Here is a 144179-nt window from a genome sequence, read left to right as displayed (position 1 = left end):
CATTGTAAACAGGGACAATGTGCACTACAGGTCAATAAAAGGGCATGGTCTCATAGGGAAAGGGTGTGACCACACTATAGTACCACCAATTCACATTACACCACACAGTAGTACCCCTTATTGACATTACAGTACATACCTGTAATAGTATCCCTTAAACACATTACGCTAAATTGTAGTAGTGCCCCTTACACATAATGCCACACAGTAGTAATGCCCCTTACACATTATGCCACACAGTACAAATTTTCCCATTACACATTATGCCACATAGTACAACTCCCCCCCTTCCTCCCTTATATATTATGCCACACAGTACAACTCCCCCCCCCTCCTCCCTTACATATTATGCTACTGCGCCGCCCCAGCACCCACCCCTGTCTGTAGCAGTATTAAAAACAAAACAGTGGACCCAACCTCACCTGGCAGGTTATGTCACTGTCCAGTGTCCTGGTGTCCACACAGTGCAGCTGCAGTGCACCGCTCCATGACTGATCCACCCAACAGCAGCAGCTTCTCCACAGAGAGACTTCACCCACTTAACTGTGGGAGCCTTTGGTGGGGAGACATCTTGACGTAATATGTTTTGCTCACATGCATTTATAAACCCTGTGGCTCCAGTCCATGTAGGAATACAGCTGCGCCATAAAAAAATATATATTGTTATTACTGTATTGTGCGCTTTGTTTTGCTCACGTGCATATATAAGCCCTGTGGCTCCAGTCCATGTAGGAATACAGCTGTGCCATTTAAAAAAAAAAAAAACTGTATTGTTTTGTGTGCTTTGTTTTGCTCAAGTGCATATATATGCCGTGTGGCTCCGGTGCATGCAGGAATACAGCTGCACCATCCCAATACAATTGTATTGTTAGTACTGTATTGTGCTTTTTGTTTTGCCATTGTGCATATATAAGCCCTGTGGATTCAGTCCACGCAGGAATACAGCTGCACCATCAAAGAAAAAATTATTGTATTGTTTGTACTGTTTTGTGCGCTTTGCTCACGTCCATATATAAGCCCTATGGCTCCAGTTCACCCAGTAATACAGCTGTGCCATTCAAAAAAAATTTGTATTGTTTGTACTGTTTGGTGCTCTTTGTTTTGCTCATATAAGCCCTGTGGCTCCAGACAGTCCATGCAGGAATAGAGCCATCAAAAAAAATAATAATTGTATTGTATATTGTTTGTACTGTTTGGTGCACTTTGTTTATGTGCATATATAAGCCCTATGGCTCCAATCCACCAGGAATACAGCTGCGCCATCAAAAATATAAGTAATTGTATTGCTTGTACAGTTTGGTGTGCTTTGTTTTGCTAACGTGTATATATAAGCCATGCAATGATCTGCAAATTGAAAAATGGATAATGTTCCTGTTAGAGAAGACCAGCAACCAAATAATGTCACTGCAACTGCTGCCACCAGTAAAGTGACTATGCTAGTTCTTCAACATCATCTACGAAAGTCGATGCTCAAGGGCATAGAGGGTCTAAGTCAGGGCATCTAAATAAAAAAAACAGTGCTAAATAAAAAAAATACTAATAAAGGGCAAGTGTGGTACAGAAAAACATAAAATTGCCAACATGCCATTCACCACACACAGTGGCAAGGAAAAACTGATACCCTGGCCTTTATTTATTAGTGGTGGTTCTGCAAATGTCAGTGAGGCATCTTCCTCTGCCTCTCATGATGATGCAAGACCTTATCACTCAGAGTGTAGAAGAGGTGTAAAAAAAATGAAAACCACTAAGGCAGTAGAACAAACTGTGCGTTCACAAACAAAAATGTAACAAATCCCTGACAAAAGTCTAAGGGGTCAATCCTATTAGCCGCAATGATCTCACCGACGCGAGTCGTCGCGGCAATGGCCGCACTTTATGGCAGCCTGGATTTGCAGTATTTTGTTTGCAGCCCCATAGGGCATTTTAACGCCATTGCAACGGCAACTCGCACCCCTCACGGCTAATTGGATTGACCCCTAAGTGTGTCTGGGAGTGCGATGTGTGAGCCTGACCTTTCTGATACTGTTGTACTTGCAGAGAAGCCACCTTCCACCATTTCTGCTCCCTCTGAAAATGTGGGGATGAGCAGCACAAATATAGCTGATGACATAGAAATTGAGGATGCCGCCGAGTAATTGCAAGAGGATGAGGGGGATATTTGTGGAGCAGATGCCGGCGCTTATAAGGATGTTGAGGATGAGGATGTTGTTGTTTGTGTAAGTCTGGCACCAGTGGAAGCAGCTCTTGGCTATGATAAGAGGAAGGCCATTGTCATGCCTGGGCATAGAACCAACAATTGAACCTCCTATGTGTGGAATTATTTTTACCCAAATCCTGACAACAATTGTCAAGCCATCTGTAGTGTTTGTAAAACCAGAGTAAGCAGAGGTGGGGATGTTAACCATCTAGGAACCTCCTCCCTGGTACGTCATTTGCAGCAAACTCATGAAAATGTTTTTACAACATCAGAAACTGGTGCTAAAAAAATAACAACAAACAGTCCAGCATCAGCTCAACTAGATCCCAGAACCTGCAATCTCTATCGCCAAAACCTTCATCCTCAATATCCACAGTAATGATCGAAGGTAGTCCTGCATCCAATTTGTTAAGGCTAGGTGACTCCTCCCCTATGCAGGATTCCTCAGAAGAATTGTTCAGCATTAGGCCTGCTGCTGGGGATGGATCTTCATCCCAGAAGGGGACCAAGTAGGCTAGTATTTTTAAAACAAACAACCGACTGTGAAATACTTTACAAGGGGAAGCAAGTATAACAGCTCTTACCCAGTCACACAGTGGATCATTGATGCCATTACAGCTATGCTAGTATTAGTAGTGCATTTCACACAGTTAATTGAGGTCCTGTGTCCCAAATTCCATCTTGGTTCCATTTTACCTGAAAAGCCATTCCTCGGCTGTACCAGGACATTAAAAAAAACAACTAATAATTGGCCTACAAAATGTCAATGTACCCACTGTCCACCTAACCACAGATATGTGGACAAGCGGTTGTGGGCACACTAAAGATTACATGACTGTGACAGCCCACTGGGTGGGTAAATTTGTCTTTAGCAGCAGCAGTATCTAACAAACAACATTAGCTCATTCAGAGGCAGGATACTCTGTATATCACCGTCTTCACTAAGAGGCATAACAACCTCTTAGAAAAGCTAAGGTATGTCATAGCAAAATGGCTCACCCCACTTGGACTCTCATCAGGATTTGTGACTTCTGACAATGCCACCAATATTGTGAGAGCATTACAGCTGGGTGAATTCCAACATGTCCCATGTTTTGCTCACACAATCAACTTGGTGGTACAAGGTTTTTTTTAAAATATGACAGGGCGTTTCAGCACATTTCCACCATTCAGCCACAGCATGCAGGAGATTTCAGCAGCTGCAAGAGCAGTTGAATTTGTCATACCACCAACTGAAGCAAGAGGTGGTGACCAGGTTTAATTCCACCCTTTATATGCTTCAGCAGATGGATAAAAAGTAAAAAGCCATCCACAGCTATACAACAAGCCATTACATTGGGAGAGGAGGGGGAGTGTTCCTTAGTCCAGTGCAGTGGAGAATGCGTTCCATCTTGTGCAAGGTGCTTAAATCCTTCAAAGTAGCCACCTGTGAAGTGAGTTCAGACACTGTTGAGTCAGGTGATTCCCCTAATTAGGCTTTTGGAAAATCAGCTCAAAAAATTGGGAGGAGATTAAACAAAGTGATTCCGCTAAGTATGTCGGACTTGTAGATCATCTCCTTTGTTCGCTTCGCCAGGATCTAAGGGCAGCCAATATCTTCAAATTGGATCATTAGATTTTGGCAACTGTCCTGGATCCTAGGTTTAATTCATACATTGTGTCTTTCTTTCCAATTGACCCAGATCTTAGGAGATGGAAAGAGCTCCTGGTGAGCAAGTTGACAGCTCAAGTGGTACACAACTCAACGACATTTCCTCCTTCAGTTTCTCTGGCAGCTAACAGGAAAAAACTCAGCTTTCCCAAAAGACCCAATGGTGATGCAGAGGAGTCAATTTGTGACATCTGGTCAGGTCTAAATGAATTGCCAAAAATTAGGTCACACCGCTATTGCAACTCCATTTGATAGGGTCACCATCCAAAGAATGGTGGAGGATTATTTTCATGACACCATACATATAGGCATGTCACAGAGTCCCTTTGACTACTGAAAAGACAAAAAGTAAATCTGGAGGCACATGTACAGACTGGCTTTGCATTACCTAAGCTGCCCATCCTCCAGTGTGTACTCAGAAAGAGTTTTCAGCACAGCTGGGAACCTTATCTGCGATTGGCGTAGGAGGCTACTTTCTCAAAATGTGGAAAAGATGATGTTAATCAAAATGAACTGGAAATTCCATGAGGCAAACCTTTACCACCAATTACGTTAAAAAAAAAGAGAAGTACCTGTAATGGTGGATTCCAGCGGGGATGAATTAATATTGTGTGAGGATGATGTACACACTGATGAGGGTGGGGAATCAGATGAGGATAATTACCTTTTCCAGTTCCAATTGTAGAGAGGATTAACAATACTGTTAGCTGCTTTATGCCATTGGTAGCTTGTTTTGTGGTGGCCCAAACAAACTAATCACTTCAGCCACAAGTGGCAGTCCCTATAGCTGAAGTGATTGGTTTGTTAAACTGTGCATGTCCTGTTTAATATATATAACATAAGGGTGAGTGAAAGGGCCAAGGACAATTCCATCTTGCACCTCTATTCTTTGCTTTATGCACTGTTCGGGGCATGGCTGACTGGCTTTTTTTTTATATAGTTTATTAAACTGCCATCCTGTCTGCCACTGCTGTGTGGCAATGTTTCATAGATGTCCTATAGTTTATTTTAAACTGACGTGCATTTGTGTCGCTGCTCTGATGCTTACCTTTTTTTTTGTTTGTTTCATACTGTATTTATTTAAACTAGAATCACAAATAGATATGCTTGCAAAATACTCATGCCTTTTTCAACCTTGATTTGTAGATACCAAACTGGTTGCCTTTTTTCTTAAACTTTCATTCCAATGTATAACAAGAGATGAGCTTGGCTTTCCTTGATCATAACAGCCATGTGGAGAGGATATATTATGTGATGGTATCTGGAGATGTTCTCTCCCCTCCCCTCTCAGCCTTCCCATACATAATCCCAGGAGCACCATGATGAGAGATGTTTAGTACCAGACTTTAATAATACCCCTTCCTGTTCAGAGCTTCCGTTTTGTTTGCTGCCACATTAATAGTTCTTCCACCCATTCAAGAATCGAAATGGGCAGGTGTGATACCGGCATTACTCCCGTCGGTGGGAGGGCCCAAGGACAATTCCATCTTGCACCTCCTTTCTTTGCATTATGTGCTGATTGGGGCATTGCTGACTATATTTTTGTGTAGACGACAAACCTATTGTTATAGTTTATTAAACTGCCATTCTGTCTGCCACAACAGTGCCATTCTCTTTCCAAGATGTGCCATGTTGGTAATTGAACTGCCACAGCCATTCAAATCTTCTACATGCAGTTGATGAATGCCAAAAAAGCCCAGAAATTTTTATGGCCATAGACAGCATCTCCTGCATGCCCCTTTCATTTAAAATAAAAATTATAAATACAATGTTTATTGGGTGGGCAAGTTGTAATTATCAATTTCTGCCCTGGCACTCTAGTGTGAGCTCTCCTTCCAGTGGTCCTGTGTGAAATGGCACCTGAATCACAGCGAGAGGGACTTATATCAAATCCAAAACCTGTGAAATCCAATTCCAGGATGATGACGTTTTGCCCAGATTTTGAATCCGAGCCTGGCGAGAAAACCCCAGCCGGGGCTCAGATCACGTCGGATCTCCCTCCTGCCTCATAAATTTTCTTTGGAATAAAAAAATTAGATTAAATTTACCAACAAATCAATCCTCCCTTTCCCTGCCTTCCACTACATACATACTCTACCTCCCTCGGCCACTGACGCTGGGAGTTGTATTTCCGGAAAGACTGCTTTCCTCCATTGTTGTAAACAGCAAGTCTTGGTCCCATTATCCCCGACAACCTCCCTGAGCACAATGTAAATGTCCGTTTACAGTGTGTACTATTTAGCATCTCCACAAGCAAGGCCACCGCATCTCTAATAGATGTATAAAAATATACAGTGTATATGGGCTAAATCAATATTCAATCAGTATGTGGCACAAAATGGCCACATAAGGTGATCAGGTTTTAGGTGGTTGGTTCACATATGGTTGGACACAAGTGGGCTTCAGTGAGCCTGCTCCCCATATATGCCCCAAACATCTTTGTGCGATGGTGCAGACACTACAAAATATCTTCTGACAAACTCTCCACGCTCGAATAGCGAACCTTCTCCAGATCAAAGATGTCTTTTTCAGGAACTGAAGAGCTTGATCCTACATTGATCATCCCTCATTCATTTTCTTTACAATCAAAAAATTTAAACAAATTTAGAAACTAATCAATCCTTACTTCCTTTCCCTGCCTTCAAACATTCTTGGTTTCTTTCTATGGGGTCGTATAGTTTATTAAACTGCCATACTGTCTGCCACTGCAATGGTACTCTGTTTCCTAGAAGTGCAATGTTGGAAGCTGAACTGCCGCGTGTTTGTGCCGACCACTGCTGATGCTTAGCTTAGTCAGTCAGCTAGCTGTGTGCAACTTTTTGGGCTAAACTGGATGAAAACTATATTGTGAGCTGTGAGGTGGTCAAAATTGACTGGAAATGAGTGGACATTAATGTTATTGAGGTTAATAATACTCTAGGAACAAAAAAGGCTAAAATTATGTGATTTTAGCTTTTTTGACAATTTTTGAAAAAAAAATAAAACCAGTCACGGCATCTTGGTAAAACTAAAATCAAATTAGAACCAAAACCAGCAAAAATGGTCCGGCGCACATCTCTAATTTAAAGTAAGATATTTGTAGCATTCATGGGAATGGTGACCTCAGCAATTCACATAGCGTGTTTCTTGCTGCATGTTTTGCCAGAGGTTGCATACATCAGAATATCTTTTAAACTCCAGTGCACTTTTGTTGGACTGCTCATGTGCATACATATCTGTATAGCAGTGTCCAGTATTACTTTCTTCTCCCATAATAAATGTGTATGAATTAAATCATTATAAGTTTCACCCACAATGCTGTCCCTGATGAGCTCACTTGCTAATGCAACATAATCGCATATCTTTCCTAGTATTTTCAATCTGGCAGCATATGACTGAATACTTTCAGAGGGGTTCTGCACAGTAATGTTAATTCATGTTTGTCTATTATAAAATTTTCACTGGTAAGCATATCTCATCAATCTTTTTTAATGTGTGTATGGAACTTTTTGATCCTCTCCTTCCGAATAGACAAATGTGTTTGCTTTATTAACAGTCTCAGCACCAGCTAAATTGAGCAGGTTATATGCCTGTACCTTTTTTGACTTGTCTGAGAGCCTGGCATAGCAGGACACGCGCCATTCCTTCTTGAACTTGAACTATGAATCCGCGATGGCATTGTTGGAAACCAGCGGATCGATGCGTAGGAGACTTTATGCCATCATAGTCAGACTTCTGACACCATGTATAATGGTCTGTGTGGAAATTAGCACAGGACTCTGGAGAGCTGCAGAAGTGTGTCTCTACTAGCTGCAGTCATGCTGAACAATGGCTGCAGAGGCACTTCCTGAAGAACAAGTGGATAGCAGTGATGCAGCTTCCGCTATCCACATTACATCTACAACTAGTAATAACAACTATCATTATGTGCTGCTGCCAGGGCCGGACTTGCCATCGGGCAATTCTGGCAAATGCCAGAAGGGCCGATGACCAGATGGGCCGGTCTGGTCGTCGCTGTCCGCGTGACCGATCGAGCAGTCCTGCCTCCATCTCCTGCAGATACATACTGATTACTGTGTCCTCTGCCCCGCCTCCTTCCTGAACGCTGTTCTCAGCTCCGCCTCTCTCCCGCCACTGTCCTTAGGGTGTCAGCGCAGCTGCCTGTGACTCCTGCCCTGCAGTTTCTGTTGTGCGTGTGACATCATGACGCACGCGCATATGACATGACGTCATACGCGCATGCGTCATAATGTCACACCCACAACAGAAACTGCAGAGCAGGAGAGAGGAGCCCAGGACACACACAGAGCACGGAGCCAGGACGCACACGGAGAGGAGCCAGGACGCACACAGAGAAGTTCCAGTAGATGTTGAGGTGAGTTTCTTGCTGTGGACCCAGCGGCTGCCTGCTCCTGCCAGTGTCTGTATTGTTATTTTCATTTTGTAACTCACACGATCAGCCTGCTCTTATGCTGGGCGAAGGTGGGGGTGGGGGGGAGCAGTGTAATTTAAAATAGTGTCAGTAATTTCTATGATTTATTTGGAAGGGGGGGGCTTATGCTTATATAAGCTTTGGAACTATTTGATATTTTTGCAACTGTATTCCATGCGAAATCGCAGCTGCAATCGCATTAGTGCTCATCTCTGTGTCCTGCAGGTGGTCAAAATGCTGGCGCAGCGGTCACCATGAATGCAGCACTTGGGGACTGCCCGGCTTGTCCTTAAGTGACAGGGACGCCCCCAGGAGTGACGAAAAGGAGACGTGTCATAAAGCCACGCCCCCTTTTTGGGTTCCGAAGTGCACTATCTCTAGGTCCGGCGCCCTGCCTGCTGCCAGACCTAGAGTGAACACTAGTATAATGTGTTATAAGGCACTACTACTGTGTAGCATAATGTGTTATAAGGCACTACTACTGTGTGGTGTAACATGAACAAAGGGCACTACTTTGTGGTGTAAAATGTGACTAAGGTTGAATTGGCGGTACTATTGTGTGGTCACGCCCCATCCCAGAAAGACTATGGGGTCTATTTACTAAGCAGTGTTAGGAGCCAGAGTGAAAAGTGATAAGGTGCCAGCCAATCAGCGCCCAACTGTCATTTTTCAAACACAGCCTGTGAGATGACAGTTGGGAGCTGATTGGCTGGCACCTTATCACTTTTCACTCTGTCTCCTAACACCAGAGTTGCCTACCCTCCCGATTTTCGCGGGAGTCTCCCGAATAAAGGTGGGAGCTCCCGCAACCCCGTAAAGTAAGTTGAATCCCCCGCATTCCCTCTGCCCTGTCTAAAAATCCGGACTGCGCATGCGCGAGTCCGGAGGTAAAGGGGGCGGGGCCCGAGCTTAAGACGCAGGGGCGCACTCACCGGGTGCAGGGAGGCAGGAGTGTGGCTGCTGTGAGGTCTCCTGGGCACGCCTTCCCCTGCTCACAGACTGCTGCTGGGAGAGACTGATGCTCCCAGCATTCCCTGGCCAGCCTGTGATGACAGAGGACGGAGGGGGGAGGAGGACACTGAAGACAGAGACAGAGGAGCTGCCTGAGACTGTGAGTGTTAGAGCTCACTGCAGCCCTTGCCACATGTATAACTCATGTCAGTGCCGTGGGGGAGGGAGGGAGATCTATTACTGTGTGTTTGTATGTGATGTATGTGTAGTAATGTGATGTACAGAATGTGTGGGTGTAGTAATGTGATGTATGTGTAGTAATGTGATGTATGTGTGTGTAGTAATGTGATGTATGTGTAGTAATGTGATGTGTAGTAATGTGATGTATGTGGGTAGTAATGTGATGTGTAGTAATGTGATGTATGTGTGATGTGATGTATGTGTGTAGTAATGTGTGTGTGTGTGTGTGTGTGTGTGTGTGTGTGTGTGTGTGTGTGTGTGTGTGTGTGTAGTAATGTGATGTATGTGTAGTAATGTGATGTATGTGTGTGTAGTAATGTGATGTATGTGTAGTAATGTGATGTGTAGTAATGTGATGTGTGTGTAGTGATGTATGTGTGTGTAGTAATGTGATGTGTGTGTGTGTGTGTGTGTAGTAATGTGATGTGTGTGTGTGTGTGTGGGGAGGTGAAATCTTCATATGATGTGTGTGACTGACTGGGTGTCTGTGTGTGAGAGACTGTGTGTGTGTGAATCTATTCTTGGGATGTGCTGAGACTGTCTGTGTGTGACTGTGGGGCCCATTTATTAATGATCGCATTTTGCAATGCGATCAGGGCATGCAGTACCGCCCCTGATCGCATTGCAAAATGCGATCCTATCTGCCGGATGTATTATCCGGGACATGCAGGGAGACAGGCTCCGAAAAGAGCCCGTCCCTGCGATGTCTCCGGAGGGCAGTCGGGGCTTCTGCGCATGCGCAGTCCCGCGGACTGCACATGAGCGGCGCCGATTGCCGGCGGAGGGATCTGGCAGATCCCTCCGCCGGCTGATATGCGGTAAGTGCCCATAGGAAACAGCGGCTAACGCTATCTTTAGATAGCGTTAGCTGCTGGGGCCAATATCGGGAATGCTTCGCATTCCTGATATTGATACATTTGGCAGCATCGCATCCCCCATAGAAACCTATGGGGGAGGTAGCTGCCGGCGGCAATGGAGGGATCGCAGCAGGTATCTCCGATACCTGCTGCGGTCCCTACTTCATACATTCGGGGGATACTAAGTATTTGAGGTAAACCCCCGAAAACAGGTGTTTTCGGGGAATTTACCTCAAATGCACTTTGATAAATGGGCCCCTGTGTATGAATCTATTCATAGGATGTGTGTGTGTGTGTGTGTGTGTGTGTGTGTGAATCTATTCATATAAATGAATGTGTGCGTCTGGGGGGGAATCTATTAATGTCAATATGGCAGGGTAGAGATGTATTAATGTCAGTGGGGGAGCTAGGGCGTCAGCTTATAGGAATATATACGCCCATAGGTGGAGTTAGACACGCCCTTTGGGTGGAGCAGACCACGCCCCCACAACGGCGCGTCGCATTCTGCAGCCATCTACAATCTCCCTCAAAGTCATTTTCAAAAGTAGGCAAGTATGCCTAACACTATTTAGTAAATAGACCTCTATGCGTCTTTGGCATGTGCTCTCTCTACTTTACAATGCGTAGAGGAACACAGGGGACCAAAATGGTTGTTAAGGCTCTGCTATGGTGGCATAGATGTGTCCTCCTCTGTGTTCAGTGCCCCTGTCCTTAAAAATCCCTACACTGAATTTTATCTAATGCTCTACAACTGCTAAGCTAGGGCTTAGTCAAGAGGGAAAATGCCTCCCCTTTTCTTTGTGTGTGACCTACTGTACACAATGAAGTGCCAGCTTTACCTAACAGAACCAACCAAATACCAAATGTCTGACTGTGGCATATGTTTGAATCTCCTGCATGATGAGCTCTGTTGTGTGTATTTTAACGGAGAATAATGTACACTTGTATGTTGTTAATTGTTAATGGTGTTATTAATTATATTTGTAAGTGCATATTCTAAGAAGTAAGAGGAGTCAGGAATAGTAAGGGGAGGAGTCTACGCTTGGGGCCAGATGCTGACGCTGAGGTGGGCCTGTGTGATTTAAATGCCAGGGCCTATTTTTAGTCCCAGCATATTGCAGTACTTGATCATTCACTACTTGCTCTAATCACCATGCTGAGGCTGCTTTTCTAGCTGCAGCAGAAAAACTTCCATGACGATACCAAACTTCCTTATTTACTTCCTTATACTATGCACTTTGCGGCTAATATTCAGCACATGGGAATAGTAATGTGACCTAGTAAGTGATCCAGCAAAGGTTCATTGAAGGTGCTGGATCCCATGTTAAAAGCAAGTTATGCCACTCCGAAATGGTATTCCTTTTCATCACTTGATAAATGGACTAACTTTGCCACCATAGAGGTCTATGGGGATGGCCATAAGTTCTGGTTATTATAGGCTATCTCCGATTTCTCTGGTATAAACTTTTAAAAATATGGAGAATGTGCTGCAATAGTTTTACACAGTGTAATAATTTGACATCTATTTATTATCAAAATGTTTAGTTAAACTCATATGCATAATTCATCTGGCATCTTGAAAGCTTATTCCTTTACTTTTGTACATTTATAATTTGAAGAAGATCTGCTATATGTTTTCCTCCGCCACCATAGAATAAAATGTACATTTTAGGGTTTTGCGTATGAAAGTGAAGATCCGGCAAATGTGGCTCTTACAAAGCAGAGTTTTTCTGCGATTTGGAGCTAAAATTTGTAAAATGCATTTATAAGTTTCCCCAATCTCATCCCCACATAATTCCCTCTCCTCATTACCTTGTGGTGCAGTGCTCCTAACAGTGCCTGTACAAGGGGATTATAGTATAACTGTAAATACAGAATGTACTTTTACATTGGCTATATGGATAAAATACCACTTGAATGTGTGCTTTAGAATTAAAGCAAGCTTAGGACCTGATGCAGACATCTTTAGGTGGTCGCCCATCTGAGACTTAATGCCCCTAGAAGGCCGTACCCTTGTGTACATCTGTGCATACAAATGTGAAAGGAAGGACATGACCACTATGAGTATCTGTAGACTCTGTAATACCACCTTAATGTGTCTTTAAATGCTACCATCAATTGCACCATAATAACTTGCACTAACCCTATGGCCACAGATTTAATATCTGAGTATGGCCTCCAAAGTGAAAGATTGAGTGTGTGTGGGTATGCAAACACTTTAGCAACACGCCCATGGCACTCCCATAACTCACCCATAAGACTGACCGTTTCCGTGCATCTGAATTCCCACCCCCCAGTCACCACCCCGGAACACCCAGCCCTTTTACTAAATACTTGTTACTGTGTATCCCAATTGCAAAAGCATCTATGTGCATACGCCATAGGAGTTTACACACACACAAGCAAAGAATCGCTCGAGTACATTGATATCTGCATTGCTGCTCTGGATCAGGCCCTTGGTGTGGAATATAGGTTAACTGTTTTACAAAAATTATATAGTTTAAAAAAATATTTAACAGCCGTATTTGTGTGACCATTAAGTTACTCCTTACAGTAGTCTATAAAATCATTTTTTTTTATTAATTTCAATTTGTCAATTATTGGCATGTGATTTGAAGCTTGCCATGCTAAACCATTAATATAAGTACTACTTTCAGCAATTATGGTGGGATCCTACTCCTAGCATTAGGACGCTGCAACCACCCATTTTGTGTCATCTCTGCTAGGCGTAACCTCTTCCACCCAGGATAATTCTACGTAGTGCGCCCAAGACAGCTGCCTCATCTGGTACCTTTCGTGGGTGGAATATATAACCCAAGGAAGTTATTTCCCAAAATGTCTGCACCAACCCTGCAATATGCTTATTGTGCTCTCTAGGTTTTTGTTGTTTTTAATTATCTCTGTGTGGTTTTCTATTTTTTGCAATACCAAATCCTTGAAAAGTGCTATTTAAATAAAATTATTATTATTTATGTATGAAAAAGAAAAGGATACATACATATTATATTTGAGCTTAATTTAGTTTACAGATGTCATATTGCTCATTGTACATATGCAAACACACAAGCACGGAGAATATGTAACTCAGGGGGGTCAGACCTCACAGTAGGAAGTTTGATAGTAATCACATGCCAATATTTTCTCAGTGGATAACAATAGAGCGGGCTGTGTATTCCCAAAACAAGACAGAGCAGGGCTCTCTGTTTTGTATAAATATCAATCAATGATTTTAAATTTAAATATCCACTTATCACCAACATTTTTGTAAGTTCTATCCTCCTATAACAGACAAATATGTCTTAATTTCCTGAAAGTGTCCTCACAGGGGAACTGCTGTCGGTGTCTGCAGGCATATTACATGAACCATCCTAGGGCAGTGATAATCAACCTGACACACTTGAAGAGTCATCTGCTTTGTCATATTATCCCATCCCTTTGCCTACCTTAATTTTGTTGCAAATAAAGTTCTAGGCCTTAATTGGATGGACGAGCAATATGCACATACTGTAGGTGTAAAGTGTATCCAGGGCAGCTGCGGATGCTTTCTAATGTCTACAAGGTGATGAGCTCCTTTTCTAGAATACTGAACCAGACCATATATTTAATTGAATAGTTTTTTTGCTAATTAAATTCAATGTTTTAGGAGGTTCAATTCTTAATACATTTAAAAAGATGAATCATGAAAAACATTGATAATAAACCTATAAATTGACATTCTGGATGGGTTGGGTATTCGACGCCAGTATTCAGACCGTCGGCATCCTGCAAGGATGTGACACACGTTCACTTAAAATAGTTCATGTTAAAAGTATTAAAACTTCTTAAACCATTTTAAATAGACAAAATCCAGACTTTGCATTCCTTAAACATGTTGTAAACATGTCACATACCAGTAAGGTTACAGGAACCTCAGCAGATAAATCCTATATATAACATTTATTTGAAAGGATTTAGAATGTAATGATTCTTCTCCACATTGTCCGATATGCTAAACCTTGTTACAGAATATCATTTTAAAAACACTAGCATATTGCACACTTGTTACATTATTACTATTTAAACACAATCTTGACTTATCTTATTGTAATGATAACTTTATGAATGTTCTAAACACTCCTTACAGATTAGGCATATTTTGAAACTATCCTCCCTAGTTAACATTTTCCTCCCCCTTATTATATATGTAAGTATTAGACCAAATACTTACTTGCTTGCTTACAGTATATAACAAATAGAGTTAACAGACAACACAATATAAACATGGGTGGATGATACCAGTGGTGACGCACTACACTAGATACATCAAATTAATTATTTCCTCCTATAGCTCCACACACTCTCTCTACAAGCAAACTTATTTCAAGTTTCTCATTTCCTCTCAATCTTCAAATCTTAGCTATATATTTGCTCCAGTCTCCTCTGCTCCACTTTATCCCCTGCATAGTTTTGCCACCCATTGCTCACTCAAAATTGATACTATCCACCAGGATATCTTCTTCCTTCGGACAGCTCCTGTTTCACCACTGTCTGTCACTAACTGCTTGTCCACCCTGTCTGTATTTTTTTAACCCAGCATGGTGGATGAAGACTGCACCTTTATCTTATACTCTTCTCCCTCTTCCTGCCCTTTTGACCACATTCCCTCAGATCTCATCTATTCCGCTCTTACCACCTTGTCCACATTTTCAACATGTTCCTCTCATTTGGTACAGTCCCTTCTTCCTCAAGCATGGCCTTGTCTCAGCCATCCTCAAAAAACCTCACTTGAACAATATTTTCTAACTACCATCATATCTCTCTCCTACCCTTTACCTCCAAGATCCTTGAGCAGTTTTCCCAATTACTATCTCACCACTTTCCTCTCCTCTCACGCTCTACTGGACCCATTTCAGTCAGATCTGAATTCTCTCTACTCCACAGAAACTGGTCTTTCGAATGTCACCAATTTTCTCTCACTGATAAATCCAAAGGTGTTTTCTCTTTAATCTTTATTGACTTGTCTGATGCCTTTGATACTGTGCATCACCCTTTCCACCTTTAAATATCTACTCTTCCAGTCTCTTTGACTTGGTCCTATCATGGTTTGCCTCCTACATCTCTAACTTCTGTTTCTCTGTCTCTTCTTCTGACTCCACACCCATCAGTCAGTGTTCCCCAAGGGTGTGTTCTTGACAACCTTCTCTACATCCTTTACACCACCTCAAATGGACAGATCATCAGTTCTGGGGTGTATTGAGAGAGTTGGAGTGTGTAGTCTCCGTCCGGGGCACCTTCCTCTCTACCTGGTGGCCGGCAGCATACTGAGAGCAGCAGTAAGCTCTGGGCACTAGTCTATGCCAGAGTCTACTGCATATGCGCAGGTCACCGGGAAAACACGCGATGGACATTTTACCAGTGACTCCCTTACTGTGCATGTGCAAAATGCAATTTGTACAGCGCTGCTACCTAATAGTATTTCCACCATCCAAGATCCTCTAACTTCCCCCTACCTGTTGAAAGCACCATCTGCACATCTGTCCCCGAAATCTGCTACCAGGGCATAATTTTCGACTCCAAACTCTCCTTAACTCCCTGCATCCAGTCTCTTGCGCAATCTTGACACTTCTACATTCCCAATATCTCTAGAAGCACACACTTTCTTACCCTGCATGCCGCCAAAATGCTCATCTATGCACTTGTCATTTCCCATCTGGATTAGTGTAATCTCCTTCTTACTGGACTTCCCCTCAACTGCCTCTTCCAACTCCAAACTATGCTTAATCTTGCTGCCCATCTTTTACTTCTCACATGGCTCTGCATCAACCGCAATCCTCTGTCAACTGCATCACCTACATTTGAAAATTATATAACTCCAGAGCCGTAAATAGACTTTTTGGTGCCCAGTGCCAGAAAGAGCATTGGCGCCCCCCTAATTTTTCAAAGGGACATAATGCACCCAAAAAAGGGGAATGGCCTCATGGGGACGGTCCAGGGAAGAGATAGGAGAGGGCAGGATATGCTGGAGATGAAATAAGAGGAAGTTAAAAGTGAGAATGATAATAAACAGAAATTTGATAGGCCCAAACAGCGCCCCGACCTGTGGTGCCCTGTGCGATGGCACCGGCCGCACTACGCTAGGTACGGCCCTGTATAACTCTATAAAGGTCTCTTACGCACTGGCACTAAAAAGTACAACTTTCCTTTAAAATATAGTAAAGAAATGTACATAGGTTCAGGAACTTATATGTATATATTACCCCCACAGCCACTTGCACCTGGAAGTGATGGCAATGTGGCCTGCAGTATTCATGTTTACCCTCACCAAAAAATTGTAATAAAGCTGATTTCATATGTAACCAAATATGATAATTATTAATCAGATATATAGATGCTGCTGCCGCAGAGCAACCAATCTGGTCATATTGACTAAATTAGAGAAGCAATCACTTTGGTGCAATACATTATATTGGCCAATATAAAATGAATTCACCTTCAATCAAAAATAGCTATGTGTGGTCCTCTTAACTACTGTGGAAAACTCAAATATAAGTGGTAGACATGTACACAGAAAGTCATATGTAAATAATATGCCAATATTACATATACCTTTTCATATTGATTACTTGTTTTCATTTCAAAAACAGAACACTCAGATATATTTTTAAAAAATGTGCCCTTGGAGGAAGCAGGGTTTTTACCACATAAATAATGTAAACCCTTTCAGTATTCAAGTGTTAAAGAAAGCTTTGTGTATAACATGCCCCAATGAGGTCTTGTATGTATGTATATATATATATATATATATATCATATATCATATATTAAATAAATATTGACAATATGGCATCGGTATATAAAGTTAGCAGCAAGTGAAATGTACACATTAATTTAACTCTATTGTAGCCTAAGAATAACAAAAATAGTGTGGCTCTTTTTTTCAATGTACATCGCAGAAGGGATAATTTTGTACATGATTATCCCTACTATATACTAAAATGTATATAGTGACAGAGATAGAGTTACCTGCTGTTCCTGCGAGTTACATCCCGGGGGTATCTAAGGAGTCTTTCACATTTTTAAATACTTTCCTGGGAAACGGACACTGCGTATACACACACTGTCAGTTTTCAGACGCTGCTGGAGATATCCCTCTCCTACAAGAATACCACAATAGCCATAAAGCTGTTTTTACCATCTGAAGATAGCAGGAACCAACGGGACCAAATGAAGTTTATTACATAGGAGTCAGATTGTAGTCCCCCATTGATAACACTGGGGACTGTGGTCTGCATCCGTAGTTACCCTTTTTCAGGTGATTTCAGTGAAATCTTCTGCATTAGGCTGTTCTTACATAGCGGTGATCAATTTATGCAGAAACTGCAGTTTCTACATAATATTATGAAAAACCTTCTTGATAAATAGGCCCCTAAAACACATAAAAAACAATAGTTGAAAGTAGAGATGAGTGGGTCCGGTTCTCCGAGACCTGGACCCACCCAAACATAGGGGATCAGAGTCAGACTCTTGGATTTTCCCACCTGACTCGGATCCCAAAATGAGGCAAAATGTAATCTTCCCGTTGTTGGATCTTGCGTTTTGGCTCACATATAAAAGTCTCTCGCTTGTGCTACCTTGTCTAATGGTCAGTGGGTCCAGTCAAGGGCCACTGTCGTAATATTTGTGCAGTGCAACAGTTTTGTCTGTTGCACCCCACAAAAAATAAAAACTTTTTTTTATTAGAAAGTACTGGAGTGTGTGTGTGTGTTCAACCAACAAAGGAAGGCTGTGCTACCTTGTCTAATGGTCAGTGAGTCCAGTCAAGGGCCTACATTAATATTTGTGCAGTGATATGGATCACCATGATCAATCGATAGAACAGCTGGAGCAACAACCAAGTACTAGCTTTGCAGCTGCTGCCACCAGTCATGATGATACTAGTCCTTCATCGTCATCTAGTAAAACCAATGGCCAAGGGCATAGAAGGTTTAAATCAGGGCATCAAAAATCAAAGAACCAATATTTTACCGTGGTAAAACAAAACACCTCTAATAAAGGGAAAGTTTGCTGCAGAAAAACAAACTTGTCAACATGCCATTCACCACACAAAGTGGCAAGGAAAGGCTAAGGCCTTCACCTTTATTTATGAGTGATGGTTCTGCAACTGTCAGTGAGGCATCTTATGTCTCTCATGATGATGCAAGACCGTCTCACTCAGAGTGTAGAAGAGGTGTAAAAAAAAATGAAAAACGGAAAATCGGTGCAAGTGAAAAGTCAAACCACTAAGCCAGTAGAACAAACTGTGTGTTCAGAAATGTCACAAATCCCTAAGTGTGCCTGCAAGTGCCATTTGTAAGCCTGACCTTTATGAACTCGTAAAGAAGCCTCCTTCCTCCATATCCGCACCCTATACCAATGTGGGGATGGGCAGCACAAGTAAAGAAGTTGCTGACCTAGACATTGAGGATGCTACAGTAGAAGCTCAACAGGATGAGGATGTTCTTTGTGTAAGTGAGGCACCAGTGGAAGCAGTTTTTGCCCGTGATAAAAAGAAGGCCATTGTCATGCCTGGGCAGAAGATGAAAAAAAATCACCTCTTATGTGTGGAATTATTTTTACCCAAAGCCAGACAGCAATTGTCTTTCCATCTGTAGCATTTTTAAAGCCACATTAAGCAGAGGTAGGGACTTAAACCATCTAGGAACATCCTCCCTCTTACTTTGTTTGCAACACTTGCATGAAAATGTTTTTGCTAAATCAGGAACTTATGCTAAAAAAGTAACAACAAGCAGTCCAGCGTCAGCTAGCTCACGTCTCTATGCTGAATCCAAGCACCTGCAATCTCCACCACCAACATCTTTATCATCAAAATCCTCAATCATGATCGGAACTAGTCCTGCATCCAATTTGATATGGCTAAGCGAGGGGACTAAGACGACTACTACTAGTAGTAGTTTAAAAAAAACAATTGACTGTAAAACAGTCCTTTGATAGAGGAAGTATGTATAACAAGTGTCGCCCAGTTGCACAGCGGATCACTGACGCCAAAACAACTATGCTGGTATTAGATCTGCATCCAATATCTGCCATTAATGCAGTGGGTTTTAGACATTTACTTGAGGTCCTGTGTCCCTGCTACCAAATCCCATCTAGATTCCACTTCACTAGAAAATAAATTCTCTGCCTGTACATGGACATCAAAAAAAATTTAATTAATGACCTCCAAAATTCCATTGTACCCACTGTCCACTTAACCACAGATATGTGGACAAGCGGAACAGAGCAAACTAAAGATTACATGACTGACAACCCATTGGATGGGTGTATTGCCTCCTTCAGCAACACCAACAGCATCTAACAAATGCCAGCTTATTCAGAAGCAGGCTACTCTGTGTATCACTGGCTTCACTGAGAGGCATAAAGAGGTGTAAACCTCTTAGACAACTCAGGGAAGTCATTGCAAAGTGGCTTACCCCACTTTGACTCTCCTCGGGATTTGTGATTTGACAATGCCAAATATTGTGAGAGCATTACAGCTGGGTTATTTCGAACACATCCCATATTTTGTTCACAAAATCAATTTGGTGGTGCAGAATTTTTTTTAAAAATGACAGGGCCATGCAGGAGATACTGTATGTGGGACGAAAAATTTCAGGAAATTTTTGGCATTCAGCAGCTGCATGTAGAAGATTGCAGCACCTGCAAGAACAGTTTAATTTGCCCTACCACCAGCTGAAGCAAGAGGTAGTAACAAGGTGGAATTCCACCCTTTATATGCCTCAGTGGATGGAGGATCAGCAAAAAGCCATTCAAAGCTACACAACTAGCCATGACGTAGGGAGAATGTACCTTACTCAAGCACAGTGGAGAATACTTGTTCAAGGTGCTGAAACCCTTTTAAGTTGTCACCTGTGAAGAGAGTACAGACACTGCCAGATTGAGTCAGGTGATTCCCCTAATTATCACAATAAATGATCAGGGTTCAGGCACAAATTCTAGGAATATCCCACACTTATCAAAAATACTGACTTGGGTAATGTCAAAGTCCTGAATTCCAAATCTTGGGAGAGGAAAGTATACTACAGGGGGTGTGACGTCCAGCGTAGGTAAGCACGCAGGGCCGGAACTTCCTATGGATGGGGAAGAGTTAGCGGTCCACTGAAGACACGCGGACAGCACTTCCGGTATGTGTACACCGGAAGTTGAAGTGCGTGACAGGAAGTGTGCGTTCCACGGATGGAACGCAATTATTTTTAAGAGTAAGAATTCTAGAGGTTCATTGGGAGATGGAAATATGCAAGATCCCTGAGAAAATGGTTTTAGAAGGGGCCTCTTGGTATGGAAAACAAGAAGGGGATATAGTGTATTGTTTGTATATTTAAGATGCAATTTTTAAATGGGTGGATCCCCCCCTCCCCCGCTCCACCAATGAGGAGATGGAAAGGGGAACAAATAGGAGGACAGACCACCACATACACACACCTTGAAAATGTCTCAAATGGAGTTGAAACGCGTTGGTGGGTGCACAAGTAAGCTTACTGGTTACTGATACATCTGGCAAGGAACTACACACAGAGGACGCTTTTGAGAGTTCAAAGTTCCTGATCACCAAGGTGCTCAAAACGCACCTTGGTGTGCATTATACATCGCCTTTTCCGGTATGCTGCTTGTGAATTGTTTTTTAAAAATTCTTTTAAACGATAATAAATGTGTTTATTAAATACGGATCAATACGTTTTGGCGACCGTGCTGGATCCTAGGTTTCAATCGTACGCCGTGTCTTTCTTTCCAACGGACACAGATCTACAGGAGATACAAAGATCTGTTGGCGAGCATGTTGTCAACTGAAGCGGCATGTAACACGGCGATTTCTCCACCTTCAGTTGCTCCGGCAACTGCGCCTGCCAGGAAACAACTCAGCTTTCCTAAGAGACCCACTGCTGATGCAGATGAGACAACACAACATTTAGACACCTGGTTTGGTCTAAATGAATTGCCTAAACTTTGCGACACGGTCACCTCTACCGTGACTCGATCTGATATGGTCCCCATTCAAAGAATGGTTGAAAATTATTTTAATGACAGCATCCTAATAGGCATGTCAGACAGTTCGTTTGACTACTGTCAGGAAAAAAAGGCAATTTGGAGGCCCTTGAACTAACTGGCTTTGCTTTACTTATGTTGCCCACCCTACAGTGTGTAGAGTTTTCAGCACAGCCAGGAACCTTGTCAGCAATCAGTGAACTACAAATCCCACGCGGAAAACCTCTACCATCAATTACATCAAAGTCCACAGGCACCTGCAACGGCAGGGATGAATTATTGTGTGAAGATGATGTACACACTGATAATGAGGATGATAATGGCGACATTGTGCCTCTGTAGAACCAGTTTGTACGCAGATATCATTGCTAGCGGTCTATTGCTATATTATTTTGTGCCACCCATGGCCCACTAAAATATCTGTAAAAAAAAAAAAAAAAAAATTTTGACAAGTAGTTCACAATAAACTGAATCCCACTTCATAGTTGTATCGGAGGGTCATTAGCTGCAAGTTGTAAAAGATACCAGGATGAGTTCTGTAAGCTATGGTGGATTTGGGAACGCATAGGGGTAGAAAGCATATCTATATAATTTTCCCTCATAAGGAAGAATTTTACCCCTTTTTTTTTTTTTTTTTCAAATTCTGAACCACCGAAGAGCTCCACTGGGGCAAATTCTCTCCCCCCCCCCTCATAAATTTGCTTCAGAATCCAAAACTTAAATTTACTACAAATCAAACCTTCCTTTCCCTACATTCAACAACATAGAAACTCCATCATCTTCGGCCCTATGATCTAGCTCTTAATTAATTAAAACGTTCTTTGTATGGGGTAGAATAGTTTATTACACTGCCATTCTGTGTGCTACTGCAGTGCAGTTCTCTTTCCTAGACGTGCCATGTTCGATGTTCAACTGCGACGTGTTTGTGCCGCCCAATGCTGTCGCTTAGCTAGCTAGCTCGGTGCAACCTTTTGGCCTAAAGTGAATGAAAACAATATTGTGAAGTAGTAAAAATTTACTGGAAATTAATTGTATTGAGGTTAATGCTGTAGGAATAAAAACAGACCCAAATTGTGATTTTTATCAGTTTTTATCATTTAATAAGAAATACATATCCAAAACCAAAATCAGTGAGGGTGGTTTTACCAAAACATGAAGATAATACAGATCCAAAACCAAAACACGGGGGTCATCACACAATCCAATAAGTATATGTCAATTGGTATCCTTGATAAGGAAATCAACAATCACCTAGAAAATGTTTTATATAAACTCGAGGAATGTGTGTAGATTCACAATTAGGAAAATATAGAATTATGGTATAACATACCTTTTGAGAATTATTTTTCTTCGAGGTCCATAGGGTCCACAGGGATATATAGTTGGATAGCATCCAATGCACCAAACAGCAAAGCTTTGGAGCTCCCAGCATGCACTAGTCCTCCCTATATACCCCACCCCCAGCCACAGGCATTTAGTTTGTGACCAAGCCTCTCGGCAAGAGACGGAGAAGGAAGAAAAATTTCACAAGAAAAACACAACAAGTGAAGAGGGAATCTGTGATATAAAGTTTAAGAACAAGTCCATCTGAAACCAGGTGAGTCAGGGTGGGTGCCCTGTGGACCTCGAAGAAAAAAATATTTATCAAAAAGGTATATTATACCATAATTTTATATTTCTTCTTCGGGTTCCATAAGGTCCACAGGAATTACCTTGGGACATCCTAAGCAGTTCCCTTAAGGGTGGGGACACTCCTGAACAGATAGGAGAATCCGCTGCCAAAAGGAAGCATTCTGGGAGGCATATGTATCAAAAGCATAGAATGTGATAAACATACTCATGGAAGACTAAGTGGCTGCCTTGCAGAGTTGTTCAGCAGAGGCACCCTGTCTTAACGCCCACGATGGTCCGACAGACCAAGTGGAATGTGCTGTCACCTTGTTAGGAACAGGGAGATCAGCCTGTGTATAAACCTGAGAAATGGTCATACGAAGCCAGTGAGACAAGGTTTGTTTGTTTGTTGGCCAACCTCTTTTGTGACAACCATATAACACAAAGAGTGAATCTGATTTCCTGAGGGACTTGGTACGATCCATGTAGATAATAATTGCTCGAACCACATCTAAGGAAGCTTCACCTGAAGACAGGTCTGAAGACTTAAAGGCCGGGGCAACAATTTCCTCATTTATGTGAAACTGGGACACAACCGTTGGGAGGTAGCTCGCCTTGGTACGAAGGACTACTGTATTCTGATGAAACACCAAATATGGAGAACGACATGACAATGCTGCCAAGTCTGAAACTCTGCGAGATGAAGAGATGGTGAGGAGAAACAAAGTCTTAGCCGTCAGCTATCTCAAGTCCACCCTATCCAAGGGTTCAAAGGGATGCACCTGCAGTGCCCTGAGAACCAAAGACAACTCCGATTGTGTCACCAGTGGGAGAAATGGAGGTTGCCATCGAAGAACCCCATGAAAGAATGTTCTAACATCCGGCAGAGGGGCAATCTTACACTGGAACCAAACTGTTAAAGCCGAAACTTGGACTCTCAAGGTAGCTAGATGAAGACCTATGTCTAGCCCAGGCTGGAGAAATCAAAGTACCCTTGATACCTTGAATATCTCATATCTCCAGTTGGAACACCACAGAAAAAATGACCACCAAATCCTGTGATAGATGCGAGCAGAAGCATTGCTCTAAGCATTGACTATCACTGAAGGAGAAAACCCCTTGGCCTTTAAGATGGAAGACTCAAGAGCCAAGCCGTCAAAGCCAGCCAAGGTAAATCCTGGTATAGACAAGGACCCTGCATTAACAGGTCCTGCCGCAGAGGCAGTGGAAATGGACTGTCTATGGATAGACGTGTCAGATCCAAAAACAAATGCCTCTTGGGCCAGGCAGGAGCTATTAGTATCATCCTGCTGCCTTCCTGTTTGAATTTTCTGATGACCATTGAGAGGAGGGAGATTGGATGAAACAGGTGTACCAACCTGAGGGTCCATCTCGCTGCCAGAGCATACACGAAGGCTGCTGAGGGGTCCCTTGTTCTGGACCCATACCTGGGGACTTTGTGGTTGTGATGTGATGCCATGAGGTCTACATCTGGTATCCCCCACCTGTCCACCAGGATGTGAAATACACCCCAGAGAATGGGCTCTTCATCCGGAGGTATGTCCTGGCGACTTAGGAAGTCTGCTTCCCAGTTGAGAACCCCTGGGATGAATATTGCTGGAAGATGACATTCCGTCCATAGCAGAATCCTTGCCACTTCTTCCATGGCTGCTGAACTTTGGGTGCCTCCTTGATGATTTATGTAGGCCACTGTTGTTGCATTGTCGGACTGAACCAGGGCAGGCCTGCCTTGTAGAAGGTCCTGTGCCAATATGAGTGCTTTGTGCACTACCCGTAGCTATTTCTTGGTCTGTCGACCTTCCCAGATAAGTGTGACAACCTGTCACTTCTCCCCAACCTCGTAGACTTGCATCAGTGGTGAAAAGTACCCATTCCAGGATCCATAATGGATGACCATTGTTTAAATGAGTAGTCTCCAGCCACCAGGCTAGGGAGAGGTGAACCTCCGGTGATAGGTGTGCCATCTGGGTTTTTATCTGATACTAATTAACAAATGGGGTCTTGAAGGGCGCACAGATGGTGTTTATGGCAAATGAGGTGTTTGTTTCTTAAGATATATAGGAAATGGCAAACTATTAAATTTGAACTTATTTAATATGTAAATATTGTATATATATATATAAAAATGATAGCATGAATGAACAAATAATCTTTAGACGTACATGGGTATAGAATAAAATTGGCAGCAATTTAACAGATGTGAATGTATCACAATAAAGAAAAAGAAAACATTGTTGAAACACTGATAAATTGGTTTGCAAAAATGAAATAAAGTGAAATAAGATAAAATAAAATAAAATTCAATAGGTGCACACAGGTTAATGTAAAATCCTTAAAGTAAGGAAAGTTCCTTTAGAATGAACTCTGTATACCAGGAAAAAAGCATGTGAGTAAATCCGTAAAAAAATTGTCCTGGGGTGCGCGCACCTCCTACCTTACTCAATGCTGCTATACCAGTTGGTGAGGGTGGTTAATTCTGATTGTGGTACCGTTGCTGCAGTAAACTATATTACTCAGTCCTTGTCGGTTCCTGTGTTCAGTGGCTGTAAACCTTGCGGATGAATAAGAACAGCGGGGTGATGGTTGCGGCGGCTATTGCCGTCAGAGCGGTCCCGTTCGGCAGAGCTCTTGCCTCGCGGTCGGCCTTTCTGCTCCCGTGCTTCCTGTGTAGTCTCAGCTTCAATAATGAATTGTGAACTGATGCTGATTAGATGTGGAGTTGGTGTGTCCAACGCGTTTCTCCCGGTCGGGCTTCGTCAGGGACAGATGGATCACTGCAGTTTACTGCAGCAACGGTACCACAATCAGAATTAACCACCCTCACCAACTGGTATAGCAGCATTGAGTAAGGTAGGAGGTGCGCGCACCCCAGGACAATTTTTTTACGGATTTACTCACATGCTTTTTTCCTGGTATACAGAGTTCATTCTAAAGGAACTTTCCTTACTTTAAGGATTTTACATTAACCTGTGTGCACCTATTGAATTTTATTTTATTTTATCTTATTTCACTTTATTTCATTTTTGCAAACCAATTTATCAGTGTTTCAACAATGTTTTCTTTTTCTTTATTGTGATACATTCACATCTGTTAAATTGCTGCCAATTTTATTCTATACCCATGTACGTCTAAAGATTATTTGTTCATTCATGCTATCATTTTTATATATATATATATATATATATATATATATATATACACAATATTTACATATTAAATAAGTTCAAATTTAATAGTTTGCCATTTCCTATATATCTTAAGAAACAAACACCTCATTTGCCATAAACACCATCTGTGCGCCCTTCAAGACCCCATTTGTTAATTATGTTTATATCCTAGTGATTCAGGAAGGGATCACTAAGGTCTGTGGCAGCCAAAGAGTTACACCAAACCTAATATTGTTTTCCATCTACTTTGCCACTTTCTAACCCCCCCCTTTTTTTCTTTCCCCCCTCCCCGTTTCCCATTACAACTAAGGAGATAGCGCAGGTACACCTGCATTTTTCTTTTATCTGATACTGACCATCCCACTGGGATAGGATCCACAGCTGCAGGGACTGGGCATAAGCCACCATGTTGAATGTGGCTACCATGGAGCCCAGCACCTGCATCGCCAAGTGCACCGACACTGTTTGCTTGCAAAGCAGCATGTGCACACAAGTCTGTAGTGTTACAATCATGTCCTCTGGAAGAAGAATCCTCTGTCCCAGAGAGTGGAACCATGCCCCTAAGTGCACCATCTGCTGAGTTGGAGAAAGTGACAACTTATTCCAACTGATTACCCAGCCGTGCTCTTGTAAGCAGACAATGGTCATCTGTAGATGGCATTGTAACATCTCCTGAGATTGGGCCAATATCAGGATATCGTCTAGATATGGCAGGATCCCAACTCCTTATCGTCTGAGGTGAGTCGTCATGACCGCCATTATCTTGGTGAATACCCCAGGGGCTGTGGCAAGCCCGAAGGGTAGAGCCTGAAACTGATAGGTTTGGTGAGATTTTGTAATCGGGAGACCATGAAGTCCCCAGTCTCCATTGCCAACACAATGGACCGTGGGGTTTCCATACGGAATGTGGGCACTTTGATAGATCTGTTGAGAGATTTTAGATTCAATATAGGGCGTTGTAACCTGTTGGGTTTTTGAATTAAAAACAATTGTATAATAACCCCTTCCCTGTTGTGTCACAGGGACAGGAACTATAACACCCGATTCCAGATTCCAGGAGGGCCCCAATAGACTCCTGGTAGGCCGCACCTCTGACCGGGTCTGTAGGAAGGGTTGTGCCCACAAACCTTTGAGGGGGATGCTTGGGGAACGTGATGGCATAACCCGGAGAGACCAGCTCTCGTACCCAGGCATCTGTAGTGGTAGAGTAAACTGCAAACATCGGCCCCCAACCCTGACATCCTCCAGGGAGAGGCCTGCCCCATCAGACAGTGGACTTACCATCTGGCTTGGAAGGACATTTGGCTGACCAAGACCATTGGGCTGTGCTCTCTTGGCAATTTGTTTGGCCGAGGACTGCTTCTTTGTCCTACCTTGTAGACAAAATCACCAATATGGCTGCCTCTTAGAGGTAGACGTGGATGACAATTGCGCTGACTTTGGCGTTGCCAAGGAAGTAATTAGGTCATCCAAACCTGGACCAAACAGTACCTTCCCTGTGAAGGGCAATGATTCCAGAGCCTTCCTGGACCCTGCATCCACCTTCCAGGTCTTAAGCCAGAGAGACCTTCGGGCTGCCACTGAGTTGGCCGAGATCCTAGACACCTGCATCAATCCCCACCTCCACCATATACATAGCTGCTTCTTGCAATTGACTAAGAAGAGACTGCTGCTCTCTAGACGGGTCAACGATAGATGCCTCTAGTGCCTTAATCCACTCCTCCATAGCCTTACCTACCCAGGCTACAGCCGTAGTTGGCCTGGTAACATCTCCCAACAATGAAAACATTGATTTTAAATGATTATCAATCTTTCTATCCATAATCTCTATTAACAAGAATGCTGCCGGGATGGGCAACATAGCGCTTTTGATCAGCATGCGCATCTATAGTTGGTGGAATTTCCCATTTGTTACATGCTCCTGGAGCAAATGGATATCGAGAGGCCAAATTCTTATTGACTTGAAAATGTTTATTAGGAGTCTCCCAAGCTTCAGCCATAAGATTTGTCAGCTACCCAGACCGAGGAAAATAATCTTTAGACGCAGACTGACGCCTAAAGACTGGCTACTTGTCTGTCAGAGCAGCTTCCTCTACCTCTTATGTTCAGGCCAGTTCTAGCCCCTCTAACTAGAGAGGGAACATCCACAACCTGACAATCCTCTATTTCATAGACCAATTCAGAGCTCTGTGGCTCAGAGTCTGACGAGGTAGTTGAGTCAATATGCGACACCTAACGAGACCTCTTCTTCTTATGTCCCTGCTTCTTTATCCCCACTGGCTTCTCCACCTGCGGAAAGACTGAGGATGGCAATGCACTCTGACTAGAGTGAGCTGCAGAATAATCCCAACAGGGATTCATAGGAGGCATATATACAGGATGATACATATGCTGTGGGTATCCTACAGCCTGAGGCACTGCCTGCAGTACCACAGCCGGCGCTTGCACCTCAGTAGCTCTGCCTAATAAATAGGACAAAATAGGTGTGATAGTCACCACTTGTGGCTCCATTGTTGGTATAGATGTGTTAGATATATCCTGTAAGAACTTGCTACCACATATTCCATCAACATCCTGATCAGACAGGTTTGTAGAACAGAATTTACAAGAAAAACCAACTGGTAAGCTCACATCCTGCTCATTACCTTCAGACATGATAACTATATCAGTGGTATAAGGGACACCATATACATGAAAAATGTGACTTTGTATCAATGACCCCCCCACACACCGTCAGATGGATGAGAAGAAACACAGTGATAGCTTGAAAATGACAGCGGTGTACAAGCAGCAGCAGCTAGCATACAGTCACATACAATGCATGAATACGCATGATTACAGTAATCTGAACTCTGATCAACTAGCCAGCCCCAGTGGGGTGATATAGAGCACACTATATGCCAAACCTGACGGAGAGGGATATAGGGAGACAGACGAGCCTCTGCCGTAGCCATATCAAATGCCAAAACGCTCCACTGCACGTGTCTCATCCATGAGTTCACTTTATACCAGACACCGGCGTTCCAAACCGGAAGTTTTGTGTCTAAGGAGACAAGCAGCCGGGGGAGCTGCTATCTCCCCTAGGCTGTGATTTTCAACGGGCAGGTACGCTGCACTACAAGGCTACTAGTGCACTCTAGCACGTCCTACCACCCGTGTCGGCAACAGACAATATGGTTCCGGTTGTCTAGTGAGGAGTCGTCCTGAACACGCAATGCCCCTCCAATGCATCTCAACACCGGAGGTAAGGAACCGCTTAGCACACTTACCTGCATCTCCGTTTCCCCGACCGCACTGCCAGGCCTCAGCAGCAAGCCACTACCCAGCCCCGCTGAGGCCTGCCGAAAACCCAGTGGCACAAGGCGAATACTGGTGTTGTCAGCTCAGCGAATGTAGTAGGAGTCGCAGTGCAGGCGTCCTTTACGGCGCCTGACACCGCTAAACTCTGAAGTAAAAAATAAAAACAGGTGCATCTTGCCGCGCACCAATCGAAAAAACTAAAATGCCTGTGGCTGGGGGCGGGGTATATAGGGAGGACCAGTGCATGCTGGGAGCTCCAAAGCTTTGCCGTTTGCTGCATTGGATGCTATCCAACTATATATCCCAAAATCCCAATATAGCCCAAGGTAATTCCTGTGGACCCTATGAAGAAGAAAAAATATTTAGTAGTGGTGGCAGGTTTTAGTTCCAGTAGTCATTAGGAGTCAGACTCTACAAGCTGAATAACACAAAGGGGTATCATACTTACCTTTTTAGAAGACCACACACTGGCCGAGATTTATCAAATCCTGGAGAGAGATAAAGTACCAACAAATCATATTCTGTCATTTTTCCAGCGCAGCCTTTAAATGGCAGAAGTTGATTGGTTGGTACTTTCTCTCTCTTAAATCTCCCCCACTGTTTTGTATCTTGATTCTTGTAGCAACCTCATCGACAGTGATTTTACAGATGCACTCACATATACATACAGACATACACATTATATATACACTGTATATACAAACATACAAGCTGTTTTTCGGGTAACCCCCCCCCCCCAGAAAAGAATGCATCTCTCCCACATTCTACCCACTTCGCAGTGAATGGGTAGAATGGGGAGCATTCTCTCGGGGATCGGCGGGGGGGCAGAGCGTAATGAGACGATTCTGAGAATCACATCATTTGGCTCAACCCCCTAGTCAAAATGTGGTATTCCTGGAATTTTACTGAGGTGGCGGGGGATTACTGACAGTCTGGCCCGCCCCATTGCCGCCCTCCAGCATCTCCTCTCCGGAGAGGAAATCTAAATGTCGGTAAAGTATGCACAGTGCATGTAGGCCAGCAGCCGGGAAGAGTTCTGCAGCATGCTTTGTTTACTAGCTGGAGTCCAAAGATATGGAAAGCCCTTGTATTGGCCGACGAGGGCAATTCATAAGCTGGTATAATGTAGGAAAACATGCTCATTTCAAATGACCTCGTGCATAATACAGCTCAGTACTAGGAATTGGATAAAATTGTATTCACAGAGGTTTCGGTTTGTTGCATCAAAGGGTAAAGAAAATGTTGTTGCTTTCAATAACTGCTACCCATAATAAATCATGTCATTGGACTAATCTTTTTAGCGTAGTCAATACTTCCAATAATGTAAAACAATGTAGCAAGCCATGTGGATATTCACGTTCCTTGCATAAATAGCTATTTGATAAGGTCATAAATCCTGGAATGACTGGGGTTCATCCTTCTTGGAATATACAATTGGCTCAGGGGATCACATCTCCCTGACTAGCCTTCCTCCTCCAATGTCCTGCTGGCTCCTTGCTGCTGACATCACTAGTTATTTTACAGCAGTCATTCAAAAGATTAAAAATGTATAATTAGAAATTGAAATGCTAATTCACTATGTTGTAAATTCTTTAACGACGGCAGGCTGGTTAGAATATTGATCAGATATATAGCCACTGGAAGCTTTGTATAAAGTGTTTTAGGAAAAACATACCGACATTTAGACTTTCCTTTCAGGGAGATGCAGGTGGGCGGCGATGAAGTGGGGGGGGCGACTAGCCGCATCATTAAGCCCCATCCCATGCGGTAAAATGCCAGGAATCCTGCATATTTGTCTAGGGGGCGGGGCCAAATCATTATGTGTATGATGTCAGATTTCATAATGTCGACATTGACCATGTCAACATTCGTCATGTAGACACTGACGACATGTGGACATGCTAGAATGTCGACATATCCCTGGTGGCCCAGCAGTGACTTACCTGCTCCCGACGGCTGCAACTGCTCCATCGCAGCTTCCTGGTCTAGACCATTACTTCCGGGTCAGATCTGTGCTCGTCCAGTGTTTCGTTAAGTATTCTTCTGCTATTCCTGATCCCCACCCCTAATCTCCCCCATGCAGCCTAACACAGAATGTCGACGAGTTGCCTGTCGACATTGTAAATGGCATCCTAATGACTACAACCCGTTTTGAAATGTGTCAATCATCTTGTCCAGATATGCACACGAATATGGATTAAGCATTATTAATGTCATATAGTTCTTTATGTTGGTCTCTCTCATTGTGAGTTTTTTAAAATATCCAATTTCAATATTCTGTTACTAGCTAACAGCCCATCAAAGTGAAGGGACATTGTCGCGCCCGCAAAAGTTCCGTTTCAACACCCAAATGGGTAACTTTTTGGTCATTTATGTTCGGGAGCCCAGGGGCTGCAAGTAGAAAGGTCAGCACCAGCGGCTGTCCGTGCCCAAACGGAGCAACAATTGAAGTACTAGTGGGCGCCAGCGCACAACATACTTGAATTCCCCCCATAGAGGTGAGGAACAGTGTGTATATGTATGTATGTATGTATGTATATATATATATATATATATATATATATAAAATCCTCCTTAGGGTGGCACTCCCATGTATGAAAAATACTGTAGCAGGTGCCCTCCAAGAAAAGGTCAGCCAAAGATGACCTCTCATGTACACGTCCACACTCTGTCCTCCAAATATAACAATACAAGAGGTGTAATGTATAACACCGACGTTTCGGAGCCTTTAATATAGCCCCTTTATCAAGGTATAACACCACAATACAAATGACACAAACATTTATACTCACTAAACTCCACGTGTGCTGTCCGTGCCGCGCGCTGTCCATGGCCGGGTCCCCCGCTGATGACATCACCCTGCCTCTCCTGCACACCGGCGCTACAACAGCGTCAGCCCCAGGAGAGTGGAGACGCCCACAGCCTGGTCTCCCCTCGTCATGACAACGCGCAGTCACTGGACCTCAATAGAAAAAACAAAGACATATACAATAATACATATATACATTAACAGTACAACATATAATACTTGACACAATCAATCTGCAATATTAGAGCAGTCGATAATTTACTTGTAAATACTACAAAAAAACCTACTGAACTCAGAGAGACAACTTGATGATGTTTCCATCGTTATCTGAACATCATAAACGATGACAATATCATGACAATTGACAATCATAAAATAATGTAGATAAAGTTGAAAAGATTAACCAAAATTGGAAAAATATGAAAAAGATATAGAAAAAATATATATAAAAATACCATTAACCATATTCCCTGAGCACACTGCCAGTATCAGAAAAATATACCAACTTAGAAGTATCCTTGTACCCATAGCTCTAGAGATAGCAATGTAATCCTAAATTTTCATTTAACCCGCGTGGTGCCAAAGCATCCAATGTAAAAATCCAACGGGATTCACATTGGAGTAGTCTGCGGGACCTATCACCTCCTCTAATAGATTTTGGAATATGATCAATGATCATATATTTTAATGAGGCAACGCTGTGACCACTTGTGGCAAAATGACGAGCCACAGGCTGGTCACTGCTCCCAGAAGATATGGCGCCCTTATAGCTGACCGATGTAACGCCATTCGTTCCCTCAAAGTTCTGTCAGTTTTGCCGACATAAACGAGCCCACAGGGGCAAGTGATTACATATACGATAAACCTAGTGGTACATGTCAAACGGTGCCTAATGGTATATCTATGCCCACTGTATGGATGACAAAAACTATTCCCTACCGTTAATGAGCGGCAGGTCATGCAGTTAAGACATCTAAAACATCCTAATTTTGGACGTAAAAAGCATCCCCTATCAATCTTACACATATTGCTGATATCAGTTTTAACCAACCAATTGCGAAGATTACGACCTCTAGTATAGCAGGGCATGATATTAGTGTCCTGCAAATTTAAATCTGGGTCGGTCCTAACAATGGGCCAAAATTTTTTGGTTAAATTCCTAATCTCGTTACTCTGAGTATGGTAATGGTTAACCCATGGCAACTTGCCCCTATTCCTTTCTTTAACTTTACCTGACTTAAGGAGATCAGCTCTGGGTACTTTCATAGCTTTCTCAATACTTTGATTAAGAATATTAGCGGGATATCCCCTCTCAAGGAACTTGCATTTCATCAAGTCGATTTCCCTACGGGCCATTATTTCATCACTACAAATCCTGCGAGCCCGCAGGAATTGTGAGTATGGTAAACCATATTTTAATTCTTTAGGATGACAACTACCGAAATGTAATAGGGTGTTCCTGTCGGTGGGCTTTTTAAACAATTCCGTCACCAATTTGCCATCTTCAAATTTTAACTTAACATCAAGGTAATTAACCCCCAATTCACTAATATCAAATGTGAATTTAATTGGATTGTCGGATTGATTGTGCTGGAACATGAATTCTCTAAACTGTAATTCAGTACCTGTCCAAATCAGGAATATATAGTCTATGTACCTGGCATAAAAAAAGATCATGCCAGATACATAGACATCCTGAAAGAAAATCTCTTGTTCCGCTTGGAACATAAATGCATTGGCGTAGGATGGGGCCACATTCGACCCCATCGCTACGCCAATTAGCTGTAGGTATATCTTCTCATTATACATGAAGAAATTTTTATTGAGAATCATGTCCAACAAATCTACTACCAAGCCAACATCAGGGCCACTATAGATGGTACTTTCAGCAATAAGTTTCCTAACTGCCATCAAGCCCTCCTCATTAGGGATCACAGTGTATAGACTGCTAATGTCTATACTACATAAAAAACTTCCCGATGGAATCTCTGGTAATGCATGAATCCTATTTAAAAAGGAAGTAGTGTCAAGCAAAAATCTAGGATGTTCCTTGATGCAAGGTTGCAAGACCTCGTCCAAAAATACAGACACCGCCTGGAACAATGACCCCCTGGCAGATATAATGGGTCGCCCCGGGGGATTGTCCAGGCGTTTATGTATTTTGGGTAAGGTATATAAAAGAGCCATAGATGGAAATCTGGGAACCAATGCATCTTTCAAACTGCTGGAAATAACACCTTGAGAAACTGCCAGATCAAGTCTCTCCCGTAGCTGACTACTGAATGTCTCGGTGGGATCATAATCAAGCAATCTATACACTGTAATGTCTGACAATTGTCTGTCAATTTCTGACATATATTCCTGAAGATCTTGAATCACGATTGCTCCGCCCTTATCCGCAGGGCGGAACACCACATCATTATATGCCGATTGGTGAATGGAGAGCTCTCCATTCACCAATCGATAAATTACTGTCACGATGTAACTGACATCCTTTCGCCACAGAATCCAAAACATTTTGATCTAACATCCGTACATATGTTTTGATTGCCGCATTGTTTGACAACGGCTCAAATGATGATCTAGGCTGAAACTTCCGTACTGCAGCAGGTATTACATATCCCATATCAATAGATGGCCTAGATATAGCTTTGACTCCGTTATAATATTCATGTAATTTCAATTGTCTAGTTAAACGATACTTCTCCACCTCCCATTTCATTGGATCAAATTTGGTAGTAGGAATGTAAGACAATCCCCGACTAAGAACTTTAGCCTCTAAATCCGTAAGTATACGAGATGAGATGTTAATCACCGTCGTCTCCGCTGTAGAGGTGGTCTCCCCACTTTTCTTTGGCCACGACCGCGTCCATTGTTTACCCCTATGGGTAAATCTCCTCCACGGATTTAGAGGCTAAAGTTCTTAGTCGGGGATTGTCTTACATTCCTACTACCAAATTTGATCCAATGAAATGGGAGGTGGAGAAGTATCGTTTAACTAGACAATTGAAATTACATGAATATTATAACGGAGTCAAAGCTATATCTAGGCCATCTATTGATATGGGATATGTAATACCTGCTGCAGTACGGAAGTTTCAGCCTAGATCATCATTTGAGCCGTTGTCAAACACTGCGGCAATCAAAACATATGTACGGATGTTAGATCAAAATGTTTTGGATTCTGTGGCGAAAGGATGTCAGTTACATCGTGACAGTAATTTATCGATTGGTGAATGGAGAGCTCTACAAGACCTATCGGCATATAATGATGTGGTGTTCCGCCCTGCGGATAAGGGCGGAGCAATCGTGATTCAAGATCTTCAGGAATATATGTCAGAAATTGACAGACAATTGTCAGACATTACAGTGTATAGATTGCTTGATTATGATCCCACCGAGACATTCAGTAGTCAGCTACGGGAGAGACTTGATCTGGCAGTTTCTCAAGGTGTTATTTCCAGCAGTTTGAAAGATGCATTGGTTCCCAGATTTCCAACTATGGCTCTTTTATATACCTTACCCAAAATACATAAATGCCTGGACAATCCCCCGGGGCGACCCATTATATCTGCCAGGGGGTCATTGTTCCAGGCGGTGTCTGTATTTTTGGATGAGGTCTTGCAACCTTGCATCAAGGAACATCCTAGATTTTTGCTTGACACTACTTCCTTTTTAAATAGGATTCATGCATTACCAGAGATTCCATCGGGAAGTTTTTTATGTAGTATAGACATTAGCAGTCTATACACTGTGATCCCTAATGAGGAGGGCTTGATGGCAGTTAGGAAACTTATTGCTGAAAGTACCATCTATAGTGGCCCTGATGTTGGCTTGGTAGTAGATTTGTTGGACATGATTCTCAATAAAAATTTCTTCATGTATAATGAGAAGATATACCTACAGCTAATTGGCGTAGCGATGGGGTCGAATGTGGCCCCATCCTACGCCAATGCATTTATGTTCCAAGCGGAACAAGAGATTTTCTTTCAGGATGTCTATGTATCTGGCATGATCTTATTTTATGCCAGGTACATAGACTATATATCCCTGATTTGGACAGGTACTGAATTACAGTTTAGAGAATTCATGTTCCAGCACAATCAATCCGACAATCCAATTAAATTCACATTTGATATTAGTGAATTGGGGGTTAATTACCTTGATGTTAAGTTAAAATTTGAAGATGGCAAATTGGTGACGGAATTGTTTAAAAAGCCCACCGACAGGAACACCCTATTACATTTCGGTAGTTGTCATCCTAAAGAATTAAAATATGGTTTACCATACTCACAATTCCTGCGGGCTCGCAGGATTTGTAGTGATGAAATAATGGCCCGTAGGGAAATCGACTTGATGAAATGCAAGTTCCTTGAGAGGGGATATCCTGCTAATATTCTTAATCAAAGTATTGAGAAAGCTATGAAAGTACCCAGAGCTGATCTCCTTAAGTCAGGTAAAGTTAAAGAAAGTAATAGGGGCAAGTTGCCATGGGTTAACCATTACCATACTCAGAGTAACGAGATTAGGAATTTAACCAAAAAATTTTGGCCCATTGTTAGGACCGACCCAGATTTAAATCTGCAGGACACTAATATCATGCCCTGCTATACTAGAGGTCGTAATCTTCGCAATTGGTTGGTTAAAACTGATATCAGCAATATGTGTAAGATTGATAGGGGATGCTTTTTACGTCCAAAATTAGGATGTTTTAGATGTCTTAACTGCATGACCTGCCGCTCATTAACGGTAGGGAATAGTTTTTGTCATCCATACAGTGGGCATAGATATACCATTAGGCACCGTTTGACATGTACCACTAGGTTTATCGTATATGTAATCACTTGCCCCTGTGGGCTCGTTTATGTCGGCAAAACTGACAGAACTTTGAGGGAACGAATGGCGTTACATCGGTCGGCTATAAGGGCCGCCATATCTTCTGGGAGCAGTGACCAGCCTGTGGCTCGTCATTTTGCCACAAGTGGTCACAGCGTTGCCTCATTAAAATATATGATCATTGATCATATTCCAAAATCTATTAGAGGAGGTGATAGGTCCCGCAGACTACTCCAATGTGAATCCCGTTGGATTTTTACATTGGATGCTTTGGCACCACGCGGGTTAAATGAAAATTTAGGATTACATTGCTATCTCTAGAGCTATGGGTACAAGGATACTTCTAAGTTGGTATATTTTTCTGATACTGGCAGTGTGCTCAGGGAATATGGTTAATGGTATTTTTATATATATTTTTTCTATATCTTTTTCATATTTTTCCATATTTTTCCAATTTTGGTTAATCTTTTCAACTTATCTACATTATTTTATGATTGTCAATTGTCATGATATTGTCATCGTTTATGATGTTCAGATAACGATGGAAACATCATCAAGTTGTCTCTCTGAGTTCAGTAGGTTTTTTTGTAGTATTTACAAGTAAATTATCGACTGCTCTAATATTGCAGATTGATTGTGTCAAGTATTATATGTTGTACTGTTAATGTATATATGTATTATTGTATATGTCTTTGTTTTTTCTATTGAGGTCCAGTGACTGCGCGTTGTCATGACGAGGGGAGACCAGGCTGTGGGCGTCTCCACTCTCCTGGGGCTGACGCTGTTGTAGCGCCGGTGTGCAGGAGAGGCAGGGTGATGTCATCAGCGGGGGACCCGGCCATGGACAGCGCGCGGCACGGACAGCACACGTGGAGTTTAGTGAGTATAAATGTTTGTGTCATTTGTATTGTGGTGTTATACCTTGATAAAGAGGCTATATTAAAGGCTCCGAAACGTCGGTGTTATACATTACACCTCTTGTATTGTTATATTTGGAGGACAGAGTGCCGCCTGTGTGGACGTATGTATATATATATATATATATATATATATATATCACACTATATATATATATATATATATATATATATAATATATATATATATATATATATATATATATATATATATATATATATATATAATCTTACACACACTGTAGGAGTTTGACTACAAAAGTTATAAAAATGTAATGGAAGACTAGTATAGAGAGGAGGAAAGAAAAGGCATATAAATTTCTTCCATTTCACGAATAGGAAAAAAATATAGATGAATAAAATAGAACAGTCCAAGATACACACAGTCATAGTTATACCCATCTACTCTGGTGAAACAATGGAAACTAAATACTGGTAAAGTGTACCTTCCAAACGCTGCGGTCATACTTTTAGTTCACATGTATTAAGGGCTCATCTATCAAGATATTTTTTCATAATTTTATGAAAAATCAAGATATTTCACAGAAATCTCATGCAGAAGGTTATTTGGCACTGAGGACCGTAGCCCCCACTATTATCAATGACGGCTACCGTCTGACACCTATATGCCAAACTCCAAAAAGTGAAGAAGGCTGCGGGAGAAGGAACACAAGATCCCTCTCCTCCGAATATGCCTCTATAGGTATAAAGCAGTTTACACCATCAGTCGTTATCCGGCTTCAGAATCTGACACTGTGCGCATGCAGTGTCAGATTTTTAGGAAGAATCTTTCAAAAATGTGAAAGACTATTCTGACATGCCAGGGATCTTTCCTGAGGAACATGGGTTTTTGCTACCGCTGTCCCTGCGAGTTAGTTAGTACACAGAGGTGACATTTTTGTAAAAAAAAAATTGTAAAGTCCATTGCATTCTGGAAAACACAGAGTAGCTTAAGACAATCATTAATGCTGTTTTTTTTTTGGTGTGGTTCTCGAATCTCACTTTTTGTATTTGTTCAATTTACATTTTAAACAAGGCACATGATGAAAAGATGTGTCTTTGGCTTATATACCACTTAACGGCAGAAGTGGTCGAAAAATAGTTCTGCATTTTGAAATGTTAACTCCAGAATGCAAAATGTGTGCTTTTCAGCACAAATGTTTCTTCTATTAAACACCTAACAAGCACATTTACACCAAGTTTTCCTAATGTTTTATAACAAATAATGGTAATTCAGCAAGTGTGATCCAGTCACTGCTGCCATCTAGTGGCCTCCTGCAGTAAGATACATTTTCCTAAACCATTTACTAATTACTGTATTTTATCAATTGCTATAGCCACTTTCTCCATAGGTGTGTTTTTTAAATGGGTGCACACTCTAGTGCGCAAGCACCATCTTCCCCCCATAATACTGGCACCACGGAGGAGGAGGACATGCTTTCTGGAGCAAGGCAAGATGCAGTGCTGGGGGGGGGGGGTATATAGTTTTATGTAAAATTCCTTAAGGAACACAGGCAGAACACATTATTGATCAGCTATAAAGCCAGTGAAAGCTTTGTATAAAGTTTATTTAGAAGCAGTTTAAAAATGTGTGAACTGTGTTAATCTACTTAGCCAGTTTCCTATCTTGTGTATCTTTAATTTTCTAAGTTCTTTGATCTTCATTTTCACAGCTTTCTATCAGATTTGCAGGATGATCAATGTTTTGCGTTAGAGTCCTTTATCCAGAAAACCGGTCCTTTTTTAATAATTCACAGGTAGAGGCTAATTGAAAGCCAATTGTTACGGCAATAGCTTTCACCTGTGTAAATGTGGAGCTTCCCACAACACAGGGATTGAATACTTAGGTAAAGCTGCATTTTATTTTCACTTTATTTTTTTTTATTTAAATCTGCAGACAAATTATGAATTTGAACATTTAAGTGCCTACTGGTTTACAAAAAAATAAATACTGTCTGGGACAATTTGTGTGTCATTTGTAACACAGGCAAATCTGTTTTAGGTGGCTGAATGCTATTGCAAGCCACTACTTGCACACAAAATATGTACAGTGGACAGTTTCTAAAAGATAGTCTTGTTATGTATGTTTTAGCATTACCAATATGAAAAACACATTAGTTTAAAGTTTACAATAATAATAATATATTTATTCTGGATTGTAGAGAATTTTATACATTAATACAAAGAACATTATACATGCAAAAGAGTGGACCAGTCTTATAGTCAGCCTTTAAATGATTATAGGAAAAATAAAACAAATAGCATACACCTGGAAACAATTCATAAGATCTCCTTGTCCGTATCGATACATGAAGAGCTGAGAGAGGCACGGGCAGCCCTGACTTATGGGCCCCATACATCAGAGATGGATTGCCGTGATCACGCGACGCTGCAACCCGGCATCGCAGGATCGCAGAAATCCAACATGTTGGATTTCGGCGATTTGACGATCGCGATCAAAAAATTAATCACAATTGTCAAAACGCGACATTTAACATGTCAAATATCTGCGATCCGGCGATGGATCACAGAACATAGTTGGTGGGCGATCGGAAATTTCCAATCGCAGCGATCCGTCTCAGATGAATGGGCACCTTAAGTTACTTGATTTTAAAAGAAAGCTGACATTTCTAAAGTGTAAGAATGGATATTTTGTTTGGTGTAATAAGCCAGGCAAAACATTGGCTTGGGTGCTTAAGGTGCCCATAGATCTGCGACGGATCGCCGTGATGCAGGGCTGTGATTGGAAATTCCCAAACGCGGTTCTCAAGGCTCCCCAACAGTTCAGGTTTTATAAGATATCCATGGTTGAGCACAGGTGGTTAAATCAAATTGACTGAGGTACTAATTAAGTCACCTGTGCTCAACCATGGATATCTCTAAAACCTGAACTGTCTGTGAGCCTTGAGAACTGTATGGGAACCTCTGGGCGACAGACTCCTTAAAAAAAGACACTAGCAGAGTTGCATAAGACATGGCGGCTCACTGCCAAGCATATTGCATTGAGGCTAAAATGAGCAAGGGAACATCTGTGCATACACTCGGTCAAGGACGATTCATGAAGATTTCAATATTTAAATTCTGAAAATTCAAAATCTTCCCATGGTTTCTACACAAAACTCCATAATATTCTCAAGTCCATACCTACAGATTAATTTAAAGCTCGACAAAATCATATATTGCAGTACTGTAGTATCTTGTTGATTGTGGCTTCCCCCAGCTTTGAGATGATGTTCAAGCCACCCAAAATCTCCTTCGCTGTCCTAGAGCTCAAACAAGCAATTAAGCCCTCCCTAAATGAGAAAAGTCTCAGCCTAGAAGGATTTTCAATATCCTATTATAAAGCATTTAAGGACAAGCTCACCCCCAAATGCTTCAAGCCTTCAGTGAGATCGCAGATAAACTAATTTTTTCGGGAGTCTTTGGAGGCATACATCACAGTACTTCTGAAAGAGGGTAATGACTCCTCCCTTTGCTCCAGTTACCATAAAGATATTTCTCTAAAATGACTGCCAATTGCCTGAAGCTCTGCTATCTAATCCATTTTGAACAAGTGTGCAGGAGCACTTGAGAAGTGGTCCTTCCTGATCTTTGACCACCCAGATTAAGAGCAACGATACCCTCTCGAACATTGTTTACTTTTAATGGCATTCGACAGAGCTCCTTGCTATCTCCACTGATTTTCATACACTGAATGGAGTTCTTGCCCATGACAATTAGGGCCAATATTGACATTAAAAGTGTTTGCTTGGGTAAGGAGAAATTCAAACTGGCCCTGTTTGGCGATAACCCCCTAGCCAAAATTGCTAAGCTGGTTACTACACTCCTATCTCTCATGAAGGAGTTTGAGAAGTCTGGTCAGCTATCCAACTTCAAAATGAACTATTCAAAATCAGTAGCCTTGAAGCTGAATTTGATGGTAATGGTCTGCAGTTGGCATTTAATTTCTCATAGCACACCTCACAAATTCGCTATTTTGGCATCATCTTTTGTGGGATAACAACTTCCTATTCAGTCTCAATTTCCTGCCTCCAATGTCTAAGCTATGCATGAACCTAAAACCTTGGTCCTCACAGATACCACCAGTCTACCATGCTCAATAGGATCCTTGACTGGTCTTGGGTGGTAAGTGATTAACAGTGAGTGACAAGTGAAAACCTCTCCATACAGACACTCTGGTGTCCTCTATACCCGAGGATCAACATCAGACTACTCGAGCGCTGGTGGTTACTTTATCAGTTAGGAATGTACTCTTCCATCTTATTCATAACGCAGATTTTCCAACAGACCTACATCTGTAGGCCGAAGCATTGTGTACTCATGGTGGTCTCAATGCTTTGGCCAGCTGGTTGTCTGGGAAATGTGTCACTTTCACTAGGAATTTTCCCTTTGCTTCACTATATCCACTTTGTACAGAATACCCCTTAAGAGCATGTTTGACTCATAACCCCATTAGTGTAGATGTATGGAAGAGTGAATTGCATAACCCCTTAGATGAAAATGCCTGTACTAAAGGTTTACCAATTCATACTTGTTCTCCAAGTCTCCCAATAGAGGATACAAAATTTAAGCTACTCTCCACATAGAACCTGATTCTGGCGGATACTATTACACAAAATTCTATTCAAATGGTTTGTGATCATGCTGTAGGTGTGGCACAGGCCCGTGCTCTACCTTGCCTATATGGAGGGAGTGCCCCGAGTTAGCCTCCTTATGGAACACTAATAGCTGTATTGAAAAAGGGGAGGAGCCACTGACACTGGTTTCTGGTTATTTTCAATTGTCCCAGATGACTAACTCCACACACAAAAATTACTGCTCAAACATTTGAATTATGCTACTACAGCACTGCTCCCAGCTGGATAGCAATCTCCCTCAAACAAAACTGGTGCCCCAGCATTGATTTTTTTTCATGTCAGTGGATGACCTGATCTCAGAGTTATTGGCTACAGTATCTGGGTCAGATGGATGGAATTCAAGTAGTCCCCATTGTACTCTACTCTTTTCCTGCTTTAGACTTTACGCATTCCAGATAATAGATCTCAGATCTTTATTTCAATTTGAAAAAAAATTCATTTTTCATAGAAATTCTCTCAGCTGTGTAGCATGACCAGGTGTTGGAAGATGCATTATTTATAGGCAACATCCTATGATTCTGCAAAAAGCAGAGACAATTAAAGAAGCAAAACAGCAGACGCATTTGCAGGTGAACTGGCTAACAAGAAAACGTAAATTTAAAGACCGTCAGAGTTATATTAAAGCTGGGTAACACCTCAGTGGTGTGTCAACCCAGCAATGAGATGTACAGATATCACATTGCCGTGTACACTGTATCCACAATACCATGCGATATATGGTTACAGGCTTGATGTAACAGCATGTTGCCTGTCGCAGCTAATCAGATGCGACCACTTAATTCATCAAGCGATGAATTGGGTGGATTTGGGGATACACACTATACAATGGTTGTTGCGATCCATTACAGATCATAAGATCAGCCAATATATGGTATAGTGTATACCCTGTTGTAGAGTTGACATACCACAAGGCATTATAAGTGAATAGCTCCTAAATATATACATTGTTTGTAACACATGCTCATTCTCCCAACATAATTCATACTACTCAAGTATCTACTATAATATTTAAAACATAAGCCATCAGGAAAGACTATAGAAATTTTTAAGCAAGTAATATATCTGAGCGATCATCTGTATCACAAGATCAGTGTGCAGAAGGGTTCTAAATTGGTTCAAAGTGATTGTTTTAAAGACTATCATTTTTTAAGGTCTGAATCTGGGAGGTTAACATAATGACATCAGGCCACTGGCCTGGATGTAAGCAGAACCAGTTCACTGATTCAGCCCATCAGTATGTGCACATTCACATTAGTACCAGTGGTGCTAAAGAAATGAATACTAGCATAAGTATGTGATCCAAAAGCAATTTAAAACCGCACACTAATGAGGTCTCCCACATCAATATAATAACATGGAACTGAAGGTGGTACATATGCAAATGCTATAAAACATTAAGGATTATTTACCAACAGAGTATTTGATTTAAACCCTTAAAACTGGGTACACACTTAGCGATATTTTGAACGATTTGCCTGATTCTGGCGGATTAGAACGACAAATCATCAAAACCATTAATAGAGGTATTCAATATGAAAGGTTAACTTCCCTGGCAAAGTTTACGTTTCATATCGGAGAATTTTTCTGCGTAAAGGTATGGTGCGCGCTCCCGCTTATCCCCATATTCAATATCAAATTAACGAAAACGGGAAACTCTGAAGTTGGATTTGCGTAAAGTTACAATTATTTTAAGGAAAAATTCGTAAGACCCCCCTAAAGTTGTAAAAACATGGGGGAACACTATGGGTACCCCCGTTTTAGCCTTTAATTGAAAGTCGGGGCTTTAAATAGCCGCAGCAGGTGTTTTTTTCCCGACATTGAAGTGATGCAGAAGAGCACTTAGGTTATTTTTTTCATTTTTTTAAGTGGCCCCATCAAATTTGGGGTACATGAAAATGGGTACTAGCATATATTGATGTCCCTAAAGGAAGTTTTTAAAAATTCTGCATTTGTGCACCTGCCGCTATAATTCTATTCTAGAAAACACCTGCCGCATACTTGCAGAATAGCCCTGAACCTATTTGCCTATTGTTTAACAATTTTTTCCCATTTTTTTTTTGCACCCCAATTTTTAAATTAATGTTTTGGGGTGTCCCTATTTTTTTTTTTTTTAACACAGTTTTTTTAAATGTCAATCTCAGGGGTGCAGGCTATTTTTTTTTTATTGCCTGCACCCCTAAACCCCAATTCTGCACTTTTTTTCGACACCTATTCAATGGTGAAAAGTTTTCACCGTTTTTTATCAAAGACTTTTCAAAACTGCGATAAGTCTTTGATATTGAATACGGTGTAAAACTAAAATAAGTGATATTAAGGCAAAAATGTTAAAAAGTGCGATATTAACGCAAAAAACTATGTTATCGCACCCATATTGAATACCCCTTTAAGTGTGTACACTCTATGTCAGGTGGTGTGCGCTCCTGTGGGGTTATCAGCCGCATTGTCAGGTTGGCCGTACATGCAGCTCAACCGGATGATGCGGCTGACGACACCATGCAGCAGGGGCCAACATATCGAGGAGGCGGGCACTGGATAGTCTAGTGAGTATCGGCCGCCCAATATGTCGGCCCATCAGCGGGGGTCGCCCGTTGAATCGCTGGGTACACACATCGTTAAGTGTGTACCCAGCTTAAGGGGAGATATTCCTGTGTCAGTCCAACTGTGATATAATTACGCATTACTGATGTCATAATGCTCAGTAACAACTGAAACCAGCCAATCCGGATCACCAAAATATACAACTCAGAGGGAGTGGTACCTCTTATATTAAGCAGCATATATTGTAAACACAACCAATAAAAGGTTATATGGAGTGATAATTTATCCACAAGTTTTGCGCATCATATTAAACAGATTCCACGTTGCTTTTCTTTGCGTCGTAATATGTATATAGGCCAAATTTTATAGCACCTACAATAATACATATAAACTGTGTTCATGAAGTTTAATACATTTTTGTATCAGAGGAACCAACAAAGCAATAAAATAAAACCGTATTTGATCTAGTGACATTAGGTGTGGATAGACTTTTCTGATTAGCGCACAATAAATCTTGACCAGGTTCCTTACTGTTGCCAATAACGAAGTGAAATATAACAGTAAAGTGAAAGTATTGAGTGTACAGTGAAAGTATTCAGATATGAAAACATGTCTCATATTGCAGCACGTTTATACATGAGCATATGTATTTTATTTTTTTTATTCTGCTTTGTAATTCTTATCATCCAGTGGTCCATGAGCAGAATATTTTTTTCTTAATTTTTTGTTAATACAATTTATGCATCCAACTTTAATGTACAAACCATATTTAAAAACAACACTGAATGACAATGTTCCTTTTGTGAAATCAATTTTAGAATAATTGTCATAAGTATGACATATAGCAGAGTTTCCTAAACTCCACCATCCCAGGTTTAAAAAGGATATCCATTCTAGACACCAGATGATTAAAATCAATCAAATTGACGGAGGTACTAATTAAGTCACCGGTGCTTAAGAATGGATCTCTTTAATACATGAACTGTAATGGCGGCGTTTGGGAACCTCTGACATAGAATGTACCACTGTATGATCAACTTGAATTAAGCCAACACCATGCATGGGAACAATGACTATAAGGATTACAAAAAAAAGAGAACCAAATACTCAGTTTAAAAAGTCTTCCTGCACGCCAAACCAAAAAAAAAATAAAATAAAAAAAGAAAAGATATATATATATATATATATATATATTTTTTTTTTTTTATTACAGTTTGAGGACTTTAGGTCTGTCCCGTCGGTGATATATCTTTTTAAAGAGAAGCAGCCACGCAGTCAGATTATTGAAAGCTCAAAATACAGTACAGTAGTATTGTCTATATGAGACCTGCAGCACAACTAATCAGGCATTGCAAAACAGGACTGCTTTCACATTTTTAAATTAGTGGAGGTTTATTTTTTGTTCATTAAAAGACTTTTGGAAAACGAATAAATAAAACCTGGAAAGTCAGTTCTGGTTAAGATACTTGGCACTGGTTACTTTTGTTTCAGAATGGAAGTTGTGTAAATAAACCCAAGCTTAAAAAACAACAAGAGTTATACTATTTTTTAACATACATACATATATACAGTCTAGTGTCCACACACACTCCACTATATTCAGTTAGCTGGGGTGCCACATCAATGCCCTATTGTCTAGGGATTAATATAGTGTCCAGAAAGAAGTGTACTCACCAGTCTAAAAGTAAATACGGTCTTCTTTTAATACAATCAGATCAAGCACAGTCAGCCATCTTTGTCAGAGGATCGAAACGTCGATGGCTGACTGTGCTTGATCTGATTGTATTACAAGAAGACCGTATTTACTTTTAGACTGGTGAGTGCACTTCTTCCTGGACACTAATATAATACACACACCCACACTGTTACCATACTCTGACAAAACCAGCTATTCAACATGGCATTTCCATTGCTCTGCACTGGAGTGCATACTCTCATCAGGCATATTTGGCTGAGACATTGTGTACGAATGGGATAGTCTGTTGTGTGTAGGAAAATATCAGGATCATAATGTTCTCTGAAAGGCTTCTATAAGGTTTTATGCACATATCGATGAATGTTATTAGTAGCTTCTGTTATTTTTTTTTTTAAATCATGTAGATTTTTAGTAGAAAATTTTCTACATATTATAAACAAAACAAAAAACAGAAACAAATAAATAAGTGTTGCCAATAAAAAAGGAAAGTACAGTGGTACAATTAAATACCAAAATATACAATCAAAGAAGAATCAGCAGTAAACCGAACCTGAGATCACAAATATGACATATAAACAGCTCGCGCATGGAAGTAAAAAATAAATAATCGAACAAAAAGGAAGCAAACAAAACAAAGAACGGGGCAAAAACAAAAAAGGGAAAGAAAAAGGAGAATAGAAGAGGCTAGATTACACGGAAGGATCCCCAATTGGTCTACGAAGGCCCAAAAAAGAAAGAGCCCATCTATCCCATAATTTGTGACATTTAGAAAGGGCTTTACGACTAGTATAGACATACCTTTCATGATCAATGGTATCATTAACAAGTGCCCTCCATTTGTGTATATCAGGAGGATCTGGAGCACACCAAGAACGGGCAATAATTACTTTTGCTAAAGTGGATAAGCCTAAAACATAACGATAAATATTTGAATTAAACAATTCCTCAATATCCAATGCGAATAAACAAAGTTTTGCCTCTAAGGGAGGTAATGAGGGGAAAGTAAACTTTATATCAGACCATACCAAGGTCCAAAAATCATTAACTCTAGGGCAATCCCATAACAAATGCCAAAAATCGCAACCAAGAGCATGACATTTGGGGCAATTAGTTGGAGCATTAATATCAATACGTGCAATAGAAACAGGGGACCGGTAAGACCTGTGCAAAATAAAATAATGGATTTGTTGGAAACGAACACAAGGGGAAGTGTATCTTATAGAGCCCAACAACTGAGACCATTGTTCATCCTGAAGAGAACCCAAATCTAGTTCCCATTTATTCCTAAGGGGGAGAAGGGCATCTGGCAAATTACGAGAGGTAAGATCACTATAAAGACAGGAGACTGTCTTACGAACAGGTAATTTGATAAGTGCAAGTTTAAGAAGAGAAGGTGATAATAAAACAGGGTCATATCCAAACCGGGAGTGCAGGGCATGACGAAGTTGAAGGTATCTATAAAATGCCGTACGGGGAAGGCCAAACTCCATGCACAAATGATCAAAGGAGTGAAGCACCCCATTATGAAACAAATGGCCAAGGGATTTGATACCATATGAAATCCAGGAGGACTCCGGTCCCAGCACTCCCAGCTCAGAAAAACCATCATTATGCCACAGGGGGATCTCCGGATCCACACCCTCAACCCCAAATAATCCCTGAGCAAAATGCCAAACCAGTCGAGTCTGTCGAAGTAAGGGGGGAGATCTACCCGGCAATTTTACAGATAACAAAATTTGTAGAGGAGCTAAAGGGGAGCCTGTTTGCACACTAAGAAATCCCGCCAAAGCGGTATCAGTACCAGCAGATAACCAGGGCACCAATTGTGACAGCTGTGAAGCCATATAATAAATACATAAATTAGGAAGGGCCAGTCCACCTGAAGATTTAGATCTACAAAGTGTACGGAGAGCAATCCGTGGTCTCTTATCCCCCCACACAAAAGAAGATAAAATAGAAAAAAATATGAGAAAAAACTTTTTTGGGAATATATACAGGGGAATGCTGTAAAACATACAAGTATTTAGGTTGAATGGACATCTTAAATAAGTTAATACGACCTGTCACTGTAAGCGGAGGTTTCTTCCACACATGAATCTTTTGTTTAAAAGCGGAGGTAATGAGCATCACATTTAATTCTACAAAGTCAGCAGGGATAGGTGAAATGGAGACACCCAAATACCGAAAGGAGAGAGTCCATTGTAAAGGGCAGGAGAGAGAGGGGGATAGAGGCAGGGAGCCATTCAAAGGAAAAATATTACATTTGGACCAATTAATCATCAACCCCAAAAAAAAAACAAAATCCTTAGTAACGTCCATCAAACGATCCAAAGCTGGGCCCGCATCTGCCAGAAACAGGAACATATCGTCCGCATAAAGAGCTATTTTGTCAATTACATGGCCCACTCGCACGCCCGGACTATCGGAATCTGAGCGAATGAGACACGCCAGGGGCTCGATAGCCAGTGCAAACAATGCAGGGGATAAAGGGCACCCCTGGCGCATGCCACGCCCAAGTTGAAAAGAAGAGGAGACGCAACCATTCACCGACACTCTGGCTGCCAGGGAAGAGTACAAAAGACGGACCCAGCCAATAAAACGAGGCCCAAAACCAAATTTAGACAAGACCTCCCATAAATACTCCCATTCCACAGAATCGAAGGCCTTGGCTGCATCTAAGGAGACCACCACCGCATCAGAGGTATCCCCATGGGACATTTGCATATGGTAAAATAATCGCCTAATATTTTGAGTAGTAGATTTACCAGGCATGAAGCCGGTCTGGTCAGGATGTATAATAGAAGTAATAACAGAATTAAGACGAATAGCCAGCAGTTTAGCCAATATTTTAATGTCAGTGGTAAGAAGGGAAATAGGTCTATAAGAGTCTGGATAGAGGGGGTCCTTCCCAGGTTTTGGGAGCACTACAACCAAAGCCTCCTACATGGATGGCGGGAGACAACCAGCATTCAAAAAAGCATCAAAAGTCTCAATGAGATGCGGAATAAAGAAGTTTTTAAATTTCTGATACACCTCTATCGGGACACCATCAACTCCGGGAGCTTTACAGTGTGGAAAGGAGGAGATAGTAACCTCCAATTCCTCCTCTGCAAAAGGAGCATCTAATAAATTCACTACCTCAATCTCAAGACGGGGCAGACGGACTGCCTCTAAATAAGCGCAAAGCTGGAAATGAGAATATGATACCCTAGTAGCATAAAGAGAGGAGTAATATTGCAAAAATACATCTGTTATAGAAGGAGCAGAGGTATGCAACGTTCCAGAAGAATCAAGGATACCAGAGAGTAGCTTCTGTTATTTAAACAAATTTGTAGTTAAGAGTTAAATGATCCTGATTACCTTGGAGGTGTGCTTTTGGCTTGTGTGTGCCATGCTGCAACATTCAATAAATGCATTTCACCTGCCCTCCATCTGTGTTCTTCTGCCACATATTTAGGTCTTCTGAATCCACTCATTTCAGTTGCCTATAGGTATTGTGATTATACACATTGGATATGCAGTAACTATAAAGACAGCTTTGTTCAGTAAATAAGAAATAAAATTGGACACACACACCTACATACACACACACACACACACACACACACAGTAAACATGCAGCTGAAAAGCCCAGGGAAAAAAATAAAATGAAGGGGGAATTCAATTGCTTTTTCACAGCTGTAGCTCCAGTCAAAAGTGACAAGAGCAGTTCAATTATTTGGGCTGCTGGGCGCGAGTGCCACAGGCACCCACTGCTTATTGCAGACATTGTACCCAACTGCACAGGGATTAGCAGTGCAAAGCAGCTAAACCCATGCAGACTAGTGGGCACGCTGCCCAGATGGTAGTTTGAACACCCAAAAGTCTGAATTGGGTGGATTTCTGCTCTTCTCAGGAGGGTGTGAGAAATAATGTGTGCCTGCGGCACTTACACCCAGCAAAACAAACAATTGAATAGCGCCCGTCACTTTAGACAGGAACTGCGGCTGCAAAAAGACAATTGAATGCCCACTAACTATGTAGTAGAAACTGCGGAAGAGCATGTTGAAGCAAATGAAGTTGTCATCAGATGATGGGAAACCTACATTAATCATATAGAAGATGGCAACCTTCAGTTGACTTAGAATCAGAAAAATATAATGAATATGTGAAATCAAATGCATTTAATTAGCTCAAGAAGTCAGATCTATTAACATAAAAAGTGTCACAACAGTCTTCCATATTGCATCAACTTACTGTTACTACAGCTTTCTTTCAGTGAACATCCTGGAAGCCACTGCTTAGTATGTAAATGGTTGGACAAAAGATTTTAGCTTAGTTACACAAACATTAGTAAGTACACACTCTTATAACATGGAGAGGGTATAGTGTTGCAAAAAAACGATATACTGCCTTAGGAACATGTAAAAGGGTACTGTACACAGGCTGAAGTAGGCATGCAAACAATAGGAGTACATGATATAAAATGAGATTGCTTGCCACTATTGCTCAATACTAGACACAAACACAGAAGACCCTGAAGAAAATGTAAGAATAGATCTATACAATGTTGATGAGGTGGAAGCGCTAAACTCATAATTCCAGAATAAAATTCAATAACTGCATTTGATGGTTTTGTTTCCTTATCCTAGCCCTATGTATAAAAGAAAAATACTTTAAAAAAATAAATAAAATGGTAATATAATAATACCATACAAAGTAGCTTTTTTAAAACTATTAAAATCATGAAAGTTCTATTCCAGAAACATCATTGCAATACTACTTTCAGCATCACATGATATTCTGTGTAAGTATCAGTGGGTGTATCCAAAAAGATGATATTGCTCTGAAACTGATCAAAATGTAGCAACTAGACCAGATCCGGTCTGTAGGAATAGGTTACAAAGTTATAAATGCTCAGAAAAATAAAACAAAATGGTAAAAATAATGAACACTTTAGCTACCAGAGGGGCATGTTTTTAATTAGCAAGTGACATACAACATACACACAATGAAATGTTAGACATAACAAAAATTGATGAACGTAATATACAATATTCATAGTAAGGAAAATTAGGGCAAGCGCTTGCGCCAACATGAAAAATCCAGGTCACATCTGCTGAGGGATGAGAACACTAGAAGGGTGTGGCAAGACAATGGCATCAGTGATGGCTCAATTATGGGGATGATTTTTTTATCCATAAGCTTTGGAGTCTCTGTAAAGAAAGTGTTATTTTTTATATAAGGATGCTTTAATATTTACCTGTCTAATACCAAAAGAAGTCCACATAAAAGGCCAGGAAACTTTTTTATAGTATAATAAAAGCAAAGGTCAACAGTCAGCCATTAAGAGCTTTCCAAGTGGATGACCAATTCTCTCCTTTAGTCCTCTTAGTTGTGGTTGACATCACAGACCTGGCACATGGCATCTACACAAGACTTTGCTAGACAGTGTGCTGACATTGTATGAACTGATCTTCTACAACCAAAAGGTCTCTGATAGGACTTATTGCATAGGTGTCCCTACTTATAGCCCTAGCTGAACCTGCTGCATATAAAATGGTAAAGATGGTGCAGCAACACCCTACACGTGACATAATGCTAAGCATTAATACAACTATAATGGGGACTGTGCAGACTCTTCTCTACAACTAAATTGGAGTGGCTCTACAAGAAACTAAAGCATTGGTGTAGATAGAAGTATTCAGTGAGTTCTATGATGAGCACTACAGTTCTATACAGGACTCCCAGAATATTGCAGATTTCAATTAACACACACACACACACACACACACACACTACTGGAGGAAAACAATTAAGGGTCTGTAATGTGCTTATAAAGCAGCCTATCCACTTGATATCCTATTAACCTGGTTAGGAAAGTATGCTCGCAGCAGAGTTGTTTGCAGACTCTATAAGATGCAAAGCCCTGCATACATAGCTTTACATCCAATTAGCAACAATTATTCCTGCATAACCAAAAGATTTGAAGGGCCTTTAAAATACACATTTTGTAAGGTCACATAATGTCCTCTTCCAGACAGCCAGGGTAGGAAGGTACAAATATGTGTGTAATAGATTATTAGAACTCCAACAATAATCAACTGGAAACCTCCAGCAAGCAAACTATAATCTTAAAGTCAGTCAACAGGTGCATTCATGTATATGGTTATTGAAATGAAGCCAGGGAGTTGTTTACTTCAAAACAATCAGCAGGAATTTAAAGAACCTACAGTGTGTACCAAGGCGTCCTGTATGATTGGACAAGTCTTCAAATCTAGTAACCAATACTAACAAAGTCCATAACATTGGTATTAATATAATTATAAATACACAAGATTCATGTGGGAGTCCTCACCTTTCATGTTGATAACTTAAAAATGATTTGTCTGGCATGTTGGCTCTATTCCTTGCCCAATTTAAAGTTGCAATACAAACCAATGTCAGTGACAAAAACTACAATAGGTGCTCAGAGATAGACATCTTTTTGCACACAGCACTCAAAAAAGCAATGTAAGCCACACACTGTATATTTGGTCTGATCACCAAGAGATAGGATCAACCTATGCACATACAGAAGTGGCAAGAATGGACAAGGGCTTCGACAGTTCAGTCCTTTAGGTGAAGTAATCATCTCTCTTCCGGAGTCACAGGTCAACGGGTATGACAAGTCAGTCGACAGTCGAGATCACCTGGAACTATGTTCTAAGCAATGTACTAACATGTCCTATAATTTTAAAATAATCCATTTTCAGATTATGGGAAACCTGGTGCAGATATTGCGTTTGTGGCCAGCATCAAATCAGCGACACAGTGCTTTCTCTTTAGATGGCCAGTTTAAAACACAGCATAGATGGGGTTTAAAAGAGAGTGTTCATATAATGGTATGAATATATTTTATGTTCTTATGCAAAGAAAAGACCTGGTGATATGAATGTGGATAGCTTTAGGGGGGATTAGAGTATTGCCCATATGTAGAAATTTCTGTAAAACCAGAAAAAGAATTGCTATGAAATATTTAGTGAGGAAAAGAATGTATGTTATAGAGTGGCAAATGTTTTAGGTTTGTTTTTTTTTGTTTTTTTTAGTATAACCTAGCATATTTGAGGGACTAAAAATACTCCAAAATCACAGGAACCTCAGAACCTCAAGCATACATATCCCAAATTACTTATATATATTTAGATGTATATTGTTTTTCTGTTTGTTAGTTTTTTTTGGGGGGGTAGGGGGGGGTTTAACAAAGATGCCCAAGTCGATCAATCCAGGTACAAGATAAACACTGAGAATCCACCCTACTGTGCTTTACAAAAGAACTGAGAGATATATTTTAAAAGGAAACAAAGAATATAAGATAATAAATATGCAAATAATCAAAGGAGAATAAAAAAAAAAAAAAATTGTTGATAGGGTTAGGCGATACGAGACGTTATAAGCCTGATGGTTATAACACAGCTTATTCTTTCTACAAGGATATTGCAATCCAGCGGATATTCAATATCAAATATATATCTCTATATAAGGATATATTTATTTTTTATATGTACACACAATATCTAGATAATACCACCCCATTAGTTAGAAAGGGTGGCCACGTTTATTAACAAAAAAAAAAAGGATGAATCTGTTCCACAGCAGACTCCTTCTAATGCTGTGTGTCTCCACTATATGGAACACACCGTTTTATTTTATATATAAAAAAAAAAATAAAAGGAGGTAGATTTAATGTCTATGTATAGATCTATATATAAGTATATATCAACAAAAAAAGCTGAATGCAAAAGAATGTCTTACTGTAGGATGGTAGGAGAGAGGGAATCACAAAAAAAATAGATTTAAATAAAAAATTTAAAAAGTTTAGTTTTACTTAGTGCTGCAGTCCAATGCCTGTTTGGATACAGCCAACAGCATCCAAAAACTTAATCCTTGCTCAAAAACAAAGTTGCTACATTAGTTGAATTTCTTGTGCTGAAAGAGTATTGCTATAGGATTTAAAAGGGAGGGGGGACAATGACCAGGACTTATGTGCAATGTTATTTTTCAGGAAGAAGGAAAAGGAAAGGGGAATGGGAGGGGAGGTGGAGGAGAAGTCTAGCACCATTTAAACCTTTCAGCACTGAAAGGGATTCTTCCACCCGCAAGTTTTTTCAAAAGACGATAAAGAATCCAAGGAGATAAAGCAGTTAGTGAGAATTGGGAAGAGTCAGATGTGGTGGTGGTAGGTATCGCTGAGCCAAAATTGCAGCGTCCAAAGGGCTCATTGGCTGAGCATCATAGCCTAGTCTTCTAATCGGGGGGAAATTTCCAAAGTGACGTTTCTGTTGGAAGTTTTTGGCTTCATGGATTGTGTTTTTCTCTTCTGCCAAAAGAAGCTGCTGTCGCATGTAATTTTCAAACTCATATTGTGAGGATTCCTCGGTTACTTTTGCCTAAGAAAAGAAAGAGTGCTATGAGGAGACATTGGGAATCTAAAAAGGTGGCATCATTCATAATTTGCGTCAACTAATCTGACTTCTTGAATTCATTCGGTCAATTAAACATAATTGGTAGAACTTCATAACTATACATAGAAAAGAAAAAAAATTAAAAGAGCATGTTATTGTAAATAATTTCTTAAAATTCTGTATTTTAAAAAGGTGGTCACTAGAATGCCGTGTACAGTCATGGCCAAAAGTTTTGAGAATGACACAAGTATTGGTTTTCACAAAGTTTGCTGCTTCAGTATTTTTAGACCTGTCAGATGTTACTATGGTATACTGAAGTAAAATTATAAGCATTTCATAAGTGTCAAAGGCTTTTATTGACAATTACATAAAGTTTATGCAAAGATTCAATATTTGCAGTGTTGACCCTTCTTTTTCAAGACCTCTGCAATTCGCCCTGGTAAGCTGTCAATCAACTTCTGGGCCACATACTGACTGATGGCCGCCCATTCTTGCCTAATTAATGCTTGGAGTTTGTCAGAATTTGTGGGGGGGTTTTGTCCACCCGCCTCTTGAGGATTGACCACAAGTTCTCAATGGGATTTAGGTCTGGGGAGTTTCCTGGCCATGGACCCAAAATTTCGATGTTTTGTTCCCCGAGCCACTTAGTTATCACTTTTGCCTTATGGCAAGGTGCTCAATCATGCTTGAAAATGCATTGTTCCTCACCAAACTGTTCTTGGATGGTTGGGAGAAGTTGCTCTTGGAGGATATTTTGGTACCATTCTTTATTCATGGCTGTGTTCTTAGGCAAAATTGTGAGTGATCCCACTCCCTTGGCTGAGAAGCAACCCCACACATGAATGGTCTTAGGATGCTTTACTGTTGGCATGACACAGGACAAAGACTTGGAGGATGGCCTGGTGTCAAGAAGGGCAGCAAAGAAGCCACTTCTCTCCAGGAAACACTGCAAAGATTGAATCTTTGCATAAACTTTATGTAATTGTCAATAAAAGCCTTTGACACTAACAAAATGCTTGTAATTTTACTTCAATATACCATAGTAACATCGGACAAAAAGGTCTAAAAACACTGACACAAGTATTGGTTTTCACAAAGTTTGCTGCTTCAATCTCAAAACTTTTGGCCATGGCTGTATATAGCCCCGAGAATGCTGGATACATTGAATATCATGCAAATACTCGCTCAATTGAATAGTGGTCAGCTGGGACTGACAGGTGTTGTAATCTATTGTAGCTCTGACTACATTTTTAAGTCGAATTTATCAAACTACACTCACGTTCAGGGCCGTAAATAGGGGTGTGCGAGCTTTGCCGCCGCACAAAGCCCCACAGCCCCAATATTTGGCTAACAGGGTGCATGGAACAGCTCCCTGCAACCAGAATCAAAATTTTTGGGTCAGGGCTGTAATTCCCGGCGGAGACAGCCAGTCCCCTCGGCATGACGTCATGTACTCAGGAGGCATGGCCAGCACAAGGCACAATAAAGCTGCCCACATTGTGCAAATCACTCCTCCATGGTTTTATTACCTTCCTTATTCTATTACAGCGAATTGGTAGAAGGATTACTAACTTGTGCATGCACCCTCCATCTGCCTATAGTGTTAGAATGATTTATAAAAACTCATACTCAATAACAGGCATTCAAACTAAACTCAGCATAAAAGAACAATGGGCATTCTTATAACTATGCAAACCAACCCCCTCCCACAATTAAACCCAAATCTGGCAAATACATGGCAATTAGTGTTCCTGCTAAATTGTTTTAGCGGGGCACCGTGCCCTGCCCGATTTTAAAGGGGCAAAATGCACCCTTCCCTTTTAGTGGTGCCCCACTAAAACAGCCTGCCCTGCGGCTTCCCACCCGGTGGGGCCACTTTCCCACGGGTGAGAAAAGCTGCGGTGACCAATCGCATGTGCATGGTATCTTTTCACCGTGATGGGAGAGCTTGGGGGAAGCCCAGCACCTCCTTAAGAAATGGGCACCCCCACAATTGTGACAGATTGGGGGCATGTCATAAGGACACACCCCCTCCTCTGCTCAGCCATGCCCCATTTCTGGAGCACAGTCGCAGATACTACATGCCCGGACCCTCCGCGCCCTGCCCGCTGGCTAGCGGTAACACTAGACAATAATACAAAGCAAAACACCACACCCCCAAAGAGACACTCATTGCCTGGACAAACCCTGCGCTCACTATTTGGGAAAATTAGCTATCAGATGCCACGCCCATCAGCATTTCCTATATGCCCAGAAATCCTTGCCTCCATGCCTTACCCACATCACATCTAATATTTCCCAGTTAACATCAAAAGTCCACACATCACTCCCTGGTGGCAAACCTACACAATGTATGTATAAGAAACAGGTTACATCTTCCAACCCAGCCCACAAGGAGTCATCAAAATAGGCGGATGCAGCCAAGCTAAAAATGTGCTCCTGTTTAATATTGATCAACTCTCCCATTCTACCTGTCCTTACCTCTTGGGAGATTTCTGGACTTGTCACGTGATCGATGTCTGGTACAACTTGCAGTGGGCCACTCAGTGAGGACATGGATTGCCTGTTGACAATAGATACTTGAGAATATTGATATTGTTAAAAATACATTAGTAACCCATACTTTGCCATTACATTAAACATTACAAAAAATAAAATTAACTCCTGTAAATTTACCTCTTTCCCTGTGTAGCAAATAGGGGTCAAACCTACCATTACCTCTCCATTATCTGAAGCACAGATTGATCAGTTTATATCTTACTTTGCTATAGACTTATATTGGGGAGTTAAGCTGGCCATACATCAGACCAACGTTCCTCCAACTGACCAACTTGTTTGTCCAACTAAGGGCAGTTTTCAATTAGAGGTGAAAAGCCGCGATTGGTGAAAAGTTTGCCGATGCATGGTTTTCGTCTGTTTTTAAAGTAAATCCGTATTCAATTCCAGGACATTTTCGCCTAGGCAAAAACCCCATAGGCAAAAGTAGGCGAAAAATGTTTCTCCAGCAAAAGGCAGGAGAAAAGACGTGCAGAATCCATATTTTGGGGTACTAATGTGGGGACTTGGTTCAGACCCCTTTGGACAACCCCCTCCCCTTAATGACTAATTAGTCAAAAAAATTAAAAAATTATCTTAATTCACCCCAAAAAAGACATGTCATTTTTGGGGCGATACCCTTCGCTGCATATGCAATCCTAGCACTGAGATCCAGGTAAGCAGGCTGTGATAACCTTTGCGACCATAGATGACGATGGTTGACGGCGTCGGGCCGCCAGCCAGCTGAGAGTCTTAGATTACTCAAGCTGGCCAGCCTGCAAGGCAGGAAACTGCATCTGTGGACACGTCCCCGTTTCCGGGAACGCTAACAGTCTCCACCTTTGCACCACCCCTCTACTACCTCTGCCTGTCAATCAGGGGAGATCACATGGCACTCGTTCTGTGAATGTGCAGAACGATGTTGGGAATCTAAGTTCAGCATTCAGCCCCAGTGTTCTTAAATTTGTGTTTGCAATGAAGGTCTAGGAAAAAGTAGGGACTGATCTGAGAAGCTCAGAGGATTGAGAGGCGCACAGAAGGCATAATACTAATTATACATCCAGAGTTCTGGAACATTACAGACAGGTTGATGACAATACTATTTAATAGGAAATTGGGATTAATAATATGGGTTCAATGTGGATGATACAAATAAACTGTGAATTACGATACTGAAAGGAAGAGTTAATGATTAATATATATGAATGAGAGAATGGTGGCGACAATACAAATACGGGATGTTGATGGATACAGTCTGAAAAGTGAGGCTCATGTGGCTGCTGAGCTGCTGCTGGTGGGTACCATGAGCGGAGATGCACAGTGCCGGCTTTAAGGGGGGGGAAGGGACACTGTGCTGAAAGGCGCCGCTTACCTTGTACCGCCAACAGCCGCAGTACAGAACCAGGGATCCCAGGCTGAAAATTACAGCCCCGACAGTGATGGACTGCCGCAGCCTGCCCCTGGTCCTCCTCCCACTCCACCCACCTCTGTCAGGGGTCCCAGCTTGAGGGGCAGCCCGGCAGAGATCAACTGCTGCAGCCTACCCGATTCTCCTCCCGCTCCGCCGGCCGCCGTTGCTGCTGTCAGTAGTACAGGCTTGACGGGGGCAGCCCGGCAGAGATGGAGTACCACAGCCTGCTCCTGTGATGGAGGAGAGCATGGTGAAAAAAGTAGGCTGACACTGCCGGCTAGTGTCCGCCTACTTATTATTCAGTTGGGGGGACAGTTGGAAACTTTCCCCCCTACGCTAGAATGACTAGTTGAGAAAAAAAAAAAAATATCAAAATTTGATTTTCCCAACTAGTTGGAATGAACGTTTTTGGAGTGTGGTAGCAAACGGCTGATTATCGCTTGCTCCCACACACTGCCCAACTATCATTCCAAACAGCGATATCGCTCTGATGTATGGCCTGCTTTAGCTAAGAATTTAGTCCCAACATGAGCAAGGAAGCGGTTGTACAACAGAGGAAAACATAATTCTGCAATCCGTTATAGAACTAGCAAAACACCTATACAAAAAGTGGTCTATTTTCATTATTTAAAAGGACTAGCTAAAATGTCAAAAGGAGAGGCATTTTTCTAATCTCCTAATAATGCACAGGAATTCCATCTACCCCCGATTGTTAATTGCTTATTTATTTTACAATGTTATAGGACTTTTTACAGGAGAGAATGTTTACAATAGTGAGCTATTTTTACTTGAAATGCATTATTTTTCTGCACATATTTTATGTCATTACAATATAAATAAGAATATTTAGGAACATGTAGAATATGACAACTCCATTCAAACGTAGTAAACTTGCAATTTTTTTAAAAAAAGAGCTATTTAACACCACCATAACAAATGAGTCTAAAGGTGCCCATCCACTAGATTATTTAATTGAGCGATTGAACGATAACGATATAATTCAATCATTCACATATAGTTAGCAAAAATGTCTAAAACGAACAGCGATGCGGGCTCCCGCTTGTCGTTTAGACATCTATCATCGGGCAAACATGCTGGACAACCTGACAATTACATCAGGTTCAGGATGTTGGCAGATGATTGATGTGCCTACACTGAATGACTGAACATTCAGTGTAGGCACATCACAGACTGACAAACGACTGCACTATTACAATGTCGTAATCTTGCAGTCATTTTCCTGTTTACTAGTGGAAGGGCACCTTTAATGTACATACAGTGTATCATCTACCAAAAATAAATTAGGGTACTAAAACATCAAACGTGTGTCAAATGTACATAACCGTAAAGAAAAATAAAATACACAATGCCAAATGCCATTTGCTGCCAATCTTGGCTTTAAGAGAAGGACTTAAATAACCAACCATGAGGATATGATGCCACCAAGAGATTCCAGGACTTCTGACGCAGTTAGTCGCTGCTGAGGGTCCAAAACCAGCAACTTTCGAATTAGACAGACTGTGTTCTCTGATACTCGCCCATCTCTTTATAAAACATACAAAAACAGAACAAATTTAAAATTGAGAACATAAAATAACGTAAAAAGCTAAAGTCATTTGGGTACTTACATGCTAAGGTGGCATCTACTACATACATCATTAGAATACACCAAGCAGATGGGAACTATGGGCCCGATTCAGAGATGGACGCAATACCGATGTTTGCACAGTTGAGATTATCGGTGGTCTGCACATGTTGGAGTTGAATAGCACATGCATGAAGTGTCATTACCAATGTCACTCACAGTCAGCATTAACTCGCAAAGGCAGGGACAGCTTATGGGAGACAACGGCAAGGTGGCGACAAACATAGGAGTGTTGCAACCATTTTTGGGAAGTGTCTCTACCTGTGACTGCGATACCATATGCAGTGAAATTGGCTGTGACGTCTCAGTTTCAGCAGCCATTCTGCGCAACCATAGGATTACCCAGATATCCGATAATCAACTGATCTGTGGCCGAGCTGTGTCTACGTATGCAGTTACTTGGATTTGCAAAGCCACCGTGTGGCATCTCAATTCCCGCAGCTACGGTGGCCTTAGCGCACATCTCTAAATCATGCCATATGTTGGCAGATAACTAAGACTGACTCATACACAATTTCTTTTTCTTAAAAAATAATAAAAAAAAAAAAAAAAGAGTCTCTGAACAATAAGAGGATTACCAAAATAATAATGCATGCCACACATGCTGTGACATAGGGCTTGATAGGTATGTACGATACTACACAGCCACAGGGACGCAGCTGTGCAAAACCACACAACTAATATGCTAATGCCTGCAGGAGACATCTAAAGAAAAAAAAAACTGCGTCTGATGATGCAGCATCAGATCAACATCACGACCATTAGTCGCAAGGTTTATAGCATCAGCCATCTGATATCCCCAAAGTTTACTCAGACTGGCCGCCTCCTGCCATTAGCATGGCCAGGGAGGGGGCACCATGTCTCCATTAACGGGAATGTAGGCCAGCGCCACCCCCTCACTGTCCCCAAACAGCTTGGGGGCACTGCATGCAATTACGTAGGACTCATTCTTTACAGGCGCAGACAGGTCCTGCACAATCGGAAATGAAGGTAAACCATCGTGTTTACGTACATTTTCTGAATCAGGCCCATAGTTCAGCTGATCCTATATTGCAGCATGTGGTCCCATAACAGCCCCCATGCCTAGATATAATCCTGCCACAATGAATTAAATTAATCGGACATGCTGTTAAATGCAGCAGGAGGACCTTATTGGTCAGCATGCAGTCATCTTCTGACAACATTAACAGGCCAGAGTACATCAGACGAAACAAGCTGCTCTGCCCAACAGCTGAATAGCCTATCTCCACATATTCTATTGTTTGTTTCACTACAAAGATCGCTTCTCTTTGGGACATTCACACATAATATATTCATATGGTCAGTCAGGGGAGACTCCTGGAGTTTTCCCTTACTGATAGCACTTACAGATACAATGTAAAACAAGCAAGACATAATTCAGTTTGAACAGACCAGTCATAGCTCTCAAAACAGCTTCGCTTTCCTATTAGCTGCAGTACACCAGTGATGTGCAACATAATCTACATCATTGTTGCATGCAAACCAACCTTCATAACAGCTGATTATATCAGTAATCAAACTCAACCCACAAACTCCGCATCCCCCAAATGATCCAAAAACTTCTCACATGCCATTCAGACCTACATGCCATAAATTCCAGACATACCCCTTACTCACTGCCTAATATACGGTCTAAAAATGGTAGCAGGAACGAGAGCGCACATGGTTCAGAATGGAACTTCCACATCTTTAATATGCTGCAAGACTTCTCAGTGTTGTACAGAGGAGGTCAAAGCCGGCTGCTCCTGTTCAGTCTTATCATCGGTTTATTAACAAGGTAGGGAGTAAAGGCCCCCATTCTTCTACAATGGATTGGTGCAGGTAAGGAGTAAAGGCCCCCATTCTTCTACAATGGATAGGTGCAGGTAAGGACTAAAGGCCCCCCATTCTTCTACAATGGATTGGTGCAGGTAAGGAGTAAAGGCCCCCATTCTTCTACAATGGATTGGTGCAGGTAAGGAGTAAAGGCCCCCATTCTTCTACAATGGATAGGTGCAGGTAGGGAGTAAAGGCCCCCATTCTTCTACAATGGATTGGTGCAGGTAAGGAGTAAAGGCCCCCATTCTTCTACAATGGATTGGTGCAGGTAAGGACTAAAGGCCCCCATTCTTCTACAATGGATTGGTGCAGGTAAGGAGTAAAGGCCCCCATTCTTCTACAATGGATAGGTGCAGGTAAGGACTAAAGGCCCCCCATTCTTCTACAATGGATTGGTGCAGGTAAGGAGTAAAGGCCCCCATTCTTCTACAATGGATTGGTGCAGGTAAGGAGTAAAGGCCCCCATTCTTCTACAATGGATAGGTGCAGGTAGGGAGTAAAGGCCCCCATTCTTCTACAATGGATTGGTGCAGGTAAGGAGTAAAGGCCCCCATTCTTCTACAATGGATTGGTGCAGGTAAGGACTAAAGGCCCCCATTCTTCTACAATGGATTGGTGCAGGTAGGGAGTAAAGGTCCCCATTCTTCTACAATGGATTGGTGGTGCAAATATTTTTATTTATTTTTAACAAAAACCTACAGAGCATGGACAGAATAAATCCCCCTTAAAAATATGTATTCCATCAATACCATAATTATTTAAAAATAAATTTCTAATTATGGATTCATTCAACCTATTCAAACAAAGCTACACTAAACAGATGCAAGATACATGGACTTAGGATATGTTATTATATTAGCCAAGGGCACTTTCACACTTGGCATCCATATGTACAAACTGATTAAACAGTTGGGAAAAGAAACACGCTGCCATTTTCACTATGTAAAGAACTTACTAAATAACCCACATCTGTTTGCCTATTGAGAAGGGTAAGAAGTGAAAGAAACTATGGCGTGGTGCAAACTGTGCGGGAAGCACCAAAACCACTTGCACTGGTCATGTCTTCATTATTTTACAAGTGTAAAGATTTCCATTGACCATTATCAGAATAGCAACTCTGCTATTTTCTGTTGTGATGTATAAAGACCATGAAATTAAACATAAGAAAAGAGCTCAGTGTGTAGGAGGGAGTACACCTAAAGTAATGCACTCTTTAAAAAGAGCACAAATGATTCAAACGAGATTACTAGGAAACATTTACAGATTACCCAAATATGTAATATTCCTAATGCAGTAATTCACCTAACCAATACATGCAAAGTTATTAGACCAGCGCAATAATAAGTATGTAAAAGCAAGTATACAGCAACTCACTCTGGGATAGAGTATTCTGCCGCCTTAATTTTGCGAAAAAGTTCCTGAGGTATGCTGTCATAGAAAGGGAACTGACCATACAGCATGGTGAAAAGAACCACCCCAAGTGCCCACATGTCACTTGGCTTTCCACGATAAGGACGACCTTGATATAAATAAAAACAACAGTTAAGAGATAGACACACATTACAATAGCTGTGGTTCTAAAATCACGTCTAGTTCCCTCACCAAAACAAAGAATGAACTTGTATGTTAAATATTTGAAATGCAATACCTTTTACCATGCCAGGTCATAATTCCATTCTGTTTTTACTTTTAAGACTGTGGGGGGAATTCAATTAGCCGCGAAAAGCCGCTTATCGTGCAAATTTTACTTATCGCGCAATTCTATTAGCCGCGACTTTCTGTGGATGCTAATTCTATGGCCCATACCATTTGCCGCAAAAAGTTTTCCCCACCTCCTTAGTAGGTGAAAAGTTGTGTAAAACCCCTATTTTTGGCTAAAAATGTCAGGACTTGGTTCAGAACCATTCGGACATCCTCCTTAAAATATTATTTTTGCCTAATTCGTCTTTTTAATTCGCTTATTTTGGCCAATAATGACATGACATTTTTTGGGTGAAATAGTACCAGTGTTCTCCCCAGGCTGTTTTCTGTGGGCGCATCGCCCGGCAGAAACGGCCTACCTCCCGGCAATTCCCCCCGCCGGCCCCCGCTGTGGAACGCTGGCCTCTGAAGTGACCGGAGGTTAAAGAAGCCTCCAATCGCTTCAGAGGCCAGCGTTCCCAGAGAAGCAGTGCGCTGGTGACGTCATGAAATCACCCGCTACGTGAAGAGCCTGCCCCGCACGCCTACTGGATCTACTTAGATCCAGTCAGAATGAGGCAGCGGGAGTGGGAGCGGGGAGCAAGTTAAAGTAAGTTCGTCCCATATGCCGCACTCCCGTGACACTGCTGCCTGTATTCTGTGCTGAGCTTGCCTGACTGTGTGTCTTCTCCAGAGGGCTCCAGCTGCTCTGATCACATTCAGCCGGGCTGGAAGTCTCCCGCTCACCGCCATTTTCTGTTCCCGTTCTCGGATTCCGCTGCTGTCATTTGATGGGCTTATTCCTGACAGGCTAGGCTTAGTGGTGCCCCTGGGGACTTTGTTTACTGGCCCCTGCTGCTGTCTATGCATCTCACTGCCTCTGGGACCTTTAGATACTGCATAAGGGACACAAAGCCTGGGGGCACTGCATAAGGGGCCAGCCTGGGGGCACTGCATAAGGGACACTATTTAAGCCTGGGGGCTCTGCATAAGGGGCCAGTCTGGGGGCACTACTTAAGCTTGGGGGCACAGCATAAGGGCAAAGCAAACTACAGGGGGCAATGCATAAAGGGGAAACCTACAGGGAGCAATGCATAAAGGGGAAACCTACAGGGAGCAATGCATAAAGGGGAAACTACAGGGGGCACTGCATAATGGGTCACTTTTGACTGAGAGCCAGTGGGGGAGCAGCCTGAGGCCTGTCGGGCTGGATTGGTAAGGGAGATACCCCATTTCCCGGCGCGCGCATAATTGCGAAGGCCCCCACCCGGCTACTTTTTGATGCCACCCGGTTAGAAAAAATTTCTGGGGAGAACACTGAGTACAAAGTGCAGGAAAATGTGTTAATTGACGTGAGACAGGTTTATGAGGGTGCTATATGAATGGGACAGGTGTTTTTAGGATTGCAGGTGGGTGTTAGAGGTGTATGTTGAAGGTTTTCTTAAAGTGTCTTTAAATGATACAAGTACAGGGTGTTTCACTCGCTATTGGCCCCAAAGTTTTTCTTATAACTAAGTAATTGACATAATTCAGTGAAATTTGACACAGCCCCACCTCACGTCTGTGTGTTATGTGCCGATATGAACTGGTACACAGCTGAACATCGCGTATTTAATGTCCAGACGTATTGATAAACTTCGGCGGGAAACACAGACACAATGAATGTGGACACCACAGTACACAACACCACTGTCAGAAGCAGGAATACCTACTGACTAGCAGTGGCGGCTCCAGGAGGTGGGGCTGCAGCACAGTATAAAATTGAAATAGGGGAACCACACCAACTGCCATCCTCACTGGTTATATCCTCACTGCTGACTAGGGTAGGGAACAGCTGCCTTCACTTTGCACATGTGTGATCAGCTGGCCTGGATGCTAATGGCGAACACTTTCAACACTTGCTATGACTTGCTCATGTTCCTCATAGACCAATGTATGTCTGTGTCACATTTCACTAAATTATGTCATTTACTTTAAAAGTTGTAAGAAAAAAAAAAAACTTTGGGGCCAATAGCGAGTGAAACACCCTGTATATACTTGTATGCATTTTTATGCACCCCCTATTTAAAAAACATTTAGCCAAAAAAAAAACAACAACACTTGCTTTGTATTATTTCACTGGTGTAGAAACATAGATATATCTATCTATCTGCCATTTGACGCATTTTAAGAACCCTCACTAATACACTTTTATATAATTGTCCTATATCAGTTGGCTTTTTGTGGGGTACAGGTAGATTTCCCCATTGTTACCTATACCCATTGCTGCGAAATAACAAAAATCATTGCACTAATGTCACATTGCACAAAAAACGGCTGTAAAAACACACAAAGGGTGCGGTAACTTAATGTGCGTTTAGGTAACATGGCTAATTGAATTCCCCCTGTATTTGATAATGATAAAAACAAATTGGAAGGTAATAATCCAATCTAATCTATACATCGTCATGCGGTAGGATTTAGCCATTTTAAAAGCAAATGCCCTCATTCAACTAAAATATTTAGCCTGAAGTACTAATACCCCATATAATGAAGTGATCCAATGTGTGTTGCAAGTTCCACTTACCACTAAGTACATCAGGACTGATATATGCTGGGCTTCCTCTCTGATCCTTCAATAAGTCATCTTCACTCACCAAGTGTTTTCCAAGGCAAAAGTTGGTGATCGTTATTCTATGAGTCCTGAAAAAGAGATGTAAATCTGCATTATACATAAAAACCAGATACACAGGAAAAAAAAAAGACAGTAAAATATTGCTTAGTCTTATGTACATACAATTTATTCATGAATTGAGGATGACAAAGGATGCTCTTTACTGCATGTATCATACTTAAAGCAAAATGTTAAGAATAAGAAACCAGGGTGGGTTTACGGCACATCTGATCAGCTAGTGAGTTCAAGCTTTGCTGGTAGACCTTAAAAATGTAAAAAAACTGCACCTTTTACACAGCTTAATTTTAAAAAACAACTTTGACATGCAAGTCCCTAAGCCACACTTAGCATTGAATGCCTTTTACCTGCCCAACGCCTTCCATCAAAAGGTGCAAACATTCCATGCCACAATCTTGCTCACAAATCCATGAACAAAAGTTGGCACATGATGTGCAAGACAGCAGCTCAATGCAATTTGCTATATTGTAAATTACATTGTTGAAGCAAAAACTACAAGTCGCCCTTATTTAAAGAAATGTTTAATAATAATCATATTTAAACTGAATCTACTTTAAACAAAACTCATACAAATTAAACTTATTTCCACCTAAAGTGAACCAGTTTTAAAACAAAACTGTAGCTAGAGATGCACAGCCTCCTCTTTGCTTTCCTCAAATCACCCAAATGATACTCTACCACCCAATTTGAGTATAAATATGGCCTTAACCCTTCCATTGCCATGGATGTAAATACTACATATAATAGCAGCTCTGCAAACAAAAACAATAATGACGTAAGATAATAAGAGATTTTGACTGGTGTGGGAAAAAGAAAAGTAGAGCTGATCATATTAATAAAACATTGAAAAACACATTTTCAACAATGAATCTTAATACTTTAACAAAGTTCCAAACACATACATTGCATAGAATCAACAGCAGACTGTTATTTGGAATGTGGACCTATTTATTAACTAACATTAAGTTAAGGCTATAAAATAAGGAAAGGAGGACTAAAGGGGCCTATCCATTAGCAGATCTTTCTCTACGATGAAAGACAAAGATTTATCCCTTGAAAATTCCTGGGGCTTCGGTGACAGATATCGGTCATGTACATGACAGATTTTTGCAAACGACGAACGATATTGCATGACATCATTCAGGGAGTGGATTTTTTTTTTATGTTTCTATTAATTTTCATTAACAATATCGTTCGTCATTTACCGCAACGGATATTTCTAATATCCGTCAGCGATAAATGATAATTGACCAACATGTTGGAGAGACGAAAGACAATTTGTCGGCCGCAGGAGTGCGCATCTGTCATCGTTCAGGGCCTATCCATAGCAGATATATTGAACGACTGAACGATATATCATTCAAATTTATCTGCTAATGGATAGGCCCCTTAAGACAGACCACATACCGGAAAGAACTATTCATCTACATTTATAAGCAACAAAAAACCTACATACAAAAAATAATAAAAAAAAAAAAAAAAAAGCTTAAGCAGTGCTAGCTAAGCTCTATGGTTAACTGTACATGACTCTAACTGTGTGTGGGTGATGTACAGGGCTGTGTATTTTATAAACACACACACTCACCACACGAGTCTCTATTATCCTCAACTGAACAGGCTGTATTCTTCGAGATGAATCATCTTGATTAAGCCAATAGTTTTATAGAAAGAAAAAGCCCACGCTAATCTACGGGAACACACAAAAGTGCCACAGACAACTCTTATTTCAATGCGTTTCAAATCTAAACTGCGTGTGGATAAACACGTCATACTTTAAGGGGTAGTGTGGTCAATAGAATATATTGTGTGCATCAGAAAAAGAAAATCATTGTTAAATTAGATCTTTTCTTGCACATGGAACACATAGGTGGGACTATAAACTCAGAAAACAAATTTTAGGATGTAATGTTAGAGATACAAATACAATTGTTGAATGTAAAAGCAGCAAAAAGAGGTGTCAAAGCTTTGTAAACATTTGGCGGCCATGTTGTACAACATACCCAATATTTCTCACACACTCCCTGCACAAGCCCCAAGCTTTTCTACATGAATTAGGAAAGGGTTAGAAGCTTATATTTAGTGGTCTAACTGTTACATCCATATGCGTATCTTTACTTATCTAGTGACAAACCACAATTACAGATTTCTAAAGACATTGGTTAATCGCTTACCTTTTGTTCAGCACCATGTTACCCAGTTTCAGGTCTCTGTGTACAATGTTCTTCTGCAGAGAGAGGAGACTCCATCACACCAGTTATCAGCAGTAAAAATACATATTAGTGCAAGTTGCTGTAGATGATTGTCAAACAAAATAGCTTGCAAGTTGTGTAATTATGAAAGCTTGTTGATAACATTACAATGCTAAAGACTTTGATATTTTTTTTAAATACTAGTGTAGTAAGCAAGAGGGAACAGGAGACAAAATGGATGAGATGTATACCTTGTGTAGGGCTTCCACCACTCTGACAACATCATAGAATATGACCACAGTTTCTCTTTCTCCCAGTCGTTTCTCCTTGATGACATAATGTTGTAAATTAATTAAGTCAGCGGTCTTGTCACTGAAATCGTGGGCACAGAGACAGTCCAGCACCAGGCATATGCGCTTCCGCATTTTCCTCACTAGCTTGTTGGCATCCATATCTTCGGCAATTTCACATGTCCTGTCCTAAAGAATACAACATACAGTAACTCAGTGCAATCCAGCAGAACGTAAACAATTGTAGCTAGCAATCCACAAGACTATCTGGCCAACGGAGACAGACTGCTGTGACTTTAGTGGTGGTTGCACTTCAGCTCCTTGTAGCCAGTCTCCTTTTTATGTATACACTATTGCTATATCAAAGTATGAGGGAAACACATTCACTCTAAATAAAAGCATACAGAACGTCATCACTTGTGTGCCAACAGGACCATCCTTAGCTGTCATATTTATGGCGTAGAACCGTGGTGTCAAACTCGGGCCATCCAGTTGCAGAGAAACTACACATCACAGCATGTATTGCAACAGTTTTAGGGCATGCTAAAACTGTGGCAGGGCATGCTTGGGGTGTGTAGATCCACTGCAGCTGGATGGCCCGAATTTGATACCACAGACATGCCAACAATTAAACGTGACAATTTTTTGCAGGTTGCAGGACTAAAGCAGGACAAAATTATTATTCACTGCATAGATTTCTCGGATTTGACAAAGGCAATACAAAATAAAACTAAAAATACTACTTAAAATTCTATAAAAATGGCATCTCCAAACATTAATGCCACACAATTACATTACTTAAATAGTTAAACAATTCTTGTAAACTCATCAAAATATTTTTAAATTTTTAGACTTCAGGGCGATTCCACTCAAAACTCTTGCAAAAGTTTCCCTCACAGCTAGGGAATCTCCATTTTCTTTACTTCTGTGTTTTTTTATTTTTATCCTTTTTTGTAATACCTACAATAAGTGGAAGACAATTTCACAATGAAGTGTAGAAAAACATATCCATCAGTAAACTCAGCACCATTGTTTAAAGAGGTCACAGCTTTCAAAAAAAGAGAATTGAGCATTGTAGAAAATCAAAATTTAACACAAACCCAAAATGCACCCGAAGCGCTTACTTAAAATACTAAGTCTGCTATGGCACACTTACAGTAATTCAAGAGGACACAGTTATATAATCAAATAGAAACATCTGAATATCAATGGTTTCAAATAGTTCTTGTTCCAGTACTAAAGCTTAACAATTTGCAATAAAGTCTAGGGGCCGAATTCAATTAGCCGTGAAAAGTGCAGTCTGGCGAAAAGCAGAATGAATTTGTCTCATTTGCCTGTTTTGGCGCGATTTTTTTCTCCCAATTCAATTGTATGGGATGTGCAGGCTCGGATAGGTTCGAGTTTGCACGTTGAGTTCCGTTTTTTTGGAGGGCAAAATCCGAACTCAGAAAGAGGCAAAACGTCATCTTGCATGGACGAACATCATCATTCCTGGACTTGTCCAGGAATGATGATGTTCGTCCATGCAAGATGACGTTTTGCCTCTTTCTGAGTTCCGTTTTTTTTGAGGGAAAAATCCGAACTCAACGTGCAAACTCGAACCTATCCGAGCCTGCACATCCCTAATTGTAATACAGACGAAAATGCAGATAGGCAAATGTTTTACACAGCGAAAACTAGTGAAAAGGACAGTCTGTACTCCAGAAAAAGGTTGTGACCCTGTGAATCAATCTAGAATAGTATTAGCAGCCCTAATAAAAGTATTTAGTGGACTTATTTTGAGGCAAAGGGCTGTTATATGCATATTAGCGGAAAAATGATAGAAAGCAATGTTTTTTCAGAAAAATAAGTACCGTAGTTAACTTTGGGGTACATGAAAATAGGTAATAGTATATTTATGTCTCTAAAATGAAGATTTCAAAAAATAAAATGAAAAATACACCTGCTACAGCCTCCTGCAATCTCAAAAACATCTGTCTCATCCATATAGCCAACAAAATACCAGGCCCCTGACTTTTTACCCATTTTCCAACACTGGTTACATTTTCGCCCCAAAACTTAAATTTTTTTTTAAAACACCCCTAAAAATACTTAAGTTTTTTTTTTTTTTTTGGACTGATTAGTCATTAGGGGAAGGGGCGGGCAAAGGGTTCTGGATCAAATCCCCACATTTGCACACCAAAATAGCAATTTTGCACTTCCAATTCACTTGCCTATATGTGGAGAAACTTTTTTGCCTATTTTTCGTAGGCGAAAACGTCCAGGTATTGAATATGGAGTAAAGTAGAAAACAGGCGAAAAGCGCAAGTCAATGAAAACTTTTGTCAAAACTGCACTTTTCGTGGCTAATTGAATTCGGCCCTAGATCTTAAAAGGATACATGGGGCCTGATACAGAGATGTACATTCATCCGATAATGAGCGTAATCTCAGAGGTTTGCAGGGCTCATTCTGTGTATGTGCAGAATGGATCCTTCAATTACGCTCGTTTGGGGGCAGAGCAGGGACAGGGCTGGTTACCATTCCCAGAAACAGGGGCACGTCATCCCCAATTTTCTGGAGGGGCGGAGCCAAGGTATGCGTTGGCGCATGCAGATTTCTGGCCTCTTACATGACCATCACCCGGTCAGGCTGCGGGAGGCTTCAGCTCCCACAGCCTGATCAAAGGAGCAACCATCGGACGCAATGGTTGCGGTGGTGAGCTCACCCTGCAAAGTCTGTCACAGTGCTGGGATCGCGAATGCAGCAAGGAGGGGTCTGACACCTTCTTCTGCATTAGCATCAGAGATACACAGATTTGCTAAGCCACTTGTGTGCGGCTCTGTAAATCCATAAGTCTCTGAACCAGGCCCATTGTACATTTGTAATGCTTTCCCATTCATTCAAAATGCCAATTCAAACTTTTTAAAATATACCACAAAGCATAACCATTTAAGAGCAAACATGGTCCAACCCACAAATTCTAAAGTTTCACGTCTCAACCAACAAGTGAACATGAACCAACAGCTTAGTAGTTAATTTTGATATTTCCTAAATAGTTTACAACAGGGGTGGGGAACCTTTTTTCTGCTGAGGGCCGGATAGATGGATGGATGGATAGATATATAGATGTATCTCTAGAACATTATTCGTGGGTCGGTGCAAGCCACGCCCCCTCCGTGACACACCACACAGGGGTGTAGCCACAATCGCCGATGCTTAAAGCAATGTCGGGAGCATCCTCAGGATGATCCGGGGAGCTGTAAGGGCAGTGGTGCGACCATCTGAAGCGTCCCAAGGATGCTCCAGGTGGCACTGCTGCATAGATTTTGGCTGCAGGGTGCCATTCTAGGCACCCTGCTAGCCAGATGAGGCTAGCAGAAAAAAGCTGAGAAGGCCAGACCAGATGATTCCACGGACTTTATACGGCCCCCGGGCCTGGAGGATCCCCATCCCTGGTTTACAACAATAGTTCATAATGGGGGAATCAGTTTGGTTTGTCAGAAATTTAACCTGGCTCCATCTCTAGTGCAGAGCAGTGCCTAAGTTTTTACATGTTTAACAGAATTTTAGCACTTCAAAAAAAAAAATCAAAACATGCACATATGTTTTAAATATACAGATTGACAGCTGTACAATATTGTTATACAAATCTATCTTGGGGACATTCCATTTATTCCTCATTGACCTCTAGCACATTCTTGCTACATAGTGCAGATGTGTCCACATGCATCTATTCTCCGTGCGCTACAAGTCGCTTGCCATGTGACTCAGTAGCGCAGATAGTCTTTTCATGCAACTTTTTCCCTTAAAATGTATCTCATTTGCAAAGCATTGCGAATAGGACAAATAGGCTTTATGCTGATTTAAATTATATGCGGCATGCCTATATTCTGCGTGCTACTGCAGTTATATCTGTATGCGGAATGCTACATTACAGTGTCAGCGGCTGTGACACTAACGTAGTATTTTGAGTGCATATACAGTCGCACACAGTATGTAGGCATTACGCATAATTTACATAGGATAAGCTGCTTGTGCTTCCTGTGCGCATTGCTTCGCGAATAAAACATTTTAAAGGGAAAAAGTCACGCAAAAAGGCGCTCGGTGTGTCTAGAACTGTTTAACGCGCAAGGAGGCTAGATGTATGTGGACACATCTGTATTTTACAGAACTTCAAAAACTCTTGCTGCATTCTCTTGAATTTAAAAGGAAAATGGCATAAACCTAAAGCCATATCAGGTAATCCAACACTTTACTCTCAAAGATCAGGCAGCAGAAGAGTCCATATCAAAGCGTTAAATGTTATGGAAGCAAATTCTCAATGAAAATTAACAATGTGACTACATGATTTTCACTTAAGTACTTTGGTGGGGTTAGGTAGTAAATGCACTTAAGCTAAAGTTTGCATACAAGCCACTTAATTTGCTGGTCTTACTTAATACCATCACACTAACGTATCAGCTACATAACTTTAAATGCAGACCAGAAAAATGTTTGGACACCAGTGGCAAACGCAGGATGTCTAGAGAGGGGTTTCCAAATGCATGATTTTAGAGCAAGTGTGGCCAGTCCATGAAGAGGGCAGAATTAGTACTTACCATCCTTAATATGAGTCATACAAAGTATATTGTGTGTCATAAATCCAGCATATCCAGGACCAGCGATCACAGTAAGCTATTAGATGCAGCAGTAGGGCTATCCTGCCTGAGCTGAATGTTTTTATTTTAGGTGTGAGCACCATTCCAGGGCATTGGAGCAAGTCCGGGAGTATGAGGTAGCAGCAGAATAACCTAGCACTGCCCAGGACATATATATTGGGCTCTATAGCAGTACAGTACATCCCTAACAGTGCAAGTTTCCAGATCTCCTAGTTGGTGCACAGGTTATTTATTACTGGTCGATAAGTGTTAAAAAATCCACAGGTGGTGCTAATTATTTTATTTGTGATACTGAGAAGAATATGCAGCACTAGTAAAATTCTATTATATTACTATTTCTATTGTGGTCATGGTATGGGCTGAGGAGGGGGGTTTCCAGGCAGATGGAAACCCCCCCTTTATTTGCCTATGGACACGGATATGTAATCTGTTAATACTAGGGATAAGCGGGTTCAGATTTCTGAAATCCGAGTACAACCCCCCCCCCCCCCGCCCCCCCAATTCAAGCCTAATCAGAGTCAGGTTCGAGTTTTGCCGCCTGATTCGGATCTGAAATCGCGGCAAAACGTCGTCATCCCGCTGTCGGATTCTTGCGGGTTTTGGATTCAATAAAAGGTCCCAGCATCGGCACCATTTTGTGGACAGTGTAGAGGGAGGGTGGGAGTTGTGCTGTAGTTGTCGTCCATAGGGGCTCAGTCCACTCCAAAGTCCATAGGGGCCTGGATGGGCTGTGTTGTGCAGTCTGTTGTCCATAGGGGCTGACTGGGCTGTATTGTGCAGTGGGGGTCATTCAGACCTGCTCGTGAGCGTCAGGACGCTCGCAAGCGGGTCGATGTTCCCCACTGCGCATGCGCACGACGGAGGGAGCTCCGTCGTGCGCATACGCGAGACCCGGGGAGCGACAGGCTTTCCATTGCTCCGGGTCTCGCACCAAAGGGGGCGTGCTGTCGATGTTGATTGACAGTACGCCCCCTTTGGTGGGCGTGCCTGCCAGACGGAGGCGTTCCCATGGGAACGCCTACCGTCTGAAGCCGGCCCCACTGACAGTGATTTTGGCTCTGATAGAGCCAAAATCACTCCAGGGCTTGTGGCAGGGAGACCCTACCGCAGGGTCTCCGTCGCAAGTCCGATGGTCAAGACCATCGCAACCATCTTATTGGCCGCTCGCATATGCTGTGGGTGGTCTCCCACCGCATACTGGAAATCAATGGTATTGAGGTTAATAATAGCATAGGAACAGAAAAACCCACAAATTCTGTGATTTTAGCTGTTTTTATGCTTTTTTCCCAAAAAATACAGATCCAAAACACAAAACATGGAAGGGTGGTTTTGGCAATACCAATCTAGATCCAAAACACGAAGAAAGATCCAGATCCAAAACACGAGAAGTGGCCGGTGCACACCCCTAGTTAAAAACAATATGCAAACCAGGAAAATGAGATTTGATAAGGGGTAGCATTTTATATTACCTGAAAGAGGCCATGATGATGGACCACTCCATCTTGATTGTGCAGGAGGGATAACAGAGAATATTCAGTGTGCAATAGCATTTTGCCTTGTCTTTCCTCTTGAGTCTCCCCAACTTTGTTTGGTCTTTCCTCCAAGCTTAGTATCTGATGGAGCAGAAAGAACCTTGCTAAGCAGGCATGTCAGCACAAGGTTATTCTCACACCACCCAGCATGAAAAATACCCAAATTCAGTGGTCTGAGGAAAGTCCAGATCCCATGAGCAGCAATATTCTAAAGATATTTCAAAAGGTGGAAGCTTTGGTTAAATACTAGACTATTATATTTATATAAATAACAAAAATGTGCACATAAAACATTGTGAGCTAGACTACACTACAGAAAGAAGTGTATGCCATAGCTCTCCTTTAAGACACCAAAATAACTAAACAGAGTGGTGCTTTTATTTTTTTTCTTAGCAAGTTGTTTGAGGAAAAGCTCACCTTCAGCTGGTAGAAGTCATCTGTGCCATCCTTCCGTGCCAAACACTGCACAATACTGGGCACAGGAGAATTCCCTAAACGTGGACCTAGAGGGAAAGAACAGCAAACACTGGATCCTGAAATATTGCATGATGTGTTAGGCCATCAGTGTACATTCATATGAATGCATTAAAAGCAATATCTGTAAAGGACAGATGTATTGTACATTTTTTTTTCTCAAACATAAATATTGCATTTTATGTATATTTTGCCCTTACTAGATTAAAAACAAGAATTTAAAACAATGTTTCCTCTTAATGCAGTTGTTCGCTGGAAATCTCAATGTGAGAAGAGACAGCCAAACTGCAATCTGCTGAAGTTTCTACAGAGGGTGGCCTGCTCAAACAGATAATACTTGAAGGGTTACAAAAGTATATAGGGCTCACTTATCTATTCTGTTTCTGTCTCCACTGGATGACTACAGCACAACCTGAGCAGTATTGGATGCATTATACTCCCATCTGTAGCTGCATGTATTTTCCCACCATAACTGAAGTCCATGTTATATCTAAACAGTACTGGTACTGTATACTTCTCTCTGAGCTAATGTGGGACTCTACTGGAGCAATGCAAGTGTTTTAGAACAACAAACAAAATAAAGAAATAAAAACTGTTGTTATTAACTTGAGAACTATAACACTATACATTTAGACAATGTAATGTTAATTGCTTAGTAAACTAAGTTAGTCAATCCAATTAAAAGCGATGCACTTGCAAATCAACGCGACAACAGCCGCACGTGACTGTAGCCTGAACTCGCTCAAAACTGTGCACCGCCCGCATACAAAATTTTGCGAGTTCAGCCTAAAAGAGGGCCGTGAGCTGCGGTGCCGATGTCGGCGTTTGAACTCTGTGGCAATGGCAAAATGCACCCAATTGGATTGCCCCCTACATACGTAACTACCTACACAAAAAAAAAAAAAAAAAAAATTATCTAACTCAATGAGCGCATTAAAAAAAAATTCCCATCAACCTTAGAATGTATCCACTTTACTTTTTAAACTACCTTGTACAGATGCTATGGCTGCAGGTCTTCCCAGTGGTTGCCAAGGGAAACCTGCTCATCCTGCATATGACTGGTAACTACAGGATTGCCCCACTACTTCATTCACTGTACATCACTGCCTTCTCAGTCCCAACACTGTAGCGGGTCCGGTATGATTTACCGGCGGGTTCAAATCCCGGCAGCGGCAGCCCGACAGAGGAGGAAATCCCGATTATCCTAAAGGTAAGTATAAACTAACCTAATTCTACCCCCTAACCCTCCTTCAGGGTGCCTAACCCTAACCTCCGTCCCCTATGTCTAACCCTAATCCCCCCTCTAAGTGCCTAAACCTAAGCCCCCCTTCCCCTAGCCTGACTCTAACCTCCCGGGAGGGGTGCCTAACCACTAAGTCCCCCCCGGGAGCCCCAAATCTACCCCCCCCCCCCCTCAGCTGTCCGCGACTGTCATCCCTTCGACCGGGATTGCCAGGCGCCGGTCTCCCGGCGTCTGTAAAATGACAGACGTCTAGATTCAGACGCCTGTCATTTAACCCTCGCCGGGATTAAGCAGTTGGGAAGCCAGCGGTCGGCATTGCACCCGTCGGCTTCCCGAGCGTATACACTGTACCCATGCCCAAATAAATAAAATGCAAGTGCCTGACAAAACACTGTATGACAACGAAAGCAATGTTCATAAGTGAGCTTTAGTAGTGTTATTTACATTCACCCAAAGCTAAAGCTTTATTGTCCTGGGTCCTGATTTTAGAAACTTAGAAATTTTAATGTGAACAGAAGTTAATTATAACCATGGTGTAAAATGATTGCTTTAACTGTCTGGTGCCAAAAATGTTCTGGGGTTACAATTATTGTTTTTTTTCATATAGTGTTAGTACAGTTTAAATGACAAGAATGCAGCAGCAGCTGCTGTAATAAATGAGATGATTAATAACTATAAGCTTTTGTCTGCAGTTGCACTGCGAGAATAACTGTGGCACAACCCTAGCAGTATTAAAGGCATTAATGTCACCGGTCTGAATCTTATTAAAATTAGAATAAGCTAGAGGAATTCAACTTACCCAGAATGAATGGTCCTGCTCTCTTGGCATTGCTTCCCGAGATACCGGTGCAAAGCGCCTTTGGTCTGGCAGAGGTCTCACCAGAAACCCTTTCAGATGCTCTTCTCTTCATCCTCTATCTGGAAAGGGAAAGCACAAAAGAAACGGATGTATGGGGAGAAATGCTGCTTATTCATTCACATGTGTGCCTTTTTCCAACACAGTTCCTCCACCTACTGATTTTACAGTCAGTTCCTGAACAGACACTTATCCATCTGCCTTTACAAGCAAGCATACAGAAGGATACTGCACACAGCGGAAACTCAAATAGGTCATCTACACGTTAGGAAGAACAAACGGTTTTTGGATATTAAATAGATTAGAATACAATATAAATTCTTTGTCTGGGCAAAATATATTCCTCCCACTGTAAAAAAGGATTAGTTATTGGCGTTTACCAGTCTGACTGCAGTCATGCCTAACAGAGCACTTAAGAGCTCTCATCTTCATACAAACAAGAAAACTAATGAAGATACATAGGCTACGAGCCTAAAAAGTAACTTGTATTCATGAAAAGACTTCATTAATGTGAAAATGCACATTAAAGTTCCAAGATATCATTTCTCCACCCAATGCCAGTGTTACAGCTAGGCAGTTTGAGCAGGGCGCCATGCTCTGCACGTTTTTCAGGTGCGCCGTGAATTGCTAATTGCATTTCAAGCCACAGGGAGTGTAGCTTAATTAGGGAAGCGGGCAGTCCTGGAAGCCCATGGCACCATTTAACCTCTCAAGTCTTGCCATGAACCAGTACCTTCTGCGCTTCCTTTGCCCACTGTCAGCATAATCCTGATCAGGCGGAACTGGGCACCTTCTTTGCAGATCATTACAACTGAACAGCATGGTCACCTTAAGCGACCTGTTTAAACAAGCCCACATTGCTTCTCTGTGCCTTGCAAGGTGCACACTGCTTCCCTTGGCAATGGCCAGGATTCTTCTCTACCTCACTCAGCTTCCTAAGTTACCCACCAACCAGATCACCAAGCAGTATTTTATCATTAACAGTGCACTTTACCTGCTCCAGTCTGCAGGTATCAAAGTCATTGAAGGGACATTTCAGATGGACATTGATTGGGTGAGATTCGCAGCTAGCAAAGGGTGACATATGTGGGACTCAAGACCCTACAAAAGGTGAATTTCACTTTATATACTGTTTTAACTGCTATTTTGTTTAAATATCTTATAGGAATAAGAGCAGAGTTCATCTTTTCAATAAACTGATGACATTATTACATAATAGTCTTATTTACTACAGTCAGCGCTGGTGTAACATGTTACCGAGAGATTTTGCCACAAAGGACACTTATGTAACCTAATCATTATCAACCATGGAGAGTAATAATGTGATGTACATAGGTTGCATCATAAAAGCAGCACAAAGACCTAATCTACATAAAATACCCAAATCGACCCACAAATATTATTATTTATTTCAGACAAGTGCAGAACGAGGCAGTGTCTCCAAGGCTGACAAAGTTACAAGAGAACTGCATAGGACGCGCATCACCACTGGTTCAGTAACTGTCTTACAAGCTGGAATTTATTTAGGGAAACAAAATGAGGGAATCACCATGTCACAGGATTTTTTAACTCCTAATAAATGTAGTCTACAGCCATTTTTATTTCATACTAAAAGGCTGGCATTACTGATCTGTCTCAATAACTAAATTAAATGGGTTGCAAAATGTATTTTTTCTAGTTTCTTACTTATACCCTAGGAGCAGACTGGTCATTTAGTACACCCTTTTGACATATTTGGTCATTTTCACATGACAGCATGTATGGCTTCCAGCCAGGAACAAATGATCATTCTACCTATTAACAACCAATTGTATTATGTGGACAGAAAACATTTTGATTAGCTGAATAATTGGGCTCGATTTAACTGAACGCAAATTAAATAAATTAAATTAAGCACGCTGTTAAAGATTTCTTCTCACACCCCTCCAGTGGTGCAAGCAGAAATCCAACAAAAGTACAGGCGCGTTGCTGTTTTCTGCCCTTAGCGCCGGGAAAACAGCAACGTGGCGGGAAGTTTAGTTGGATAATGCCCGTTCTCGCGACTAAACACCCTGTTTAAGGCTCGAGAATGAGCATTCCCCGACCTAACTGCGCGCAGAATTGAATAGCTCTGGGAGCTCCCTCCCGGCGCTATTTAATTCGCAGTCAATTGAACTGAGCCCACTGATGTAAACCCGAGAACAAAAACTGCATAGGCTCCTTATGATCTGGTCATTAAGGCAAGGCTAAGTAAACTTCAGGGGATAGATTTACTGAAGTGCAGGTGTTTAGAAGTAGAGATGTTGCCCATAGCAACCAATCAGATTCTAGCCATTATCTTCTAGAAGGTGCTAGATAAATGTTAAGTAGAATCTGATTGGTGGCTATGGTTCTAAAAACACACACTTTAGTTAATATACCCCGGAAACAATGCACAAAGCTACTAATGATGCCTAACTGGGCATCATATATATTTCCAAACCATCTTTTTTTATAAGCTATAAATTAGACAGTCTATAGACTCGATTTCTTCTCTCATCCCTCCTGGGGTGCGAGCAGAAATCCGACAAAACTACAGACGCAATGCTGTTTTCTGCCCTTAGCGCCACGGAAACAGCATCGTGCCAGGATGTTTAATCGGAGAATGCTGGTTCTCGTGACTAAACCCCATGTCTAAAGAACAAGAACGGGCATTCTCTGACATATTGCGCAAAATTTATCAGCTACGGGAGCTCCTTCCCGGCACCATTTCATTTACGTTGAATTGAATCATGCCCTATTAAGTAATTTTATTTTTGTTCCCCTATTTTTATTTTTAAACCAGTTTCAAAGTATCATCCCCACACAAACAAGCCCGATTAGCATGCGGATATTTCACAACTTTATTCAGGTTGATGAAAATCATGGTTCCCTGTAGCCTGCCAGGAATAGCAGGATTTCATCTTGATTGTGCAAATCAGTGTGGCAATGAAGTGGATAATATGGCACCCACCTTGCCAAATGAGAGGCTGTGTGTAAAGGAAACACTGTGTTTATTGTAGAACAAAGCTCCTTTTTGACATTTATTCAGAGTTGCGTGGGAACACTTTTTCCACATAAGCCAGCTTCCAGGCAGTATCAGGAGAGAAGTCGCCACCAGAATGCAGTACTCCATATGGAAAGTAGGAACTCCTACAAACATGCATGTCAGACTGGCAATATGGAGGCTGCAAACATACAGGGCCTCAGCTTTGACTTCCTATGAAGTAAATCCCACATACTAATTATCATAAGTAATAAGAGGTGTCAAACACATTAACAAAGCAATTCTCATCTGGGTGTGTGGCTTTCTGCTCATTGCAATATGCATTGATGGTCATGCTGGCAAAGTCAGTTTAAACATACTTGAAGGAGAAGCTATTTTTCTGCAGAAAATACAAGTAAAGATTTGACCACAATTGTAACATGAAAAAAACACGGTCAAAGAAAATATTTAAAGGTTTTAAGCTACTTTTCTTTCATGGGGAATTTGGGCCGTGTGGGTGGAGTTTTTTGTCTTTTACACTGCTTAATGTCTAGTGCCACTTTATTTTGTGCAAGCTGTCATCTGCGACCAAGCAGTGGCAAATCAAAAATAAAGCAGGCATTAAGGTCCCCATACATCAGCAATCTGAAAACCACAATTGAACAATTTGAAGATTTATCGCCCGATGTTAGGATTTCCCAATCTAGCAATCTGCGCCCATACATTACAGATTTTTCAGTGATTTGCAGATCGTTTTCAGCAAACAGATCTGTCAATCTTGAAAGGCCCATCATTTTACTAGTAACGGTCTGCAAATCTGCTGATCATGTCCATACACTAGCAATTTACAGCCCCAATCCATCTGTGAAATCCAAATCTATCTGGACAATCTGATTTAACAATTATCACTTTTTGATTGTAATATGCGATCTGTGAAGCCCATACAATGCAGATTTTTATACACAAATCGATAGCATATTGCAGAAGTGCCACAATCGATTGCTGATGTATGGGGGCCTTTACTCATTGAACACAAATGAGATATACTGTAAGGGTACCGTTTCCCCTATAGGGTACTTCCACAATGTCCTGGTCACAACAGTGGAATGCTGTAACATAATGAAAGTTGCACCAGCAAGGTAATAGTCATCTCTGTTGCAGACATGGGGTACATTGTAGGTTTACAATTTGGCATCCAAACAAAGTACTATGTTATGCAGAACAAGCAGAGAGTCATATGCTACAGAGACAATAACCTCCTCTGTGTATCCTCTCATGCTGTGTCACATTAGTTTTACCTTGTTCCAACAGTCAGTAATACTGTGCAGTTACAATAATGTGAGGGCACACGTGACAGATCTCAGAAAACATTTAGCTACAACAATAGTAGAGGGCTATAAAGCTATTTAGCAGAAGTTTGAAAATAAATACAAGTCACAATGACCAGTGCACAGAGGTAGATGAAGACATACCTATTTTCCACCAAAAACCGGGTCTGACCTGGGTTTTCGGACATTGTTCCAACCCAGGTCGGACCCCATTTACACTGCACCTTCGATCCGGGTTATTCCTGGGTCAGCCCCATTCACACTGAACCCGGGTGTGTCCTATTAAAATTGTGAGATCATAAAATGTGGGCGGTGACTGCTTCACAGCAACCAATCAGCTAATTTTTAGGCATGAACTGGGTCACATAACCCAGGTCGCGCCACAATGCACTATTATCCAGGTCCATCCCGGGTTCAACTCTAGTAAGCTACCTGGGTCGGAGTACCAGGTCACTTATTTTTCAGGGACCCTTTTCCACTGAGCCACTACATGAGAAGACCCAGCAATAACCTGGGTTATTGCAGCAGTGGAAAAGGGGTATAAATTAAAAGGATTACAATACCCCATCTGAAAGCACTAATAACGGTTTAGTAGAATGCACTGCTAAGGCTCTAAACCAGATTATTAGCAAGTTGCCTTTCATGTCACTTCTCTGAAATGAGCAATCACAGAAAAGTGAAAGATTTGAGCTCAGTTTCCCAGCTACATGACCTGCTACAAAAACAGTATTTTCCAGAGAGAAGAAATACTGTAGCTTCCTAGCTTTTTGAACATACCACTTTAGCTGCAATTACCAACTCAAGCCACTGACAACAGCACTAAATACACTGTGCTGTAAAATGGAAACTCACTCTTGCAGTAAAAATTACAAACCATACAATAAAACAAACTGAAGCAATCTGTATACAAGCTGGCAGTGAGGGGGGGGGGGAAGGGGCAAGAAGTCGGGATCACCTGTTCAAATTTTTTCCCTAGTTACATCTTCCTCTCCAGCACCTGCTTTCATGCCGTATTTAGGTTCGCCAACCTTTTATTAGTATTAGGAAGCAAACTACTATACCACGGGTTTGCAAAATCCAACAAGCAGGAACAAATACCATTTTATTGTTATTCTTTGCAGTATTAATATTCAATAAAAAAAAAGGATTGTGTCTGACTTGTGCAAAACTGTAAATCCAGACCAGTTATTTCTTGCCAAACCCATCCACATCTATTTATTTATTTATTACCAGTTATTTATATAGCGCACACATATTCCGCAGCGCTTTACAGAGAATAGTTGGCCATTCACATCAATCCCTGCCCCAGTGGAGCTTACAATCTAATAATCCCTACCTCATGCTCACAAACATACACACTATGGTCAATTGTGTGGGGAGCCAATTAACCTACCAGTATATTTTTGGAGTGTGGGAGGAAACCGGAGTACCCGGAGGAAACCCATGCAAACACAGGGAGAATATACAAACTCCACACAGTTAGGGCCGTAGTGGGAATTGAACCCATGACCTCAGTGCTGTGAGGCAGTAATGCTAACCATTACACCGTCTGTGCTGCCCTATCTATAGCAAAACCAATACTAATGTGAGCAGATGAGTAAACATAGGAAGTTGGACTGTCATCACATACATTCACACAAACAACTCAGAAACTAGAGGGAAATAGAGGGAAGTCATTTTAGCGTGATGCTGACAAATCTAAAACTGTAATTATATTTTGGCTATTCTATGTTGCCACACAGATAAGTAAATTATTATTTTTTTTAAACTTTGGTGCACTAATCAGCTTTAATTTGCAAAGCATTGAGAGGAAATCGCATCAAACTTGAGATGCAAGCTGTATTAAATAAAACAGCCAACAGTGACATTATTAACTACCCTTCACATATCCATAGGCTTAGACATCAACTCACACATGGGAAATTATCTAAAGAATAAGCAAGAAAGTCTGCCTGTTTGTCCTTTATGCACGGCGAGAGTTTTGTACCCAACTCAACCAAACTTGGCAGGGTGGTGTAGTTTGACCAGGATTAGGTTATTGGCTATATTTGAAGTTGGTCAGGTCCATGGAGGTCTACATGGTGGCCACCAAGTAGGCCGTGGAATCTCAGATTTGAAATTTTTGTTTAAGCAAGCTCGCTCAGAATGCGTTCCAGTGCCTAATGCTGCACTGACCTGACGGCACAGGCCGATAGGTACCAGTGTTTAGGGCAGGCAGAGCTCCAACAGAAGAGAAGCGAGGGCCCCATTTATAAACGATGCATAACCCCTTTAGCACCCACTGTTTGTCACAGCATTGTTCTCGCCATCTAAAGATCGCGAGAGTGATGATGTCTCCATTGATAGCAAAGGGGACCCGATGCTGTCCTTCCAGCTTCAGCAAAGCCTTCCAGGCACTGCCGGGTCCCTGCCAGGTTGCAGTGCCATGCACATGAGCATTACACAGGAGCCTGACTCTGGCGTTAGGTGGCCAGTAGGAGATGGAGGACCTCGCTGGACCTCCCTGGAGGGGTAAGTAGAAATACTAGTGGCATTTTCATTTGGATCAGTGGTACTTAACTAAAAATGCTGCTGGTATTTACGTTAGTTAATAAATGGGGCCCTGAGTTGGAGGATCAACTGTCACACGGCACCTGCACTGACAGTTACTACTTTACTCCAAGCACATTTTCATATGCCATGTGGTCTCCAGTGTTGGTCTGCAAAGTAAAAAATTAAGTCTGCAGGTTTATTTCAAGGTCCATTATTCAACCTGGGCAACGCCAGGTATCCCAGCTAGTATCAAATATATGAAATATCCTGCAGAAAATGCATTCAGGTAAAAAGTTTACACTGTTAACCCATCCTATTTCTTAGCATAATGAATACTGTTTATTATAAGATGTAACCTATACACATCCCCGTGTTTAAAAACTACAAAATTAATGGTCAATAATAGGGAAATTTGTTTTTCAGTATATTGAAAATTAAATATTTTAACATAACTAATAGCATTACAGATGCTGCATACAAAATTCATATATACACAAACATTATGTCTACATAACAATACTCACATCTCCCAGATGACATACATATTTGTTTGGACTTGCACATACAGAACACAGATGAAACTTCTATTGTTTTAAAATTTATTTTTTTGGTTTAGTAGAAATATTAGTGGAGCTGTCTAAAGGGAAAAATATGGAAGATTATCAAAAAAAAAGTTTTATATTGTGTTCATTTTAGCACCCTGCACTTTTCACAACCTGTGCAGTTCCTCTTTCCTGCCAGGGGTGTCGTTCTCTGCTCTGGTACTTCTAGCACACTCAGCTAATGCAACAAACTGCTAAGATACAGACCAGTGTGTGCAAGAAGCACCAGAGCAAATAATGACACCCCAGACAGGAAAGAGGAACTGCGCGGGTTGTGACAGGTGCAGGGTGCTAGAATGAACACTATAAATATAATCTACTTGTCACCTATGCCTGAAAAACAACAGACTAGAATAGTAGACATGTAACAGTAATGTGTGTAACAGCAGTATAGTTTCTTCTAAATTCAGCTTTTGCCATGCCTATATGGGGTTCGCCATCTTCCATTCATGCAAACTAAGGAATTAGTCAACATCCCATGTATGGCATGCATATCTTGTTCCTGTAAAATCAACCTGCTCTTAACTTTATAAGGGGTTTGTAGATAATCCTGAAAGGGTGCATGGAGGTAACCGTTTAAAAAGCAACAAAGTCCAAACTACCTCCAGAGGATTACCCTCTTCATTCAGTTAACATTTTCTGTTTTACTTCAATGTCTAACATACTGCTCAATTTAGCCACACTTATGTGATAAACTGACCATGAAAATGAGGGGACATCAGGACCTGTTGTTGGTTAAAGGCCAGGAAATATGCTTTCTTACAGTGTAAATGGAAGGAGAAAAACAAAAAAAAATAAAAATCAGCCCATTGAGAAGTATAGGAAGGAGACCTGATCTCCAGCACCTCAGAGCCTCTTCGCAGAGAGAGAAAAGGCTGTGCACCCTCCATTACCTACCTATAATAATAATACATTTTATTTATATAGCACTTTTTCTCCTAAAGGACTCAAAGTGCTTTACATTTGCCTTTACAGTACAAAACAAAAAATAAGCTTAAACAAGGGACATTAGTGAAATACTTGGGTGAAGAGGCAAGTCTTGAGTCTATTTTTGAAGGATTTCAGAGTGGAGGCGTCTCGAACTGAGAAGTGAGTTCCATAAGGTTGGAGCCCCAAAACTGAAAGCTCGACCCCCAGACGAATTCCGGGAGATTCTAGGTACTGTTAATAGTACTTCGTCAATGGATCGCAGTAATCGAGTGGGACAGTAAGGAATCAGAAGCTGCTTTAGGTACCTTGGGCCATGGTCATGTAGGGCTTTGTAAGTTAGTAATCCAATCTTGAAAACAATTCGCCATCTGACAGGCAGCTAGTGAAGAGAGTAGAGAGTGAGAGTGTTATGTGGCTGGAACGGGGCTGATTGGCTAATAGCCTGGCAGCTGCGTTTTGTACCATCTGCAAGCGGTGCAATTCTTTTGCTGGGAGTCCAAGGTAGAGGGCATTGCAGTAGTCTAGGCGTGATTATATAAATGCAGGTATGACTTTAGGCAGATCGTCTGAGGGAATTAAGTGCTTGATTCTGGCGATGTTCCTCAGATGAAAGAATGAGGATTTGATTGTGGCTGATACCTGATGTTTAAGTGTCAATCCACTATCCAGGACAACACCAAGATTCTGCACATGTTCAGTGTTTTGTAATTCTGATCCCCCAAGCATAAGTCCTGTTGATTGGTTATGCTGTAGCCCTGACTTGTGACCTATCATAAGGACCTCTGTTTTATCAGGCTTCAGTCGTAGCCAACTGGCACTCATCCACTCCTGAAGCTCAGCTAGGCAGCCATTTAGGGTTGTTATGGGGTCCTTTGTACCTGGAGCAAAGGACAGGTACAGTTGTGTATCATCTGCATAGCAGTCGTAGACCAGGCCATGACGTCTGATTATTTCACCCAATGGTAGCATGTATACTGCAAAAAGCATGGGAGATAGTATAGAACCCTGTGGGATACCGCATGGAAGTGGCACTGGTGATGAAGAGTTTACTCCAGAAGAAACTCTGTGACATGCCATTCAGAAATGATTTGAACTATAAATGTGAATGATCTACCCCATCTCATTTAAACAATCTCATACTAGAAAAAAACAAAACAAATATAATGCAAAAGCAGGTTCACTCATGCTCAGACCAGGGCAAACATTTGCACCCATGAAAATCAATGTATTTCTGTAAAGCAAGGTGCAACTGTGCAAAAGTAGGCTTGCTATATCACAAATGAGCATTAATGCTGAGGTTCTCCATTTTTGCACTTTGTAAATGATACTTAGACCCGTATTCAATTAGAGGCGAAAAGTCGGAAAGTTTTTGCCTGTCCGACTTTCCGCCTGTTTCAGAGGCTAATTCATTCCGTGCACGTCCCTGCTTTTTGCCTAATTCAATTGCAAAACAGGCGAATGCAGAACAGGCGAAAAGTACTGAAAGAATTGGAGAAATCAGTCTGTACCCCAGGAAAAGATGCTCTAACATAGGAAATCAATATAGATGTGTACTAATAGCCCTATAAAGCTATTTTGGGTACTTAAGTTGTGTAAAATGCTTGCTATTAGCGTCTTTGCATAAGTGGTGAAGAATGGTATTAAGCAGTATTTTTTGGTGAAAATAAGTAGTCCAGTCAAATTTGGGGTACTTAAAAATCGGTGCTAGCATATTTAAATTGTTTCTAAAGTGAACTTTTTAAAAACTTGGAAAATCCACCTGCTGCAAGCTCCTGCAATCCTAAAAACATCTGACCCATCCTTGCAGCCCCCCCAAGAAGCCTATTTTCACCCTTAAAATTACATGTAATTTTTGGGGTGTTCTTAGCTTTTTGGTTTTTTTTGCAGATTTGTCCTTTGGGGGCTGTCCCAAGCGTTCCGAGTCATTTCCCCACATTTGCACCCCAAAATAAAGATTTTGCACTTCTTTTCACCTGTTATTCATTGGAGAATCTTTTTTGCCGAATTCAATGCATAGAGTTTCCACTTAGGCCAAATAGTCATGGAATTGAATTAGGCTTTTCGCCTCTAATTGAATACGGCCCATTAGATCTCTGTACGATCATGAGATCAGTGCCATAGTATTGACAATCACCGCTAAAAACAGCCAGCAGAGTCCAAGGTTCACCCCCCTATTCAGTTTGCTGCACCCATAGAATAACTGGTGCAGGATTACTGCAGGACTTCCTCATGATCCTAATATTATCAATCACACACAAAAAAGTTGCAACGGAGTTGCACAAGAAAAAAAAATAATGCAGCTTTGTACATGTTTGAGATATGACAGCATCTAAATCCATGCCTGATTTGGTTTACTGCTAGCATCATCGTAGATGAGTACTGCCACCTACCCTATACTAGGTGCAAAAGGGATGGGTACGGGATGGCGGCGATCAGAATACCGACGCTGGCATCCAGACCAGGTTAGTAACCCTAACCCAACTCTTCCCGGTGCCTAAACCTAACCTCCCCCCCCTAATGCCTAAGCTCCTCGCACCCTAACCCCACTACTTACCTTCGGTATCCCAGTAGCCGGGATTCCGGCGTCGGCATACTGAAAGTTGGAATCCCCGCTGTCCAGATACTAAAACGTATCCGATGCAAAACATATAGAACCTTCAATCAAGTGTAACTTTGTTTGCATCCAGCTCTGCATAGCCTGCATGTGTGCAGAAGTATAGCTGCAAATCAAAACGTGTGCGGTTTTGCATCACCTGCATGCATGCTTTATTTTTTTTCAGAGCATTGCCAGTGCGAATTCACACGATATGCCAGGGGTGGGGAACCTATGTTCTGTAGAGGGCCATTTTGATATATACATCATTCGCAGGCCCGGTGCAGGCCGCGGTTCCTCAATGCGAAGTCACAAGGGGCAGGTCCACAATCGACGTTGATTACAGCAATACCCAGAGCAGCCCGAGGATGCTCCGGGGAAGTGTAAGGGCAGCGGTGTACAGTCAAAAGGGTCCTAAGGATGCTCCTGGCGGCACTACTACATAGATTCTGGCTGCAGGGTGCCAATTCTGGGCACCCTGCTAGCCAGATGAGGCTAGCAGAAATAAAAAGCTCTGAGGGCCAGACCAAATGATTCCCTGGGCCTTATACGGCCCCAGGGCCTGGGGTTCCCCATCCCTGCGATACGCTCTGCAAATATGCATAAATTAAAATCTGCATCAGCACCAAGTCTACCTACAGCAGCTTGCGATTATTGTGACAGAATATTGTCAGACTTAAATTGCAGAACAAGTAGCAATTACATATCTGGCACCATTGCCCTGGATCAGTCGGTGAGATTGGATACTGAGACAAGGAGGTGATCCTGTGTCTGTGCATATGTCTGAAACGCACTCCACATGCGTTCCGATGGTTACTGCTGGGGGCCGCAGATCAATATTGCATGGAGATGCAGGCACTTTTGATGGCGGTTTCTGGGAGGTAATTTAGGGAGGGGTGGCTAACAGGCAGGGGCACGTCAGCGATTGCTTCTGAAGACACAGTTCCATTGACAGGGGTGGCCATAGTCCCTCGGACATTCTGTGTCTGCCATAGGCAGGTGCAATATCCTTATGGTCTGCCAACCGTGCTTCTTTGTACTCACACCGGCAGATTTGCTCCTCTTCCCGGAAAGCGTTTCAATAGACGCCCATCGTCGGTGACATTAACAAAAAGGTGCAAAGTTTGCAGCCGCTACTGCGTCCACCTCACACCCATGGTATCCTACCAGAATGCTGACAGAACAGGCCATTTGCATGACAATCTGTGGTGCTCCTTTTAAGGTGGGGGCCATCACTGGTACCCTTAGCAATGGAATAGCTTCTGCCCCTAGCAACCGATGTGCTGCTGGTTTCTATAGCTCCAAGAGTTACTATGTCAGAAATGGTTAAGGTATGCTTACAACATGGTCTCTAAGGGACAGTAATGATGCAAACATTCTTTGTAAGTAACTTGCCTTCATATTTGCAAAACTAAAAATTATGCAACATCTGATTACTTAGAACATTGGTGCACAAACCTGGGAACCAGCTAGCCCTCAGACAAAGGATTGAATGTAATAAATATTGCATTAGAACTACACCATTGTGGGCATGCAAACGCACCCCACAATTTCATTATATGGTAAAACAAAAAAAAGGATCAGTATATACAGAAATACCGAAGGCTCGCTTATACCTACTACAAACCAGAATTGTAGTTAGGCAGCATTATCACGTATGACACTGGTAATGGCTTTTGTACAGGTTTAGCACATTATTAGCAGCGTGAGTAGAGTGCAGCCATTCTGTCCCCCTAGATAAACCATGCATACTGCAATGTCCCCCTAGATACACCATGCATGCTGCAGTGTCCCCCTAGATACACCATGCATGATACAGCACACTGCCCCGTCCAGGTTCTTGTTTCCAACACAAAGAGCCCGATCACAAAGAGCAGCCTACACCTGGGCGCTACATGGCGGCACAGCGGGGTATACCGGGGATATGTATAGGAAACCCCTCTAAGTATCACACAGCTTCTACCCCGCTGCTGCCCGGCTCTCACCTGCACACCAGTGTCATCCTCCGTCTCCCCCACCTGCAGCCATGTATCGCCTCCCCCGCACACTGCCCCACCCAATGCACAGCGGACCCTCACCTCAGTGTGCAGCTGCCCGGGTTTCCAAGGGCCGGGCTCATGCCCCAGGATGTGCGCGGAGAGCGAGGTGCACCGGGAGGCCTCCGCCGCTTACCAACCCCGGCTGTCCATCGCTGCGCACTTGACAACGGAAATTACGCATTAACCTCCGCAACACGACGAGCGGCCAATCATAGCTTGTGTAACAACCGCAAACGACCTATCCGGCCGATAGAGGACTCATTCCATTGGTTAGTGCTGCTACAGTTGTCGTGTACTGCAGCCGTACCTCCAGTCTGAGGAGTATTTACGTCATCCCGAAGCGGCTGTGCTCTGATTGGCTGCAGGGTGTCAATGGAGGCGGCTTTGATTGGCTGCTGATAGTAGTCATTTAAAGATCTTTTAATACATTCGTTGCATGATTGCATCTATTCTAGTTGAACAATATCAATGCTCAGTTGCAGACGACGAAGGGCTTGTTGTTTTTGTTCGAGTGTAGCCTATATAAATAATGGTGCAGACATAACTACATCCATTAAAATAAAGTATATTCGTGCAGTTCCATGGCAATACAATCTACAGCAATGAACGCAAACTCATTGATACTCGCTGCTTTAGCTTTGTGGCTGAATAAGCAGTTGCTGCAGGCACGCTGTGTAACTCATCATGTGTATGACCAGGAAATCTTTCATATTTTCCGAGTATTATAAATCCTTGTACATCCCGAAAATAAATGAAGGTGCAAGTTTATACACAGAAAACTTGTTGCAAAAATATATCTATTGTTATAAAATTGTATCCTGATCTAAATTAGGTCTTTATGTACATTTGCGTGATTATCTAAATGTGACTGTGGAGCACGTCATAACTAACTTGCATGGTGCAAACCCCAGCTCCCACTGCGTGTGTCATGCACTTTAAGGAGTCTATTCATTAAGCCTTGGGACCCCATTTATTAAAGATCACTATTGCAATGTGATCTGGGCATGACATTACAGCCCATGATCGCATTGCAATATGTGATCATAGCGGCTGGATGTATCATTCGGCACATGCGTCCCTGCGATGTGCCCGGAGTGCTGCCTGGACTGCTGCGCATGCACAGTCCCGCTGACTGCACATGAATGGCCACCATTGCCAGGTAGTGTTCCTGGGGAACCCTCCGCCGGCTAATTATGCGCGTTGTAGCCCATAGGCTACAGCAGTTAACGCCATCTTCAGATAGCGTTAGCTGTGGAATTCACAATCCGGAATGTTGGTAAATTTGGCAGCATCGCATCTCCCATAGGAACCTATGGGGGATGTGGCTGCATGGGGCAATAGAGGGATCGCAGCAGGTATCGCCAATACATTCATCATGGGGAAACTAATATTTCTGGTTAACCCCCTAAAATGGGTGTTTTGGGGGATTATACCTCAAATATACAATTATATATGGGCCCCTTGGAGAGAGATAAAGTGGAGAAAGATAAGTACCACCAATCAGCTCCTTACAGGCTGTGTTTGTAAAATGACAGGAGCTGATTGGTTGGTACTTATCTTTCTCCACTTTATCTCTCTCCAAGGCTAAGTGAATAGACCCCTAGGTGTAATGTGCACACGTGCCATACCTATGGGAGAGAAGAGGACTGCGAATGGCCCAACTAAAGCTGGGTACACTCTGGCAGCTATATTGGCCGATCAACTGATTGGCCAATAGATCTTGTGTGCGTTGGCTAGTCTGTACCAGCGATATGTCTGTGAATGATGTCGTTCACAGACATATCACGTCGGCTATGCTGCACAGCCGATGTCCGGTATATCTGCAGATATATTGGGGCATCGTGCTGTGTGTACAGGCGGTGCCCGCACACTTGCTGCAGAGGCCGCGGGGAGGGGGTGACAGATGATGGTTGTTCAGTGAGTATGAACAACCATCATCTGTAAATATATCTGCAGATCACTCAATCTGCAGATAAATCTTTTAGGTGTGTATCCAGCTTTAGAGAGTATAACGGGATGGGGCAGGGGTGCTGCTGAGGTGGCGGTATGGCTGATGGTGACCCAACAGATGCAGGGTCCATTTATTTACTAATAGCAACGATCAAGAGCTAAGAGTAGGACGAGGCCTCTCATCTCTAGTGCACAGTTGCTAGACTGACATTAGGTTTCTTATATTATAGACATAGGGCCTGATTCAACATGGATCACTGTTGTGATCGCAGTTGCGATTACGCACGTAGGTCTGCTGCAGAAATATGCTGTTTGCAACTGCTCAGCTAGCATAGAGATGCCTGCTACTGCTTTCTCACATCTGTAAGACCTCGCAGTCCTGCGTATACATCGGTAATATCGGACCTCACGCAGAATTACAGCAGCCCTGACCTGTCTCTCATCACATGCATTGGCTAATTTATGTACACATTGGAAACGGCGTTCAAATTGACAGGCACGCCTGCACTTCTCCAACCACACCCCCGTCACCACCCCCAAAAGCTGACGTCCCATCACTCACTCTGCAATGGCTTTGGATCTGCGTACGGGCAATCGCAATACTGGCCTGCACCCGCGCACAGTGGTGCATGCACATGTGCAGTACGAACCATCTGCCGATCTGCGTACGCTGGTGCAATTGCAATCAGGCCCATAGAATTGACATACTTCACAGCACTATACACTTGGGGACAAAGTTAGAAGAGGGCACTGCTTCTAAGCTTGCAATCTATAGGAAAACAGGCATTTGACGTCAAGTGCCACAGACTGCATATTTGCCCAGCTATGTTTCAATGGAAAAATGCTTAGTAGGGCTATAGTCAGTCACACAGCAATGTTAGTTTTTGGTTCATTTGGTCATTTGAATATGGAAAGAGGCATAATTATCCATTTTAAGACAAAAAGAAGATACAGAATGCAACCTGGCAAACTTGTGTCACCTATCCATATATGTGTGTGTATGTACACTGTAGTGAGAAAAGTCGTGGGATAGATGCCTAGCCTGGCAAAGTGCAGCAACTCAACGTGGCATTGATTCCAAAAGTGGATGGAAGACCTCTGGAGAGAGGTTGACCCCTGCCATCTGGATAGCTTCCCACACATCCTTGATATTTGTAGATGTAGAATCTTGGGTGCGAATGGACCTCTCCACCACATCGGATAAATAATCAATTTGGTACATGTTGGGCGTTCATCAGAACTCTCCAGAATACCCCTCGAACCAATTCTGGACAACTCTGCACAACATTGTTGTGGGGGTACATGAAGTCCATGAAGAGCTGCAACTGGTCATCAAGCAATGCAACGTAGCGGTTAATGGTCAATGACATGTTTAGGCGGCCCAGCAGACCCAACCCATGCTACGTGAACACACCCCACATCATTATGGAACCACCACCAGCCTGCATGGTGCCTTGTTGACAACTGGGGTCCATTACCTCATGGGATCTGCACCATACTCGAACCCTACTATCAGCACGAAATAACTGGAACCATGACTCAGTCCTCCAGCGTCTAATTAGCAATGTCACAAGCCCAGGTGAGGCACTGTGTCTGGTAATGTAGTGTTAACAGGGGCACTCTGGTGGGTCTTCTGCTCCTATATCCCATGGAAGCAAAAGAACACTGCACTGACCTGCTGGATATCTGCCTGGCACCTCCTGCATTGAATGTGGATGTGATTTGAGCCTGTGTCGCTTGTCTGTTACCACAGACAATTCTGGCCAGATGCAACTGGTCACGATCATTAAGCACCCGTGGTAGGCCACTGTGCTCTTCACGGTGGGTGGTAATGCCTTCCATGAAGTATTCTCAGTACACACGTAACACCGTAGATCAAGGAATGTTGAATGTCTGCACAACTTTAGAAATGGAATGTCCCATCCGTCGGGCACCCAATATCATGCCCCATTCGAACCCAGGAAATTCACGTCTCCTTGCCATGGGCAGCCTAGCCAGTGTTCAAACTGACTCACGAGATATCAAATTACAAATGGGCATTTCCAAGAATTCATAGTACGGTGACGCCAACTACCATTACCTTTACATGCTGCTCTCCCATGACTTTTGGCACTGCAGTGTATATCTCCTGCCAGGGCCGGATTAACAGGGGGGCAACAGGGGTGGTCATCCCTGGGCCCCCACACGTAAAGGGCCCCCACACCCATTGGGGTTAAAGTGGGCCGGAGGAGACGGAACCAGTTCCGCCTCCTCCGGCCCACCTCAGCCTGGCACTGCAGGGAAGCTCCATTTGCCAGGCGCCCGCTGAGATTTTGTAACCATTGGGCGCCCAGCTACCTAGTACCTGCAGCACCAGCCGGAGCCTGGAGCTCACTAGTGAGCTCCGGCTTCCGACTCCCGCAGTGCACTATGGGAGAGACGTCGTGACGTCTCTTCCATAGTGCAGAGGAGCACCCGAGCGGACTGGACGGCAGCGGGAGCGGGGCTTAAGGTAAGTATTCTTTTTTTTTTGTGCAAGCGGCTTTAATACCGCTGTCGGGATTAGAACCGCCGGCTGTAAATCATACTGATTCCATTACTACAGAGGGAGCATTACTATTGGAGGCACTAATACAGGGGCATGACTACTGGGGCATTACTATTGGGGGAACTATCACAGGGGACATGACTACTGGGGGCACTACTACTGGGGGCATTACTACAGGGAGCATTACTATTGGGGGCACTACAACAGGGGCATTACTATTGGGGGCACTACCACAGGGAGCATTACCACTGTGGGTCCCTACTAATGGGGGTATTTCATACGGGGCACCACTCCTGTGGGCACTACTAATGGGTGCACCGCATAAAGGGAACCCCTACTGTGGGCACTGACACTACGGGGGGCACTGCATAAGGGGCACCACTACTGACACTATGGGGGGCACTGCATAAGGTCCCCATTGCGCATACCCCCAGTTTGTCCGCATTTAATAGGGGCCCCCAAAGACCTTAATCTGGCCCTGTCTCCTGCCTAGTCTGTGTCTGCAACTACTGACATGCTCATGCATTATCATTTTCTAGCTCTTTTCATAATTTAACAATGACTAGGTAAGCACATTGCCATATCAACTCCTAGAACCATACATGCCTACTCTCCCGGGAATCACGGGAGGCTCACGATTTTTGGATAACCCCCCGCACCCCCAGAAGAGTATGCATATTTCCCGCATCCCACCCACTTCCTAGTAAAGTGGGCAGGATGTGGAGATTTTACCTGGATTTTTCGGGTGCGTTGGGAAGGGGCAGGGCTAAATGGTGCAAATTATGTCATTTAGTCCGCCCCCTCCTCACAGACCCGCGAATCGTGGGGGTTTTCTGTAAAGGGGACGGGGCCTAATGCAATCTATCTCTGGCCCCGCCCCCATCCTGCTGCTCCCGGAAAGCTGCCCAGGAATGTCGGCAAGTATGCCTAGAACCTGTTACATTTTGACAAAGGGCTAACACTCTGAATGATCTATGAATGTTTTTTTTTTTTAACACAAACTGAAAAGTTTCAACACTTCTGTTCCATGCATCACATTTCAGTAACTTGCGCATGTTCAGAGTTTCATTTTAGTTTACACCAATGAGTCCCTGCTAAAAGTTTACTTATCATTCCATTCAACCTGTGAATAGACTGTACCTTTAAATAAGCAATTGTTATCTGAAGTCTGCTACAGAACATTACTCCTGATGTGCTGCTTTATTTGACTTATATATTTAGGTAATCAGCAATTGTTATCTGAAGTCTTCTACAGAACATTACTCCTGATGTGCTGCTTTATTTGACTTATATATTTAGGTAATCAGCAATTGTTATCTGAAGTCTGCTGGTGTCTTATAATATTTTATTGTATATAAATTGCCATAAGTACTATCTCCAGTCTTTAGATTGAGTGTAGGCATGATTGATCTTAAGTCCTAAATGTTTTGTATGTGCTACATCAGTGGTTCTCAAACTCGGTCCTCAGGACCCCACACAGTTCTCTTTTTACAGGTTGCCTAGCAGGTGCACAGGTGTATTCGTTACTCACTGATACGTTCTAAAAGATCAACAGGTGCAGCTAACCATTTCACTTGTAATTATGTGAGGAGACCTGCAAAACATGCACTGTTGGGGTCCTGAGGACCGAGTTTGAGAACCTGTGTGCTACATGTTTGTTTAAGCCATTTTATTGCTAGGTCTGTATTGGCTGGCTAGTGGGGGGGTTGTCATTAATTAGGGTGTACACTTGTCCTCATCTCTACTTAAATATCATTCACTAGGTTGTTAGCAGATTCATAAGTGCAAAATAGATTTTAGGGAAAATTTCAGCGTTGAAGCGAAGGAAGACAAAAGAACATTTTATCATCCAAAACTAAACTGCAATCAATACTGCTCATGGACACCTATGGAGCATCAAGTGTGAGTTCACTACCTCTTCACAACAAACACCTGCTGCCTGCATAAACAGGACATGCAACGCTGAACTCCTTGTTTGATCATTGCAAATGCTGGGTATACACTATACAATTATCTGTCAGATATCTGTCCAGTCTGGCTGGTTGGAATGAAAACCTGGTAATGTATGGGAGCAAATGACAGTTGATCATATGGTCTAAAGTAGGGGTGTGCACCGGCCACTTTTCGTGTTTTGTGTTTTGGTTTTGGATCTGGATCTTTCTTCGTGTTTTGGATCTGGATTGGTTTTGCCAAAACCACCCTTCCGTGTTTTGGGTTCTGGGTTTTGTGTTTTGGATCTGTATTTTTTTTTAAAAAAGCATAAAAACAGCTAACATCACAGAATTTGTGGGTTTTTCTGCTCCTATGCTATTATTAGCCTCAATAACCTTCATTTCCACTCATTTCCAGTCTATTCTGAACACCTCACACCTCACAATATTGTTTTTATGGCCAAAAGGTTGCACCGAGGTAGCTGGATGACTATGCTAAGCGACACGAGTGGGCGGCACAAACACGTGGCCTATCTAGGAGTGACACTGCAGTGGCAGACAGGATGGCAGTTTGAAAAACTAGGCCCCAAACAGTACATAATGCAAAGAAAAAAAAGAGGTGCAAGATGGAATTGTCCTTGGGCCCTCCCACCCACCCATATGTTGTATAAATAGGACATGCACACTTAACAAACCAATCATTTCAGCGACAGGGTCTGCCACATGACTGTGGCTGAAATGATTGGTTCGTTTGGGCCCCCACAAAACAAGCTGGCAATTAATCTGTCCCTGCACAAACTGGCTCTACGGAGGCAAGATGTCGTCCTCATCCTCCTCATCCACCGATTCCTTGGATAAAACAGGAAAAAGGGATTTAGGTGTCCCTGGACTGCTTACGGTCTTAGCCAAAGTTTCTGAACTTGACAGTAACTTTTTAGGAACGCGCTGCAGGTGCCGTATAAGGGAGGATATTCCTAGGTGGTTAACGTCCCTACCCCTACTTATTTCACCTTTACATATGGTACATATGGCAAGACAGTTGTTGTCCGGATTTGGATAGAAATATTGCCAGACCAAAGAGGTGGAATGTTTGGTCTTCTGCCCAGGCATGACCGTGATGGGCTTTTTCATCCCACGGACAACAACTGTCTCCCCCGAAGCCTGATTTAAACAAACCACATCACCATCAGAATCCTCCTCGCCAACTTCCTCCTCAGCGCCAGCTACACCAGTATCCTCATCCTGTTGTAATTCAACAGTGACATCTTCAATTTGCATATCTGCAAGTGGACTGTGGGTTCGCCTTTCAGCACTTGCAGGGGGCGTGCAAATGGTGGAAAGAGCCACCTCTTCCCGTCCAGTGCTGGGAAGGTCATGCATCGCAACCGCCACCACACTCGAACTCTCCTTGGGGATTTGTGATATCTTCTTAGAACGCACAGTTCTTCGCTGTGCTTTTGCCAGCTTAACTCGTTTGATTTTTTTAGAGGGAGGAGGGCTTCCATCATCATGTGAAGCTGAACCACTAGTCATGAACATAGGGAAAGACCTTAGACGTTCCTTGCCACTCCATGTCGTAAATGGCATACTGGCAAGTTTACATTTCTCTTCAGATGATTTAAATGTTTTTTTCAAGGTCATTTTCCTGAACTTTGTCATTTGGGATTGTATGTGCCCTCTACTATGACATTGGGCATCGGCCTTGGCAGACGACGTTGATGGCATGTTATCGTCTATGTCATGACTAGTGGCAGCAGCTTCAGCACTAGGAGGAAGTGGTTCTTGATCTTTCCCTATTTTATTTTTATTGGAGAAATTTTGGTCCTCCATTTATTTTATATTGATATATACGTGCGGCTAAGGGGCACACAAACACAGAAAATAATTTTTTATTTTTGTTGGAGACTAGTGCACTTTGTGGGTTACACCACCCTTTAAGAAATGAGCCAGCCGGCCCTTTACTTATGGGACACAGGCTCACGCTTGGTGCTGCTCCTTTGTTGATGCACGTGCAGCTACAGCCCACACAATTCACAAACACAGAAAATATTTTTTTATTTTGTTTGGAGTTCCCTTTGGGGGTTACAGCACCCTTTAGCGGTCAATCCAGCCAGCCCTTTATTTATGGGACACAGGCGCACGCTTGGCACTACTTTGTTGATGCACGTGCGGCTACTGCGCACACAATTCACAAACACAAAAAAATATATTTTTTTATTTTGTTTGGAGTGCCCTTTGGGGGTTACAGCACCTTTTAACGGACAAGCCAGCCGGCCTTTTACTTATGGGACACAGGTGCACGCTTGGCGCTGCTCCTTTGTTGATGCACGTGCAGCCACAGTGCAAACAATTCACAAACACAGAAATTTGTTTTTATTTTGTTTGGAGTGCCCTTTGGGGGTTACAGCACCCTTTAGCGGTCAATCCAGCTGGCCATTTATTTATGGGACACAGGCGCACGCTTGGCACTACTTTGTTGATGCATGTGCGGCTACTGCGCACACAATTCACAAACACAAAAAAATATATATTTTTATTTTGTTTGGAGTGCCCTTTGGGGGTTACAGCACCCTTTAACGGACAAGCCAGCCGGCCTTTTACTTATGGGACACAGGCGCACGCTTGGCGCTGCTCCTTTGTTGATGCACGTGCAGCCACAGTGCACACAATTCACAAACAGAAAAAATATATATATTTTTTTTGCACTTGGGGGGAGCACCCCTGATGGACAGAGCACCCCTGGACAATACTACAGCACCCCTTTAGGACTGGGACACTGCACAGGACTTTGGAGTGGACACAGCCCCTATGGACAACTGACTGCACAACACAGTCCAGCCAGCCCCTATGGACTTTGAAGGAGTGGACACAGCCCCTATGGACAACAGCAGCACAGCGCAGCACAGCACAACACTTCACTGCACTACACTACACTTCACAGCCCAGCCAGCCCTAACTCCCACCCTCCCTCTTCACTGTCCACAGCCGAGTGAGAAAATGGCGCCGACGCGGGTACCTTATATAGGATCCAAAACCCGCGAGACTCGGAAGGCGGGATGATGACGTTTTGCCTCGATTTCAGATCCGAGTCAGGCGGGAAAAGTCGAGCCTGACTCGGATCGGCCTCGGATCGGGGGTGCTCAGGGGGGTTCGGATTTCAGAAATCCGAACCCGCTCACCCCTAAAAGCTATATAATAAAATGAAGTGTTAATAAAAATTAACATCCACAGTGCGGACGTACAGCCACTTCAACACATTTTGAGCACCATGCAACCATGCCCCTGCTCCCCCTACATAAAAATAAAATAAATACAGTATACTTGCCCTCAGTAAAGTTTAAAAGACTAATACAGCCATGCGTCTGTGCACATTACGCCTCTTGTGCACACGTTTGGGCCAAAGCAGTTACGTGCATACAGTAGCACATGCCGCAGCCAGCATCAACAACTAGAAGAACTGAAGATGGACTCACGGAGGAAGAGGTACTAATGTCTAAAAAAAGAGAGAGAGGGATGAGAAGACCAAGAAACTGAGGGGGATGAGAGAAACAGATGAAGAAACAGCGGGGCAGGAGAGCAAGAAGGTGAAAAGGAGCAAGGCAAAGGAGCGGTCAGGAGAGAGAGGTGGCAAGTGAAATATATACTGTAGTAGGGGAAAGAAATGAAAAGAGAAAATGGGGAGGGAAATAAGGGAAAAGTGTTGAGGTAGGAAAAGAAATAGAAGAAGTAGGAGAGAGAGATGGGGAAGAGAGAGGTGGAGTTAGAGGGAGAGAGAGAAGCAGAGAAAGAAAAGGAGGAGCGCTGGAGAGGGGGAGATAAAGAAAAAAACAGGCAGTGGTGGGGACTACAGCTAGTAAGACATATTTCAATTATTTTTATTGATCATTTATTTTCAATTCTTAGAATTTCTCATTCCAACATTCCATTCTATTTTTATATCCTTACTCATTACAAAATTTATAATACTACATACATAATTTTATCAATATGTAGTCTCATTGCACCTTGTTGAGAACCTTCAGATCCCTTATAGGCAGCAAAATACTATTCACCTAAAGACATCGGGAAACTGTGCTTCTAATCTCACAATGGGGTGCAAGCCAAATCCACTCTTCTTTAAAATCCTGCAGGAAATGGGACCAAATAAGGAGATCATGCTTGATCTTCATAGACCACAGGTTCTCAAACTCGGACCTCAGGACCCCACACAGTGCATGTTTTTCAGGTCTCTTCACAGAATCAAAAGTGAAATAAGTATAACCACCTGTGGACCTTTTGAAATGTGTCAGGGACTAATTACACCTGTGCACATGCTGAGTGACCTGGAAAACGTGACCTGTGTTGGGTCCTGTGGACCGAGTTTGAGAACCACTGTCCTAGACAGCCAAACAAAGTTAAACATCTGTTTTACCCTAGTCACATCCTTTTCTAACTTCCTAATCCATAGGGACAACCTTACATACAGTACAAAATGAAAGAGGCCTAATAATGACAAAAGCTGCCACATTATAACTGCGCCAGACCCCCAGGCACAACCCCATTTGCTTCCTGTCTGTAGGCAACAGCCAGTACCAATTAAATTTCAATCCTAGGTAGTATAAACACGTAGTGGGACCCTCCATTTTGTCATATAGAATCAAGGCCAACAGGACACAGAAAATCACTCACACAGAGAACAGGACCTCCTGACCAATAAATTACCCTCCTGGTTCAAACACAAGGAAATCATTCACAATAAATCACAATTAATGATGATGATATATATGGTATTATAATGTGGGCTGGAGACCAGAATCCCAGAGTGATTTTAGGGCTATGTACTTTGTGGTTGCCACGCCAAGGGGAAATCCAGGGTCAAAACCACATGCAGGGGCCTGGAAATGGGAGATTGGATTGGAAAAGACTAACTCAGGGGTAGGGAAGACATAGGCGACCACAAAAGAAGCTGCCACCACAGAGGGAGGTGCTAAAAGATGACCCCAAGGAAACTTACAGAGGAGGTACAGGAGGCAGTCCCCAAGATGTAGGGACAATGGGGATGGAGAAGGGAAGGCTGGGCATCATACCCTTTGGGAAGGGCTGGAGTGGAAACATGATGAACATGCGTAGCCAGCAACCATGATGGAATGGGGCGTGACCCCCACCCACTGCAAACCAGGATCTCTACTGAGTGCAGCTAAGCTGAAATGAGTGCAGGTGGAGTGAGCGTCATTGGTAATTGTGCAGCAGAAAGGGGCAGAGCTGCAGACCACACAAGACAGAAGGTTGACAGGAGAGCAGGAGGATAGCAGGCTGCTGAAGAAGGCCCAACCATTTTGATAAGGTGCCTGGTGAGCTGCGGAGATTAGCAGGAAATGGAGAATGCAGGAGAAAACAGGGAGGAAGAAGAAATGGAGAAAAGCAATAAACAGAGACAGGAAGATAATAAAGAACAGGCCAAAAACAACACAGATATCCTTAATAAAAGTCTAATTGGGAGACTGATACAACAAAATAAACATTTGTTTTACTACTAGATGCTTGTCTTTAGTAAAACATACAGTATATACAAGACTGTGGCTGTTAAGGTTGCAAGCAACTTTTACTTGCACCAGCACCAAGGATTTTCTTATTAACTGTGTGCAGTGCTTATTTTTTCATTAAACACTTCAAATGGAATATATTATTAATCAAGTAATTAGTGAGTCTTGCACATTGGCCCTCATTCAGAGCCACTCGCTAGCGGCAGTACGCTCGTTCCGAGCGATGTTCGCACATCTGCGCATGCGTACGGTTTTTAGTACGCATGCGCGAACCAGTCAGTGCGGCCGAAAATCGTTGGTACGCAATATAGCGAGGGCCTGCTATTTTGAGTGACAGAATGAGGCGTATGTGGGTGGTAACAGGGGAAGGTGCTTGAAAACGGGGAGTGGAGATCCGAACGCAGGCGTGCTTAAAGGTCAAAACGGGCGTTTTAAGGGAGTGCATAATTAATACAGCAGCGTCATTGACCACGTCACTTGGTTTTTTTTAACTCAGAACTGCTCGCAAAATAGCGGTTGAAAACACCAACCACAAGAATAGCGAGCAGTTCATACGCTGTACGATGTACTCGATTAATCTAATAAATAGCGGACATGACGTATGGTGCGTGTGGCCAGGGGGCGTTTTTATCAAATAAACGAGCGTATGTTTTGCTTGCTCGTTCAGACTTAGAGGTGTGAACAGACTGCAATTTGCGAACGGATCATTTGAATAGCCACCCCTTGTTTTTGAACGAACGACCACAAATAGCGAACGGCTCTGAATCAGGCCCATTGTCCCCTGGCTCACTCTTGTATTTTACACTCAGACAAAGGGGCTACTTTTAAAATGTGTAGCTGAAGAGGATCCAGATTAACCTTTGTCATTTTGTTAGGTGGGGAGAAATTCTGTAAGTCCTGCTTATTGTGAATTCTCACCTAAATGTAAGTGGAATGTTATTTTTGTTATTATTACTATTATTGTGAAATAAACCTCTTTATCTATTTGAAAACAAAAAACACACACAGAAAAGGAGAGCGCCAAGACTAGGGTTTTGCAACTGACAATTTGCTGCTTCCAATTGAAGGGAATAACTGTTACACTTTTAAAATATATACCAAAAAAAAACGAGAAAAGGAAGCGCTATTTGTCAGAAAAAGAATACACATTTATTTGTAAAACAATACACAATTTAAAAAAATTACATATAAAACACCTTGTGCAGTGTATACTATATCTTATTACTTGGACACAGATTAAATCATCAACATTCACTAACACCGATTAAATAAGCAACATATATTATTATTATTATTATTATTATCATTTATTTATATGGCGCCACAAGTGTTCCGCAGCGCCTTACAAAGTACAAAAATAAATTGTATAGAAGTGACTTACAGAACAATACAATACTGGACATGGATAATATATATTGCTACATTAGTGACCATATCACCCAGATAAGTAACAGAGCATAAGCAACCAAGTGTTAGGTGCCCTAGTGGTGAGTAAGAAGTAGGGGTGTGCACCGGCCACTTTTCGTGTTTTGTGTTTTGGTTTTGGATCTGGATCTTTCTTCGTGTTTTGGATCTGGATTGGTTTTGCCAAAACCACCCTTCCGTGTTTTGGGTTCTGGGTTTTGTGTTTTGGATCTGTATTTTTTTGAAAAAAAGCATAAAAACAGCTAAAATCACAGAATTTGTAGGTTTTTCTGCTCCTATGCTATTATTAACCTCAATAACCTTAATTTCCACTCATTTCCAGTCTATTCTGAATACCTCACACCTCACAATAGTGTTTTTATGTCCAAAAGGTTGCACCGAGGTAGCTGGATGACTATGCTAAGCGACACGAGTGGGCGGCACAAACACGTGACCCATCTAGGCGTGAAACTGCAGTGGCAGACAGGATGGCATTGAAAAACTAGGCCCCAAACTGTACATAATGCAAAGAAAAAAAAGAGGTGCAAGATGGAATTGTCCTTGGGCCCTCCCACCCACCCTTATGTTGTATAAACAGGACATGCACACTTTAACAAACCAATCATTTCAGCGCCAGGGTCTGCCACACAACTGTGGCTGAAATGATTGGTTCGTTTGGGCCCCCACAAAACAAGCTGGCAATTAATCTGTCCCTGCACAAACTGGCTCTACGGAGGCAAGAAGTCGTCCTCATCCTCCTCATCCACAGATTCCTCACCCTCTTCAGTGTTATGTACATCCTCATCCTCACAGAGTATTAATTCGTCCCTGCTGGAACCACAGGTCCCTCTGTACGTTCTGGAGGCTGGTCTCCCTGGAAGAGTTGATCATTCATTTTATGAACATCATCTTCTCCACATTTTGTGGAAGCAACCTCCTACGCCTTTTGCTAACAAGGTTCCCGGCTGCACTAAACACTCTTTCGGAGTACACACTGGAGGGGGGGCAACTCAGGTAAAATAGAGCCAGTTTGTACAGGGACCTCCAAATTGCTTCTTTTTCCTGCCAGTACAGGTACGGACTGTCTGACATGCCTACTTGGATGCTGTCACCGATGTAATCCTTTAACAGACAGACGCACGCTTGTCGCTGCTGCTTTGAGGATTCAAGTGCGGCTACAGCCCACACAATTCACAAAGACAGAAAAAAAAAAAGAATATTTTTATTGTTTGTGGAGCACACTTTGAGGGTTACACCACCCTCTAACAGACAGACGCACACTTGTCGCTGCTGCTTTGAGGATGCAAGTGCGGCTACAGCCCACACAATTCACAAAGACAGAAAAAAGAAGAAGAATATTTTTATTCTTTGTGTAGCACACTTTGAGGGTGTCACCACCCTTTAACAGACAGACGCACGCTTGTCGCTGCTGCTTTAAGGATGCAGGTGCGGCTACAGCCCACACATTTCACAAAGACCGAAAAAAAAAGAACAATATTTTAATTGTTTGTGTAGCACACTTTGAGGGTGTCACCACCCTTTAACAGACAGACGCACGCTTGTCGCAGCTGCTTTAAGGATGCAGGTGCGGCTACAGCCCACACAATTCACAAAGACAGAAAAAAGAACAATATTTTAATTGTTTGTGTAGCACACTTTGAGGGTGTCACCACCCTTTAACAGACAGACGCACGCTTGTCGCTGCTGCTTTAAGGATGCAGGTGCGGCTACAGCCCACACAATTCACAAAGACAGAAAAAAGAAGAATATTTTTATTGTTTGTGTAGCACACTTTGAGGGTGTCACCACCCTTTAACAGACAGACGCACGCTTGTCGCTGCTGCTTTGAGGATGCAAGTGCGGCTACATCGCAAACAAGTCACAAACACATTAAAAAAATAGTTTTTTATTTTTTGGAGCACTTCGTGAGTTACACCACCCTTTAACAGACAGACGCACGCTTGTCGCTGCTGCTTTAAGGATGCAGGTGCAGCTACAGCCCACACAATTCACAAAGACAGAAAAAAGAAGAAGAATATTTTTATTGTTTGTGTAGCACACTTTGAGGGTGTCACCACCCTTTAACAGACAGACGCACGCTTGTCGCTGCTGCTTTAAGGATGCAGGTGCGGCTACAGCCCACACAATTCACAAAGACAGAAAAAAGAAGAATATTTTTATTGTTTGTGTAGCACACTTTGAGGGTGTCACCACCCTTTAACAGACAGATGCACGCTTGTCGCTGCTGCTTTGAGGATGCAAGTGTGGCTACATCGCACACAAGTCACAAACACATTAAAAAAATTTTTTTGATTTTTTGGAGCACTTTGAGAGTTACAACACCCTTTAACAGACAGACGCACGCTTGTCGCTGCTGCTTTGAGGATGCAAGTGCGGCTACAGCCCACACAATTCACAAAGACAGAAAAAAAAAGAACAATATTTTAATTGTTTGTGTAGCACACTTTGAGGGTGTCACCACCCTTTAACAGACAGACGCACGCTTGTCGCTGCTGCTTTAAGGATGCAGGTGCGGCTACAGCCCACACATTTCACAAAGACAGAAAAAAAAAGAACAATATTTTAATTGTTTGTGTAGCACACTTTGAGGGTGTCACCACCCTTTAACAGACAGACGCACGCTTGTCGCTGCTGCTTTGAGGATGCAGGTGGAATCTAGACGGGATTTGGAACCGAGGACACACTACCTCCATCAATTGTCTAAATCCCACTGCACTAATGTCGGATACCGGACGCACGTCTAACACCAACATAGCAGTCAAGGCCTCAGTTATACGTTTTGCTTCAGGATGACTGCTGTCGTACTTCATCCTCATCGCTAGGGACTGTTGGAGGGTCAATTGTTTAGTAAAAGTAGTGATGTTCCTACTTCCTCTCTGGGATGATGAACAACTCCCAGCAGCAGCAACAGCACTAGTAGGAAGTGGTTCTTGATCTTTCCCTATTTTATTTTTATCAGAGAAAGTTTGGTCCTCCATTTATGCTATATTGATATATATACGTGCGGGTAAAGCGCACACAAACACAGAAAATATTTTTTATTTTTGCTGGAGAGTAGTGCACTTTGTGGGTTACACCACCCTTTAAGAAATGAGCCAGCCGGCTCTTTACTTATGGGACACAGGCGCACGCTTGGCGCTGCTCCTTTGTTGATGCACGTGCAGCCACAGTGCACACAAGTCACAAACACAGAAAATATATATTTTTTTGGTTTGGAGTGTACTTTGGGGGTTACAGAACCCTTTAACGGTCAAGCCAGCCGGCCCTTTACTTATGACACAGGCGCACGCTTGGCACTACTTTGTTGATGCACGTGCGGCTACTGCGCACACAATTCACAAACACAGAAAATAATTTTTTTTTTGGTTTGGACTGGAGTGTACTTTCGGGGGTTACAGCACCCTTTAATGGTCAAGCCAGCCGGCCCTTTACTTATGACACAGGCGCACACTTGGCACTACTTTGTTGATGCACGTGCGGCTACTGCGCACACAATTCACAAACACAGAAAATAAATTTTTTTTTGGTTTGGACTGGAGTGTACTTTGGGGGTTACAGCACCCTTTAACGGTCAAGCCAGCTGGCCCTTTACTTATGACACAGGCGCACGCTTGGCACTACTTTGTTGATGCACATGCGGCTACTGCGCACACAATTCACAAACACAGAAAATAATTTTTTTTTTGGTTTGGACTGGAGTGTACTTTGGGGGTTACAGCACCCTTTAACGGTCAAGCCAGCCGGCCCTTTACTTATGACACAGGCGCACGCTTGGCACTACTTTGTTGATGCACGTGCGGCTACTGCGCACACAATTCACAAACACAGAAAATAATTTTTTTTTTGGTTTGGACTGGAGTGTACTTTCGGGGGTTACAGCACCCTTAACGGTCAAGCCAGCCGGCCCTTTACTTATGACACAGGCGCACGCTTGGCACTACTTTGTTGATGCACGTGCGGCTACTGCGCACACAATTCACAAACACAGAAAATAATTTTTTTTTTGGTTTGGACTGGAGTGTACTTTCGGGGGTTACAGCACCCTTAACGGTCAAGCCAGCCGGCCCTTTACTTATGACACAGGCGCACGCTTGGCACTACTTTGTTGATGCACGTGCGGCTACTGCGCACACAATTCAAAAACACAGAAAATAATTTTTTTTTTGGTTTGGACTGGAGTGTACTTTCGGGGGTTACAGCACCCTTAACGGTCAAGCCAGCCGGCCCTTTACTTATGACACAGGCGCACGCTTGGCACTACTTTGTTGATACACGTGCGGCTACTGCACACACAATTCACAAACACAGAAAATAATTTTTTTTTGGTTTGGACTGGAGTGTACTTTCGGGGGTTACAGCACCCTTTAACGGTCAAGCCAGCCGGCCCTTTACTTATGACACAGGCGCACGCTTGGCACTACTTTGTTGATGCACGTGCGGCTACTGCGCACACAATTCACAAACACAGAAAATATATTATTTTTTTAGCACTTGGGGGGAGCACCCCTGATGGACAGAGCACCCCCTGGACAACACTACAGCACCTCTTTAGGACTGGGACACTGCACAGGACTTTGGAGTGGACACAGCCCCTATGGAGAACTGACTGCACAACACAGTCCAGCCAGCCCCTATGGACTTTGAAGTAGTGGACACAGCCCCTATTAACAACAGCAGCACAGCACAACACAGCCAGCCCCTATGGACTTTGAAGTAGTGGACAACAGCAGCACTACACTACACTACACTACACAGCCCTAACTCCCACCCTCCCTCTTCACTGTCCACAGCCGAGTGAGAAAATGGCGCCGACGTGGGTACCTTATATAGGATCCAAAACCCGCGAGACTCGGAAGGCGGGAAGATGACGTTTTGCCTCGATTTCAGAATCAGAGTCAGGCGGGAAAAGTCGAGCCTGACTCGGATCGGACTCGGAACGGGGGGGCTCGGGGGGGTTCGGATTTCAGAAATCCGAACCCGCTCACCCCTAGTCTAAAGCTGCATACACACGTAAAGACTTTCTGTCCAACCATCCAACTAGTTGACTGGTTGTATTGATACCTGATTAAAACCTCTATGCAATCCTGTCTATACCTTCTGAAATCCTGCCTATACCTTCTAAAATTGTCGCTATTTAGTGTAATGAGTCGCACAGTAAATAAATGCTTTCAGACTTTGAATGTGGTTCCAAAGCACAAAAAGTTATTATTCAAAAAACAGATTGTTACACGCTGTGATCTAAAGACAATTAGCGCAAATAAATTATACAGACCCAAGGTACAGTTGTTATATAAGCACGCGCTCTGGGCCCAGATACCGGCATCAGCATTAGAAACCTCCGTCAACAGCACAGCAAGAAGACTCTCGACTGGGGTCAGAGAGCACACATATATACTCTTCACAGGGATAGGCAATACAATAGACAAGTTTGGCATGATTCCATTGGTTCTTCTTAAAAGTGCTTCTGTTACAGGAAAGTTCATAGGTCAATTCGAATGGACACAAACATCCTCTAAAACCCCTTTGTGTACTTTTTCCCGCTGCATGCTAAACTAAGCTGCTAACATTATAGAGTACATTTTAATGTTTTAACTCTCTATAGTCCATAGTTTGCAGACGCATGTTGCGATCTTCTCACCAATGATACCGGAAATCTGTGGAGACACAGTGGATCAGTACAACACCAAACACGGTCTGCTTACCATGTACTAAACCTTAGATATCAACTAACCTTTATTACACAACATTAATAATTACTGCATAAACCTTGAATATTACACTTTAATGCTAGGGAACCTTTTATGTAAGTGTGCAGTGTGTAACTATTGGGGAATTGGGAAAAGACGCTAGTTAGCATTGTGCGACTATGTGTTTTGTGGAGTACACTATGATACGTGTTTTGCGGGGATAATCATTTTATATGTATTAATGACTGTCTGTATTTGTATGGTGAGGACCTTTAACTTCTTTCTATTGCGTGGGAATCGCACAACGCTAAATAATAGCATCGCCGTATGTACTTATAATGGCGAGTTTCACTAAAATGCCACGGGGGCGGCCAGTCAAAAAATGGCGTCGCATTGCCATTCGCAAAATGTCGTCGCCCCAATCTAATTTTAAACCGATCCTGTCTCAGCCAATTATCCGGCTTTGACAGTTGGAATGAAAATCTGGTAACGTATGGGAGTAACTGTTGATCAGCAATTTGATCCTAAATGCCAGAAAACAGATGAAAATGGTCATTAGACAAGTTTGTTAAATGTTTGATCTAAACAATTTGATCAAAAAACAGTTTTTGTCCATTTTCCGGCATTTGGGAGCAAATTGCTGATTGTCATTTGCTTTCATACCTTACCAGATTTTCATTCCAACCAATCACCTAGTTGGATGGTTGGCCAGAAAATATTTATGTGTGTACCCAGCTTTAAACACTGGAAAACGGACAAAAAAAAATTGTTCAAATTGGTTAATTTCGTGTGTTTTAACGACAATTTTTGTCTGTATTACAGTGTTTGTGAGCAAATTACCAGATTTTCATTCCAACCAGCCAGATTGGACAGATAATTGTATAGTGTATGCCCAGCATTACACATCTCCTCAGTATCACAAGTGAAATAATTAGCACCACAAGTGGATCTTTTAAAACGTGTCAGCCAGTAATGAATACACCTGTGCACCCACTAGGAGACAGGGGTGTATCTATAATGGGTGCAGGGTGTGTGGTGCACACGGGCCCCCGGGTCCAGGGGGGCCCGCACCGCACACCCTGCACCCATATTTTGTCACACTTACCTCTCTGAAGTCCAGCGGAGAATGGCCACCGCTGCCATTTTTTCTGCATTTTGCTCATGCGTTGTGAGATCGCTGGGAAAATGGTGGGACAGCCATTTCCCCAGTGATCTGTGCATGCGCAATAGACCCTGGGTGTACATACCCACAATCTATTGATTCTGCGGTGTCCGGCCAGCCACGTCAGTCTGCTGCCGGACACCGGATTGACAGGAGGGGGACCGTGACGGGGGATGCACATGGGGCTCCTCCTCTCTAAAGATGCCCCTGCTAGGAGATCTGTAAAACATGCACTGTTAGTGGTCTCTAAGAACTGGAGTTTGGAAACAATGATCTAAAGTAGAGGTACTTAACTCCAGTCCTCAAGAACCACCAACAGGTCAGTAGTTATTCCACCTGCTTCTACAGACTGAAATCCTCAAAACATGACCTTTTGGGAAAACTTGAGGGTTGAGAAGCACTGATCTAGCGGGTCATGTTACAGACAAACTACATACCATGAACTAAAAGAAAAGGTATAGGTGACTACATACCTCCCAACATTTGCTGCTCCAGAGTCGGGACCCCTGCGCGCCGAAGGCGCGCGTGCCCGAAAAGGGGGAGTGGCCCAATGACATGCCCCCATTTACATCACTAATGGGGCGTGCCCAGCATATCCAAGATGCCTCCGGGCTTCCCCCCCGTACTGTGAATAGATGCTGTGCGCATGCGCACAGCATATATTCGCACTCTGCATACCCGTTGCTCTGCTATGCAGAGCAGTGGTGTATGCTTCCCCCAACTGCGCTCCCACCGCGGGACACTGCGGCCCGCAGGTGGGACAGTGGGACAGTCCCAGAAAAACGGGACTGTCCTGCTGGAAGCAGGACAGTTGGGAGGTATGGTGACTATACCAAATTGAGCTTTCATATTGCTGTAATTTTGTGATATACATAAGATTAATTTAGTTCACAACATTATGTCCTTGATTTGTATTAAATATTTATTTTCCATTTGTATGTGTGGTTACATTAGCTTTAATTTTACCTAGCAGCAATAATGTATAAAACAATATATGAAAACAATTTGCAGTGTGTGTGGGCTGGAGACTGATATTATTACCACCGACAACACCCAGTATGAGTCAGCCCACATCAAACATCTGCAAGCCAAATATATCTCACTGAGGGGCAGGGCCAGGATCTGGCACCTGGCCTGTTGCGGAAAGTATAATTTTGAACAGGTGCTAATGACTTAGTGGAAGTCTCAGTATGTATCAAAATGACAATGAAATCGTAGTGAAAAATTACTTAAAAAAAACCTTCCTTTCCAACAGAAAGTTAATAAGGCATCAGTATGGATCTCATACCAATATATACAATTATTTATCAGTTACTTATATAGCTCCAGCATATTCCAAACGGAAAGAGGAGACCGACAACGAAATGAGGACCCTGCGAACAAGCTTGCAAGCTATAGGGAAAAAGGCATTGATACACAAGGATAATTGCTTCATATTGGTCCAATCAGATTGCAGAGGTACTTGGGGGTCTGTATGATCCAGACACACAGGAATGTTGGCTTAGGGTCAGGAGGATGTGAAAATGAAGAAAGAGAAAATGAATAAAGAGAAAATATGTAAAGTTAGGTAAGGACTGTATAATGGAGATGTAGTTGGGTAGGATAGCTTATGGGGGTTAGGTGAATGGTTCTGTAATGTGACAAGCCTGCATGAACAGGTGAGTTTTCAGGGAACGCTTGAAGATTCGGAGGCTAAAGGAAAGTCATAAGGTGCGTACACATGGTACGATTAAAATGCACGATAGAAATAATATCAATATCGATCATATCGTTATCGTTCATATCGTGCATTTTTCGGTGCCTCCAACTCACCAACGACCTGCAGGCACGTATGGACAATAAAGATATCGTCCATCGCCCGTGCATGCAGGCCAACCCTGGTGGATATCAACCAGGTTACTATAGGGACCCGCTATCGTTGATCGCAGGTCATTGGCCCTCGTTAGTGGGTTGGTGGTGTGCTGGATGGTTGATATCAATCATCCAGCACACCCAGGAGATCGTTCAACAATATAGTTGACGATCGTCCCATGTGTATGCACCATTCTTGTGCATGTTAGGGCATTCCACATGGTGGGTGCAGTATGAAAAAAGTCCTATAACCATGAATGGGGGCAGGTAATGAGTGTGGATGACAAACACAGATCTTGTGCTGATCGGAGAGGTCAAGTTGGGAGATATTATGAGATAATTGAAGAGATATGTTTTTGTAGTTTGGTTAATAGCCTTGTAAAAGTATGTTATATTGAATTCAGTAGAATACAGGTAAACAAATGGAGGGACTGACAGAGCAGAGCAGCAGATGATGAATGTTTAGAGAGGAAGATCAGCCTCGCAGCTGCTTTCAAAATGGATTGTAGTGGTGAAATTCTGTTTTGGGAAGACCAGTAAGGAGACTATTGCAATGATCTATGCAGGATATAATGAGTGCATGAATTCGAGTTTTTGCAGTATCTTATCTAAGATATGAGTGTATTCTGGATATGATTTCTAGATGTATCATGATTTGGAAACACAGAATGTGGACAGTTCAGAGTCAAGGGTGACACCTAGGCACCATGCTAGTGAGAAAGGGTTGATTGTCGAGTTATCAGCAGTGATAAGAGATATCAGACTGGTAACTACAATTCACTGTCGGGTATCGTACTGCCAGCCACTTTGCGGTATCTCCGTCCCTCCGTGCACCAACGCGTTTCCACCCCGTACTGGGGTCTTTTTCAAGGTGGTGAAGAAAAGAAGGCACCTTCTTTTCTTCACCACCTTGAAAAAGACCCCAGTACGGGGTGGAATTTCTTCACCACCTTGAAAAAGACCCCAGTACGGGGTGGAAACGCGTTGGTGCACGGAGGGACGGAGATACCGCAAAGTGGCTGGCGGCACAATACCAGACAGTGGAGAGTAAAGCTGATAACCAGAGGGGAATCCGGATACCTCACTGCGTTGTAAAAACTACGAGCTTTAAAGGACATCCACCAGGTAATTGTAGCTTATCCAGCCATTTGGGGATATTCTGCTTTCTTTTTTGTTCATATATACGGATGTCACTTTTTATAATAACTTGACAGATATTTATGTTTGTTTTTATGTATTAAATTGTACTTTACTATATGTGCGATTTTTTCCCCCTTATTTTTGGGTATTATCCTGGGGATTTGTTGGAGACATTCTCGCTCACATTGTGGAGGGACACCTGGGAGAAACCTCACAAAAAAACCTGCGATTGTAGTGTATTACCAGCGCTAGAAAGGAGGTTTCAAGATTCTGTTTTGCATGTACATTTGGTGAGAGTGTAGGAACACTTTCCTTTTTGATACTACCTACCAGCAGCTGAATAGCACACACATCCACTTATCATTTTTTTCCTTCCATGGTAACTACTACTGGCCGGTGGAAATATTAATAATTCTGTTTTGGAAAGATTAAGTTTTTGGTGGTAAGATGACATCCAAGATGAAATGGCAAAAATACATTGTCACGCAGACCAATACAGAAGGTGACAAATATGGAGAGAATAGGTAGATTTGAGTATCATCCATATACAGATAATACTATGAGCTGATAAGCTTGCCAAGAGACTTGGTATATATTGAGAAAAGCAGAGGAGCTAGGACTGAGCCTTGCAGTACTCCAACTGATGGAGGATTGAGGAAGTGAAGAGGAGGTGTATTCAGAGAAACAAACACTGAAAGCGATTTTGATAAGTAGATTGAGAAACAGGATAGGCCATGGATAGCGTTCTGAAGACCTAGGAATTGTAGTATTTGTATGAGAAGAGTGGTCAACAGTGTCAAATGCAGCAGAGAGATCCAGAAGTATAAGAAGTGAGTGATGGCCTTTAGACTTAGCAGTGATTAAATCATTCAATACTTTAGTGCTGTCTCTGTGGAGTGTTGGGAATGAAAGCCTGACTGAAGTGGGTCCAATAAGTTGTGCAACTGAAAAAGTGTGTGTGGGGGGGTGTAAGAAGTCTCTTATGTAATGGAAAGTAAGGTGTCTGCACTAGTGTCAATACATAAATCACATACCAATTAAAATAATATAGCATATAAATTTATTATACAATAAAAATAAGTGAACTGCAGTTCAATATTATTAAAACAATTAAATATTCACACAAAAAAACATACAAGATGGTCTACAGTGTAGCTCTGTGGCTAAATAGATGCATTGATTGAAATCAAATACTCTGTATCACTGCTAGCTTGGAATCGATGTTGCAAACTGGTTGGATAGGTAAATCTCAATGTCACAGTGTATGTTGCAAAAAACAGTCTAAAAGGTATAGTCACCATACAGGATTCAGAGTCCGAATGGGTTCCTTAGACGGTGTAAGGTGTGGTGCCGCTGTTGGAGCGGTAATAGGAACCGAAGGGTCTCCTGACAAAAAAGGCCCGCTCCCTTGTATCTTGTCCCAATTGTGGCGATGATGAAGCCGGACTCCCCAAATTGTTACCCTGCCGAGGGCTCCTAATGGGTATGTGACAGCAAGGTATGGGGCTAGGTCGCGCCGCTCTAGCGGCTCCCGACCAAGGTGTAGGGAACGGGCAAGTGACCTAGTGTGGTGTGCTCACCGTGGCAGACGGGCTTCAGGTGGAGGAAGCAGAGGCAAAGGTACCAGCTCCACATGTATAGCCAGGAGCAGTGGCCAGATGCACAATCACAGACACTGGGTGGATGCGGTAGCAATGACCGCTAACAGCCGGTGTTCAAAGTTCCAAATCCAGACACATGCAAGTAGGTGAAAAGCAGTCCACTGAGATCCTTAACGCGTTTCTCCCCACTTACAGGGGTTTTGTCAAAAGGCAAAATACTTCATCTACATTTGTGGGATCAAATGAAGGGAATGTACCAGTGGGTTCAGGGAAGGAATTGAGTAGGGTGCTGGCTGAGGAAAAGCATACCATTTCATATCATCTTGTCCTTGAAATAGGAAGCAAGCTGTTAGTAGCTGGTGGGTTGAGTGTGGAAGGGGTAAGAATTGATTAGAAGTATTAAAAAGTTAGGGTTAGAAAACTTGAGCATAGACTAAAGATTGGAAAGTAGTGTCCATAACTTTACGTTAGGAGTTGTAGGGGTAAATTTACTAAAGTGAGAGTTTTTAGAAGTGAGTTGTAGAAGAGAAGTTGCTTATAGCAACCAATCAGATTCTACTTAACATTTAACTAGCACCGTCTAGAAGATAATAGCAAGAATCTGATTGGTTGCTATGGGCAACATCTCTTCTAAAACTCACTTCTAAAAACTCTCACTTTAGCAAATTTACCTCGTAGAGTCTTATATGTGAGGAATTCACTTGGAGTACGAGATGTGCACCACTGACATTCTACTTTACGTGAGAGGTTTTGTAGGCGTCTTGTTAATTTAGAATGTCATTGTCTACATGGAATGTGAGGGGTAGCGGCTATTTCTAGAGTTTGGTTAAGGGGTAATAGAGCGATCTCAGGACAGGTGAATGTAGAAATTGGAGAGAGCAGTTGTTGCAGAGGTGGAAAGTTGTTGAAAATTTTCTTTAGGTTTGAGGAGGCTTGGTAGACTTAAATGACACTGAGCTGGAAGTAATGGAGGAAAGCAGGCAGTTGATAAGGTTGTGATCTGAGAGAGGGAAAGGAGTGTTAATTAATTCAGAAACTGAGCAGTCTGGTGAATACAAGTTTAAGGCAGTGGCCATCTTGAGGAGTAGAGGAGTCAGTCCACTGGAAATAGCTGAGAGATTAAAGACTAGTTTGTAGGGACAAGGAAAATGTGGACTATCAACGGGGATATTCAATTTCTGAAGTCCATATAGTTCCACAGGATACCTTGGGGTATAGGCGATGGCGGCAGCATCGGGCACCACACAGTTAAAACTTTCAGCATACCCTGCCCCCTAGCCAAGGCAATCAGTTTTTGTAACAAGCCATAGGCCGGAGGAGAACAAAGAGAGAGAAGAAAGTCTGGAACACACAAGAATCACATTCTCACCAGAAGGAGACGGAAAAACCGGTGACCAGAACAAAGTCCATCTGCACTACAGGTGCGACAGTGCGGAAATCCTGTGGAACCCTATGGACTTCGTAGAAATAGAGATAACAAGGGTAAGTTCTTACCATATCTCTTATTTTCTACTTTAGGGTCCATAGGGTATCCACAGGATACCTTGGGGATGTCCCAAAGCAGTATCCTTTTAAGGGTGGGGACGCTCCTGTGCTGGAAGGAGACTCTACCACCCGAAGGAAGCATCCTGAGAGGCGAAGGTATCAAATTCATAATACCTCACAAAGGTATGGACAGAATACCACGTGGCTGCCTTGCAAAGCTGAACAGCCGAGGCACCACGGCGAACTGCCCATGAAGGACCCACAGACCGAGTAGAGTGAGGTTTAAGAGAGGGTGGTCCAGGAAGGCCCTCATGTACGTAGGCCTCAGAAATCGCCATGCGAATCCATCCTGCCAAAGTTTGTTTAGTGGCAGGTCAACCTTTCTTATGGAAACCATAGAGGACAAACAGGGAGTCCGATTTCCTAAAGGAACTGGTATGGTCAACATCCTTAGAGCACATACCACATCCAAAAGAGGCCTCACCAGCGGAGAGGTCTGGGGAATTAAAGGCCGGTACTATGATTTTCTCATTAATGTGGAAACTAGATACCACCTTAGGTAGAAGACCAGGGCGAGTGCGAAGCCCCGCCCTGTCTCTATGAAAAATCAGAAAGAGAGGGCGACATGAGAGAGCCCCCAAATCTGACACCCTTCTGGCCGAAGCAATGGCCAGAAGAAATACAGTCTTAGCTGTAAGCTATTTTAAATCCACTGAGCCCAGCGGTTCAAATGGCGGTCCTTGGAGAGCCCTCAGGACCACAGCCAAATCCCAAGGAGCCACTGGTGGGACGAAGGGAGGCTGAATACGAAGTACACCTTGCATAAAGGTTTGGACATCAGGAAGTGTAGCAATCCTACGCTGAAACTAGACTGACAGGGCAGAAACTCGCACCTTCAGTGAAGCAAGGCGAAGACCGTGATCTAAGCCCACCTGAAGGAAAGCCAAAACCCTGGATATTCTAAAGACCTGAGGATCAGAACCTCTAGGATGACACCATTCAAAGAAGGTATGCCACACCCAGTGGTAAATTCTTGCAGAAGTAGGTTTCCTAGCTCTGAGCATGGTGTTAACAACAGAGCTGGAAAAACCCCTGGACCTCAAGAGGGCCGTGTCAACAGCCATGCCGTCAAAGACAGATGACCCAGGTCTGGGTGCCGGAAAGGACCCTGAGACAACAGGTCTGGACGTAGAGGCAACAGTATCGGAGTGTCTACTGAGAGACCCCGAAGATCTGAGAACCAGTGCCGTCTGGCCCACGCTGGAGCTATCAGTAGAAGTGTGTTGCCTTCTTGCTTGAATGAGCGAATAACTCAAGGAAGAAGGGAAACCGGAGGAAACAGGTACGCAAACCTGAAGGTCCACCTGACCGACAGAGCGCCTACCAGAAGAGGCCCTGTGTCTCTTGTTCCTGACCCGTACACAGGCAGCTTGTTGTTGTGTTGGGAGGACATGAGATCTATCTCTGGAAGGCCCCACATGTTCACCAGTTGTTGAAATACCTCCTGGTGAAGAGACCATTCCCCTGGATGCACGTCTTGATGGCTGAGAAAGTCTGCTTACCAGTTGAGGACTCCTGGTATGAACACTGCAGATATGGCAGGGAGATTGGCCTCCGCCCAAGCCAGAATGCGGGACACATCTGTCAGAGCTGCCCGATCTGACTGTACCCGCACGGACCTTCCGTGGAGAACATGTGTTACTTGTTGGAGATCCTTGAATACTTCACGAAGTTCCAAGAGATTTATTGGAAGTGCAGATTCTGTTGGCATCCACCTTCTCCGAAAGGGGTGTGGACCCATCACTGCTTCCCAGCTTCGGAGACTGGCATCTGTCGTCAGAAGGACCCAGTCCGCAATCCAAAAGAGGCGCCCCCTGTTCAGGTGAGCAGTCCGCAGCCACCTGGCTAGAGACAGACATACCTCCGGGGAAAGCACAATTGTTTGTGTCTTTATCCGATTGGGCAACCCATTCCATCTGTAGAGGATCAGCTGCTGCAGAGGCCTGAAGTGGAACTGGGCCTATTCCACCATGGAGCCCAGTAACCTCATTGCTGAGTGCACAAACACTCGTCGGCTGCGAAGGCAACTGCGTATTCTTGCCTGTAATGCAGAGATCTTGTCCTCTGTCACCAAGATCCACTGGTGTTGGGAGTCCAACAGGGCTCCGAAATGGAGCATCCTCAGTGAGGCTTTCAGTTTATCAGCCAGCCGTGATTCTGCAGCACAGATATTGTTAGTTGCAGATGGCGCAGAAGGATTACTGGAGACCCTGCTAACAACAGGAGGTTGTCCAGATAGGACAACAGGCGGACCTCCTGCATCCGCAGGTGGGCTGCCATTACTTTGGTAAATACTCGAGGCGCAGTGGCCAGACCAAAGGGCACCTGAAACTGGAAATGGCAGCTTAGCACCGCAAACCTAAGGAATTGTTGTTGCACCAAGATAATAAGGATATGCAGGTAGGCATTCTGAATGTCCAAAGACACCATGAAATCCCCAGGTTCCATTGACATTATAACAAAACGGAGGGTCTCCATACTGAACCGAGGAACCCTCAAAGACTTGTTTAGGGACCTGAGGTTGGGCCGGTAAAACCCATTGGGTTTCTGTACCAGAAAGAGATTCGAGTAATATCCCGTTCCCTGCTGGTATAATGGAACATGATGGAAGGCCTGTAGTGAAAAACCGTCTGGGAGGCCTTTGCAGAAAGAAGAGGGCGTACCCCAGAGAGACCACTTCTCTGACCCAAGTGTCCACGGTAGTCAGATACCAGCACTGGGCGAACTGAAGAAGCCGGCCTCCCACTTTGGGGTCCCCCTAGGGAGGCCCGTCCCGTCAGGCTGAAGGCTTATCGTCTGACTTGGGAGTAAGACGTCTTGTACTCCAAGCCTGCTTCTTTGGCTTGGCAGATTTCCTGGTTGTCGACTGCCTAGGAAAGGACAGCCGTTTGGACCTACCCTGGGCCCTATAGGGCCAAAAGGATGAAGCACCAGACGCCGATGGGACCGTAGCCGATGGCAGATATGCAGACTTAGCTGCTGCCAGAGTAGCCACAATTTTGTCCAAATTAGGGCCAAATAGGATCTGTCCATTAAAGGGCAAGCATTCCAAACCCTTTTTGGAATCTGCATCTGCTTTCCAAGAGCGCAACCATAGGGTGCGTTGATCTGCCACTGCCGCCGAGGAGATTCTGGAAGCGAGGAGACCTATGTCTAAGGCTGCCTCATTAATATACGTGGCTGAGATTCTGAGATTGTCCACCAACTCCGCCTGAACAGGGGACGAGTCATAGTCCAGAGACAATTCCAAGCTATGAGCCCAGCGCTCCATGGCTCTGGCCACCCAGCACACAGCCATAGCCGGTCTGGACGCCCCTCCAGCAAGGGAATAAATGGATTTTAGGCATATTTAAACCTTACGATCTGTGGCATCTTTAAGGAGGCCATGGAGGGCATGGGTAACGTAGCACTCCTCACTAGGCGTGTTACAAGGCATATTTAGTTTTGGCCACGGGGGGGTCGTTATCTTCAATAACCAATACCGCACGGGCTGCCCGTATAAGGCCTGGTATATATATTTTTGACTTAGACCACCTCCTTAGTACGAAGGGGTTCCTGGTCTGAAAGGTCAAAAAAATCTCACTGTCATCAGATGTCATGCCATCATCATCATGCAGAACATTCTGAGACACTACAGGCCGCTTAGCAGGCCGCAATGATGACTCCCCCTGTAACACGTCCGTTAGGTGCTGTACCGTATTGGACAGTGAACCCACACACGCAGGCTCCTGCTAGACCTGGGTGGGCGAGAGCGGGAGACACTGGGATACCACCAGCTGCCTGGGGAACCCCTGTATGGATAAGGACCCAACCAACTGCTGTGATAACCCCATTTGGGGCAATGCAGGGGGTGTGGCCAGCTGACCCAAGCAAAACAAGGCCAGGGTGTTCCTGCACAGGTGCAGACACAGTAATTGGGCGTGATATCAGAAATCATGCCCTGCATAAACCCCCCGTGTTACATCACCCTCCGCTATTAGTACATTACATGTGGTACACTTTAGCAGTAGGGGAAATTCATGTTCACTCTCAGACATGATGAGTGTAATGTAGTGTGACTCCCCTCACAAATAAATACTTTTACAGTGAGGCAATGACTACCCTGCAGCACCGCACCACAAGGACTTTAACAGAGGAAGAACAGGGATAATAAAATGGCTGACAGTCAGAAGTGAAAGTACAGGCAGAAGTGCTAGCAGTAAGTCACATACAATGCAGAAATAAATCCCTGCACTACCAGCGCTGAGATCAACTACACAGACCAGAGCCTGGTAGGAAACAGCGCTGCATACACTGACCTTAGCTCGGAGAGGTATGCAGGGAAACCCAGACCACACAGCCACCAGCTTCAGCAGCGCTTGCACATTAGAATAAAATGGCCGCCGAGGAGCAGAGAGGAGACGTGCCTGGGGAAGGAACGCTGAACCCAGCCCGCCAGAACGCTGTGGAGAGGCTCTGTGCAGCGGGGGAGGCACCGGCTGTAAACAGGGAAGGCGCGCTCTCCTGGCATGCATTTCACCCCAGGGACGCCGGACGTTTACCGCTCAGCCGCGGCCCGCTGTCCCTGGAGCTTGTGGAAGCGCACATTAATACCTGGCTCCACTCGCAAGCCAGTCCCCAGGGAGCCCCCTGCCTGCGGACTGTTAGCCGGCGGGTCCCCTCTGCGGGACCCTCCGCTTACCCTGTCCCCTTGGATCTGGCCACAGTCCGGGTGGTCCGGGGTCACCACTAGCCGTGACCCCAGACCCCCACCAGCATCCCCGGATCGGTACCGGCGTTCTGGTAGTGGCGGGGTGAAGGAGCGACAGCATGGACGTCTGTACAGACTGTCCATGCTGTACTGCTCCAGATGTGCAGCCACAGCTGCCTTGGAAAGATCTTCAGGGGCCCTTACAGCCCCCCTCTGCTACAGGAGCTCCGACTCCTGGCCGGGCACCGACGAAAACTGATGGCCTTGGCTAGGGGGCGGGGTATAGGAGAGGGACCCCAGTGCATCCTGGGAGGCTGAAAGTTTTAACTCTGTGGTGCCCGATGCTGCTGCCATCACCTATACCCCAAGGTATCCTGTGGATACCCTATGGTCCCTAAAGTAGAAAGATGTAAATGTGAGTAATGGAACTTGTGGTAGAACTGTGAATGTGCAATATTGGGACAGTAATATTCCAAATCCACCTCATTTACTGTTTCCAGGCCTGGATGTGTGTGTGAAGTAGAGACCATTGGGTGAGAGTGCTGCAGGGGAGGCAGTGTCTGATTGTGTGAGCCATGTTTCTGTCCTTGCCAGAAGGTTGAGGTTGTTTAAGATAAAGAAGTCATGGATGGATGTTAATTGTTACAGACAGAAGGAGCATTCCATAATGCAAATTTAAGTTATTTAGAGGGTGATGGGAGATACATGGGGGTATATTTACGAAAGTGCAGGTTTTTCAAAGGCGAGATATTGCCCATAGCAACCAATCAGATTTTACTTAACATTTATCTAGCACCTTCTATAAGATAATAGCTAGAATCTGGTTGCTATGGGCAACATCTCCACTTCTAAAATCACACTTAAGTAAATATACCCCATGATGTTTATGAGGTTAGCTGGAATTCTGTATGGTTGTGAATCAGATGTATGTGTGTGGGGAATGAGAGTGGGGCCTGGATTTGGCAATACATTACAAGCTAATAGAAACAGGAGAGAAAGAGAGAAATATAGTTGTAGGATGTATATGAATGTTTTTTTTGTGGTTGAGGATGTTACAGTAAATGTATTTAAGATAAGAAAAAAAGCTCATCAGTGTTAATAAGAAGGAAGTGAATTATTGAGACAGTAATTTACAGACTGGAGAGATGTAGGGAGACTGAAGTATGTTCTAGCCTTAGAGATGATACCGTGTAGTGATATGAATAAAAGCAATTTGTGATACATGGTGATTTATATATAAAAGGCAAGATCTTTAAAGAACATAAGGAAAAGTAATAGTTTAAGTTGAAACATAATTTATCTGTATGTAAACTGATCCATCTCATACCTCCATTGGTAGTATGCGGTCCATACTGTTTTTCATATAATAAACTGTAAAAAAAAAAAAAAAAAAGTGTTTATAGTTTAAGTATGTGCAACGTGCTTTGTTTTATTCCACTGCACCAAGTTGGGAGAGTAACTACACTAATACAGTAGACACTGTTGACTGCACGGCAGACTTTCTTTACAGAAATGTACTGTTTGGAACAATTGCTTCAAAACTCGGTATTAGCTTTTTGAAATTTTTCAGATCCCATAAGGACATTGTCGTAATGATGTAGGAGGATGAGCTTGAATGGTCTGTAGTTGAATTACTTTAATTTTTAACAGAGCTGCAATTTAAAATCAACTTAACACCACTGTATTTTACTTTCATGGTACATATCTAATATATGAAAATTTGAGTATAGTGGTGCTTTAAAGTATAGATAAAACAGTCTCAGAAGCTGGCCATTCCTCCTTCATGTGCTTTTCCGTCCCTCACCTAAAGCATCCTCTCCTCACCACTGCCAAGAATAGCACCGAACCTTTGGGTTCAACTGGAGCTGCTTATGTGGGTATTATGGGCCTGATTCAGAGATGGGCGGATTTGCAGAGCCACACACAAACGTCTGTGCAAATCCGTCCATCTCAGATGCAAATGCAGAAGGTGTCAGACACCACCTTGCTGCATTTGCGATCCTAGCACTGTGACAGACGTCGCAGGCTGGTATCACCATCACAACCAATGGGTCACGCCTTTGGTCAGGCTGCGGGAGCTGAAGCTTCCCGTAGCCTGGCCGGTGCCTGGTCATGCAAGAGGCCGGGAATCTGCATCCGCCGACCCTGGCCTCATCCCTCCCGGAAAACTGAGGTGACAACTCAGTTTGCGGGAACGGCGACCAGGCACGCCGCAGCTTCGCCACCCGAACACAGCAGCATGTCAATTATAATGCGGCTTGGGGGGCTGCAAGCGAAATCGCAGGACCTGTTCTGCACATGCCGTGTAAACAAAGGATAATAACGGTATTAATATACTGCACAGGTTATGCTACATTATGTATACTCTGGAAATAATATCTGTATAATTACGGAGTACTGACTTACATGCACTACAAGAAATAACAGCCTCTTATTTCTAAATTAATTTAAAGTACTTTTTCAGTTATTGGGAGACAATATATAGGATAGAGTCCTGTTACCCTATACTTGCTGCTGTTGAGTCCAACCTTTTGTTTTTCAACTAGAGGAAAGTTTGTAGAAGAGGGGGATGATAACACTAATATACAGTATGTGCAATAAACAGCTGCAGAACTAGTGAAGTGATTGTCATGGAAGGAACAGTCAGTATTTTCCTTTGCCTTAAGGAGCTCCCTGTTAAAGGGTCAGTTTTGCAGGCACAGGGCCTGATTCAGAGCCGGACGCTCCGACGAGAGCGCTCGCTCTGAATCAGGGCCCTCCTCCCTCAACTTGGAGCGGCCTCATGGACGCTCGCATAGCTGTGGGTTACCACCCACAGCTATAGCGAGCGTCCATGATGATGGTCGCGATGGTCAAGACCATCGCGACAATCGGGCTTGCGACGAGACCCTGCGGTAGGGTCTCGGTGACCGCAAGCCCTGGAGTGATTTTGGCTCTATCAGAGCCAAAATCACTCCCACTGACATCACTACTGATGTCAGTGGGGCCGGACTCAGACGGTAGGCGTTTCCATGGGAACGCCTCTGTCTGGCAGCCACGCCCCCGGCACGCCCACCAAAGGGGGCGTGCTGTCACTCACCATCGACAGCACGCCCCCTTTGGTGCGAGACCCATAACGACGGCTTGGCCGTCGTTATTCGGGTCTCGCGCATGCGCACGACGGAGCTCCCTCCGTCGTGCGCATTCGCAATTCGGCACCATCGAGCTGCTTGCGAGCGTCCTGCGCTCGCGAGCGGGTCTGAATGACCCCCACTGTCATCTGCAGCAGAAAAGGAAGAAGGCAGTGTCAACATTTTTTTTTATTATTCCAGATTAGCTGTGTCAAGCCTGAAACATCAGAAATACACACTGCTTTGCCTAACTCCATTTGGTTCACAATCATACTGCAAGTCTCTCTAGTAATAACTGTATGCTGGCAGAATGTATAGTAACTAAAACACATAACATGAATTTCAATTTCATGTGCCCAAAACTACATGGTTAATTTGGTAACCCACCCTTCAGTTCAAATCAGATGGTAACTGCACAGTATACAATGTTCTGCAGTCATTTTCAGTATGTGTTTCTCTAGATGCTGCAAACACTATAATTTTACTATTGTTACTTAAATATGTTTCTAGACTTAGCATGACATGCACCTGCCCAGTAGCAGTGACAATGGAACACGTATTGAAATATTAGCATCTATGCTTTTGCTACATAAACCCCATGTGTTTGATATAAATCGCCAGAACAGACAAATTCAGCATAAACTATTATGCTACTTGTGTTACCAGCAAATTAAAAACATTTACCTTTGACTGATGGATAATATTTGGCCAATCTACTTTATAACAGAAAAGGTCTTCCTTTTAACAAAGTGAAAATCGGTTCCCACGGACATAGCAGTTTTGTGTCACAGCTGTTTTCTCAGTGTGGTATTTGCAAGAGCTGACGTGGCCTGGATTACAAGTCAGCATGATGACTCACTTTCCAAACCAGATTGCTCACCAATGTTCCTTACCTACAGCACATAGCTGGTGTCAGGTTTTTTTTTTTTTTTTAATAATACTGTATATTATCTCTCACTGCAAACCGGTACGTGGGCATATTAAAAGGCCAAAGTTATGGATGCATAGATAAACTCTTTAATACAAGCTTTAATTTTATTTCAATAAAACAGTCCCACTCCATTCTTCTGTAAGCATCTTTACACATAAAAGACTAAACAAAAAAACAAACCTTGTTTTATATAAAAACTAATCATTATGGTCACAAATATAACTTTCTACTGAATGTCAAAACTTGCAATGTTTGCTATTATTAGGCTTAAGAAGAGTTTGCAAAAAAGGAACAATTTGTTTCTGGACAACCCATGTTGCAATAAAATGGGTGCAAGCAAACAAATACTAGGCAGCTTTGTTTTTAGAATTAAGCTAGGACATACCCTTCCCAACTATAAAGCTCTCTCCACATTTTAAATCTGACCCACCTGAAGTGCAACATGGTTTTACGAAGGTGCACATTTTATTTGCTAACTTTGCAAAAGCAATTATATTTACATTTCCTGTGCAGTCAAGGCCAAGCGATTTTTCAGTAATCAATATTTTCTGCAAAAGGCAGCTGAAAGCAACTGCATTGTCTTTTACTGGGATAACGGAGGAGGATGAAGGAGTGCAGTGCATTGTACACCAAGTGTACTACTACCTTCCTCTGCGGGCTGCTGTTTTCAAGTTTTTGTATTATAAGACTGTGTAGGGGCTATTCAGCAAGCTGCAAGCAGGAAATCTTACGTGTCTTAGCGTGCACACAATACACAAAAACAAAAAAGTATTTCTGTAACATAATGGCCAGAAAACTGCAGATTGTGCAAGTTCCCAACAGAGCATGCTATTTACTGGCATATAGGGAGTGCCAATGAGTGAGGAGCATGTCTGGGTAACATGGGGGAAGGTGCGAGTGTCATGTGGAGGAGTTTTTTGACTACATTTAGAAGTTGGATCAAATTGTGTGTGGTGGCCCTTTTGAAAGCTGGAGTGACACCCTAGAGGTAGATCAGGTTGACCATCACTGCTCTAGAATGTTTACACATTTGTAAATGTTATTATAGCCTTTTTTATATATATATATATATATATATATATATATATATATATATATATATATAAGCAAACTTGTATCAAAAGTTTGGTGGACTTTTAGTGATAGATTTTTGGCATCACTACTTGTTACATTTCAGATTGTATTGCCTTCTCTTTAGTTTAAATTAATTTTCAGAGTAATTGTTTTTCCATGTATTGCTTAGCATCACATTAAGAAGCATTTATTACGTTAATAATGTAGACGATGTATAGTCAGATTAAATAGTAATTTTGCAATCAACTTTTTTCATGTTTGTAATTAAGGATTACTCATTATCTACCTGGGAAATTGTAACTTGACGTCAGGAATTTTAGAACATTCTTTTGTATAGGTTTTAGAATAGTACATATTTAACAGTTACATACTACAGTTTGACACTTGTGACTGATATCCCCTATCAAAAGGCTTGCTTCCAAAATAATGATAGGGGTATTCAATATGGGTGCGATAACATCGTTTTTTGCATTAATATCGCACTTTTTAACGTTTTTGCGTTAATTTCACTTGTTTTAGTTTTACACCGTATTCAATTTCAAAGACTTTTCAAAACTGCGATAAGTCTTTGATAAAAAACGGTGATAACTTTTCACCATTGAATAGGTGTCGAAAAAAAGTGCAGAATTGGGGTTTAGGGGTGCAGGCTTAAAAAAAATAGCCTGCACCTCTGAGATTGACATTTAAAAAAGAACTGTGTCAAAAAAAGTTTTAAAAAAAATAGGGACACCCCAAAAAATGAATTAAAAAATTGGGGTGCAAAAAAAAAAATGGGAAAAAATTGTTAAACAATAGGGAAATAGGTTCAGGGCTATTCTGCAAGTATGCGGCAGATGTTTTCTAGAATAGAATTATAGCGGCAGGTGCACAAATGCAGAATTTAAAAAAAATTACTTTAGGGACACCAAAATATGCTAGTACCCATTTTCATGAACCCCAAATTTGATGGGACCACTTAAAAAAACGAAAAAAATAACCTAAGTGCTCTTCTGCATCACTTCTTCAATGTCGGGAAAAAAACACCTGCTGCGGCTATTTAAATCCCCGACTTTCAATTAAAGGCTAAAACGGGGGTACCCATAGTGTTCCCCCATGTTTTTACAACTTTAGGGGGGGTCTTACAATTATTTTAAGGAAAAATTCGTAACTTTACACAAATCCAACTTCGGAGTTTCGCGTTTTCGTTAATTTTAGTTTGAATACGGGGATAAGCGGGAGCGCGCAACAATACCTTTACGCAGAAAAAACCTCCGATGAAACGTTAACTTCGCCAGGGAAGTTAACCTTTCATATTGAATACCCTAGTCTTTATACATAGCTGCTATATAATAAGAATTTATTCAGCCCATTGTCCTAGATTTCAAGGAAGATACAAAACTTTCCAATTATTCCTGTACTAACACCAATTCCTTCACTAGTATTTTCAGTTAAAATCTGAACTTCTGTCAGTGATTTGACTGGATTTTCTGTATATAACACAAGAAAAAAATATTCTTTTCATGTTTTTTTTCAAATACTAAGCCAGTATGATGTAATAGTAGATGGAAGAATTATTTGGACCACTCTATTCAAAATTAGAGTCAGGTGTTCCTATGAATAAAATGTCATTAACTTCTTAAGGTGCCCATCCACTTGCAGACATGAAAACGACGGCACGATTACGACATTGTAATCGTGCAGTTGTTTGTCAGTCTGTGATGAGCCTGCACTGAACGAGCCGTCGTTGAGTACAGGCTCATCAATCATCTGCAAACATGCTCAACCTGACGTTATCGTCACGTTGACCAGCATGTTTGCACGATGATAGATGTCTAAACGACCAGCGGACACGCGCATTCGCTGGTCGTTTTAGATATTTTTGCAAACTATTTATGAACAATCGTTATCGTTCAATCGCTCAACTTAATCATCTAGTGGATGGGCACCTTAACTCTCCACTGCTCTTCCACAACTAATTAGTTCCCTTCCGAGTGCTTTCTACTTCAGGGTCCATAGGGGGTTCCACAGGGTTGACCTTGGGGTATAGGTAGAGAACCAAATCCGGGCACCATGCAGTTAAAGCTGTTGTCTCCCAGGATGCACTGGGTCCACTCTCCCTATAGCCTCGCCCCCAAGCCAGAGGAACCTCAGTTTAAGTTGGAGCCCAGCCGGAGTCGGGTCACTGTTATCGCAGGGTGGCTGATTAGCAGCCCCTAAGCTTTATTTTAATTTTTTTTTAGTTCAAAGTGTTTTATTTTTACTTTGGACTCTTCTGAGCGGTAACGTCGGACTGTCCATAGGACGTCCAAGCTGCCGCTCCGTCACCCCGCCGGCGCTGAGACACCAGTACAGATCTGGAGATCTCAGCGGGACCCCAGAGTCTGTACTAGCCGGACTCTGCGGGCGCCCAGGACTGCTGCCGGATCGTCGGGGAGCAGGTAAGTCGCGGAGCGCTAAATTGCGGTGCCCGCTGTTAATATGCAGTCCGATGCCTCCGGTCTCTGGGGATAGACCGGAGGCGCTGGCAGTGGCGGCGGGCTCCACCTCCATGGAGGCATACCCCACATGTCCACTAGCCCACCAGGGACTTAACGATCAGCGCTGGGAGCCGGCGACCCGGGGGTTAATAGCCGCCCAGGGGAGGAAGCCTTCCCTGTTGTAGTGACTCCTCCCCTCAGCTTTCAGTATTATAGTCTGGCGTTGCTGAGCTGCTTCCTCCGTGGGCCACGCTTCCTCTGAGGTCTCCAGGCGGCCATTTTCTCTGTGGTGCAGCAGCAGATCTCCGGAGATGGCAGTTGGTCCAGTCCCCCTGCGTACCTCACCATCAGGTCAGTGTACACAGCGCTATAGCCTTCCCAGACACTGAATCTGGGCAGTTGAATGTAGTGACATTTTGCAGTATATTATATGTCATGCTTACATATGTATATATATTTCTGCATTGTATGTGACTTATGCTAGTGCTGACTGTCTGTGCTTTTTCTCTCACCTGTCAGTATATATCTATCCCTTTTCTTTACGATCTGACTTAATACAGCTTAAGTACTTAGGGTGGTTCTGAGACCTCACATATATATATATATATATATATACATACATACGTCAATATTTGTGAGGTTTGTCACATACTGTTGCGTGCTGCATGTTGCCATATTTTAGGTGGAACTGTGTGTTTGCATACACTGATAATGGGTCTCTGTAGCTATTCTTAGCGTCAGTCAGGACCAGTATAGCGCTGCTTAATATTTCCGCGATAGTCAGATATGTCTTACCAGGAGATAGAGCGCGATGTTGCACCCATTTTTGCTATCCTGCAAGTCTTGGACTGCAGGTATTAGTGTGGAGGATTTGACTCAGAAAGGGTTATGTATGCGGCGCCATCTGGTGCCAGGCCCCTTACACGATCCCCTTGGGCAGTTTGTTTCTCAGGATCCTCTCCATTGCGGATCACATTTTTGTAACTTGGGGTTACTTCACCATACTGCCCTTTTCATCTCAGGGTATCTCGCAGTTTCTTGCACTTTCCCCTGTGACACAGACTATCGCTCCCTGCCGGGGTTTTTCACAGTACATGAATTCCCTCTGGAATTCCAACAGCCTGTCATTCCCCTTGCAGGGATTACCACAACAGCCACCCTGGGTGGATGTCGTTTTCTACGAAACACAAAATGGCGTGATATACGCCCTGTGGTTACTTCCCAGTTGGCTCTGCCGTGAACTTGATGATGTTTTGGGCTCTTTCCCTCTCACAATGTCTACGCAGTCGACATATGTCATTACACTCTGTAATGCGCGTTCTAAAATCCAGAGTATCTACCTTCGGAAGGGTGGAGTATTCTCAGTTCCATTCCAGGCCTTTCCATAATCGGCTCCTCTCCAGATGGAACGAGTTTTTCCATCGGATCACTGTTCAGATGATGATGCTGTCTCCGAAGGCGAGTCGGTCTCTGGGTGGCTATGGCCATCTCATCCAGGGTAGTATTTGCTACGGACACCAGTCTCTGGGGGGCAGTGTCTGGTCCGCATTAGTTTCGGGGCAGTTGGAAGTTGTCGATTCCGCCCTGCCAATTAACTTGTTGGAACTTTAGGCTGTCTTGGGCCTTCACTCTGGCCTAACACATACTTCATGGTAAACCTAAAAAGGTTCAGTCTGACAGTGTCACAACAGTGGCTTCCATCTAGTTGACACGGGTCGTTGGGTAGCAATGACAGGAATGTCACACATTTTGACATAGTCCGAGGGTCTCCTCCCGGCCATCTCTGAAGTGTTCATTCCAGGAGTTCTCCATTGAGAAGCGGACTTCCTCAGCCGTCACGACGTGCTTCCCGGGGACTGGTCTCTTTTACAAGAGATTTCAACTCCTAGTGAGCAGTGGGGGCCTCCCAGAGGTAGTCCTCATGGCCTTCTGACTATCACACACTGTCGGTGTTAGAGTCCAGCACTAGAGGTACTGAAGCTACCTTCGGTGACGCATTGTAAGTGAAGTAGACCCTGCACTTTGTGTACCGGTTTCCTCCGGTCTACCTTCTTCCTCGAGGTCTTCGGAAGTTTTCAATCAAGACGAAGGTGCTTTCCTGCTGGTGGCTCCAGATTGCCCCAGACGTCACTGGTACTTAGTTTTTCGGAGTCTCCCCATCGATTCTCCGTTCCTGCTGTTTCATGGTCCTTGGTTTTTCCCTGGACCTGGATCGTTTGTCTTTGACTATGTCCCTTCTGTGGTCCTAAGGCTTCTCTGGCTCTGTCATTATTGAAATGTTTAGAGCGCATAAACCACCTTTTGCTGGGTTCTACCACAGACTGTGGTATACATAATTCTTATGGTATCGTCCCTGTCGCTACGATCCTCCGGTGTTTAGGATTTCCAGAAGTTCTGGCATTCCTTCCAGCTGGCTTGGGTCTCGCCTTCTGCCTGGCCTTTCTGAGAGTGCGGATCTCTGCATTGTCAGTAGGGTTTGGCTGTGGAATTGCTCCACTCTTTGGTATCCAATCCATCCCTCAGGGTGTTTTCTGGATTATGCCTCCCTTTGTCTCCCCTAGGGGCTCCTTGGGATTTGGTAGTGGTTCTTCGTGCCCTCCTGGGACCTTCATTTGAACCACTAGCTTTGATTGCCATTACATGGTCTATAGCTTAGTCTCTCTCACTTATGGTGTTTGCATCTGCCAGGAGAGTGTAGTAATTGGGAGCGTTCTCATGTGGCTCCCTCTTTTGATTAGTCCATGTCAGGGTTGTGAGTTGCACTCACCCTGTGTCTCTTCCTAAAGTGGTTTTTAAGTTCCATATTATTCTGGAACTTATGGTACTGTCATTTCAGTCACCAGTCCTCTCATTGACTGTGGTCCGGCCTCTCCAGATTTATGTGATCCGTTCAAGTTCCTTCAGGAAATCAGACTCATTTGTGGTCTTTGGATTTCACAGGAAAGGATGGCCGGCCAATAGACTGACATTGGCTAGATGACTTTGTATGACTATCTCTGGGGTCTACACATAGGATAGGCCTTTCGGTTTCTGTGGATGCTTATTCTACTCGAGCTGTGGGTCCCTCGCTGTGGCGCCTCGGCTGTTCTGCCTTGCAAGGAGGCCACGTGGTTTTCTGTCCATACTTTAAGGTTCTATGCATTGGTTTCCTTTGGGCGACAAATTCTCTCAGCACAGGAGCATCCCCACCCTTATAAGGACTGCTTTGGGACATCTCCAAGGTCACCCTGTGGACCCCCTATGGACCCTAAAGTAGACAACGATATGGTAACAACTTGCCTTGGTTATGTTTCTACCAAGTCCATAGGGTCCACAGGGTACCCGCCCTGATGCACCTGGCTTCATATTACTTGTCACTGGTTTCTTGTCTCCTCTGTGAGTATGGTTCTTGAGTGTTCCAGTCTTCTCTCTTTCTTTCCTCCTCTGGCCTTTGGCTACTTACAAACTGAGGTGCCTCTGGCTTGGGGTCGGGGCTATAGGAAGAGTGGACCCAGTGCATCCTGGGAGCTAAAAACTTTTAACTGCGTGGTGCCCGGATTTGGTTCCCAACCTATACCCCAAGGTCAACCATGTGGACTTCGTAGAAACAGGATATAACCAAGGTAAGTCTCCCCTATTCTTAAAAAACACTACCCTTGATCCTAACATTCTCTAACTGCCGACCAATCTCTCCTCCCTTTTGCCTCCAAACTCCTTGAGCGTGTTTACAACCGCCTCACATTTCTTTCCTCCCACTCCCTCCTTGACCCTTTTCAGTCTGGCTTCCGTTCTCTCCACTCCACTGAAACTGCCCTCACAAAAGTCAGCAACGACCTCCTTGCTGCCAAATCCAAGGGCCACTACTCCCTGCTCATTCTCCTTGACCTCTGCTTCTTTTGACACTGTGTACCACCCTCTACTGCTGCATAGCCTTCACTCCCTTGGTCTACGTGACACTGTTCTCTCCTGGCTGTCCTCCTACCTCTCTGACCGTTCCGTTTCCTCTCATGGCGACTCCTCCCCTCCACAGCCTCTTACAGTAGGTGTTACCCAAGGTTGTTCTTGGACTTCTATTCTCTCTATAAGTCTTCTCTAGGTAAACTTATCATCTCTATGCTGATGATACTCAGATCTACCTTTCCCCCTCTCTACTGACTTGTATCTCTCTCCGCTATCTGTTCCTGGATGTCCCAACAATTTCTCAAACTTAATATGTCTAAGACTAAGCTGATAGTCTTCCCACATAACATCATGTCCCACTATTTCTTTATTAATAGATGGCATAACTCAAATTGCGTTGTCTTGGAGTCATCCTGGACTCTTCCCTCTCCTTCAAACCACACATTCAGAACCTCTCACAGTCCTGTCATTTCCACCTCAAGAATATTTCCAAGATCAGACCCTTTCTCACCCAGGATGCTACCAAAACCCTTGTACATTCACTGGTCATGTCCAGATTGGACTACTGTAACCTTCTCCTAGCTGGCCTCCCCAAATCCCATCTCTTTCCTCTCCAGTCTGTACTCAATGCTGCTGCTCGGCACATCTTCCTCTCCAAACGCTCTACATCTGCCTCCCCTTTTTTGCAAGTCCATACCTCTCTCATTTACTTCTCTGAACTGATCTCTCTTCACTCTTCGGTCCGCCCTCTTCGTTCACTTAAAACACGCTGCCTTTCATGCCAATTGATTACTTCCTCCCACTCCCGCCTCCAAGATTTTGCCCGTGCTGCTCCTCACCTTTGGAACTCCCTCCATCTCCCCATCAGACTGTGCACCTCTCTTCAATCTTTCAAACGAGCTCTTATGAGCCACTTCATTAAAGCCTTCCAGCTCTCATCCTAACTTGCTGCTACATCTTCCTTTCTCACCCCATTCTGTGTCACTCATGTTTGTCTTCCCATCCCTTAAAGAATGTAAGTTCTTTCGAACAGGGCCCTCTACCCTCTTGTGCTTCTCCCTACTGTAATTTATCTCTTACTCCCCACTAGGGCAACGAACACTTATGCTTATGTGGGCGTAGAGGTCGCTAATATAGCAATGTTTATCCATGTCCTGTATTGTATTGTAAGTCAATGGTTACTTATTTGTCTATGTACTTTGTAAGGCGCTGCGGAACACTTGTGGCGCCATATAAATAAATGATAATAATAAGTTCTTACCATATCTCTTGTTTTCATGCCAACTCCTGTTGATTAGAGAGGAACTATTCTATAAACAGTTGCAATAAGTTTGGAGCTCCAGAATGCACAGCGATGTGTCTGGCCTTCTGGTGCATCAAGTCAGTGTTACGGGAAAAAGCAGAGTTCATCAACAAGCCTTTTCCTCTAAGGGCAGTGCGACTCAGCAGGACGGCAGCTGCTGTAATCCACACATGGCACGGTTCCCCAGGAGTTAGGCTCCATAGATCAATTTTGAGGTGTCATGGCAACCTGGCTCCTTGGATTTGTTGTCCTGCTTAATAGCAATAAATATATATATATATATATACACACACACACACACACACACACACACACACACAGCTGCATAAATATTGGGACATTGACAGAATTTTCATATTTTGGCCACTATTCACCACCACAATGGCTTTGAAATGAAACAAACAAGATGTGCTTTAACTGCAGACTTTCAGATTTAATTTGAGGGTAATTACATCCAAATCAGGTGAACGGTGTAGGATTAGTATTACAACGGTTTTTATATGTGCCTCCCACTTTTTAAGGGGCCAAAAGTAATGGGACTATCAACTCAAAAGCTATTTCAGGGACAGGTGTGGGCTATTCCCTCGTTATTTCATTATTAATTACGTAGGTAAAAGGTCTGGAGTTGATTGTAGTTGTGACATCTGCATTTGGAATCAGTTGCTGTCGATTCTCAATATGAGATCCAAAGAGCTGTCACTATCAGTGAAGCAAGCCATAATTAGGCTAAAAAATCAAAACAAACCCATCAGAGAGATGGCAAAAACATTAGGTGTGGCCAAATCAACTGTTTGGAACATTCTTAAAATGAAAGAGCGCACCAGAGAGCTCAGCAACACCAAAAGACCCAGAAGACCACGGATGACAGATTTCCCTGGTGAAGAAAAACCCCTTCACATCAGTTGGCCAAATCAAGAACACGCTCCAGGCGGTCGGTGTATATGTGTCAAAGACAACAACCAAGAGAAGACTTCACAAGAGTGAATATAGAGGGTTCACCACAAGATGTAAACCATTGGTGAGCCTCAAAAACAGGAAGACCAGATTAGAGTTTGCCAAACAACATCTAAAAAAGCCATTACAGTTCTGGAACAACATCCTATGGACAGATGAGACAAAGATCAACTTGTACCAGAGTGATGGGAAGAGAAGAGTATGGAGAAGGAAAGGAACTGCTCATGATCCAAAACATACCACCTTATCAGTGAAGCATGGTGGTGGTAGTGTCATGGCGTGGGCATGTATGGCTGCCAATGGAACTGGTTCCCTTGTATTTATTGATGATGTGACTGCTGACAAAAGCAGCAGAATGAATTCTGAAGTGTTTTGAGCAATATGATATGCTCATATTCAGTCAAATGCTTCAGAACTCATTGGATGGCGCTTCACAGTGCAGATGGACAATGACCCAAAGCATACTGCAAAAGCAACCAAAGACTTTTTTTTAAGGCTAAAAAGTGGAATGTTATGCAATGGCCAAGTCAATCCCCTGACCTGAATCCGATTGAGCATGCATTTCACTTGATGAAGACAAAACTGAAGGGAAAATGCCCCAAGAACAAGCAGTAACTGAAAACATTTGCAGTAGAGGACTGGCAGAGCATCACCAGGGATGAAACCCAGCGTCTGGTGATGTCTATGCGTTCCAGACTTCAGGCTGTAATTGCCTGCAAAGGATTTGCAACAAAGTATTAAAAAGTGAAAGTTAGATTTAGGATTGTTTAGTTTGTCCCATTACTTTTGGCCCCTTAAAAAGTGGGAGGCACATATAGAAACCGTTGTAATTCCTACACCATTCACCTGATTTGGATGTAATTACCCTCAAATTAAATCTGAGTCTGCAGTTAAAGCACATCTTGTTTGTTTCATTTCAAAGCCATTGTGGTGGTGAATAGAGGCCAAAATATGAAAATTCTGTCAATGTCCCAATATTTATGCACCTGACTGTATAGAGTTCTTTGTGCTCAGCTATTTTCATAAGCATCATAATGATACAGTAAACCTTACCCCAAAAGAGAGTAGTCTGTTCCCTTTAAAAAATAAGGCTGTCTGTACAAATGCAAAATTAAGAATGACTGATATACACCAAAAAACAAGAGATATGGTAAGAACTTACCTTTGTTATCTCTGTTTCTACGAAGTCCATAGGGTGACCTTGGGGTATAGCTGGATCCTGGATCCTCGGGCACCACGGAGTTAAAGCTTTTAGCTGCTCCCAGGATGCACTTGGGTCCAACCTCCCCTATACCCCGCCCCCGAGCCACAGGCACCTCAGTTGGTAAGCAGCCCAGGGCGGAGGAGGAGACGAAACAGAGAGAAGGAAGACTGGAACACACAAGAACCATACTCATAGAAATGGGAGACGGAAAACCGGTGACCAGTCACAGAGCCCACATGAAGCCAGGAGCGTCAGGGCGGGTGCCCTGTGGACCCTATGGACTTCGTAGAAACAGAGATAACAAAGGTAAGTTCTTACCATATCTCTTGTTTTCTACTTCAGGGTCCACAGGGTGACCTTGGGGATGTCCCAAAGCAGTCCAACTAAGGGCGGGGACGGTCCTGTGCTGATAGGATAACCCGGCGCCCAAAGGATGCATCCTGAGAGGCAAAGGTGTCAAACGCATAGAACCTCAAAAAGGTCTGAATGGAAGACCAGGTGGCCGCCTTACAGAGCTGAACAGCAGAGGCGCCACGGCTAGCAGCCCAAGAAGGGCCCACGGACCGAGTGGAATGAGCCTTAACAGAGGCTGGAACAGGTAAACCCTCCTGCATATAAGCCTCAATAATAACAGAACGAAGCCAACGGGCTAGAGTCTGTTTGTTGGCAGGCCAACCCCTCTTGTGAAAACCAAAGAGGATAAACAAAAAGAATCCGACTTCCTCACAGAACTAGTTCGGTCCACATAAACCTGGAGTGCCCTTACAACGTCTAAGGAAGTCTCCCCAGCCGAAAGATCAGGTGACTGAAAGGCTGGTACAACAATTTCCTGATTAATGTGGAACCTGGAAACCACCTTAGGCAGGAAATCAGGACGAGTGCGAAGCACCACTCTGTCCTGATGAAAAATCAGAAAAGGGGGACGACAAGAAAGCGCCCCCAAATCTGAAACCCTCCTGGCAGAAGCAATTGCCAAGAGGAAAACAGTTTTAAAAGTTAGCCACTTGAGCTCCACTGACTCCAAGGGCTCAAAAGGAGGACCCTGTAAGGCCCTAAGAACCACCGCCAAATCCCACGGGGCCACAGGTGGCACAAAGGGAGGCTGGATTCTCAAAACACCCTGGAAAAAGGTGTGTACGTCCGGCATAGCAGCGATCCTGCGCTGGAACCACACCGACAGATCAGACACGTGTACCTTCAGTGAAGAAAGACGTAATCCTAAGTCCAAACCGGACTGAAGGAAAGCCAGAATACGCGAAACTTGGAACACCTGGGGATCATAGTTTCTGGCCTCGCACCACTGAAAGTAAGTGTGCCACACTCTGTGATAGATCCTCGCGGAAGCAGGCTTGCGCGCCCTCAGCATGGTGGTAATAACGGAACTAGAAAAGCCCCGAGACCTCAGGACGGCTGTCTCAAGAGCCACGCCGTCAAAGATAGTCGACCCAGATCCGGGTGAAGACAGGGCCCCTGAGACAACAGGTCCCGCCGTTGAGGTAGGAGGTACGGAGCATCGATGGACAGGCTCCGCAGATCGGAGTACCACGGCCTTCTGGGCCACCAGGATCACTGTGCCTCCGTCCTGTTTGAACTTGCGCAGGACCCGAGGCAGCAGAGATATCGGAGGGAACAAGTAAGCCAGTTGAAACAGCCATTTCACCGACAGCGCGTCTATCAGACTTGCGCCTGCGTCCCTTGTCCTTGACCCGTACACAGGCAGCTTGTGATTGTAACGGGACGCCATCAGGTCCAGCTCTGGCAGCCCCCACTTGTCCACGAGTAGTTGGAATACCTCTGGATGAAGCGACCATTCCCCGGGATGCACATCGTAACGGCTGAGGAAGTCTGCCTCCCAATTGAGGACTCCTGGGATGAAAACTGCCGAGAGAGCTGGAAGATAGCGCTCCGCCCAAGCCAGGACACGGGACACCTCCGACATCGCAGCTCGACTGCGAGTCCCTCCCTGGTGATTGATGTACGCCACCGTGGTGGCGTTGTCTGACTGCACCTGAACGGCCCTTCCGTGAAGAGCGGTGCCGGACGACTGCAGGGCTCTGTATACTGCCCGCAGTTCCAGGATGTTGATGGGAAGAATCGCTTCCTCCGCCGACCAACGACCCTGAAGTGACAAGGAGCCTGTCACCGCCCCCCAACCCCGGAGACTGGCATCTGTCATGAGCAGAACCCATTCCGGGATCCAAAAGGGGCGCCCCTCCAGGAGATGCGCTGTCTGCAGCCACCAGGCTGGGGACAGACGCACCTCCGAGGACAACACCAGCATCTGAGAGCGGATCCTGTGTGGCAATCCGTTCCATTCTGAAAGAATCAGCCCCTGCAGGGGCCTGGAATGGAACTGGGCAAACTCCACCATGTCGAATGCCGACACCATGGACCCCAAAACTCTCATCGCTGAGTGCACCGACACTCTGCCACTGCTCAGACAACTGTGAATCCGCAGCTGTAAGGAGGAGACCTTCTCTGGAGTCAGAAAAATCTGTTGCTGACGAGAGTCCAGCAGGGCCCCCAAATGAGCCATCCGTTGTGATGGGATGAGGGAGGATTTCTTCCAGTTGATCAACCAGCCGTGCGCCTGTAGACAAGCGACCGTCAGGTGGAGAAGCTGGATCAGTACCTCCGGGGAGCTTGCCAGCAAGAGGAGGTCGTCTAGATACGGTAGCAACCGTATCCCCTGGCTCCGAAGGTGAGCCGCCATCACCTTGGTAAATACCCTTGGTGCCGTGGAGAGACCAAAGGGTAGAGCCCTGAATTGGTAGTGGTTGTGGAGAATAGCAAACCGCAGAAACCGTTGGTGCGATGTTGCTATAGGCACATGGAGGTAGGCGTCCTGGATATCCAGGGAGACCATATAATCCCCCGGTTCCATCGCCAGTATGATGGAACGCAAAGTTTCCATCCTGAATTTGGGAACCCTGAGAAACCTGTTCAGGGACTTCAAATTGAGGATGGGGCGATGAGAGCCATTGGGTTTCTGCACCAGAAACAGCGTAGAGTAATACCCCATCCCACGTTGAGACTGTGGTACGGGTATAATGACCCCCGCCGTCAGCAAGGCCTCTATGGCTTCCTGAACCTGCAAGGCCTTGGTTTTGTCCTGAGAAGGACTTGTGCAAAAAAACTGGCAAGGCGGCCTGTGCCAAAAAGACAGGGCGTACCCCTGGGAGAACACTTCTCACACCCAGGCATCCGTGGTGGTATTGTGCCAGCACTGGGCGAATTGAAGTCGGCCTCCCACTCTGGGGTCCCCCAGAGGGAGGCCCGTCCCATCACGCAGAAGGCTTATCTTCTGGCTTGGAAGAAGGGCGCCTAGCACTCCAGGCTTGCTTCTTTGGCTTTGAGGCGGTCTTGGGTGCGGACTGCCTCGGGAAGGACTGACCCTTTGCCTTGCCCTGTACCCGAAAGGAACGAAACGCCGAGCTCCGGACCTTAGCAGGTGTAGTAGCTGAAGGGAGGAAGGCTGACTTGGATTTTGCCAGGGTATCTACTATTTTGTCCAGGTCCGGACCAAATAGTAATTCCCCATTAAAAGGTAAGGCCTCCAAGCCTTTCTTTGAATCCGCGTCTGCTCTCCAAGACCGCAACCACAAGGATCTACGAGCAGACACTGCTGCCGCCGAAACCCTAGAGGTCAACAGGCTAGCATCCAAAGATGCTTCTCCAATGTAGGAGGCGGCATCTCTCATCTGTCCTAACAACGCCCTCTGGACGTCCGGAGATTCATCCGTAAACGTGTCCTCCAAGGCGTTGGCCCACCCCTCAATGGCCTTGGCCACCCAGGAGATGGCCATGGACGGCCGGGCTACAGCCCCTGAGAGAGAATAGACTTTAGACAAGTCTCCACCTTCCTGTCCGTAGGATCCTTCAGCGAGGATATAGACGGCAATGGCAAAGTAGCACTCCTGATGAGGCGTGTTACATGGGAATCGACTGCAGGCGGAGTTTCCCATTTCTTACAATGCGCTTCCGGGAATGGATAATTGGACGCCAAGCGTTTCTGTGGCAGGAAACGCTTACTGGGCGTCTGCCAGGCCACCGCCATGTGATCAGTCAACTGATCAGACAAGGGGAACGCTGTAGAAGTAACCTTAGCTTTTTTAAAACTAGGATACCTTGACTTGGGAGCGGGTGCCTCATCCTCAATCAGAAGAATAGCCCGCACCGCCTTAACCAGAGCCCGCACATTGATGGAAGACTTAGTGTCTACCTCCTGGACTGAGGCATCTGAGGCTGAGTCATCCTGTACCTCACCATCATCCGAGAACCCCTCAGAATCCGAAAGATGCGCAGCCTGTGCCATGACTGAGCGTTTAGACGCCCTGGAGGGCACGTCACTGCGCAACATCGACTGAAAAGCCGAAGATGCTGCCGCCAAATCTTGGACAGTGTGGGAAAGCGCATCCACCCAGGGTGGAGGAGCTGTCACAGGAGCCTGAAACGGCACCACAGCCAGCTGTGCCACAGGGGTGGACTGAATATACATTGGCAACCCCGCATAGGGACCAACAGGCTGAGACCCCGGGGGAGTCTGCAATAATTGTGGGACACCCGGGGAATGGGGGATGGCAGGCTGGGGCAACGCCCTAGTAGGGGCGGCAGTCGGGACCGACAGACGGTCCGCGATGGACACCAGCACCTGGGAAAACATCGCCCATGGTGGCTCCTGCGAAATGGGAGGTTTAGACGTACCAGGGACCGCCTGGCACCGTCCGCACAGGCCGTCCTGTGACAAATCCTCCCTATCCACTCCTGCAGAACAGCGCCTGCAGGAGAACAATGCTGGAGCCCCGGAGTGCTCAATCTCCTCCTCAGACATGACTTAGGAAGAAAACGTGCGCACTCACCAGTGTGCTGAACAACAGCCCACAATATGGCACCGTGTAGCACACAACTGTATGTGACGGACCTCACAAATACGTGATCTATATAGGTGAGGTCAGTAGAAACACCCTTCCCCCGCACACCTGTAGGGCTTGTAGAAGGAAAGGGATAGGTACAGGCTGACAGGAAGTAGAAAAAAGACACAGACAGGCAGCACTAGCAAAAGTCACATACCATGCAGGAAGATATACTCACTGCACCTTTCCACTACAATCAACCTCCCAGATTCAGTGTCTGGGAGGGCTATAGTGCTGTGTACACTGTCCTTCTGCAGGGGAGAGGTACACAGGGGGACCGGTCCGCGTGCTCCCTGAGAGTATCCACGCTGCCACAGAGAAAATGGCCGCTGGAGACCTCAGAGGAGTGGCCCGAGTATCTGCAGCTCAGCGACGCCAGACTCCGAGCTGAAAGGCGCGCTGAGCTGAGGGGAGGAGCCGCTAGACAGGGAAGGCTTCCTCCCCTGGCTAGCATATTAACCCCCGGGTTGCCGGCATCCCGCTTGCCGCGATATTAACCCTGGTGGTCTAGTGGTCTGGCGGGGTATGCCTCCGCTGGAGGGGGGGCCCGCCGCCACCGCTAGCGCCCCCGGTCTGTCCCCTAGACCGGGGGCACGGGACTGCATTTGAAAGGAACCCGCGCACCGCCGCTAATCAGCGGTGCGCGGCTTACCTGATCTCCCCGGCGTCTTCCGGCAGCAGTCCCGGGGGAAACCAGAGTCCGGCTAGTACAGACTCTGGCTTCCCCCGCCGCGATCCCCAGTTCAGTGCTGGCGTCGCGGCGCCAGCAGGGAGAAGGAGCGGCAGCGTGGGCGTCTGTACAGACAGCCCAGCGCTGCTGCTCTAGAGAAAAAACTTATAGTAAAAAATAAATAAATTTAACTAAGTTAAATAAAAAATTAAAAGCTTTAGGGGGCTGCTCCTGCAGCCCACCCCGCAGGGTGACCCGACTCCGGCCGGGCACCATCTAAAACTGAGGTGCCTGTGGCTTGGGGGCGGGGTATAGGGGAGGTTGGACCCAAGTGCATCCTGGGAGCAGCTAAAAGCTTTAACTCCGTGGTGCCCGAGGATCCAGCTATACCCCAAGGTCACCCTGTGGACCCCTATGGACCCTGAAGTAGAAATAAAGCATATTGCGTCTGCTAAATCTACCTCAGCAAGAGGTTTAATAAAAAAAAAAAAAAAAATGAATAATAAAAAAAATAGCAGATGCCAAATATAACCTCACTATAATGGCAAATAATACCCAGTCCTTAGTTTAGTATCTAAGGCAGATCGATTTCTCTCAGATCTTCCCGCCAAGTTTGGATCTCAGAACAAGGAAAAAAAAAAAACTATCTTTTATGGACATCTATGCAGAGATGTCTGTGAAAGATTGTTTTGCCTCATTCTGAACTTGGTGAGTAGATCCAATCCAAAGCCAAACCGCTCATCTCTAATAAAAAATATTACCAAAGAATGTGGACTTGAGGACAGTAAGGAAACCACTGTAAAGTCCAGAATATAGCTACTAGACAATTTGGGTGGATGATTTTATTGGAAGAATGTTCTACAGCTTAGAAAAATAAAACACTGTATTCTATTCTCATCTAATATTTGGTCCCTTTGTTAATTTAACAGTTCAAAAATATTAAATGATTATCAACAAGGAGCAACATGACACCTCAAACAATATAGATAATGCTGCGAGTGACTTCTGCTTTAATAACAATCTTCTAGAAAATGTATATACACTTCCACACAAACCATGGATTTAGACTGAACAGCAATATCTATTTCTGGTTACTTTTAACTAGTCATCTACTGCAATTCAACTCTGCAAACAAGAAAGGACTAATTTATTCAGATTAGGTTACAGAGTTCATTACAATTAGTAATGTTACGCCACTCACATTCCAATAATGCTGCTCATTTGGTCCAAATACAGCACATTTAGGTGGAAAGCTATTTGGCTGTTAGGGGGGATTAGTCTTTAACATCTAAATATATGTATGTATGGCATATAGTAGCACAGTGGTCAGCATTGCTGTCTCAGGTCTCAGGTAATGAGTTTGG

The 144179-nt window shown here is 43.3% G+C and overlaps 1 protein-coding gene across 1 annotated transcript; it reads right to left on the bottom strand.

Moving 5' to 3' along the window:
• Positions 1-51059: 51059 nt before the first annotated feature.
• On the bottom strand, positions 51060-91575 carry STK40 (serine/threonine kinase 40). Its single transcript, XM_088461420.1, has 11 exons — positions 91330-91575; positions 78227-78345; positions 76128-76213; positions 75648-75791; positions 69501-69728; positions 69232-69284; positions 66956-67071; positions 64084-64228; positions 60650-60769; positions 57761-57842; positions 51060-55264 (listed from the first exon to the last, which is right to left on the bottom strand). Exons 2-11 carry the CDS (start codon positions 78336-78338, stop codon positions 55019-55021), a joined length of 1332 nt encoding a protein of 443 aa, XP_088317546.1. The 5' UTR covers positions 78339-78345; positions 91330-91575; the 3' UTR covers positions 51060-55018.
• Positions 91576-144179: the final 52604 nt, after the last annotated feature.

The sequence above is a fragment of the Taudactylus pleione genome, unplaced genomic scaffold, assembly GCF_031769625.1.
Source record: "Taudactylus pleione unplaced genomic scaffold, aTauple2 ptg000007l, whole genome shotgun sequence".
In the NCBI taxonomy this organism is placed as follows: domain Eukaryota; kingdom Metazoa; phylum Chordata; class Amphibia; order Anura; family Myobatrachidae; genus Taudactylus; species Taudactylus pleione.
The sequence above is the reverse complement of the archived record's forward strand: the minus strand, read 5'-3'. Positions and strand labels throughout refer to the sequence as shown.

Coding starts and splice junctions, on each gene's coding strand:
- STK40 (XM_088461420.1), bottom strand. CDS start 78,338: ATGAAGAGAAGAGCATCTGAAAGGGTTTCTGGTGAGACCTCTGCCAGA. Junction 57,843..60,649: donor GGTGGCATCATATCCTCATG/GTTGGTTATTTA, acceptor TATTGTCAACAG/GCAATCCATGTCCTCACTGA. Junction 55,265..57,760: donor GTCCAGAAATCTCCCAAGAG/GTAAGGACAGGT, acceptor TTCTTTTCTTAG/GCAAAAGTAACCGAGGAATC.